General features: G+C 49.7%; 2 protein-coding genes and 1 long non-coding RNA gene across 3 annotated transcripts; 1 reads left to right on the top strand and 2 right to left on the bottom strand.

Annotated features, from left to right (window-relative positions):
- Positions 1–38,655: 38,655 nt before the first annotated feature.
- LOC139597388 (gamma-aminobutyric acid receptor subunit gamma-4) lies at positions 38,656–79,792 on the top strand. The gene is made up of 9 exons (XM_071442693.1): positions 38,656–38,908; positions 45,161–45,309; positions 45,507–45,574; positions 66,246–66,466; positions 66,885–66,967; positions 68,533–68,670; positions 70,089–70,241; positions 73,285–73,487; positions 74,543–79,792. Exons 1-9 carry the CDS (start codon positions 38,853–38,855, stop codon positions 74,834–74,836), a joined length of 1,365 nt encoding a protein of 454 aa, XP_071298794.1. The 5' UTR covers positions 38,656–38,852; the 3' UTR covers positions 74,837–79,792.
- On the bottom strand, positions 78,249–125,826 carry LOC139597389 (uncharacterized). The gene is made up of 2 exons (XR_011681586.1): positions 125,678–125,826; positions 78,249–78,491 (listed from the first exon to the last, which is right to left on the bottom strand). It is a non-coding gene; the product is annotated as an uncharacterized lncRNA (long non-coding RNA).
- LOC139597107 (zona pellucida sperm-binding protein 3-like) lies at positions 106,823–109,700 on the bottom strand. The gene is made up of 9 exons (XM_071442074.1): positions 109,323–109,700; positions 108,847–108,965; positions 108,655–108,758; positions 108,308–108,485; positions 108,111–108,231; positions 107,875–107,966; positions 107,659–107,804; positions 107,131–107,250; positions 106,823–106,956 (listed from the first exon to the last, which is right to left on the bottom strand). The coding sequence occupies exons 1-9, from the start codon at positions 109,698–109,700 to the stop codon at positions 106,823–106,825; spliced, it is 1,392 nt and encodes a 463-aa protein (XP_071298175.1).
- Positions 125,827–126,938: the final 1,112 nt, after the last annotated feature.

Below are 126,938 nucleotides of genomic sequence, written 5' to 3'. Positions count from 1 at the left end.
CACTGTTCTCCTCAGGGTCTGATGGAGTTTCCCTCACAGGAGGTCTTGAAAGCTTCTCAGACATCACCCAGTGTTGGGATCTCTGCTGCTCACAGTGACCCCAAGGTGTGTTAGAAAGTCTCTTTTCCCAGCCTGGCACTGGAGAAGGAGTCAGGGCTCTTCATTCCTCAGTCTCAAGGTTGTTTATTGTTTCTTATCTATTAAATTCTTTCTCCTGTCCTGCTGAGATCCATCCAGCAGGGCAGTTCCAGGCACTCTGCCTGCCCCTGGGGTGGGGTTATGTCTTTATACTAAAAACTACCTGTACAATGTTTACAATTGCTTTCCAATACCCATCACCTATGTTAGACACTGAGCTTCTACTCTAAACCAATCTGTGAGTGCCACCATCACAGCAGGAGATGGAGGCCAAGAAGAAGAAGGAGAAAGGCTGGACATGCCCAGTTCCCTCCATCTTGCCCCCTGAACCCCCATTCCAGAAACCCCAAAATCTACTTTTTCACTTTGTGATAAATTCACTATTATTCTACCTAAACTGTTGTGGCTTGCTGACCTTCATCTAAGGTTGGTAATTTGCTCCATGGGTCATAATCAAACCCACAGGTGTTGTGGGCTCTGTGCAGGGTCTCTGAGCCCCCTGGCAGGGGTCCTGGCCATCCTGGAGGGATGTTCTGGGTTCCCACAACCCAGCACTCAAGACAGAGCTTCCCTGCTCTCCTCTGTGCACCCAGCTCAGCCTCAGCACAGCCCCCAGTGCTGGTCCCTGCAGCTCAGTGGCACTGGCAGGGTCCTGGCTGGTTTCCTGCAGGACATTCCTGTGTGAGCAGACCCCAGGCTTGCTGCTCCCAGGCACGAGATTGTCCCCAGCCTGTCCCTGCTGGCCCATCCTAGGGGCACCAGCTGCATCCATTTCTCATCCTTGATTTCTTCTGTCCATGTCTGGGATTCCTCTCAGCCAGCCCTAGGGGAGGATCAATCCCATCCCAGAAGGGTTTCTCCTGCTGCAGGTCACCTCTCCCAGGGAGAGCCTCTGCTCTGCTGAGAGCCTCTCTGAGACCTTCAGAATCCTGCCAGGGAGGCCAGGAGAGCTCTGCAGCACACAGGGAGCCCTCCCTGCAGGTTTTCCTTGGGAAGGGCTTGGCAGGGATGTGTTGGTGCTCCCCTTCCATGTTCTTGGTCGTGGGAGCTGTGCAGAGCTGGGCTGGGGCTGTCCCAGCACACAGGGTCAGGCCAGCCCCCACTCCAGGCCCTCTTCCCCAAATTTTATCCCTCCCTGGATAAAATCCATCCCACCTGTGTGGATTTTGCAGCCTGCAGAGAAACATCTCCAGGACTCCTGCTGAGGTTGGGGAGGGCCCAATCAGGGCAAAGGACACATTGATGGAAACATAAATGCTCTATTAATATTCAATAGGAAGAAAAAACACCCAAGCAATTCACCAATCCTCTCCACATCAAGCTAAACTACTTCTGAAGGTAGTTTTGGCAAAAGGCCACAGCACAGATGAGATTGATGGCTTCCAGGTATAAATATTTACTGTTTGACCTTGTTATTGTTCCATCAGCCAAAGGTTTTACATATTTATATATTAATATATATATATATACATAGATGTGTGTGTATATTTATGCTCACAAACTCTTTACATCTAAAAGTCAAACCTCTTTGTCTTTGAAAGCCAGAATGGCCACTTTTAATTATTTTACTTCCCTTTCATTCATTCTCTTTGCTGAATCTTCTGGAGTGAGCTGAACCCTCCCCACAGGCTTTGGGAGGCAAGGGAGTAAAGGGAGCCAGGGAGAAGAGGCTGCCCCACTCTGGGGGCTCAATGCAGGCTTGTTGCATGGAGCAGGGACTTGCTGTGACAGCATATCAGGTTCCATTTTTATAGCTGATCTGTACAGAAATCCATCTGAATATGACCACTGAAAATCTAACCCACAGTGGTGCAGAGGGTGGGCACTGTGAACCTCAAGACTATGGGATTTCTTTTCTTTGATAAGAAAAGAAATGGTTATTTCCCTAAGTCCTTTTGTTCCTAAGTCCTTTTGTTCCTAAGTTTTCAGGAAAACTTAGTCCCCAGTGTCCCAGGTGCTCCAGCCCAGCCCTTGTCCTGCCCTGCCCATGGGGATGCTCCTGAGATGCCTTTGACAGCTGAGTGCTACCAAGCAATTGCTCCTCAGCCCCTGGCACAACCAGGGGAGTGTTCACCCTCAGTCTGCTCCAGCAGGAGCACAACACCTGGGGGGATCCACTCCAGCTGTCCCTGGCCAGAGGAACACCTTGGCCTCTCCTGCCTAGCTCAGGGCAGTGCTGGCACCGGGCCCCTGCTCATCCTGCTCCAGGTGCAAAGCAGGGATCCCTGAGGGTGTGGGCATGGTGGGAGGGCTGAGCAGGAGCTGCTCTCCTGATCTCAGCCCCAGCAGGACCACACCCAGGGGTTGGGTGGCCTGTGAGCAGTGGGGCTGTGCTCCCAGCCCCTCACAGAGGCACCCAGCACCAGCTCCCCCAGCATCACCCCTGCCTCTCCCTGGCTCAGAGAAGCATTCCGTGAACTTGTAGCTCCTCTGTTCCCTCCTCTGCTGCTGAGAGAGCCTGTGGCAGTCAGCAGGGAGGGCTTTGAGGTGTCCCAGCCAGGAGAATGAAGGCTGTCACCAGTTCTTGTCCTGGGTGTGTGCCTGCCTCCTCACAGGAATCTCTGCTGCTTTACAGCCTTGGCTTTGAGCCGGTCCCAGCGCTGGGCTTCTCATCTTTCACCATGAGTGGGTGATGCTGGTTTTTGCTTGTGAAGCTCTAAGTTCTGGCTATTCTGTCCTGTTCTGTCCTGTCCTACTCCTCCCTGTCCCAGTCCCTACCAGGGCAGATCTCTCCTCCTGTAAAAAAAACTTTAAAACTTTACCAGTCCCTTCTGCCGAGAGAGGGAAGCCTGGTTTCACGTTTGCTGCACAAGCCAGGGAGCTCCCACAGTCTTTGAAGGCTCTTGGCTCTTCTCAGTGCTTCTTGAAGGCCCTGTCAGCTTGATGAGATCATTGGCTGGTGCTGCACTGTGAGCTGCACCCTGGCTCCCCTGAAAAGTCTGTCTGTGCCTCCTGTCTTTCTGCAAGGCACCCAGCAAATGTAACAGCAGACACACGTCAAATGATTTGATTTTTGCAAGAAAGCAGGGGCAGAGCTGGGAAACCTGAGTTTCTGCCACCCTGCCTTTGCCAGGCTGCATTCAGAGTGCAAGGGCTCCTCCCTGCTGTCACCAGGGAGTTTCTCAGCCCCCCCAGTCCTGCCAGGTGGCCTCGAGCATCCCCTTCACCCGCCAGGCTGTCACTGTCACCGACCTGGGCACAGCTGCAGGCAAATGTCCTGCCTGAAGGGGAGGGCACCAGCTGCTCCTTTGGGCACAGAGGGTGGCAGCAGCACCGTGCCAGGGCAGCCCATCCTGGCACAGAGCACACCCAGCACCCCAGAGAGCCCCTCCATTGCCCCTGCCTCGGCTCCAGCCTGTGCCCAGCATTGTTGCCCATCCTCAGCTTTGTTTTCCATCTTGTGAGACTTTCTTTGCTCCACTATGAGAAAGGATCTAGCTGGCAGCAGTTTAATGCATGACAATCCTGTTATTACAGCTGTAAATAAATAACATCTAGGGGGAAAAAAAAAAGCATTTTTAAAACTTTTTGTTGACTTTGTTTTCACTACTGAGTAGCTGGTAGCCACTTTCTTAAGGGATTTCTCATGGAAACTGTGACCTTTATTCTCTCTATTTCTCTCTCTCTCTCTCTTTCTTTCTGAGATTTTTTCTGTGTTTCAAATGCTTTTTGGTGCAATGTTCAATGCCTGTTTGTATTTTTGAATTGTATTTTTCAACCTTTGCTGGAAAAAAGAAAAAAAAGGCCCATTCTAATTGGCAGGATTTTTAGTCCTGCCATTTTTTTCAGCTTTTAGCTTTTTCAGTAAGTCAAAGCAACAGAAAAATGCCTCAAAAATTACAGTGAAGTTCTGAGGAGAGATTACAAAACATCAGAAACTAGAAGTACATGAGTAAGATCAACAAGCTGAGTGGAGGAGGAGGAAGACTCTTGTGACACCTGCTAACCTCCTGATGTAGCACACAAGGTGGGACTAGACCTCTTCACTGAATTAAATCACTCTGCTGTTCCACTCTACCCACTCTCTCGAACTCCGATCAAAATAAATAAAAATTCATATTTTAAAAAAAATCTGGTTTTTGTCATCATGGTTATTTTCCCCAGGTCTGGTTCTCAAAGCCAAACCCTCTGGGCTTTGGACCACCTGCCCATTTGGGGAGTTTGTCACACTGACAGGCAAACAAGACATTAGAAAATAATATTCTGGGGAAAAGTAAAAACTTGAGAATATTTCCTGTTGTTACATTTAAAATGCTTTCCCTTCCAATGACAGGGGAGGGCACAAGGTTAATTAAGTCAGATTGGCTGGAAGGCAGGGTGGTGGTGATGGGAATGGTGGGAGAGGGGTCTGAGGTGCTTTGCCCTCCCCGTGGGTGACCCATGGTCAGACACTGCTGCTCCAGGGAGCTTTTGGGCATTTCTCTGTGCACAACATGAACCAAACTTCTCCAGGGGCAAGGAGAAGAGACTTGGCCAGGACCTGAACTGCCTGAGGGCAGGGTTAGATGGGATTTGGGAGGGAATTCTTTCTGTGAGAGTGCTGAGGCCCTGGCACAGGGTGCCCAGAGCAGCTGGGGCTGCCCCTGGATCCCTGGCAGTGGCCAAGGCCAGGCTGGACAGGGCTGGGAGCACCTGGGACAGTGGAAGGTGTCCCTGCCATGGCAGGGGTGGCACTGGGTGGGCTTTCAGGTCCCTTTCAACCCAAATTGTCCATGGTTCAGACACCTTTCACAGAACCACAGAATAATGAGGTTGGAAGGGACCTCTAAGATCATCAAGCCCAGCCTATGCCCTCACACCTCAACCATAGCACCAAGTGCCATGTCCAGTCTTTTTTAAACACTTCCAGAGATGGTGATTCTACCACCTCCCTGGGAAGAGCATTCCAGTACTTTATTATTCTTTTGGTGAAAAATTTCTTCCTAATATCCAACCTGTACCTTCCCTGAGGTAGCTGAGACTGTGTCCTCTGGTTCTGAGACCAACCCCAGCTGTCTGCAGCCTCCCTTCAGGGAGTTGTAGAGAGCAATAAGGTCACCTCTAAGGTCACCTCCTCTTCTCCAGGCTAAACAGCCCCAGTTCCTTCAAATGTTCCTCACAGGGCTGGTGTTTCCTGCAGGAGTTTTGACTGTGGCTCCCCTGTGGATATTAAATTTACACATGCTGTATTTGATAGCACATGCCATGTCCCCCAGCCAGTGGGATGTGTTCTGTGTGTGGTGTGCTGAAAGAGCAGTTCAGGGTGTGGGGGCTTCATTTGGACCCTCCACTGCATCTCTTTGGAGCCATGAGCTGGTTTTCCCTACCTTTATATTTAGCAACTAATGGAAAGAAGGATTTTTCTCCCCACGTAGAAAGATCTGAAATTAAGTAAATCTCTCCAAATGCAAAAGCAGAGGGCAAATCACCTGCAAGAAAGGCTAAGTTCATCCTATTGCATTAAGCTTGAAACTCTCGGTGTTTCCATGGACCCTTTTCTGCATTTTTAGTCAAAATGTTGATGATTTATCCAAATCCAACACATCCAGTGAGGACTTCCCCCTTCCCCCAGCTACCACTGGGAAGTAGCAGGAGAAGAAAATAACTCCAGTGAGAGCATCAGTTGTTTTCCAGGCCTGGAGAGGGAATGAAACACTCTCCACCTTCCCTGGATTCCCTCAGCACCATCTGTATGCTGCAGCAGGGGCTTGCTGGTGGGACAAGATCTCCAAACATATTGCAACTTTGGACAAAAAAAAAAAAAAAAAAAAGAAAAAGAAAAAAGTTAGGCATTTGAATTTGCTGCATTCAGCTGAATCCTCCCTCTTCCTCTGAGATTCAGATGCCAGAGGAGGCTTGGGAGAGCTGGGGCTCACAGCTGCTGTGGCAGATGGAGTGTTATCATGGGGCTGAGCAGCACAGCCTGCATACTTATGGCTTCCTCAGGAAGGAGCAGGGCTTGTGGCCTCAGCAGGAGCAGCCCACCACTGTCTGAAAGCATAAAAACTCCAATCTGAAGTTTTCCTCCCTTTCCCCAGCACTCTGCCAGCCCCCCTGCCTGAGTCCTTCCCTAATCAAGACTGCACAGGGCTGGTCCCAGCCTGAAAAGATCTTCCTGACTCAGAAGACAAAAATAAACAGCGATGTGAAATGCTTCCTTGCATTATCACTTCTCTATTTGAACTTAGAACAAGGACCCTGAAGAGGAACAGAGTGTAATTGCAGTGTCCACAGAAAAGAAATAGTAATGAAAACAGACAGAGCTGGGAGAATTGGCAGAGAAGAGGCAGAGCTGAACAAGTATTTATTACCCCAGCACTTAGTGCACAGCCTGACAGGTGTCTCAGGAATGCAAGAGCTGGGCTTTATTATTTAGGTGCTCATAGCACAGAAGTGCTCAGGGTGAGGGGAGGGCAGAACTGCTGATGTGAGGCTGCTGAGGGGCCAGGAGCTGAGAATTCCTGCCCCAGAGAGGCCAGGGGGGATGGCTCAGCCCCACAGCCCCACATGAAGGAAAGGGTCCCCTCTGGGGCATGGTGGTTTCCTTCTGCCTTCAGAAACATCTTCTGCAAACCTGGTCCTGGTGAGACGGGCCCAGGTCCCCAAAGCCAGCCCTCACACATTCTTCATGCCTTAGGATTTTATATTTTCATGTTTGTAACCCTGCAGTTCTTTAGTGTATAACTCTAAACTCCACACACAGTGTGAGCTGCTGCTGCTTTCCCCTTTTGGGCAGACACAACAATTCCTCTCCAGGCCTGGCAGTCAAGGACACCTCACTGTCACAGGCCCCAGAGATCGGAACCAAAGTGAATTGTGGGGAGCAAACTTGGGGTAAACGACTTCATTACCTGAAGCTGGAATTGGAAGATTAACCCCCAATATGCAAATGAACCAAACTTATAGAATGTGAAAACCTGTGTGTCACTGTCATATTTTCTGAAAAATTCCTTCACCAGGATTTCTTCTCCTGGGAAGTTGAGAAGCCTCTGAGAAAAAGGAAAACAATATTATCTCATTTGCTTCTCCTGTGTTTTGCTGCTTTGGAATGTGGCTGGAGATTGTTTATCCAACATGTGAATTGTTTTTACTTCATGACCAATCACGGCCCAGCCGTGTTGGGACTCTGAGGAGTCAGTCACAAGTTTTTCAATTAGTATCTTGTTAAGCCTTCTGTAAGGATCCTTTCTCTATTCTTTAGTGTAGTTTAGTATAGCATTCTTTAATATAAGTACATAAAATAATAAATTAGCCTTCGAAGAACATGGAGTCAGATCCATCAATTCCTCCTTCATCCTGGGGACCCAGCAAATACCACACCTGTGACCTGCCATCCATTTTGGCTGTAGCCTCTGAGGGGGCTTTATCTGCCCAAAATGTACCTGAAGGCCCTTCAATAAATAGAACTGCTTTTATTCTCCTAATTTTGTCTGGCCTCTGTTTTATGAAGCCCCATAAAGGCATGATTTAGGGTGGTACAATCAAAAATGCCAGCCCCAAGGCAGGGTTCCTCCTGCAGAAGGAGCTCTCTTCTCTTCCTTGCCCCTCTGAGACAGGTGGGTCCAGCACTGCACTGCTCCCAGCTGCAGGGCTCTTCCCAGAACTATTGATGCTCAACGATTTTTGCCTTTATTTCTTTTGTATATTCCCTCTATTCTTTACACATGTATTTGTAGCCTGTTATTCATAGCTAATTTTCCCTACCTTTATACCAGCCTGACAGGCAAAATGACAAAACACGTTCCAAGGCTGAAAAAGAGCTCTTCATAAAAATATGCTTTTATATTTATAAAAATTTTTTTAAATTAAAAAATAGTTTTATAAATGAAGTTCAGTTTTCATCTGAGGGGGGGAGGATTTAGAGAGGGGGAAATTACCTCACCTCTTATATCTCTAATTGGTGATTTTTATCAAATTAACTAATTTGATAAGCTTATAAAACTGGAACTTTTGCTAATTTGCTAAACTTCTAAAACTGTATTCACCTTGTGAGGGGGTGGGCATTTTGTGGATATTTTCCATATCTGTCCCTGGAGGCCTCCAATAAAGACCAGCATTTATATTTATATTTATTCATATATTTTTATATAGTTTTATATATATATATATTTATAGTTATAGTTATAGTTATATAGTTATATTTTTATATTTTATAGTTTATGATTTTATATATTAAATATTTTCATTTATATGTTATAATTTATAATTTTACATTTTCTTTATATATTTACATTTCATATATTTATATATTCATATTTATATTTATATTTTACATTTATAATTATATATTTATATATAGATATATATGTATATATTTCTATTTTAGATTTTATAATTTTATATATTAAATATTTTATTTACATTTTATATTTTATAATTTTACATTTTATATTTATAAAATTATATTTATAATTATAATTAAAATTTTGCATTTTATATTAATATATTTATATTTGCTTCTATTTCCTCCTATATCAATATTATCTCAAAAGCATGTTGTTTCATTTCAAGGTTCTTTCAGGCATCACTGTGGCTGTGTTGGCTGCCCAGTATGCAAACACCTCTTTAATTCCACAGTTCCTCCTGACCCAAGGCATCCATCAGCAGCCTGTGAGCAGGAAAACACAGCTGGAGAGTTTGTGATCACCCCTGTGCACAGGGCAGGATTGTGCATTCCTGGGATCCATTCCCTCCCTGGCAGCTGGAGGTGGAGCTCCTGTGGCTTTTCCTGTCCCCACCACGTCCCCTTCCCACCCTCAGGTAGGTGAGGGGAGAGCAGCAGCCAGAGCAGACCTGTGGGAAATGGATTTTGTAGGAAAATTCTCAAAACTTGACTGAAGGCTCACATAGTGTGCATCTGTATGCAAACCTTGAGATAAGAAATGCTGCCTTAGAAATGCCATGGGATGGGACAGACATTGCTGAGAGAGAAATGGAAATAGAAATAAGTTTCGAAGGATGGCCTTGCAAATAAGACTAGATACTTTAGAGAAGTAGAACTGTGGAAGATGTATTGTAGTAGGACCCATGAGGGATGGTTTTAGATGATTGGCTCTAAGGTATTTGCAGTATGGTGTGGCAAAAGCTGATGGGCCAAGAAACACTTACAGTGTTTTGTAATTAGGAAACAGTTGGCTTCTGATTGTGATGGTGTGAAGTATAACATCTGTATTGTCTCACCCTTCTCATGAGACTGAAAATAGAGTAAAAGGGTTTAAAACACCTCTCAGTTGCCCCATGTCTGGGTCAGGAAAGGGTTTAATCCAACAGTCCCCCTCCATGGTGCCTCACAGACAGGGTGAGGTCCCCTTGTCCCCCCAAGGCACAGCAGGGTGAGCAGGGCACCTCCTGAGCCTGCAGTGCTGGGGGTGGGTGCCAACCAGGGCAGAACCCTTCACCCCACAGCCACAGGCACTGTCCCCATGGGCAGGGTCCAGCCCAGCTCTGACCCCAGGGAAAGGAGCAGGAATTCCCTCAGGTCTCCTCCTGGGACAGCTCTGCAGCATTTCCAGCAAAGCTGGTGTTCACCATGTGCTGCTGCAGGGGAAGGTCCAGGGGGGGTTCAGGCCCTCCCTACACCTCACCCCAGTGTCACTGTCACATTTTCTGAAAAATCCCTTTGCCAGGATTCTTCTCCTGGGAAGCTGAGGCGCCTCAGAGAAAAATGAAAACAAGAATTATCTGATTGCTTCTCCTGTGTTTGCTGCTTTGGAGATTTACCCACAAGTGAATGTTTGATTGGTTTCATAGGAATTGTTTTAACTTAATGACCAATCATGGCCAGTCTGTGTCAGACTCTGAAAGGAGTCAGGAGTTTTTCATTAGTATCTTGTTAAACCTTCTGTAAGTGTCCTTTCTCTATTCTTTAGTATAGCATTCTTTAATATAGTATAATATCACAAAATAGTAAACCAGCCTTCTAAGAACATGGAGTCAGATTCTCAATTCCTCCTTCATCCTGAGCACCCAGGAAATGCCACACCCCAGGGCTACAGAGGGTCCTGCACTGGGGATTTGGCACAGCCACAGGGGAGAGGGGACAGCCTGGGGACAGCAGGGACCCTGGGCCAACAGAGCTGGGCCAACCCCATCACCAGCACATCTGGCAGGCAGAGAGAAAACCTCTCTGAAATAGCAGCCCTGGGGGATTTTCCTCTGAAGGGGAGAGGGGCAGGGGCTGGCTGAGCATCAGGTACTTTATGAAAGCTCTTTGGGATGCCCCATAAATAGCAGAGGAGGCACTGGCAGCAGTGGTTTGAGAGAAGCAGGACTGCAGCAGGGATAGTCCAAGGACATCAGGGAGGAGAGGCTGCTAGGAAAAAGCAGTATTTTGTTTATTACACAGATAGCACAGCTGGGGAAAAGAAGCCAGGCTTTCTGGTCTATAAACCCTCCTTGGGATATGGTGCTGGAAACTCCAGGCTCAGAGCTGAGAACTGGTCTAGGCTAAATCTGTTCATGAGGCAGTCAGAAGGCAAAGCCCCCAGCTCCCAGCAGAGTGGCAACTTGCTTGAAAAGAGAAAGGTGCTTCTTGGGATTTTGTGAAGAATAGGAGACAAAATAGTATTGCTGAGCTTATCCAGAAAAAAAACAAAAACAACAACCAAAAAAACAGGTAGTGATCTGGATTTTTAAAAAGATACAGAAATCAGTATAACATAGAAAACTCCTCTAAAGTCAACACGCAGTTTTCTCAGCATATTCAGGCTGTACACTTGCCCAGAAGCCTGGGAGCAGTCAGTCTATGGTCTGACCCCAGCCCAGCCATACATCAGCCCAGAGCTGTGCTGGAAATGACCACAACTCACCAGCCCTTCTCTAAGCATCCCAAGGAAGCTGCTTAGGCTCCTCTTCTGATTTCTGTAGTGAATTTTTCATATCTATGGCTGCTGTAATCCCCAGTTTGCCTGTAAAACTAGCCTGTGCCTACTTACTGCTTTATTACACCCAGCATAAATCAGGAGGGGTGGTGAGACAGGACTGATAAGGAGGATTTATTATGCTTGAATAACCATCTATAACCACTCATTGCTGAGGGACTCCCCCTCCTCCCTCTGGAGAGCAGCTGCTGCCAAAGTCCTTGTCAAGTGTGAGCACTCAATCAGCTGGGACTGGGGAGCCTCACTCACATCCCCATCATGGGGAGAGGATTGGGTTCACCTCCCTGTGGTTACCACAGGATCACTGAATCAGGATCATCTCATTCCAACCCTCCACCATGGGCAGAACACCTTCCACTGCAGCAGGGTGCTCAGAGCTCCATCCAGCCTCGCCCTGGACACTCCCAGGGATGGCAGTGACGCAAAGGGAAGCATCTCTAAGCAACTTTCCCTGTCCCAGAGATGTAGAGGTTGATTTATAGGGGAAAAAGCCCTGAGGTGGGGGTCTGTCACCACAGGTGTCCCAGGTAAGGAGCAGAGATGTGCAGAGCTCCCTGCTTGGGTAAGGATGCTCCAGAGCACATCGAGCTGCCCATGGGGGGCTCAGGGTGGCCAGAAGTTGCATTTCACCCACAGCAGCGACTCCTCTCCCTTTTGGGTGGCCATGTGTGCAAACCCAGGGCACTGGGAATATTTCTGTGTCTGCTCTGGGGTGCCCTGACCCCAGGGCAGCACTGACTCTGACCCTCACTCATGGAGAAAGTTTCCCAGACTTTAAGATAGACTGGAATCCACAAAAGTGTGAAATAGATTATAGAGAGCAGTGCAGGTGTGTCACTTGGTGAGAAATTTAGGGTTTGGGATTTTTAGTGTGTTGTGGATGGAAGCAAGATGGAGGGCACAGGTGTCATCCTGGGTTTCTTCTTCGTGCTTCTTCTTCCTTCTTCTCCATGGGTTTGGGTGGCATTTTGTAATTGGGCAGAAAAGTGCCCATTTGGGGCTCTGTGGGATCAGTTATTGGGTTAAAAGGGAAAATAATCCAGGTGTCAGTTCTTAATTGGAGAGTTTAGTCTTAAAAGACCATGGAGATTGTTGGCCATTTTGTGTAGGGGGATACAGATAGTGTAGAAAGTAATGTTACCCCTAAGGAGCTGCAGCTGGCCCAATGATCAAAGATTAGGAGCAGGCCTGACTTTACCAGGCCACAGCTGTAACCAGTGAGAAGAAGATGCTATAAAAGAGTGGGGTGGGGTTGAGAAGGGAGCTGGAGTCACTTGGCTGCTGTGTGAAGAAAGAGTCAGTGCTCTGAGGAGCTGCCCATGAGAAACACCAAGCAGGTGTGAAACTCTTGTGATAAGGAGCACCAGTATGGAACCCCTGTGATAAGATGACAACACTTTTGTGCCTTCTAATGAAAAGCTGCTGAACTTACAGTAGTGAGACTGTTTTACTGATAAGATATAATCAACACCTGAGTCTCAGCATGAACTGCTATCTCAAGTGCCTTCAATCCAGACCCAGAGAAACCCACACCTGGTACCCCCACAGCCATGTGAGCAGTGTAGTGCAAACGTGGGGCTCAGCATCCCACTGGGAACACCAGGGCCTGTCTGCTGGGCTCAGGAGGCAGCTGGGAGGAAAGTTCAGGGTGGAGATCAAGTCCAGCTGTCACAGGGCAGCTCTCCTACAAGGGACACAGAGAGGAGCTCAACACGTTCGGTGCCTTTTACAGAATTACTGCAGGGCAGCTGGGTGACATTTCCCTTCCCTTGCTAAGTTTAGAGAGTAATTGTTGTGCTGCTTGTTTGGGCTTTTTGCAGCCCTGCTGTCTGGGCACCTCATTTGCGTAATTTTTTCAGGTCCTGGCTAATAATGACGTCATGTCAGAGCAATTCATAATGCTGGACTGAGAGTGGGCTTTGTTGTCATGGTAACTTTTGATTTGGAGGCTTGCAGGAAGGAGACAGGTAAGTGCTTGAAATTGCCATATTTCAGCATGGTTTCAAATGCCTTGGACGTCTGAGGCCCATTTTCCATAAATGAAATTTCAAGCCTTGTTGAAGTACTTTGTAAACAAAATTCATTTATTGCCTGAAGAAAATGGAGGGGAATTTAGTTGCAGAAAATACTTTTAGGAAAAAAATTAAGGTTTCATGAAGCACTCTACAAAATAATGGGAGTTCAACACAAGCAGAATGTGCTAATGCTGCTTTTTTCCCCAAACCCAGCCCTGGAGAGAAGGGATCCTTTCCCTGTGAGGTGACAAAGTCCAGTGGCTCTCAGGGCTGGTCCAGCAAGGCAACTTTAATGCTGGGGGAGGTAATGAGAGGGACAGAAACATCTCTGATGGGAGCAATTTCTAATTAGTTTCAAATGCATCCCCCACAAGTGTGCTCTGTTCTACCTAGTCTGAATCAATGAGCCTCTCTGTTCCCAAAATTTGGGTCAATGTGTACTATATTAGTCAAAATACTCTGGGAGCTGAGATATTCATTCAGAGCTGGATATCAACATGCTTGTTTGGAGCTGTGATTATGAGTGCTTGTGGCTTCTCTGGAAATCAAACAGGAGGGATGATCCCCTCTGGGTACAAGTTAGTCTGAGCTGGGAGGCCCTGGGCCTCTGAAGAAAGGTTCCCAGTTTGGAGAGGCTGTGTAAAATCAGCCAAAGCTGTACAGAGCTGATTTCCTCTCAGTAAGAGCCTGAATGAGGGATGTGGGACTCCAGGCAGCTCTTCAAAATGCAGTTTATTGTACCCAAGATGTTACAGCAGCCCAGGCTGACAGAGCCACACCTACAGCTGTCAGCTCCAGCTGCACACAAACCTGAAGACCTTTAATTTTGGTTACAGTGCATTATATACTTTTCTTTGCTGTTCATTTTAATACATAACAACCAATCAATACTTTTTCTATTACCTACAGCCTATCACAACTACTATCATTACCATATTATGGTCAATACTATCCAATCACATGAGTTAGTATGTTTAAGCTTGAAGTCGTTTTTTCAGCTTTCTTGCAGTGGAAAATTCTTAAACCTTTTTTTCTACTTGCCACATCAACATGTCTTGTTCGCCTGTGGAATCTTTCTGCTTGGTAAAAACATCTTTTTATCTGTGCATCTTAATATATAACAACCAACCTTTACTATTATCTACAGCCTATCATAGCTACTATTAGCATATTATGGTCACTGCTATCCAATCACATGAGTTATTATGTTACAGTTTAAGCTTAAAGTTGTTTTTTCAGCTTTCTTGCAGTGGAAAATTCTTAGACCTTTTTTTCTATTTGCCACGTCAACATGTCTTGTTTGCTGTGGAATCTTTCTGCTTGGTAAAAACATCTTTTTGTTTGTGGCCAGCTTATCCTTTGCTCTCAATCATAAAACCTCTTTCCAACTCGACATAATCTTTGCTTTCTTAGTTCTCCAGCAAGACTGGCTGAGCAATCCTCAATTTACTCATATCTTATTCTTCTATATCAAAACCTGCTTCCATCTATTTCACTCTCAGGTTCTGCATTCAGAGAGCTTTCTGCCAAGCACACATAGCTGTGAAACTTTCCTGTCAAACTTTCATCCCTCCCCACACCTCTCCAGGTGAGAGCCAGCCTGGACCCAAAGGCATCCCATGGAAGGCAACGCTCAGCACTTGGCATCTGCACCCAGCAGGGCTCTGGTGCTGGAGCCTTTGGTTCTGCAGCCCCCTAAATGTTCTCCAAGGGGACATCCAGGGTCTGTGAGTGCAGCTCTTGGGCCAGCCACAGTGTGAAAGGAGAGGCTGGTGCAATGCTGTTACCAGGATCTGGGTTACAGCCTTTATTCAAACCCTCTTCAGCAGAATTTATACATTCCCCTGAAGTGTCTCTTCCTCTTCCTTCCCCTTTCAGTGTCTCCCCTGAAGTGTCCTTCCATAATTTATATATTCCCTTGAAGTGCCCTGTCTCTCTCTTTGCCTGGGACAGGGTGGCCAGCTGGGGGATCTTCCCTCCAAAGCTCAAACAATCCCCTGGCACTTAAAACCATTGCATAGAAAATGTCATTTTCCTCAAGGCAGGTGGCAAAAGAAACTGTGTAAGCTCAGCTGCAACTGCTGGTTTGGGGAGGGAGGGGGATAATGAGAGGAAATTAAGTGTTCAAAGTCAGTCTGGACAGGGCTTGGAGCAACCTGGTGTGGTGGAAGGGGCTCCTGATGGAGCTAGATGGTCTCTAAGGTGCTCTCCAGCCCAACCCCTCCTGTGATTCTGTGACTTTATGAAACCCAGGTGGGAATGCAGAAAGCCCCAGCCCAGGTGCGGCTCAGTGAGCCCCAGGGCTGCTGCGGGAGGCAGAGGCTCCAGGTGGGAATGTTTAGGTGGGGAATGCTCAAGCACAGGGATGTCTGGAGAGGATTGGCCTGGGGTGGGTCAGGGCCCTGCTCCAGCCCCAGGGATGCTCAAAGCCTTTCCTGGGTGAAGGAGAGAGATTCCCCCAGCAGGATGGAGCGTGGGGAGGGAGCTCTGGGGGCTGTGAGCCCAGGGCAGAGCAGCAAATTGGGGCTGAGCTTCCTGGGCTCACCAGGAGCCTGTCCCTGGTGTACAGCAAGGGCCTGAAATAGAAACATTTTGGGAAAAGCAGGAAAGGAGGGGGCTTGAATGGCTCCAACCCTTCTCCATGTGATTTTCCTCAAACCTTCAGAGCAGTTGTTGCTTCTTGTGGTGGCAGGAGCTATTCAGGGAATTTGAACTGAATTTTTGCACCACTTTGGGTGCCTGGAAATTGCATTTTTTTAAAGGAAATAAGTCATTTGCTGAAAACACACTGTCCTGCTATGTAAAGGAGAAAAGGCAGGTATTCCTGAAATTAACCCAATCCAAGTGTTTGCTGGGGGCTTGAATGCCTCCAACCCTTCTCCATGTGATTTTTCTCCAACATTCAGAGCAGTTGTTGCTTCTTGTGGTGGCAGGAGCTATTCAGGGAATTTGAACTGAATTTTTGCACCATTTTGGGTGCCTGGAAATTGCATTTTTTTAAAGGAAAGAAGTCATTTGCTGAAAACACACTGTCCTGCTATGCAAAGGAGAAAAGGCAGGTATTCCTGAAATTAAAACAATGCCTGTGCAAGTGTTTGCTGGGCTCCCAGTCTGCAGGCACCAAACTGGGAGAGCCCAAAGCCTTCTCTCAAGAGTGTCTGATTGCTGACAGCACTCCAGCAGCAGATGCTTCCTGTGATCCTGGGCTCTGTGTCACTCTCATGCATCTCTCAGCTCCTCAGCAGAGCTCTCTCCCAGCCCCAGGGCTCTGTGCTGCAGGGAGCTGCCTGGAGGAGCCCATCCTGGTGTTTCATTGTGGTCCCCTTCTGTTGGGGGGCCCTCACTGCTCCCTGGGCAGGGGAAGGAGGAGCTGAGCTCTTCTCCCTGGTGCCCAGTGGTGGGATGTGGTGGAGTGGCTCAAAGCTGTTCTAGGGGAGGTTCAGAGTGGACATGAGGAGGCATTTCTTGCAGAGTGGACATTAGGAAGCATTTTTTTCTTTCCAGAGGGAGTGGTCAAACACTGGAGCAGCCTTCCCAGAGAGCTGGTGGATGCCCCAAGCCTGTCAGTGTTTGAGAGCTGTTTGGACAATGCCCTTGATAATTATTTTCACTTTTGGTCGGCCTTGAAGTGGTCGTGGAGTTGGACTAAAGGGTCATTGTTGGTGCCTTTGGACTGGAAATCTCTGATTATATTAACTCTTGGTGGGTTGTTCTATGACTTGGTCTTGACCTCATCAGTGACCTCAGAAAGGAGTTGTCACAGACACATTTTATGAGAAATCCTTTTGCCAGGATTTTTTCTCCTGAGAAGCTGAGAGGCCTCAGGAACAAAATGTAACCAATGATTCTCTGCTGCTGTGGAATGCAACAGGTGCATCTGGGATTGGTCTCATGTGGTTGTTTCTAATTAATGGCCAATCACAGTCAGCTGGCTCAGACTCTCTGGTCAGTCACAAGATTTTATTATCATTCCTTTCTATTCTTTTCAAGCCTTCTGATGAAATCTGTTCTTCTATTCTTTAGTATAGTTTTAATATATCATTTTAATATAATATATATCATAAAATAATAAATCAGTCTTCTGAAACATGGAGTCAAGATCCTCATCTCTTCCCTGGTCCTGGGACCCCTGTGAACAGCACCACAAGGAGTTTATTGTTTTAATTATGGTATAAAACCCCCACTTTATTTAGCTTTGGGGGCTCTGGTTTTCCCTTCCATTCGATGTCTCCTTGCATGCTTTCATTAAAAGAGAAGTTAACCCTTGGTCTGTGTCCATCCACTGCCTGCCTCACACAATAACACACTTGGATTTTATGCACCATTTTAAAGAATCACAGAATGGTTTGTGTTGGAAGGGACCTGAAAGAATACCTAATTTCAATCCCTGTGGGCAGGCACACCTTCCACTAGAGCAGTTGTTATCCCAGAATTGAACATCTCAGTCATGGGGGCTGAGGGAGCCAAGGGCTCTGCACAGAGACATCCCCAGCTGAGAGCAGGCCCAGGCATGGGAGAGCTCAGCCCTCCCTGCCTCTGCAGGCTGCACACCCACACTGAGGCACTCCAGGGCTCCCTCAGCTCCTGGAAAGAGCTACAGGAGATCAGAGCTGGGTTTGGGCCATTCTCTCTTTGGTAGGAGCCTGCTGGAAGGGAATTGCCACAGGACAGAGTGAGTGTCTGTGACTGGGGCAGATGAGAGCTCCATGGGGCAGTGCCAGTGCCTGGAGGTGCTGTCCCTCTGCCCTGACCTGTTGGAATTCAGGACATTCCTCTGGCTGTCCTGGATTGCCCAAACCCCTGCCAGGGGGATCAGAGACCCTGGCACAGAGCCCAAGACACCCCTGTGATTTTGATCATGACCCATGGAAAAAATTACCAACCTTATATGAGGGTCTGCATGAAAGGCTAAGTAGAATAATAGTTAGTTTGTCATGGGGTGAAAAATAGATTTTTTGGGGTTTTTAGAATGGGGGTTCAGGAGGCAAGATGGAGAAATCTGGGCATGTCCAGTCTTTTCTTTCTTTTCTTTCTTTCTTTCTTTTCTTTCTTTCTTTCTTTCTTTCTTTCTTTCTTTCTTTCTTTCTTTCTTTCCTTCTTTCTTTCCTTCTTTCTTTCCTTCTTTCTTTCCTTCTTTCTTTCCTTCTTTCTTTCCTTCTTTCTTTCCTTCTTTCTTTCCTTCTTTCTTTCCTTCTTTCCTTCTTTCTTTCTTCCTTCTTTCTTCCTTCCTTTTTTCTTCCTTTTTTCTCCTTCACCTTCTTCTCCTTCACCTTCTGCTGTGATGCTGGCACTTTTGGATTGGTTTAGAGTAGAAGCTCACTGTCTAACACAGGTCATAGATATTGGGAAGTTATGGTTAATAATGTACACATAGTTTTTAGTATAAAAAGACAAGACCACCCTGAGGGCAGTCAGAGTGCCTCTGTCTGACCTGCTGAACAGACCTTGGCAGGCCAGAGAAAGAATTTTATAGATAAGAAACAATAAACAACCTTGAGAACAAGAATGGAAGAGTTCTGACTCCTTCTTCGAGTGCCAGGCTGGGCAAAGAGACTCTCTGACACATCTCAAGGTCACTGTGAGCAGCAGAGATCCCAAGACTGACCCACTCCCCAGCTCTGCTGCTGCTGTCACAGCTCTGATGAGGCTTTTCCCTCCTCTCTTTGCCTCTTTTCCCCCTCTCTTTGCCCTTGCTCTGCTCAGCTGGGGCTCCCCAAGCTCAAGCTGAAGGATTTCCATTGTCCTGCTCCTGGCTGCTGCCTGCCAGTCATGCCCAGCTCCCGTGCAGGGGGTTCTGAAGATGGAGATAAACATTTCTTGAGAGCAGAGTTCACTTTATTAGTGATCAGCACAGCTTTTCAGGGACAAAACATGGATTTAGAGCTTAATCCCTGGCTCCTGCTGCGTTGCAAGCTCTCTCTAAAACCTTTATGGTCACCAAGGCCATTTTGGAGTTTCAAAGTTAAACAGTCCCTCTCTCCCCTGCATGTGAACACTGGAGGATTAGAGAATCAGAGCCCCAGTTGGGAATATATTCTGGTTCTCAGGTGTCTCCCTGCCTTGAACCTGCTTGTGTGGTGTGGCTCCAAACCTTCCCAGCTTATTTCCTGTGCTCAAGGCTGGAGCTGGTCAGGGAAAATCAAAACAATCACAACCCTCCTGATGCATGAATATGCTGTAAACAAAAGGGACAGTGATTTTTTAGCATAAATAAATATTAATTTGGTGGGGTTTTTTGGAAGCTTTTCATTTATTTGCCATCTGTGATTCTGCTGATTAAAAAATCATCCCATCATCCCATCCAAGACAGCAAAGGTCTGGCTGGGGCTTGGCTGGCTCGCTCTGTGGCACAGAGATCACTCTGGAGGCAGATGAACCCTATGGTTAATTTGCCCCTGACATGCTGAAAATGGCTCATCAAAAGTATCAGAAAAAGAGCTAAAAAATTTGCCAGGGAGAATTCAAGCAGCACAGTGAGACCCCAGTGCAGGGTTCACCTCCCCTTTAGCAGTGAGGGTTGAGACCAGCAAAGCCCTTGCTTGGAATTGCAGTTTCCTGGCCTTGCCTGAAGTTCTGGAAATATCCTCCAAACACACTAATTTGATGTTGGGGAGAGAGAGAGAGAGGGGAAAACACAAAAGATGACCAGCAAAGTAAATGTGCAAGGAAAGAAAAATCAGTGACAGACAAAAGGCTTTGCTCTGCCAGCAGTCAAACCATTCAGGCAGCCACAATAGCTGCTCCCTCCTCATCCTGTGCACCCAGCCCTGTGCATTGGTGGTTATTATCTCTCCTGGACCAGACTGGTGTTGACAAACAAAATGTAGCTTTGATTTTCCATGTGTGCAGGGCAGGGGGAGCTGTTAGCTGCCCCTCGGTGCCTGCTCCTCTCCCTGTTCTTGCCCTGCTTTATTCCCGTGGAACAAAGAGCTGAATGGTGGCAGGAGATAAATTAGGGGTTTGAAAAGCTATTAGGATAATTAGGCACTGAGGCACAGAGCTGAGGGGTCACTCCTTCAAGGGTTCTGGGTTTTGGGGAGCTTTTGGATATTAGGAAGAAATTTTTCACCAAAAAAATAATAAAGTACTGGAATGTTCTTCCCAGGGACGTGGTGGAATCACCATCTCTGGAGGTGTTTAAAAAAGACTGGATGTGGCACTTGGTGCTATGGTCTGGTTGAGGTGTGTCTTGGTTTGCAAAGACAGGAGTCTGCTAAGGAAGGCAGGAGCCTCCCCTGAAATGGAGAATGTAAACCCTCCCCACCCCTCTGAATTGCTGTAAATTTTAAATTAAGGGGCTCTCAGGCAAAAATATGGGGGCAGGAAATTACAGTTCTTTAATTGGGAAGGAAAAATAAAAGGATAAAATAAACAATGCAGTACACTGGAACAACACTGCCAGAGTCAGAACCCAGCCTGACACCCTGTGGGTCAGGCTGTTGGCAGCAGAGCCATTGGAATTGTGGCTCAGCCCTCCTGCAGTGCCAGGGGTGGCTCTGCTGGAGCAGGGATCCTGTAGAGAAGGATGGATTCTGCCTCTGAAGATCCAGGGGAAGGAGAGGCAGCTGCTGTTCCTCTGGGGAATCCAGTGCAGAAGCTGTGCTGGTGTTCCAGAATCTCCAGATTATATCCAGGTAGGAATGCTTGGCTCCTCCCCCTGGGCTCACATCTCCCAATGGGATGCTGTAGCTCTTATCAGCCATGCAGGGACATTCCATAGCTGTTATCAGCAGATGTCCCCCTGAGGGAGGAGTGATTGTGGTCACTCAGAGACAGAGATAAGGCAAACTGCCCACTGGACAAAGATAATCTGCCATAGGGATGGTAATGGAACACATCTTGCCTTGCAGTCTGGAACAAGGTGTGAGGGCACAGGTTGGACTTGATGATCTTAGAGGTCTCTTCCAACCTCATTATCCTGTGATTCTGTGATTCTGAGGCAGTAGGTCCTCAGGAGAGGGAGGAGAGAGCTGCAGAAAGGCAGCAGGGGTGGTGGCTGCTGCCATCAGCTGTCCTGTCACTGGCTGCCCAGATAAGGGAACCTGACTGTGGGATTTTTGGGGTTTCCTGTGGCAGGAAGGAAATGATGAATTTGACTCCATGTTCTTAGAAGGCTAATTTTACTATATTATATTAAAGAATGTTAAACTAAACTATACTAAAGAATAGAGAAAGGATACTTACAGAATGCTTAACGAGATACTAATGAAAAACTTGTGACTCTTTCTTTAGAGTCTGACACAGCTGATGGGGATTGGTCATAAAGTAAAAACAATTCACATGCTGGATAAACAATCTCCAACCACGTTCCAAAGCAGCAAAACACAGGAGAAGCAATGAGATAATATTGTTTTCCTTTTCCTCTGATGCTTCTCAGCTTCCCAGGAGAAGAATCCTGGGCAAAGAAATTTTTCCAAAAAATATGACAATAACACCTGACAGCAAATGCTTTTTTGGCTCCACTTCTCCATCCTGAGCTGCTGTGGGAAGCAAACAAATGAGAAAACAAGGGAGGGCGGGAGTGAGAGCCTGGAAAGCAAATAAATGAGAAGACAAGTGTAAATCATGAGAGCTGACTGAAACATGGAGGGTTCTGGAAAGGGAGCAAGTGTCCAGGCACCTGCCCCTTTCCTCACATCTCCCCTGGAAGATGGGAAAAGAGGCACAGCAAGAACCTGGCTTCACCTGCTGTGGCCTCTTGTAAAATGTGCTGTTACTGTGCAGACCTCCTGCCTTATTTTCATGGGAAGGAGATTCCTGAGGAGGACAATGGCTGATGAGAGCAGTGCAGAGTTCCTTGGTGCTGAGGGCACATGCTGGAGATGAGGATTATTCCTTCCATTACACGGCTGGGGAGCTGAGCACTGAGAAATCCCCCGCAGGCTCCAATCAAGACAGTTCAGAGCTGCAAACAGCCCCAGACCAGGATATTCCTCAATGGAAAATGCTGCTTCTCATGATGGGATGAGAGGCTGAAAATCTCTAGGGCACCTGGATGGCAAGAAATAGCAGCGTGGAGGGAGAGAACAGCAAAACCCACAGAGCCAAGTCACTGTCATTAATTTAATGTTTATTAGATGTGCTGGGAGGCTGAGTGGTCCAGAGGTTTCCCTTCTGTGCTACTGTTCCCAGAGCACTCTGTTTATTCTTTAGGCCAGCTTTGGAGAAAAGCTTTTACCTCCCCAAAACCAGATTTGGTGTCAATGTAAAATGAGATCATTACTTTCTTGCTGGCAGAGTGGTGTGAAACAATGGTGACTCAAAAAACAGTAATCTCTATAAAACCAAGGCCTGCTCTCACTTGGCAGGTGTTATTTATTTTTCCTAGCAGAGGGAACAAGAAATTGTAGCTGGAATCTCCAGTTGGCTTCCCAAGATACTACTGTGACATTTTAATGATCTGATTCCCCTCAAAGGTGGCATTTTCACTTGTTCCCCTGACCTATCACTGTACATTTGTTGTGAAACAAACTGTCTGCTACCAGCCCTGACATCTCAGGCTCAGAGGAAAATAAAATAACTATTTGAGAGTCCAGTGCAGTGAATGCACTGTTCCCCCTGTAAATCCTTATGAGGCCATGGGCTCTTTGGGACAGGCCAGCGCCACTCACCTTGGCCGTGACTGGGGTGCACCTGTGGGATGCTCCTGGCCCATGAACACTCTGTTCCACTCATTAACACGTTGCTGAACTTGTTGTTCATGCTGTGAGACCCCTTTCTCCTCTGACTGCCTTGTTTGGAGGAGTCACAGCAGGCAGAAATGCTGTTTGTGACAGGCAAGGCCTGGATGAGGTGACCTGCAGAGGATGTGGCTTCCAGGGTGCCCTGCCCCACAGCCAGGCTCCCCTTTCCACTCTCTGGAGGAAAACTGGTTCATGCTGGTGTAAAATGTGTGCAATGAAGAACACAACTACAGCAAAATAGTTTATGTAAAGCACTGATGTGGGAGAAGTTTCATAAGAGGTTTCATACCTCAGAAAGGCCTTTTGTCAAAAATAGAAGCATTTTCTGTAAGGGGAAAAAAAAATCAAGTTTCTTGCACAGTCTTCCTGTCATGCTAGCTGCCATGGAGACCTCCTTTTCTCCCAGAGTGCAAGATCCTATTCCAGCCCTTTTGTGAGCAGGACAGAGAGCACAGGCAGCCCTGTGGGGAGCGACTGGGCTGGGGACAGCGGCTGCCACCCACTGGGGGCTGAGCTCTGGGCCTGGGATGTCCCAGGGGGGCAGAGCAGAGTGAGTCCGGTCTGGTGGGACACAGCCAGGGATGGGTGAGCTGCCAGTGTCACCTGGGAGGGAGCAGAGAGGAGAAACTCGCTGGGAAATTGTCTGGGCAAACCTCCACTGTCAGAACCCAGAGCATCCCTCTGGCTGCCCTGGATTGCCCAAACCCCTGCCAGGGGCTCAGAGACCCTGGCACAGAGCCCACAACACCTGTGGGTTTGATCATGACCCATGGAGCAAGTTACCAACCTTAGATGAAGATCTGCAAGCCACAAAAGTTTAAGTAGAAGAATAATTAGTTTGTCACAGGGTGAGAAATAGATTTTTTGGGGTTTTTAGAGTGGGAGTTCAGGAGGCAAGATGGAGGAATCTGGGCGTGTCCAGTCTTTCTTCTTCTTCTTCTTCTTCTTCTTCTTCTTCTTCTTCTTGGCCTCCATCTTCTGCTGTGATCCTGGCACTTTTGGATTGGTTTAAGGTAGAAGCTCACTGTCTGACATAGGTGATAGGTATTGGGAAGTGATGGTAAATAATGTACACAGAGTTTTTAGTATAAAAGATAACACCAGAGTGCCTCTGTCTGTCCTGCTGAACAGACCTTGGCAGGCCAGAGAAAGAACTTTATAGATAAGAAACAATAAACAACCTTGAGACTGAGAAATGAAGAGTTCTGACTCCTTCTTCAGCTGCCAGGCTGGGAAAAGAGACTCTCTGACACACCTTGGGGTCACTGTGAGCAGCAGAGATCCTGAGACTCCACCTGTGCCAGAGACTGGGCCAGAGCAGAGCTCACAGTGCTGCTGCTGCTGCTTTTCCTGCAGGTGAAGCTGGCACCCAGCACCAAGAGCAGGCTCCCTTCCCCTGGGGAGGGAACAGGGACACAGCAACCCCAGAGAGGAGCAAACCAGAGCTCCTGCTCCAGAGGGGCAGAGCAGGGACAGGAATCCAGGCAGGGAAACCAGGCCATGGGAGTCAATGCAAATGACTTTGATCACGGAGCTCCAAGCCCATTTGCTCTGTAGGAAGCAGGGCTGTCATCAGGGGTAGGCAGTGACAGGGGTGGGATCTCACAGCTTGTGACATCAAATCAAGAATGTGGCAGATGCTTTTTTTTTTTTTTTCCCCCTTCCCTAGCTTCAGAGGGCCCTTAGAATCACTTTAGGGACCCAAAGGGGGCTGATTTCAAGCTCCATGCCCCTGCTTTTCTGTCAAGCTAAGTGGCAGCACTCTGGGTAGTGAGAGGAATAGTGGATTTGTCTTTACAAAACCAGCACTGGGAGATAAAAGAAATAATGGGAAGGATTCCACTGATTGATGAATGGAAAAAGATCTTTGCTTTTACAAATAAACTTTAGGGTTGCTGATAAATGAAATTAGGCATTGAAAGGTGAAAGAAACGATGGGGAAGAAAAACCCCTAAATTCCATATCAATTAAAAATTAAAAGGGAGGGTTATACATTAGAGGGAAGTCTTTGGTATCAGGTGTTTTGGGAAGTCTGAACCTCTCAAGTACCTCAGCTAATGGGGAAACAGAGAGGGAAATTGGGATAAAAAGGAGGCTGCATCCTCCAAAAATTTGAGAAATCCCAAGGGAATGTCCCATGGCCTCTCCCTATATTTGAATAAAGTCAAAGTACTCCCCTGTCTCCTTTTTGGACATAAAGCTCTGGTGTTTGTGGATTCATTTTCCTGACAGTAGTGTTGGTGTTGCCTCTGCAGGGCGATGGGATGGACTCCAGATGGGACTGGGGATGGAGCACCTGGTTTGGGGCAGGCTGGGAGCACAGGAAACCCCAAGAATGCCCTTGGAGGTGCCTGGTGGAGCAGCAGAGCCCCTCCAGGAGCCAAGGCAGCAGCATGGGCAGGGAGGGTGGCACCTGCACAGGGCTCTGTGCCCGCCCTGGGGAGCGCTCCGGAGAGGAAAAGCTCCAGTTCTGTCACTCATCATTTCCAGGCATTTTAAAAAAGAAATCCCTCGGGGCAGAGGCTCTGTTTTCATTCAGAGCTGCACATGATGGGATGTGTGCCTTTGCTCTGGTTTCTGAGTGCCACTGTTGTTGTAGGTTAATTATCATTAGTAATTAATCATCACCACTCACAGAAAGGATTTTCTCTGCAGGTCAGGAGTCACACAGAGCATTAACAGCTTTTTTTCCCCCTGCAAACACAGCTCCAGCTTGATTCAGGGATTCTTCTGCCCTTGGCAGCTGCCTTGCATCCTCACAGCCCCTTGGAAGGTGGTTGAAAGGAGCCTGGGTTGTTGCCCTGCCTGGTAACTTTTTCTTTTTTTAACGAAATTTAAATATGAGCAGCTAAATTCTCTTCATGAGAAGTGTTGAACAGACTCTCCTAGACCAAGTCTTGTCGACTTTCTCCTTTTAATAAGTTTCTGATGCAGTGAAACAGCTGAAAGAAAACAAAAAACAAAAACCCTGATGATGCATCCAGTGGCAACACATCAGTTTTCAAAGGCATAGCTGAAAACAAACCAAGTAACTGTAGCTACAGCTTTTGCCATAATTGAAAAGTAAAACCAAGAGAAGGAAGAACATCAGGATGTGTCTGCTAGGGAAGGAGAGACCCCAGGAGAGACCCTCATTGCCCCACAGGCACGGGCACAGCCATGAGCTGCCACCCTGCTGGCACAGGGATGCCAGCAGCGCTGCCGCTCCACACTGGCCTCTCCACAGCACTCGGGGCTTGATTTATTCTTTCCCTCACAGATCCAGCCACCAAGATCCTAAAACAGGTCAGGCATATGGGATCGTGGCATGAGCAAACTCGGCTGGCTCGAGCCCAAATTTATAAGGAACTCCGTTGCTTTTTTATCTTTTTTCTTTTACCCACCTCTTCCAACTCCAACCAAACCCCAAACATAAATTATAGCAACCAGGCTCTTATGGGATTGTGGCACAAGCCAACTTGGCTGGTTCAAGCTCAAATTTATAAGGAACTCAGTTGTCTTTTTATCTTTTCTTTTACCCCCCTCCACCACATCTTCCAATTCCAACCAAATCCCAAACATAAATGATGGCAACCAGGCTCTTATGGGATCATGGCATGAGCAAACTCAGCTGGCTCGAGCTCAAATTTGTAAGGAACTCAGATGCCTTTTTATATTTCCCCCTCCCTTCTAACTCCAACCAAATCCCAAACATAAATAATGACAACCAGGCACTTACGGGATCATGGCATGAGCAAACTTCACTGGCTCAACCCAAATTTATAAGGAACTCCGTTGCTTTTTTATCTTTTTTCTTTTACCCACCTCTTCCAACTCCAACCAAATACCAAACATAAATGATGGCAACCAGGCTCTTATGGGACCATAGCATGAGCAAACATGTCTGGTTTGAGCTCAAATTTATAAGGAACTCAGTTGCCTTTTTATATTTCCCCCTCCCTTCCAACTCCAACCAAATCCCAAACATAAATGATGACAACCAGGCACTTATGGGATCACGGCATGAGCAAACTTCACTGGCTCAACCCAAATTTTTAAGGAACTCCGTTGCTTTTTTATCTTTTTTTTTTTTTTATCCCCCTCTTCCAACTCCAACCAAATCCCAAACATAAATGATGGCAAACACCAGGCTCTTATGGGACCATAGCATGAGCAAACTTGGCTGGTTCAAGCTCAAATTTATAAGGAACTCAGTTGCCTTTTTATCTTTTCTTTTACCCCCCTCCACCACCTCTTCCAATTCCAACCAAATCCCAAACATAAATTATGGCAACCAGGGCTCTTAGGGGATCATGGCATGAGCCAACTTGTCTGTTTCAAGCTCAAATTTATAAGGAACTCAGTTGCCTTTTTATATTTCCCCCTCCCTTCCAACTCCAACCAAATCCCAAACATAAATGATGGCAACCAGGCTCTTATGGGACCTTAGCTTGAGCAAACTTGTCTGGTTTGAGCTCAAATTTATAAGGAACTCAGTTGCCTTTTAATATTTTGGTTTTTACCCCCCCTCTTCCAACTCCAAGCAAATCCCAAACATAAATGATGGCAACCAGGCTCTTCCTGGTGCCTGCAGCTGCTCAGCAAAATTGACTTTTCCATCAGTGCTGCTGCTGGGAGCACAAACCTGGCAGCTGAGTACCGGCCCCAGTTGGAGCCCTGCTTCTCCCATTCAACAAAAGTTCAGCCAGCTCGGAGCATTTCAGACTCAGCGAATTATTTTCTGACAAACCCGTGGGTTTATTGGGAAATTTCCGCCTGCCTCTAATTGGGACAGCTGTTAAGGCGGCGGTTTTTCACAAGAACTCAGAGTGGCTTTCAGATGAGCACAGCTCCTAAAACGGCTGCTGCTTTGATAGCTGCTCGTTGCCTTTCTTGTCTGATTATTGGGCTTAGTATCTCCCTGCAAGCTCAAAAAAAAAAAAAAACCGAAAAATCCACTTTGCCAGTCTCATCTTTCTCTTCTCTTCACCCAATATTATCTCCTGCTCCTCCTCCTACTTCAAGGAGACTCTGTCAGTTTGAATTTGACCCTAAATCTGAGCTTTGCAAAAATTAACGTGTAAGAGCATTTCAGATTAAGAGAATTTCTCTTTCTCTCTCTCTCTATTTTTTAACCCCCCCAGGGTTCACAAACGCTGTTGAAAAGTCAGAGTAAACATTTGCCTTGTTGCTTTAACATGGGAGATCCTGCCAAGAAAATTAACAAAGAGAGAAAACTCATCTCCTTCTGATGGGGGTACTGAGACGCTGGCTTTCGGTAATGACTTTGTTTTTAATTTAATTGTTTTTCTTTCCTAATCCCACATACATTTTTGCCATTTAGCAAGGAAGTTGAATAAAGCATATGAAAGTTCATAAACAGCTAATTCAGTCCCAGAGTCTATGAGCTGGAAATTTTATGTCCTTAGGGAGCCTTGAGGGTTTGAAGAAAGCCCTTGATAAAACGAGATTGAATCTTGCTCTGCTCTGCTGGGAATTCCCACCAAAGCCACCTTGCTCCCCACATGGCAATGGGAAGACCTGGAGCCCCAGAGGCCCCAGGGATGTCCTGCAATGCACATTGCAGGTAGGAAAATTGCTTTGGAGCAAAGAGAGGAATGGATTAAATTTGGTTCATATAGAATCTTTTTTTTTTTTTTTTAATATTCCAGTGAAAGAGGAAAAATGAAAAAAATTCATCTTGTCATTTCAGTATGTTGTTCAAACCAAAACAGTGGTTCTTTTTCTATTCTTTTATTTAAAGAAAGTCAGGGTTTAAATGAACAATAGTGTGCTGGAGTGGAAAAACTTGAAACATTTAATTTAGAACATGGATCAATGAAACATTTTGGCATTCTTAAGCAAAAGATTTTATTTCAAAACAGGTAGGAAAAAAGTGCTTTGATTGCAGCTGGTTTTGCTTGGACTGTGGTTTCATTTGTTTTTCTTCTCATTTAAACTAATTGCCAAATTCTGCCTATATTTGCCAATTAATTTGATACCCCGGGGCTCTGTTGTGCACCAGATTTGTGGTTCACTTGAAATGAAAAATCTTTGCTCACAAATCATGTGTACACAGGGAGCTAATGAAGGTCCCCTGACTTCTGGCTCCTGATGTGCAAGGGTTTTTTTGGCTGTGCCTCCTGCCAATCCCCACAGGCAGCTCTGCTGCTGTTCACAACTTGGGTGTGAAAAATGTGCGTATTTTATGACTGGCTTTTCGCAAATATTCAAATGAATATTATATGTGTTGTGTTAGATAGTTTTGCTGTAGTAATTCTCTTAAGTAGTGTGTTAAATATAGTTTTAGGTTATAAAAAATGTTAAAATAGGAACTATGCTGTGTAGGATACTTTTTTTAAAGAAAGGACTCGCACTGAGATAGCAGCCACAGGACACCTGAATCTTTCAGAGAAAAAGAATTTATTGCTCCATTATCAGAAGAAATGAACTTCTTCCTGCCTCGAAGGCCCTGTTAGGATTCAGAGGAAGAAGCTGACACTGACCAGACAGAATCCTGTGTTTGAATGGGATTTATGCATCATGGATGAGGTGTATGAATATGCAACAGGCTGTTGCTTTTAAGGGTTAATCCTTTGTTAACGTGGGTCCTTTTTCGGGCTCGTGCTGCCCAGAAAGAGGTACCTGGACTGTCTGTAACTCTTTGTTTCTATTGTTTCATATTGTCCTAATTCAATTTGTCCAAATTATTACTCTAATTTTATTACTATTTTTTTATAACCATTTTATTACTATTAAACTTTTAAAATTTTAAAAACAAGTGATTGGCGCTTTTCACACTGGGGAAGCACACACTGCCAGCGCCATCCCTCTGGTTTTTCTCAGCAGAAAAGGTGCCCAGGACCTCTGGAATTCACACCTCCAGCTGCCAACCCCAGCCCCACCCTGGGGTGGCAGAGGGAAGGGATTTAAATCGAGAAGAGACAAGTTTCTATTTCGAGCTGGGGGCTGCTCCTCCATCAGATGATGCCGGGTTTAAGTAGGTCAGGCGGGAGACCCGAGATATCCGAGTACCCTTCAAAGGCATCCGGCCGGCACTTATTATTCCAGGCATTTCCCTTTCACTCTGCCTCCCCTTCACAGCCCTTTGTGGCTGCTCTGGCTCTCCCTGTCCTTCCCAACACTCCCTCCTTTCATTGCCTTCCCCACTCCTCCTCCCTGCTGGCTCTGGGACAGCCCTGGGGACAGTGGTGGCCTCAGCTGTGTCACCGAGCCTGGGGTGCTCAGGGCCGCTGTTCTGGGGTGCAGCTGCACAGGGGCCAGAGGGGAGGCTGCTGCTGTGGGGGGACCCTCACAGCATCACATCCCCACCCAGCTGGGTGTCCAACCTGAGCACACACAGGGTTAGGTAAAAGCCAGCAATGGTAGCAATAAAAACCACCCAAAATGCCAAAGAATTCCTCCAACCTCGCTGTTTATCCCTATTTTAGGGAGACAATTTCTGCCTTGATCAGCCTGAGAGCACCTGCCTGCTCTGCCCAGCAGCCCTGGCACCCAGGCACCCATTCCAGCCAGTTTGCCCTGTAATCAATCCCAATAATAAAGATTCTGGGCCAAAGAATTCCTCCAACCTCCCTGTTTAACCCTATTCTAGGGAAATTCCCCTACAATTTCCTAGGGAAAGTCCTACAGTTTATTCTAGGGAAATTTCCACAATTCCCTGCATTGATCAGCCTGAGAGCACCTGCCTGCTCTGCCCAGCAGCCCTGGCACCCAGGTGCCCATTCCAGCCAGTTTGCTCTGTAATCAGTCCTAATAATGAAGATTCTGGGCCCATCCAGGGCTCTTCCTGCATGTTCCTGGGCTGCCACACAAACAAATGCACACGAGGAGAGCGTGGGGTGGTGCCCCAGGGCTCTGGGAGGCAGCAGCCTGTCACCTCCATTAGCCACAGAGGCTGAAATCCCCTCCTTCAGCACGGGCAGGTCTGACAGGGGCGAGGAGGGGATGGCAGAGGAGCAGCCCCTGAGGCTGCTCCTCCAGCAAACCCTTCAGAATGCATTAGGTTGTGTTTGCCCAGCTGACTGGGGTTATCTCAGTGCTCATAATTACAGATTTGGCAGGGTGGTGGCGAGGACTTGGCACCTGGGAGAAGAGGGGCTTGGCTGATGATGGGCAGTGCCCTGTGTCACCCATGCCAGCCTCCCAGGCTGAGCTGGGGCTAGGGATGGAGCAGACTCTCCTGTGGGTCACCCTAACACATTCTCCAGCCCAAACCACCACCAAGTCATCCCCACTTGCATTTTTTTGAGCCATATTCTTTGCTCCCTCCCAGTCTATTACGTTTTTCAACTCTCAGGGGATTTTTTTTTTTTTTTAAACTCAAGGCCTCCTTCAGGCTGATCACAAGGGAATGCTGAGTGCTTGTTTTTTAATATTCTGACAGGTGCTATTTTGCTATTTGCTTGTGATGATTCAGGACATTTGCATGTCTTTGTCCTTAATTAAAAAACACTTCACCCTTGCTGCAGGGGCATGGAAGATTTTTTCTTGATCTATTCATTTTGGGGGACTTTTAATCAACATATCCACTCTGTAGATGCTGGTGCCTTTCTGAGAGGGGGGTGAAGCAGTGAGGAGAGCTGTGTGGGTGTAATTATGGCTTAGTCTTTTTTTTTTTAGGGGGGAGTGGAGAGAGAAGGGTGAATTTTACTGCAGTTGAAAGGCATTTTCTAACATCCTCCTGGAAGACAGGAGTCCCCTGTCCACCAAGCACATGGGCAATGACAAAGGCAAAATTTGCTGCAAAGGCTGGAGCTGGCAGAGCTGCCTGGGGAGTCAGAGCAGGCTCTGGCCAGGAGCCTGCAGACAGACTGGCCCCAGCCTGCAGCACCTTCTGGAGACCCCACCCTGCTTGCACAGCCAGGTCTGGCTCAGCTCTCACCCATCCCTGCAGGGCAAACCCCCAAGGCTGGGCATGTCCCTCTGCAGCGTGTGGGACAGAGAGCTCTGTGTTTTATGCACTGGGGTGCATTTGGAGCAAGCCATGGATGGTCCTTGCTCTCCTCCAAACACAAGCATTTTTTGCAAGGTGAAAAGGCAGCACCTTTCACAGTAAGGCCCTTTTAAATGGCAGCACGTGTTGCCTTGGGCTGTCAGGGAGGCTAAAAGTGAGTTTGGAGGAGGGGATTCAGCAGCAGCAGCTCAGCCCGCAGTGACAAATGCAGAGTCTGAAAGCAGCTCCCATGTAGGAACCTCCCAGGCCTTAGGGGAGGATATGAGGAGAGGAGAGACCCCTCCATGGATGTCCCTTGTTTGGGGATGAGAGGTGCTGGCCTGGGGCCCAGGGGTGCTGCAGGCAGTGGGATGCAGAGGGAGGAGGCAGGAACAAGGGGCTGCTGTGCCCGGGTTCCTTGCCCTGATGGTGGGACCTGGCAGAGGCCATCAGCCCCAGGTAACTCCCTTCATCCCCCCAGGACAGGCAGGTGATTGGACCCCCCTTGCAGATGGGGCAGTGCAAAGGAGCTGCAGACCCACCTGGAGCCCCTCCTGTGCTCTGTCTGGCCCTCACCCCCATGGGCACATGGGAACCAGGCTCTGCCTTGGGCACCTGAGCCTGCCAGGCCAAAGACACCCCAGGGAAGGAGTCAAACTCTGAGATCCCATAACTGTTCTCTGATATTCCAGCCTTTACATTTCTGCCTCCTCCTAGAAAATACCAGACTGAAAAACAACTCCAGCAAGGCTCAGTGTTTATATCTGCTCTGCTTTTCCAGGCTGGGGAGCACAGGCTCGTGGGAACCTTTGAAGATTATTTCTCTTCAGTTTTCTGAAGAGCCTTCAGCCTCCTCTTGAATCTTTTTATTTTGCCTCCTTTCAAGGCATCGGCCCGATTTCTCTGAGACTTAACAGCAATGAACAAGATTAAGATTGGAGCTTAGAGAGCATTAGGAGAAGATCTCTCCCTCCCTGACGTGCTGGCAATTGGCAGATCCTGGTGCCAGCACCCCCCTCCTGGAGAGGCTCTGTGTGCAGGCATTTCTGCTCTGCTGGCTCTGGGAGCACAGGGGCTGCAGGGCAGTGCACGGTGTCAGCTCCTCTGCGCTTCAGCTGCCAGCAGAGGGGCTGGGATGGAGCTGGGAGCCAGAGGGGAGAGGGAAGGTGGGTGCTGGACACGGCAGCACTGCCTGCTGGTGGATGGGGTGTGGGTTTCCATGCTTTCGGTTGGGAAGGAGAATTGAGGAGCAGGGTGAGGCTGGCTGTGCCCAGCAGGCACACAGCACAGCCCCGTGCAGCACAGGGCTGATCTGGGTCAGTGTTTCACAGGGGATCCTGGAGCTGAGGAACGCAGCAGAGCTGGCATTTCCCCATGAACTCCTGTGAGCACGGGCTGAGGAGCACCAGGGATGCAGTGTGGGGGGAGAGGGTGCAAATGGCAGTGCCAGCAATGCACAGAGAGCAGCTGGATGGGCTCTGGGCTGGGGAGCAGCTCTGCCATGCACACAGGGTGGGAGTGGGACAGCACCCCGATGGCAGCACCTTGGGGGGCTCTCAGGGCTGCTCTGGGCTCAGCTGGTGCCAGCTGGGCCAAGAGGGCACGGAAGGACAGGCAGTGCCACTGATTCCCCCATCTGGGAGTGGGTAACAGCAGCACAGCACAGGCTCCCCTCTCCCTGCACGGATGATGCTCTGGGGCAGGGGTGCACAGCACCTGCCCAGCTGCTCCAGGGAAGGAGCAGCCCCTGCCCCTGCCCTGAGCTGGCTGTGCTGGGAGCCCACATGCAGGATGGGCAAAGTGCCTCTGGGCACCCTGGCTGGTCCCCTCCCTGCTGAGCTCTTGCTGGTGAAGCCCTGTTGGGGTGGGACTCAAGGCCACAGTGCCATGGTCCCAAGCACTGCCTCCCTAAAAAACAACAAAAAACAGCCACTCCAAAATGTGTGCCTTGAGTTCTGGCATTTGGGGGAGAAGGGAGTGTCCCCCTCTTTTGCACAGGAGACAGTGAAGCTTCGTGCAGGAGAAATCAAAGAGGCCTGGAAAATGTCTAAGAACGCCCCAGAAGGGAAGAAATGGGCTTGCTGCAGGCACCATCACAGAGCTTCAGAGTCAGTCCCAGCTCAGAGCAGCTCCTGGGACCCCAGATCAGGCAGCACCTGCCACAGGAGGGGAGGAAAGCTCCTTTCCCTGGTTTCTCTGCTTGTCAACACTCCTGCCTTATCCCCAGGCTGACAAAATGTCAAACTGCCAGCAGCCCACAGAGCTGGGCAAGGAGAGCACGGGATCAGCTGCGGGAGAGGCTGTAATTGAACATCCACACCTGGACACAGATGAGCAATTCCCATTATTCACTGGTGTATAAACATTCCTGAGCCACTAGAGAGAGAAGGCATTGAAATCCCCACACCCCTGGGCAGAAATGCCTACAGGTATTAACAGCAAAGCCAGCTGTGCCTCCTTCTCTCCTTCTCCTAAACCCTTGGGCCAGAGGGGCTGCTGTGGCCTCAGCTGTGCCCTCGGGGCTGCAGCAGGGCAAGGGCCAGCCAGAGTCACTGCTGGCCACGGGGTTTTGATGGCCAGCACCACCTTCCATGTGTTGGCTCTGCTCTGAATCCCCTCTGGAGAGCCCCAAGTTTTTCCCAGCTGCTGAGCAATCCTGGAATCACTGTGCCAAAGGCAGCTTGCACCCCAAAGACAGTTTTTGTTGGATCCATGGCTCGCTGCTTTTCCCCTTCCCTGCACCATTGTGGCATCAAGGATGGAGATCCTTCCCTTGTGGGGTCCCAAGGAGCAGTGGATCTCCATCCAGAAGCAGCCACGTTTCTACAGTGAAGGGAAGCAGCTGTTCCTGTTCCTGCAGCTGCATGTCCCCAGAGTTTGTGTCAGCAGTTGCACAGTTTTTAAAATAAGGATGGGAATTACTCTGGGGTCTAAACTACCAGCTCATGCTCCTGTGCTGGACGTTTCACATCAGATGTACAGATGCAAATTCCACTTGAAAAAGTATTGAAATACCTGGTGCTCAGTTTGCTGAGATTTTCCCCTTTTTTTCTGTCAAATGCTGCCAGTTCTTTTCCCCTTCCCAACCTTTCCCATGTACATTTTCTCTTTTTGCATTTCCATCCCTAGGAGAACTGTAACATGTGAAGCCCTGGGATGGGGAGGGTTTCAGAAAAGGAGATCTATAAAAGCACAGGAAATGGCACCTTTCCCATCCCCAGGGTGACAGCAAGAGCTCTTCTGACACTCAGGATCAGATCACCTAGCATTTGGTGATCTCTTTCCACTAAAAAACTAATTTTTGAAGAGGGACTGCCTGCAATGGAAGGAAAGTAGGGACTCCTTCAGGCCTGACACAGCAGCAGAGGATGAAGGTAAAGTTCTCACTCCCATCCACGCTCTCAGCACCCCCGGGACAGCCTGCACCAGCTCCTGCCACGGCCTGGGCTGTCCTCCCACACCCTTCACTCTCCTTGGAAAATATGCACGTCACATTTGCTCAGGCTCCAAACACATTTTTTAAATCTGTCAGCACTGCAAGTTCACTCCAGCACCTAAAAACCGAACTGTGCCCTGTCTGCTTCATCTATCATTGCTGTCCACAAAGGTGGGGAGGCAGAGCCCAGCTGAAGCTGTTATTGATGTCATGTGAGCCCAGTTACAGCATCTGCTGCTGTGCCTGGCGAGCCTGAAAAAGACAAAACCAGGGTTATGTTGAACAAATGCCCTGGCAGGGTAAACAAATGTTTCTACTGCACAGGACATGCCCCAAGTCAGAGAGCAGGGCCAAGCCTTGTGCAAGGGTGCTCATCCTCCAGGATTCACAGAGGGATCCTCAGCTCTCCTTCCCAGGGCTCACCCAGCTCTGTCAGGGTGCTCATTCCCCAGGATTTACAGAGGAATCCTCAGCTCTCCTTCCCCAGGCTCATCCAGGTCTGTCAGGGTGCTCACCCAGCTCTGTCAGGGTGCTCATCCTCATGGGTTTTGCAGAGGGATCCTCAGCTCTCCTTCCCCAGGCTCACCCACCTCTGTCAGGGTGCTCATCCCCCAGGATTTGCAGAGGGATCCTCAGCTCTCCTTCCCCAGGCTCACCCACCTCTGTCAGGGTGCTCATCCCCCAGGATTTGCAGAGGAATCCTCAGCTCTCCTTCCCAGGGCTCACCCAGCTCTGTCAGGGTGCTCATCCTCATGGGTGCTGCTGTGAGGGTGACCAGCCCTGGGCCCTGGCCATGGGGAGAGGGCTTGGCCTGGCCCTGAGCTGCCCCCAGGGATGCTCTGGCTCAGGGACAGCTCAAGGACCAGTTCAGTGCCAGGAGGACAGAGGACATCAAGGACAGTGGCTCTGGCTGTGCTCTGTCCTCAGCCAGATGACGTGGAGAGTGAGGGAGGAGGGGAAGGCGAGTTCACCTCCATGCAGCCCTTCAGAGCACTCTGCTGCATGCCCTGGCACTGCTGCATGCCACTGCCCTGGCAGCTCCTTGTCCTGGAGTGCCCAGCTCTGCCAGCAGTGCCCTCACACCTGACCCGTTCCTGCAGAGCCCCTGGGATCTGTCTCTGCCTGGGGTCCTCCAGTCCTGCTGCAGGTGCTCCTCCACCCTTGAGAGAGACAGAGCTGTCTGAGGGAGATTGTGCAGGTGCCAAGAGCCTGAGCTTTCTCACAAATGAGCTCCTGAACACCTTGGGATCATACTTTCCCCCACTTGTATCAGCTTTCCTTCTGATGTAGCCCAGAAGAAGAGCACTCTCCTGAGGCAAGCAGTGACCAGCCCTTTGCACGGGCAAGAGGTGGCAGAGCTTTGCCTCCTGCCTTCCCCTGCTGCTCCAAACACACCCCCAGTGCAGCAGCAGGCAGCACACACCCCAGAAAGGGGCTCTGAGAGAGCGCTGAGGGCTTTGGGAAGGGCTGCAGATGTGCCCAGGCTCATCCCTCCAAGAGCACTGCCATCCTTGCACGGGTTGGGATCCTTGGGCCAGGGCTGGAATTGTCTCCTTGTCTCCCACAGCTAAATCCTGCAGTGAGGGCTGCACAGCCAAACCCTCATTTGCTCTGGCAGCTTGGCCCCCCAGGCTCTGGGCTCATGAGGACTCTGCAAATAATAGGTTTTATTAGTTTGCCAGTTAAACTGAAATACCAGAAGGGATAAAAAACATCTTGAATAAAACATTGCATCTCCTGTTTAAGTTTCGAATCCCATGACAGTAGACCTCAAAACAAATGTCTCTTCAAAGTGGAAAATAGGGCCTGCTCCCTCCCAAAACATAAGAGCAGGACATTTTGTCCTTCCCAGCATTTGGACTGAGGGTGGTTTTCCTGGTCAGAACCAATCATGGTGAATTTGAAATGGATTTCTCCCTAGCCAAGCCTGTGCTGCTGATAAATAAGGTGTTTGCTGGAAAAGCAGTGCCCTTGCTCTCCAACACCATCAACAGGCTTCATTCTTGTCCTTGATTCCAGGGAAAGACTCAGCACCAGTTACAAAATGAAACCCCTGGAAATGAAGAAGACCAGAAAGGAGAATTGCTTGGAAGCTCCTGGTGCACAAAAATTGCCTGGAAGGTGTCCCCAGAACAGCATCAGGAGGGGATGCTGTGGTTGCCTGGCGTTTCCCAGCCCATCTCCACTGCTCTGAGCACAGCCCTCCCCAGATCTCTCAGTTCTCAGGCAGCAGAACGGGGCAGTCTCAAGAAATCAGTCCTGTGAATTTCCCCACATACCACTTCACATCCTGCGTCTTGAGGGGGAGCTGAGAGCACATATATGAACCCCTGGATTTTCTGTGCTCTGCTCATGGCCAGAATCCTTGACAGCTACATCTTCCCTGCAGCTCCTCTTGCACCTTCCCCAACTTCAGCTTTATCTGGATCCCTGAAGAACTTCTGGAACAATCCAGTGGCTTGCTTTGAAGCTTAAAGAGCTCTTTCCACCTTCGCTGCTGCTTTGATATTCATTATTTACTCTTTTGACATGTGCTTCCTGTAAACTCTGCCATCCAGAGCTGGCTTCTTTGCATGAAGTAAAGGCAACATCATCTGTAGCTGCTTCATTCCAGGGAAATGCCATCTCAGAGCCCTGATGCCTGCAGCTGCCTCTTGTGGCTTTGGGGCTTAAGGTGATCCTTGCAGCAATCAGCAAGGGAGAGAGCCTGGAAAAACCACCCAGGTGTGCTGCTGGTACTGCTGCTTGTGCTCCTGTGGTGTCCCCATCACCACCCAGCCTGGTCCTGGGTGTGCCTGGGGAATGGGCAAACCAGGCAGCAGCACCAGAACGCTGCAGGTGGAGAGCAGAGCAGGGATTTGCCCTGGAGTGAGAGGAGAGAGTCAGCTCTCAGTAAAAAGGATGGTCCTGCTCTGGTCCAGAGGATTTGCCATCAGAATTACCAGAGCTCCAGGAGAGGCAGGGCCAGCTGTGGGACCAGCTCCTGCACCTCAGCCTGCAACCAAACACTAAAGGACAATTCTTGGTACCTCGTGTAGGTCTGACAAACTTTGTTCTGAGCAACTCTCACCCACGGCTCCCCAGGAAGGAATCTGCTCCTCCTGTTTGCCACTCGGATGTCAGTAAAGGAATGCCCCAGTGCAGCTTGGCAAGCCTTGAAGGCAAAGAGCGACAGATCCCCAGGAAATATCCCCAGCTGTCCCACACCTCCTCCCCGCACACCCTCCCGGCCGGTTTTGCGGGGCAGCAGCCCCAACAGGTGGGAAAGGACCCTCTCCGGGCTGCACCTCAGCCCAGCGGGGCCTGCCGCCTTGCGTAATTGAGCAATAATTACCCACTCTTTCTTTTTTTAGACAAACACCCTAACTGTTGTACATGGAAAAGGAAAAAAAAAAAAAAGGGCGAGTATTAAGAGAAATCAAACGCCTCGTTCCGCAGAGGGGGAGCGGGCGCTGCTCGCAGCAGCTGACGATGCTCGCTCGGCGGCAGATGCGCCTCCCGGTGCTGCTCAGCCCCCCCGGCGGCGGCGCTCAGCCCCGGGGCTGCGGGGGAGGCCGGCCCCGTTGCGGGGAGGCAGGAGCCGCCGCCAGCCCCTCCCCGCCGCCGCCCGGAGCAGGAGCGATGCCCAAGTTTGCGGAGCGCGGCCGGAGCGGGGGGGGCGGCGGCGGGGCCGGAGCGCGGCGCTGCGGGCAGCGGGGGGGCCCCGTCGCCGCCCCCGGCCCGGCCCCGCGCTGAGCCCCGCACGGCCCCGCGCCGCCCCCCGGGGCCGCCGCTCGCCTCGCAGAGATGCCCCGGACGGTGCTGCTGCTCTGCCTGGCCCTCGGGCCGGTCCTGCGCGCCAGGTGAGTGCCGCCCCCACGCCCCCTCCCTGCCTCAGTTTACCCGTCGGGGCAATGCGAGGGGAGGGGGTTGCAGTGGCAGAGCCTCTCCCCAAGCTCGCCAGCCCGGCTCCAGCGGGGATTTGGCACCTCCGTGCCCCCGGCTGTCCCTTCCAGCGGGTCCCGTCGCGGCAGCACCGAGTGCCTGCATGTCCTCCGCACCCCGGGCTCCCGCTCCGCATGCCGGAATGGAGAGGGCATCCCGCTTTCCACCCTGCCATCGCTCCGCTGGCTGACCCTGCCGGGGGACCCTGTCGGGGACCCTGCCATCACCCCCTGGCTAACCCTGCCGGGGACCCTGCCGGGGACCCTGCCATCACCCCCTGCCTAACCCTGCCGGGGGCCGAGCCCCTTCGGGGGTGCCCGGAGCAGGACCGGAGCCAGCTGGGCACCTCCGGGAGCTCCATGCACCACCGGGGCATTCCCACGTGAAGTCGGGCTGGCTGGGAAGGAGCTTGGGTCCCCCTCCTCGCACTCCATCCCGGGACCCCGAAGCCCCCGCAGGGTGTGCGGCTTGGCAGCGGAGGGCAGCGTGGGCTCCTGCCCTGCCCTGCTCTACAGGTTGGCCGCAGGTCGCGGCTCTGGGTGCCCGGTGCCAGCCCGGTGGCCCCAAGGAGGCAAGCGGAGGCAGGGGCGGGCAGGTGGCAGTGCTCTCCCAGGGCCAGCCCTTCGTAGCGCTTTTCTGTAAACAGCGATGAAAGGGCCCACGCACAAGGGGGTTTCAAGTTTCTCTTTCCTTTTTTTTTTCTTTTTTTTTTCTTTTTTTTTCTTTTTTTTTTTTTTTACGATTCCTATCCCTGCTGATGAGTTTAATGGCTAGATGGGGAAAGAACATGTTGTCAGCAGATTGTTACCCCCAGGGCTTGGGGGAAGAGGGATTTTACTGGCTGAAGCTAATTGGCAGAATAAGCCGCCTTAAAGCCGATCAAATCCCATTACAGATGCAGCCAGGGACAGGGAGCATGAATCCTGCTACTAATGGTCTGCCCTGCCAATGCTTCCCGACCCCGGGGGTGGGCACAGACTCCATCCCTGCCGTGGTCCTGCGTGGTTTGGCCTTCCCAGGGTGGAGGAGCAGGAGCTGCCCCACTGCTCATGCCCTGACACCCATCCTCTGCCGTGCCCTGGCACAAAACCTCCCGGGAGGAGATCCCTGCAGGTGCCAGGGGCACTGGAGGGCTGAGAGGGGGTGGATCTGTGCCCCACTGTCCCTGCAGTGCATTGCCACAAGCCCTGCATCTCCAGAGGGTGAGTTGTGAGCTGCAGGATCCCACAGAGGAGTAATTACATGTATTGTATTAATGCATTCACATCCCCTTGAGCAGGAACGCTCACCCCACAGCTGGCCCAGCCTCTCCTCTGCCCAGTGCCTCAAGCCCTGCCCTGAGCCCTGCTTTGCCAGGAGCAGTGGCTGTGGAGCTTGGGGGGTGGGCATGATGGAGTGGGAGAGGAATCCTGTGAGAGGAGAAAAAAGAGCAAGTTACAGCAGGGTCTTGCTCTGCATTTGCTGCGTTTTTCCTGGGTGCAGTTGTGGAGGGTTTAAAATCTCCTCTTCCCTGTTCCTCATGGTGGGTGCTGGGGTGAGGAGCTCTGTGAACAGAGCTGTGTGTGTGAGCTCTTTCCCTCTGGTACAAGCAGCAAGACCCTTCCCCTGGCTCTGCAGGGGCTGGATGCTTTTTGCCAGGTGATCCAGCACTCCCCAGAGGGTGCCCCCAGCACAGAGGCTCATTCACCAGCCTCTCCCAGGGCACTGCCTCGGCTGGGACCAGGGCAGCCAACTCTGAGCCCTGAGGGCAGGATCCCTGCACAGTATCAGTCAGATGCTGGGCTGGGCAGGTGGCTCAAACTGTGCAGATTGGACCACTGGGGCTTCATGGAGTGTGTTGTCAGAGGTAGGAAGAGATGTGAGATGGGTAGGGGGCAGTTAGAGCCCCCCATCCTTAAATTCTCTGCCTGCTTCTAATTCAGTCCTCACCCCTGTGCCTACAACCCTAGGAGGCATTGGGATGGGTGAGTAAGGACACATTAGCATGTGGTAATTAGAATTGACCACAGTGCTTTTTGTTGCATTTTCTGCTCTCTTTTCCCTGGGAGCAGGGAAGGCTTTCAGCTGTGCTTGCAGCAGGGCTGGATACAGCCCGGGGATCTGCATCTGTGCTGGGAGGCTCCTGCCTCAGGGCCACCAGCAGCAGTGAGTAACAGTGGCTGTGCAGCCCAGCCAAGCACCACCAGCTGCCCCAGCAGGCAGGGAGCAGAAGTTTCTTCAAGGGCCCGTGGCTCTTGTTGTTCTTCCCTTCCTCCTGCCAAGGGAACACCTTGGCACACAGCTTGGGCACGGGGGGAGGGAGCCAGGCTCAGCTCCTCAGGTGACTTTGCCCAGCAGTGTGTGTTTGGAAGCCCCAGCCAAACAGGTGTCTGCTTGAGTAAAAGGGAATTAGGGAGTGAGGCACGGCTCTGCCCTGCTGTAATGCCAAGGGCTGCCCAGGGAGGATTGTCCAACCTCATCCATACATGTGAGCACATCTAAAAGGACACTTCCCTGCCGTGCCAGCCTCCTGCTCGGGGCACCAGCAGGAGCTGCCATGGCCCAGCTCCTCTGTCAGGACAAGGGATTTCCTTGCAATGCCCCCAGTTCTGCCCTGCTGTCACCCCCTGCCCACACCGTGGCTGTGTGCCAGCCCATGGCCCTGCTCTGAGGAGGGTGTTCTGGCATCTCAACACGCAGAGGTGAGGAAACACAGCTCTGCCTTTCCCCCTGGCTGCACAGAGACATATGAGAAGTGGCTGTCCCCTGTCACCAAGCCAGCTGCTTTGTGCCTGGAGACGGAGCTGCCAGGCCAGGCAGTGTTCAAAGCACGGTGGGGATCTCTCAGGTCTGCAGTGTGACATTTCCATTAGCAGCTGGAGGGGGGATGCACATGGCACCTTAACACCTCTTCTCTGCAACAGATCTTGGGCTCTTCCCTTCTCAGTTAAAGTGGGGCCACCAAGAAGAAAAACCAGGGAGGAGGCAGTGGCTTGCAATAGGGTGGCATGAGAGTTATACTCTTGACCAGCAAGGGTTGATGTGTGCCTATGTGTGAACAGGCACTCAGAAAAAGCATATTTTCTCCAGCAAAAAACTGGCTTGCTTATGCTAAGATGGCTTAGTATGGTTTAGTTGACTGGGATTAGCTGCATTAGCAAAAAGCAGATTTTTGGTAGTGTCCCTGCATCTGTAATAGAGATGTGACTCCCTGGAAATGCTACCCCAAGCCTTGGTGTGTTCATCAGTGACACTAAATGGGGGGAAACCAGAAGTCTGAGAGCAGGGCAAGCTCATACTGGGTTTGCTCAGCCCTCAGAGGGATATTTCAATTTCTGCTGTAGCCTGACAGTTTCTCAGAGAACGAGGATTTTTGGCAGGGCAGGGGGACGTGCAGAGTTCAGTGCTGGCAGGTGACTTCAAGTAAGGTCAAGGGAATACGGAGAAAACGTTTTGGTGCAGGAGGCAGCCTCCATCACCCAAAGCTCTGGCAGAAGGGAAACAGTTTGGATTGCATTTCAGATTGCATTTCCAATTGCATTTCTGATGGCTTTCCCTCACCCTGAGCTGCGCTGTGGGCACATATCCCTGGAAGGAGCGGGACCAGCCCCTGATGTGAGCCCTGTGCCGCTCTGGGCTGGTGGCAGTGTCCCCTGTGCCCCTCTGGGTTGGGCTGGCAGTGTCCCCTGTGCCACCCTGGCAGTGTCCCCTGTGCCCCTTTGCCACTCTGGGTTGGGCTGGCACTGTCCCCTGTGCCACCCTGGCAGTGTGCCCTGTGCCACCCTGGCAGCGTCCCCTGTGCCCCTCTAGGTTGGGCTGGCAGTGTGCCCTGTGCCACCCTGGCAGTGTCCCCTGTGCCACTCTGGCAGTGTGCCCTGTGCCACCCTGGGTTGGGCTGGCAGTGTCCCCTGTGCCACCCTGGCAGTGTCCCCTGTGCCACCCTGGCAGTGTCCCCTGTGCCTCCCTGGCAGTGTCCCCTGTGCCACCCTGGCAGTGTCCCCTGTGCCACCCTGGGTTGGGCTGGCAGTGTCCCCTGTGCCACCCTGGCAGTGTCCCCTGTGCCACCCTGGCAGTGTGCCCTGTGCCACCCTGGCAGCGTCCCCTGTGCCCCTCTAGGTTGGGCTGGCAGTGTGCCCTGTGCCACCCTGGCAGTGTCCCCTGTGCCACCCTGGCAGTGTGCCCCGTGCCCCTGCAGCTGCTGGCTGCTCGGAGCTCCCTGCCCGCCCGCCTTTGGGAGCCAACACCACGGCGAGAGCCGGGCCAGAGCGCTGCTGGGATGGGGAAGAGCATCCTGCCAGCGCTGTTTAACACTCCTTCATCGTGGTTGGAAAGTGCGGCGCAATCAGACGGGAAACAATGCGCTGATGTAGCAACACCTAATGCGCGGCGGCAGGCAGCCAGCTGCGCTGCCCGGCCCGGCCGGGGGACGCGTCCCAGAGCTGCAGGGATGCAAAGAGTTCTAAAGCGATCGTGAAAGCGAGTTTTGGCTGGGCTTTTGGAAGAGGAGTATCTGACAAATCGGCCGCAACGTGTCAATTTAATGCTTTTCTGCCCCCTCCGAGCGCATCGACCGGGCTGAGCCTCCCCAGGCGCTGGAGGGAGATGGGATCTGCTAAAACCGAGAGCAGGCTCCCGGTGCTAAGGTGATTTCAGCATTTCTTGTAAGAAAAGGAAAGGCCCAAAGCAAGGGGGCCCCGGGCCGAGCAGGAGCGTTCCCGTCGAGGATGCTGCAGCGCCGGCGCTGGGGCTGCTCAGCAGCGATGGCCCCGATGTCCCAGATGGAGCAGCACAGATTCAGTGGGTCAGAAGCCCCTTTTGATCCTGTTTTTTGTCCCTTTGGATTGGTTTCTTTTTGGATCCTTCATTTGCATGAAGGTTTAAGGTGCTCGATTGGCCATGACAGTTGTGTCCAGGCTGGCTCGTGGTGCACTTTACTGAGGTGTGTTCTGGTACCTTGAGTACCGGATTTCTTATAACCACCCTTTTAACCCCTTTTACAATATAACATCCAAACTAACAGTACATGCTTAACGATCTATCAACTATTTTACAACCGTTCCTAAGCTATTTTTAACAGACCCATGGTGCCTGGTTGCACCTCAGAGCTGCGAGGCTCCAGCTGGGAAGTGTCAGCGCGGTGACAGCTCCTGCTGAGAGACCCTTGCTGTCGCTGGAGCAGGTGACACGCTGCCCTGGCAGAGATGGAGGGAGCTGTGCTGGCATCCTCTCCCACGTATGGCTGTGGCATTCCATGTGGATGAGCTGCCCTGAGCAGTGGCAGGTGGTTACAATTTCCCGGGTGACCATGTGCACCTAATCTAATCAGACGGTTTAGGAAAACTCCTCTAGGAAAAGGGAGGAGTGTGAAAGGTTTAGAGAGGGCAGGGCTGAAAGGCAGCAAGAGAAGCTGTTGCTAAGTGGATGTTGTCCAAAGGAGGATGGATATGGGCTTTCCTTGCCTGGCTTGGAGCTGGGAGATTGGGAAGATGGGGCATCCTTAAATGGGAGCTCACGCCACAGGCTGGGGAGGAAGGGTTGGTGAGTGCAGGGAATGGGTTGTGGCAGGTCCTGGCCTGGAGGCAGAGGAGTTTGCATAAGGCTTTAATTTCCAGGGATCCGTGCAGGGCAGATGGCTGGCTTCCTAGCATGCAGGATGCCTGTGTGGTACATTAGGACCTCTTTTCTCTGAAATATATTTATTGCAAATGTCTTGCTCCCCAAAACCACTGTTTTGTCACTGTCTCCTTCCTCAGAGGAAGCCTGCTTCAGGTGTCAGCAGCAGGCAGAGTAGTGGAGGTATTTGAGGTGAACAGGCAGCTCTGGCAGCAGGAGCTGCTGGGTGGGATGAGCAGGAAGGCAGGGAAAGCAGGGACTGCCTCCCACACCTCGGGGATGAGCAGTGTGCCTCCAAAGGGAGCTGAGGAGGAGGTGAAGCACTCCATGCTAGTCTTTCCCACTGGTGGCAAGGCCCCTGCATGTCTGGTGACCCTGAAGTGAGCAGAGGTGCCAGGTGAGTTGTGCCTTCTTAGCAGTGTGGCTGAGAGGAGATCCCTGAGCTCCTCATGCTCTGCCTTTTAGCTGCACTGCATCCTCCTCCTTTGGTATCTCTGAAACACAGCTATGCCCCTGCTCCCAGGGAGTGCCAGGGAGCTCTTACAGCCGTGTCCCTGCCCTCTGTCTCTCCTCTCCAGGTGTGAGAGCACAGAGGAATACGATTACGATTACCTCAGCATCAATAAAACCTGGGTCCTCACGCCCAAGGCACAGGAGACCGATGCCACGCAGATCCTCAACTCGCTGCTCAAGAACTATGACAACAAGCTGAGGCCTGACATTGGCAGTAAGTGTCCCCTGAAGCTCCCTGTGGCAACACCTGGCCTGGCCATGTCTTGTGTTTTCCATGCTTTGGTCCCTGCTGTAGCTGGGATTTTTGTTGTGGTAGAGCCACGCTCATCCCAGATGGGATCATTCCTTGTCTAATCCCCCTGCCACTGCTCCTGGCCCCAGCTGATGCTGCCTGTTTTCTTGTCTTTCCAGTCAAGCCCACCTTCATTGATGTGGATATCTACGTGAACAGCATCGGGCCGGTGTCTGTCATCCAGATGGTGAGTGCTGGTGTGCCTGCAGGGCACGGTGTCCCCTCCCCACAGTGCCTGCAGGGCACCGTGTCCCCTCCCCATGGCAGTGTGAAGGTGGTGTTGGCATGAGAGGAGGTTTCCTTTCCCTTGGTCAGGGTGCTCTGACCTGCTGGGAGCTGGAGAGACCTGAGCACCATCGATGGTGATTGCTCATGTGTCCCCTCCCTGCCAGGGCTGGCCCAGCACTGGGGCAGCTTGTGTCATGCTGGCTAGATGTGGTGTGAAGGTGGTGTTGGCATGAGAGGAGATTTCCTTCCCCTTGGTGAGTGATGCTCTGACGTGCTGGGAGCTGGAGAGCCCTGAGCACCATTGATGGTGATTGCAGGGCACGGTGTCCCCTCCCCGTGGCAGTGTGCAGGTGTTGTTGGCATGAGAGAAGGTTTCCTTTCCCTTGGTGAGGCTGCTCTGACCTGCTGGGAGCTGGAGAGCCCTGAGCACCATCCCTGGTGGGGAGCAAGGTTCTGGAGTGGTCCCGGGGAGCTCACAGCCCTTCCCGTGTGGGATGGTGCTGCCTCTGGTCTCTGCTGGCAAGGGGTGGCAGACGCTCCTGCCTGGTGGCTTTGCCCTCTCCTCCCTGGGAAGTGTGTGGGCACCAGGATGTTTAGGGCAAGGTGGCACCAGGCAGTGTGTCCCACGAGGGCTGAGAGGTACCTGCAGATGGTTCCCATGGTTTCTATGGCAGTGTGAAACTTGGGTGCCCAGGCCTGGCCTGTGGTGCTGAGGGGCCTCAGCTCCAATGGTTCTTCTTCATAGTGTAGCACCTTAGAGAGATGCCACCAGGACTGTGACAATTTCTCCTTATGGCTCAGGACCCAGCTGTACCAAAAGCTGTGAAAACACTTAGCAGAGACACTCTTTGATCAGGAGAGCAACTGTTAGCTATTTAATTTTCACAGGAAACTTCCTTTATTACTATAATTATTTTCCCTGCAAAGTCATCCTTTTTCCTTTTTCCAGCAAGGAAGAAACCTGACTGCTGTCAGGTTTTGAAAGACTTCTCCAGTCCATTGGGCAGTGAGGTCGAGGGGACAAAAGCAAGATACAGCAAGGACAATTTGGCTTTTTTTATTTCTCCCAATGCAAAACAGAGCAGGAACAAACCCAGCCCCCTTAAACTAAAAAAAAAAAAAAAAAAAAAAAAAAAAAAAAAAAAAAAAAAAACCAAAAAAAACAAGTTCCCAGGATGGGCAAGTTATTTTTACTTTCCAAAGTACATTTCCAAGGAACAAACCCCTCTGGGGATGGAGGGATGGTACAGTAGCTGAGGTACCAGTTCCACTCCAAGGAGCATTTTGAAGCAGCCCTTGTGGCTGCCACCACTGAGGATGTGCCCCTGGCACATCCAGATGGGCACTGGCTGGGCACCAGCTCACACCATGAGGGCACCATCAGGAGGCCCAGCAGGGGCGGCCTCGAGGCTCAGAATTTCCTTGCATTGCTCCAGCATGCCCAGCTCGAGGGGCAGAACCACAGCCTGAGCTGGGTGGGTGTCACCCCCTGCTCTCATCATCATGTGTGTCACCCCACATCTCCCAAGGTGTGTCAGAGTCTCTTTTCCCAGCCCAGCAGTCAAAGAAGGAGTCAGAACTCTTCCATTCTTGTTCTCAAGGATGTTTATGGTTTCTTATCTATAAAATTCTTTCTCTGGCCTGCTGAGGTCAGTTCAGCAGGTCAGACAGAGGCACTCTGACTGCCTTGGGGTGGTGTTATCTTCTTATACTAAAAACTACGTGTACATTATTTACCATCACTTCCCAATACCTATCACCTATGTTAGACAGTGAGCTTCTACTCTGAACCAATCCAAAAGTGCCAACATCACAGCAGAAGATGGAGGCCAAGAAGAAGAAGAAAGAGAAAGGCTGGACATGCCCAGATTCCTCCATCTTGCCCCCTGAACCCCCATTCTAAAAACCCAAAAAAACTATTTTTCACCCTGTGACAAACTATTATTCTACCTAAACTTTCGTGGCTTGCAGATCCTCACATAAGGCTGGTAATTTTTTCCATGGGTCATAATCAAAGTCACAGGCATCTTGGGCTCTGTGCCAGGGTCTCTGAGCCCCCTGGCAGGGGTTTGAGCCATCCAGGACAGCCAGAGGGACGTCCTGGGTTCCAACACCCTGGCACAAGCCCCTGCAGCCCCTGGGGGTGTGAGGCCAAGGTGGCACAAGAGCAGCAGTGAGGGGCTGGCTGTGCTCACCCCTCAAGGTGAGCCTGCAGGTAGAGCACAAGGGTCATCTCACAGCTGGCTGCTCTACCTGCTTTGCACTGCCAAGGATGTGCCAAGAAACCCACACAAAACCCAGAGCACATCCTCATCCTTCCCTTTCCCTCTCATCCTTCCCTCGTCACCCTTTTCCAGCCCTCTCTGCCATGGGAGCACTGCAGAGCCAGGCAGGTGCTAGCAGCAGAGAGTGGTTTCTAAAATCCACTCTGCATCCAGAGTTCATCTCTCCTCCTAAACAGGGAAGCTGCTGCTAGGCTGGTTTCCTAAGAAACACAGCTTCTGCCATGGTGATGGGGATGTGGGAACGTGCGTACGTCCATCCCAGGCTTGCAGGATTTTGGATCTGCTGGGCTAGCACCAGCCAGAAATGGCTGCAGGTACAGCAGCTTCAGGCACATTCAGTATCTCTGGTATTTTTGGGGAAACAAGATTCCAGGCAATGATAACAGCCACCCCCAGCAAGGGGAAAAGCTGTTGTGTGAACTCAGCCCCTACTAGAGACCAGGAAATCATGTGGGAGAGCTCAACCCATGTGTTCAGCTCTTTCTGAGAGAGTCAGAAGAAGCTTTTTCTCTTTGTGAAATGGGGCTCCACAGGTGCACAGGACCCCTGGAACTGCCAGCATCTGCAGGGCTGTGCTGGGCAAACTGCTGACATGGGGCTGCTGCACCCCTCTGCAGCCTTCCCACCTGAGGAAGGGATTGCTCCTTGTGGTATGGCCAGGAGCTGCTCAGGCAGGGAGGAAAGTGCTCAGTGTGGACAGTTTTGAGGGGTTTTGTTGCATCAGTCACGAGGGGCTGTGCTGTGCCTCTGAAGTGCCTTGGTGCTGCCAGTCCAGAGGTACCCACAGGGTCCCAGAATTCACCTGTGGTCCTGAGAAACCTCCATATGACAGCCCAGGTAGACTCTCCAGGGATATCTCTCCTTCCTTGTTCCCTTAGGTAACCTCTTAAGCTTGAACCTGTGATGCCCTTGAACTGTGAAACCTTTTCCCACAAGACTGAGGTGATATTAAAGGTACTGAGAGCAGCTAGAGCCAGGTCTCAAAGCGTCAGATTTCTGCTATCTGTGCCCTGTGTGCTTCCCCCTGCTCTTGGGAGAGGCTGTGTCCTGCTCCGTGGTCTCCTGAAGCAAGAGGAAAGGGCAGTGACAAAGCTGCCACGGTGTCACCTCTAGACTTGGCTGCTTCACCCAGTTGTTTGGTGTTTGTTAGCTTTCCCATGCTGATGCAGTGAATTAAGTCATCCTGTGGGTCCTGCCAGCCCCTGGCAGGCTGGCATCAAACACATGATGGATGGTCAGTGCTGGGGACACGTCATTCCCACCCTGTCCCCACTGGTACAGCTGCTCCCAACCTGAGAAGCTGTGCCCTCTGCCAAGTGCCTCCTCTTGCCTTTTCCCCCTGCACAACCTGAGGAAATGCGCATTTCCAAGGGAAGGGAGCTAGAATTTGTCTCAGAGCTCGATCTCTCTTGAGCCCATGGTGACATTTCACTGTGCCACAGACAGAGAGGCTTGTGTAGGCTGGAAGGGCCACTGCAGGGGAAATGTCCCATTGATCTCTTTTACGTGCATTGCCATGACAGAGCCTTATGTAAATATTTCTCTCTCACACAGGCTGTGTGGAAGACAAAAAACCAAGTTCTGCTTTTCAGAGATACAGCAGCATTGCTGTGGCTGTTAGCCTGGACCACTGTGGCCTATAAATCTGCAGCTGGAGGCTACAGGATGGAGTAGAAGGTTCCAACTTCAGCAATCTGGTTTAAATCCTGGTCTCCTGTGATGCTCACCCTCAAAGGGTTAATGCCTCACTGCTGTCTTCATCCTGCTGGTGCTCTGGCAGGGATTGGAAGCTGGTCCTCCATAGCCACTGCCCAGCCTCCACATGATAAATCACATCAGGATACAAAACTGATTCCGGTCCTTAAAAATGAATAGGTGATTTGAAAATGCCCTGTGCTGGGTGTGAATTCTGCATTCCCTCATCAATCACTTGTCATAAATAACATTAACATTCAGGAGTCAGCAGAAGGTGGGCAGCTTTGGAGCAGGAAGAAATGTAAAGTGATTTCCTGATATCTTTTGTACACCAGAACGGCAGTCTTGTCTCCAGTTTAGGTGGCTGAGTAGATTTTATTCTGAAAAATATTCAGAATATTCTATTCAGATTGTATTCCCTCTTTCTGAGGGAAAGGACCCTCTGTGCTCTCCAAGATCAATGTGGCAGTGACCAGAAGCAGAGGTGGGACAGGGGGAAAAGTGGCACCATCAGGTCCCACAGCTCTTTACCCCAATCACTTCATGGGCTGGGATTTCCTCCCCAACCCCGCGAATCTTTGGGAGGGACTGGGGCACTCAGCACCTCTCAGGGTGGTGTGAAGCTGTGTTTACACCATCAGGGGAAGGATGCACTGGGCCACCAGCCCCTCCAGAGCTCTGCTGCCACTGAGCACTGGCCAGCAGCCCCTGGAGCCAAATGAGTTATCACCCGTGGTGCTGCAGCTTCCCAAGCCCTGGCTGGAGCTGGATGCCCAATTAGATTCCCATTGACACAGTGCTGAGGTGTCCCTGGCTTATCAGAAGCTCAGCCTGATGCAAAGCCCTGCCTTGGTTCTCTGAGCATGTTTGTGGGAAGAGGTGCCAGGGAGGAGACTTTGGGTTCAAATTTTTCGCTGACTGGTTGTTTGCTGGAGGGATTTGTTCCTGGTTTTGTTTTGTAATGGCTTTCTTCCTATAGATTATAGCTTTAACTGGTGTCAAGGGCACCTAGAGCTCTGGATCACCTTCCTTTAGGGATGCTTAACTCTCAGGAAATGAAAGTAAAGCAGGTGCCAGCTATTGGGGCTGAGTGTCTCTCAGTCCTGAGGACGTCCCTGACGTGTCCATGAGGGACAGCATGAGTGAGGGGGGGGAAGTGCTTCTCTTCTGAGCCTGGGGATGGAGCAAGTCTTGCTCAGAACTTCTCAGATTCTTCCCAGAGGCCAGAGCTGAATGTCCTTTTCTTCCTTTCTTACACAAAACAGGGCATGAGGCTCGAGGAGCCAGACTGAGAGCATGGTCCAGACACTGGGGCAGCCTCCTGGCAAAGGTGAATGGAGACATTTCAGTCATCCTTGGTTACCTGCCTCAGGTGTCTGGGATCAGAGGCACTGCACTAGGGGCTGGTTGGGGTGCTGAGGACTCCTTTGTTTGCTGTGTGTGAGGAGGAGATGCCCTTGTGTGCCAAATTTTGTAGCAAAACAGAATGACAGCCCTTCTGCTGCTGTTGTACACCACCTCAATCTCATTACTTAACGATAATAAAGATGGAAAGAGCAAAATTGGCCTCCATCATTCACCAGGGGCACAGGTTCTGCTGCCTCGGAAGTGCCTGTGATTTCCAGGGGGGTTTCTGAGCTCCTATCTCCATTGTTACAGCAAATTGTTTTCTTATCTCTGCCTGTGAGTGGGGGGCTGGCACCTGAAGAAGGTGATATGTCCAAATACAAGTGTTGGCTTTTCCCCCTTGCCTCTCTAGGAAGGAGAAGCTGCACACTGTTAAATTCATAATGCTCTGCTTTTCTACATTAGTTACCGTGCAACACACTCACAAAATTGAGGGTGAAAAACATATTTTCCCACATCTGGAGTACTGCAGAAAGCATTTAATAGATTTGCACGTAGGGTGCATTCGTGGAGATGCTGTGAAAAAGGAGGAGGGAGGGAAAAGTTTATTCGTTATCAGCTGATGAATAATTAATTTACAAACATTGTCTTGTTAAATATAAATTAAATCCTCATTTGACACACTTTATAATTTAGAAGTATAAGCCCAGCATGAATGAAGAGAACCCCCCACTGACTCCTTTCATGTAAATCCCGAGGAGGCAGGGAGGGAGGCTTGGCTTTCAAAGTTAAAGCTGACAAGGGCTGGTGCTTAGGAAGGGGATGATGTGACAGAGAGAGCTTGGGGACCTGGGGCACTTCATCCCGGCTCGTGGGGAGATGGCTGAGCGGGCCAGGAAGGCACTGGGTGTTTGCAGAGCCCTCTCTGAGGATTGCTGCTCCCCTCGGAGCTCCGGCTCGCAATCCCTGCCTGATCAGAGACAGCAGCGAGGCAGCAGCTGCTCAGGAAGGGCTGAGCTCCCCCAGAGACCCCCGAGAGGGGAGCAGGGCTCTACAGGAGCTAAGCCAGCCTTGCAGAGAGCCCTGGAGCAGCTGGAGGCTGGGGAAGCTGAGCCACATCCCAAAAAGTGCTCTGTTAAAGCAGCCCCGCTGTCCCGCTGCAAGGCTTGGGTTAATTCCTTCCTTTCTCCCTGAAAGACAGGGAAACCAAGACCAGTAATAATTGTATGGCTCTGAGGAACACTTAAGTCTTGATTATACTTAGCTTTGGCTGCTTTGGAATAAGTAGGAAGGAAATGAATTGAAAATGGCACGCTGTTTAAAATGCTCCACTGTGTTGCTCTGGAGCACAAGATAAGCCTATAGGTAAAGGAAATTTGCTACCTCCCCCCTCCTTCCCTGATAATAATAGGTTCCAGCAGTTGCACAGCACTTCTCAACTGAAAGGACTTAAAAATCCTTCACAAATCATCTGTCTGGGAGGCAATAGCCCAGATGCACCCACTTTAGGGTGGATTGCAGTGCCTAAAGCACACTGCAGTGCTGTGCCAAGGGTTGGCCATCAGCATGAACCTGCTGGGCTTCTGCAGGACACACTCATGGGCTAGCCTGGTCCCTGAAAACAACGTGGATCACAGAAATTTAAAGCGTTGGGAGGTGGTGTTGTTCTCTAACAGCCCCAGTGCTTTTTCTGGCTGTTGTTTTCGGTGCCTGAGTGATGGCTCGGAGCTGTGCCGCATTTATTGTGTCTTCACAAACCCTCCTGTGCTTGGAGAGGGCTCACATCTCCTGGTTCCTTGATGTTCAGGAGCAGGCACTGCCCCTCATGCTGGTGTTCACACAGCACTGAGGTCAGGTACAGAAGGGCAGCAGCTCTCCTCATGAAAAGTTTGCCTTTCCCTACAAACCCCCCTCAGGCCACTGAGAAACGACACCAACCACGTGTGACTTGTGTGGGACAATGTGGGACAAACCACGGGCTGCAGCTAAAGGTCTAATGAAATAAATAAGCTGCTCCCATCCTAAACATATCCCAAGAGCTTCCAGAATTGTCAAAGTTTGCTTCCAAAACGGAAAAGAGCTGATTTATTCACTATGAATAATTCAGCCAGCTCCTTTTATTATCCAGAACATACACTAATCCCCTCCAGATATTTTCTGTGTGACATCCATGTTGGTATTTTATTTACAGGCTGTGCAGAAAACTCAAGGAGTCTGTTATCAGTGAAAAGCTGGAGGTTTGCATCTGAAATTTGGAGCTAAATAAAACCTGAAAATCTGGACAGTGGCCTCCTGGGGGCAGGGAAAGAGCTTTTCCTCTTTTCCTCGGAGACATTTCTGGAGAGCAAAGCCCTAAAGTTAATTAACATCTGTGCTCGCAGCCTGGTGCTAAATGGGGAATGTGGCTGTACTTAAAGGTTTCTTAAACTGCAGCATCAGTGCTGGCACACAGGTGCCTCCCGCAGCCACAGGCGGGGCAGCCTCTGGCCCTGGGGCAGCACGGGATAAATCAACATCCATAATGAAGTAATCGGCTCTTGTAAATTCCTTCACGGATCCCATTTCCGCCCTTCTGCTGGCAGCAATGACTCAATCTCTCATTCATTCCGTGCCAGCCTCGGGAGAAAACTCGCATCTCTTCAGCTGGGCTGAATGCAGCAGAAGGGATGTGCTGGCCCTGAACCTTTGCAGGCAGCCTGGGAAGGATGCACCAGTGGCACCCGAGGAGCTGCTGTGCTCTCTGTGCCTGACCCGAGGGCATAATGGCTATGGGGTCAGAGAATTCCTGCAGGATTTGGCCCATACCCTCCCATTTCCCACACCACTCAGGATTTTCCATGCCTGGGTCTACTCCTGGGTCAGGGGTCTCATCAGCCCCTCTAGAAATCTCAGCCTTCATTCTAGAGAAGCTGCAGCCTGTATAGGGGAAGCTCACCAGATTAAATACCAGAAAGATGGTCTCTTTAACATCCAGGGGAAACTGAACATTCTCCAGTAGTGATGCAACAGATTCAGAGGTGAAGAAGAACAGCAAAGGCTGAAAAGCCTCCTCACCTTACCCACAGGAAACCTTTCCTACAGTCTGGGGTCACAGCAGCTGCACCCAGTCCCCCTTTCCAGATGTTTCTGCCAGCAATGGGGCTTCCTGCTTGGTAAAGAGCCACAGGGCCACTTTTCAGTGACCAGGGGAGTGTCCTTGCTGGGGCCTGTCCCTGCTGCTGGCTCTCAGCTTGGCAGGCCATTCAAAGAGGCTCTGCTGTGATGCAGAGGCTGCATTGCTGCAGGGTGGGCACACAGCTGTGCCCACTGCACTGCAGGGGATGCAAAGCTCTGGTTCCACCTCAGGCACCCAAAGGAGCTGCCCTGCAGATCCCCAGGCTGTGCTCATGGACAGGGCAGGAGGCTGTGTGTGATCCAGCTACTGATCTGTGCTCTGACCCTCATTAAATTGATTCTTCCAAGTCAAAGGGAGAGCTCTGCTGTGTCAAATCTGACAGATATATGGACTGTGAGCTCTACCAATAGTTGTCACTCACTGGGCTGAATGATTTTTAGGCAGAGTTGATTTATCTGAACTGAAGGCCTTCGATGTCTCTGCAGGAGAGGATGGGATATTTCAGGTGTGTGAGAATCAAGCCCAGAGCTGGTCAGAGGCCAGGGTTTGAGGCCAAGGTTTCTGGTCTAGGGCAAACAGCAGCATCATAGGAGAGATAGGCTCATTCTCCCCTCCCACTTGGGACAAATAGCCAGAATTCTTCAGCATTTCCAAGGAGAAATGGGTTCAGGGACAATCAAAACATTTACATTTGGTTTCATCAGATTGTTTTGATTTGCTCTTCATATGGTGATAAATTCTGTCCTGCATAAGTAAAGCAAGAAAATGAGTATTTGGAAATAAACGTCAAAGTGAAGTGCATCAACTAGATAAGGGTAAAACGAAATATTTTGTTAGCTTGCTGAAGAAAAAAAAGTTTTTGAATGAAATTATAAGGTTGAGGTAATTCATTTTAGGGTTTGACAATTTTAATTTATTTTGAGCAAAACACCTTTTTTTTTTTTCCAGTAGAAATCAGTTCTATTTATTTCCATGCATTCCCAGATGAAGCCATCCTACCATTTCCCTTAAAAGGCTGTTGTGAAATCTGCCTGCTATAAATGTGTCACAAAATGGAGACCATTTCTCAGAATTCAGTGGTTGTGGGTGACCACAATCAATATGCTTCAAGGACCTCTTCATGCCTCGGTGCTAAAAGCAGAATATTCTGATTATTGCATCCCATCTCCATGCACAGGAAAGGTTTAATTGCCCGTGGTACAAATTGGAAGTGAGAAGCCAGCGTGAGCCTTCCTGGGGCTTTGCTGCTCCTCACATCTTTTCAAACTGCCCTGGTGTCTCTGTGGCTCCAGCTTGGTGAGATTTGGTCAGTGGGTGGGCAGGTGGACACTGCAGCCATGCCACACCAGCACTGCCCCACCAACTCCCAGTTTGCAGCTTTGCAGGGATCCTGCTGGCTGCCTGGGGCACTGGGGGTGGGGGAATAAAGGGGCATGATGGCTGGAGACCCTGGCACAAGCTCTGTGTGTCCATCTCCGCTCCAGAGAACTCCGTGGTGGGGATTTGTGTGCTTGTTCCCCGACCTGCAGCTGGAATTTGTGTGTTTGTTCCCTGACCAGGAATGGCTCCAGCCATCTGATCAGCTTTGTTCAACAGGGGAATTGCAGGTGGTGCTAAAGGCTCCCCCCTAAAGGCAGATGCCCGTGGGAGGTGTGAACCAAAACACTTGGGAGTGTGGGCAGGGGAACACCTTGTCTCCATGTGGCTGGGGAGCAGGGGAGGTCACAGTGGGGATTCTCCAAATGCTGGGAGCTTTGTTTCTGACAGTTCCCCTCAATCAGCTTCTCTCTCCCTCCAAATTTGCCACCTGTGCTGCCTCCCACAGCAGAGTGTGGCCTTTAGTCTGTCATTCTCCTCCACAGTCACCCAGAGCCACCTCAGCAGTGTTGAAAAGGCAAGGAGAGGAAGCAGAGCAGCAGGGTAGAGGAGTGGGAAAAGCTTCAGGGAGTTGGGTTGGTTGTTCCTACAGCCATAGGGGTGAAGTTAAGATGATAACTGGGTGATCTTCATTTGGTTCTTGGAAAGAAAAGCTGAAGGCAGAGAAACCTGGTTCATTCAGGATGAACCATTTCCCTCCATGAGCTGGCATGTCCAGGGACTGCAGCCTTAGTCTCTCACATGACTCTGTACCTTGTCAGGAGGCACAATGGACCCTGGTTCCTCTCTCTGGATCAGCAAGATGAAAATACATCACTATTTCTGCTCTCACAAAAAGCCAAAGCCAAGTCCAGGTGCTGGAATTTGGTAAGGAGCAGTTAAAGATGTGCTGTCCACCTCCCAGGAACTTTGGACTAACCCAAAGATCCCACATTGTTTGGTTTCTTTCTGTGTGTGATTCTGGGATATACAAGATCTGCCAGAGTATTTCTTACACTACTGTATAGAAAACAGAGCCTTTATCTTTTTCACCACTTCCCAAAGATGTTCTGAAGTCATTGAGGGGAGCTGGGGAAGGTCAAGTGGTTGAGTCTCAAAGGAGGCATCTACAGCAGGCAGAGACTGTACAAAACAGTTGGGAGAAGGAAAAATAAAGGCTGGGAATATCAATCCCTCATTTCTGAGGAGAGTGGTTTGCACCCACCAGGTGCCATGGGAAGTGAGCAGCCCTCAGGAGCAGAGCTCAGCAGGTCCTGCTGGCCCAGGGCTGGTGACCTGAGTGCCAGATGGCCTCCCCACTTGGCCTGAAGTGTGGATTTGTGCCCGGAGAGGGGAATCAGCTGCCCTGGTAACCCTTCTGCAACTGCTCTCCTGCTGCTTCACCATCCCAGTGCCCAACAGGGGAGGCAGAGAGAAATTGTTCTTTTTTTGTAACCTGATTAGTTTCTCCCAGCTGCTTTCCACAGCCTGGTGCTCCCTTCAAATCTCATTAGGGCTGGGCTGTGATTGTGTGGTGGCTTGAAAAGAACTGCAGAAGGAAAAACAAAATGAGGCAGAGAGAAGGAATATCAAGGAACTGGCAGGGCAGGAAGAGAGAAGTGGTAAGCACAGCAAGGGGGCATGAGAGACAACATGAAACAGATTTCCTTGAAAGAGTTGGTGAAGCAGAGCACTGTTCCCATCTCCTCCTTCACCCGGGGCCAGGAGAGAACAGGGTCAGCAGTGAGGATCTCTGCAGAGGGCACAAACTTCTCCCCTTTTGTGAAAACAGAACTTTCTCAGATGTTTTGAATGTCCTTTTTTTACCTTGAGGGTGACAATCAGACAGGGATTTATACAGGTGGTTTTTCTCCTGGCCAATGCAGGCATTTCCATAGCGTGGGTGGCATCCCAGGGACTTGGGTGCACTGTCCTTTCTCAGCCCAGGTCTGGGCTCTGCTGGATCCTCTCCACGTGCTGCCAGCAGAGGTGGTTTGCCAGAGCTCAGTGTGTTGGGGAAGATGAAACAGGAAAGCCTTATAAATATGATTGCCTGGCAAAAGATTTTGAGAATATGGAAACTAGAAGTGAGATTGAAATGAAAGCAAGCTTTGAGATACCTCAGTTACTGAACAACTGGAAAACAATGGCATGGCCAGCTGAAGGTGATCCCCTTTTGATGGAACAACACCCTCTGCTTGCAGACAGGCCCAAGGGTCAGAGCAGACCCTGCCAGCTTGGCAGAAGGGGCCCAAAGAGGAGTTTGTAGGGTTTAAAATGTAACACAGGATGGTAATGTAATGATTCTTATAGGCTGTATGGAAATGCTATAGGATTTGTATATTGTACTAGATTGGTTAGTGAGAATCAGAATATTCAACACAGAAGATTTATTGTATTGTAACGAGAACTTTGCACTCTTACTTCTTGTCTCTTAGCTCTTGACTTTTACTCTCTTACCCCTTTTACTCTCTTAACCCTTTTACCCTCTCATCCTCTCTCCCCCTCTCTCCTCTCAGTCCTGCTCTGAGCTGTGCCTGGCAGCTCCCAGCAGGGCCCTGCCCCCAGGCCCTTTGCAATAAACCCCAAATTCCAGACCTGGCTGCAGAGATCTCTGTCTCTGTCCATCCTGACCGTGCTACCCCATCAATCCTATATCGGTGTTTGCTGGGAGTGAGTGAGTGTTTCTCACAGAGCAGGGCTGCAGCAGCTGCTCCCCAGTCCTGGGCAGTTCTGCACTGCTCATCCCAGGGTTTCATTTTAGTCACAGTGGGTGGCACGGGAATGGGAAATACAATTAAAGAAATTCCAGCTTCTCATCTGAATCTTGTCAAGCTGTTCTGGGGGAGCAATCCCAGGGAGTTAATTGTATGCAGTGAGAAGGTTTGTGCTCCAGCCCTTCCCAAGGAAATTTCCTTTTGTCTCCTCAAACACCCCGTGAGCCAGAAGGACAGATGAACAACAGCACCTGCCCAAAGTGTAAAATATCTCCTCCAATTATCCTATGTTATCTCTGCTGCTCTGCCCTCACATCTTCCATCCTCACCTCTTCTCTTTCCCCACCTGCTTTCTTCTTCTGCACAAAGTTCCTTTGACATTGTAGGGAGCAGTTAAGCATTTAGCAGTGAGGTGTGACATGAAGACAAGACTTTGGACAAACCTAGCTTTTCCTTGCCCAGGTATTTTGCAGAGATTGTGGAAACTGGGCTGCATCTTATCTGCATCAGAATTTCATGTGACTTTGCACCCAGAGCAGGTCCTCTCCTGAGAGTGGAGGAAAAACAAATCAAGATAAAAGGAGGTGGCTCCTTCCCTGAGATGCTTTGCATAATATTTCAGTGTCCAGTACCTTCCCCTTTAATCAATTCTGCCCCATCTGAGCATCCTGTGTCCACACCTCTGCCTTTTCAGTGATAACCTCATCAGGGACAGTGCAGACAGACTTGTGCTTCTGCAGAGCAGAGTCTGGCTGATGTCATGTCTGGCCTCAAGGACTTTCCTCAGTCCTCTGGGTGATGGCTGCTAACAGATGCTAAAACACACACGTGCAGGTCTTGTGCCCCTGGGGCTCACAGGGAGAGCCCAAGGAAAGAGGAATGGGCACCCTGGGGCTGCCTGGGATGAGATAACATCACTGCAGGGCAGGAGGGGAACATCTCTGAAGAAAGGGTTTGGGGTGGTTGGCTGTCAGGAGTGTAAAACCTGCCTTTTAGATGTCCCCCCCTGCACATCCACGGCAGCAGGAAGGAGCAGAGGTGCAGGGAGCAGGCAGATGGGGCTCTCAGAAGGCAGCACAGGTTTGAAAGCCCTGTCCAGTTCCCATCTGCCAGCTCTAGGGGTGAGCAAGCCGTGACTGGGGGAGTTTGCAACTGACAGAGCAGCATTTATAGCATGACTTGTTTGACAGCTCCTGGCACGAGCACAGGACATGGAGATGGTTTTTAATAGCACGTTTGTATTAAAAAAAGAACTCTCTTTCAACTGAGATTCCCTGGACAGAGGCAAAAGACATTCAGGCAAGGACAGCACTGCTGGTGCTGCTGCAGAAGTGAAACAGATGGGAAGTTCAGTGTGTCACCTTGAAAGCACAGATCACCACAGCTCTGCTCCTGCTGTCCTTGAGAGCTCCCCCAGCCACTCCAGCACCATGTCCAGAAATCTCTCTGGGGTCTGATTTGAAGGGAAGAGGACCTTGGAGGTGGAATTAAACTTATATTCTCATTCTTTTGGTCGTTGTGTTGGAGAGACAGATCTCACCCAGAGCAGGGCCATGGAGGTGGCCACAAGTGAGGTGTCCCACACTACTAATGGCAGAGCTGGGAGGAGCCTGGCACTGCCCAGGCAGTCCCTGAAGTGGTCAGTGTTGGGCACAGCATGTGCTTTTGGTGCCTGTTCCCTCTGCTGGCTGCCCACACATGTCATGCCCAGCAGCACATCCCTGCCCACCAGCTGGGGGGACAAGAAGTGGTGCATTCAAATATCAAGATTATTCTAAAATACAGTGTCTTGGTTTGGAAAGACAGGAGTCTGCTAAGGAAGGCAGGAGCCTCCCCTGAAATGGAGAATGTAAACCCTCCCCACCCCTCTGAATTGCTGTAAATTTTAAATTAAGGGGCTCTCAGGGAAAAAAATACGGGAGCAGGAAATAACAGTTCTTTAATAGGGAAGGAAAAATAAAAGGATAAAATAAACAATGCAGCACACGAGAACAACACTGCCAGAGTCAGAACCCAGCCTGACACCCTGTGGGTCAGGGTGCTGGCAGCAGTGCCATTGGAATTGTGGCTCAGCCCTCCTGCAGGGTCAGGGGTGGCTCTGCTGGAGCAGGGATCCTGTAGAGAAGGATGGATTCTGCCTCTGAAGATCCAGGGGAAGGAGAGGCAGCTGCTGTTCCTCTGGGCAATCCAGTGCAGAAGCTGTGCTGGTGTTCCAGAATCTCCAGATTATATCCAGGTAGGAATGCTTGGCTCCTCCCCCTGGGCTCACATCTGCCAATGGGATGCTGTAGCTCTTATCAGCCATGCAGGGACATTCCATAGCTGTTATCAGCAGGTGTCCCCCTGAGGGAGGAGTGATTGTGGTCACTCAGAGAGAGAGATAAGGCAAACTGCCCACTTGACAAAAGATAATCTGCCATACAGATGGGAATTGAAAACTCCTTGCATTGCAATCTTCAACATACAGTTCTCTTATTTAGGTTGTTTATTTAGTCTTGAAGGCATCTCCAGACTTTTTACTATTGTAGAATGTGTTCCCTGGGATGTGGAGACACATGTGTGGTGCAAGCCAGGATTTGTCTGAGATGTTTTCAGGCTGGAAAAGTGTTTGGGTTGTCCTGGAGAGGAAAATGCTCACCTGGGCAGGGCTGTGGGGGTGTGGACAGAGTGAGCACGGAGTGTCCTACCAGCCCTTGAAAAAAACCACCCCATTCCTGGGTGTCCTCTAAGAAAGAACTTCTGAGAATTCCCTGAATTGCAGCATCCCTGAGATGCCTGTGACATTTGCTTTGCTTGGCTGTGTGATTGGCAGCATGGCCACATCACACCCACGTCAGAGCACCAGAAATGCTGTCCCTGCTTTATTGGACTGCAGCGAGGGATTTGCTTGGAGGTGAAGAGGGAAGGCAGCTCTGTGAGTAAAAACAAATATCAGAACAATGAAAGCTAGAAAGTGACTGTCTAGGAGATTAATCTCTCAGCCCCACTGTTATTTAGGGTTTTTCACAGAGTATTCTGAGTTGGAAGAGACTAAACTCTCTCTCCAGCAGAGGAAAATTGAGGAAGGTGTTTCCAGGTCTCTGAGCCCTCTGTTCAGAGCTTTTCTTGTTGCTGTTGAATACAAGTGAAGTTGCAAAAACCACATTTAAATGCTTCATTTTATCCTAATTTAGGAGGCCATCTATGACATGTTCGTCTCATGGCTTTCCTCCTCTCTTTGGCACTTGGCAGAAAGCTGAGTTCTTAACACAGAAAAAAAAAGCTCATAAATGGAACAGAGGAACCACAGGGTCCCAGCCCCTCTGGTTCCCACTAATTGCACTCTTGAGAGGGGTCAGCTGAACTGAGCACACAAACTTGATAAAAGCCATTTGGAAAGGGTGCTTTGGCAGAGCCCAGCTGTGTTTGTTTGGTGTGTAAGGTAACCTGAAAACACACACTGTTCACTTCAAATCTTGTCATGCAAACCCTGTGAGTTTAAGCTGTTCTGAAACTCAGCAGCCCTAAATTACATTTGCTCTGAACCCAGGGTGGAACTTGGTCCAGAGCAGAGTTCCTAAAGCCAGATCTGCCTGGGAATGTGGGCTGATTCCCCATCTCTGAGGGTAGAGGAGCAGAGATAACCCAAGGAGCAGAGATAACCCAAGGAACTGCCCTCAGGGTAGCATAGCACACCAGGCCAGCTCCCAGCTCCTCTCTGCTGGGGACAGGCTGATTTCTGAACAGGTCTCTTTTCTTTTGGATTGAAAATGTTTGGAGTTTTCTTAGAAATTACTTTTCACACAGCAAAATCATAGCTTTTGAAAACTGAAAGGCTTTGAGAACACAATAAAATCTTTTTGTTGTTATTTTTTTCTTCCAATATGAAACACCCCCATCAGCTCCCCATCCTTTTATTTCTCACAAATGTTCTTTTACCGAACACCATTCTTTCCATTGAATGTTTGCAGGTCATGCCATTCTCTGGAACTGTGTTTCCACCAGCATCTGTGCTGCCCACATGAGGACAGCCAGGGCTGCTCAGGGGTGTGCAGCAGTGCCAGGTGATGACAGTGCCCAAGGGCCAGCAAGGCTGGGCTGGAGCACTCTCAGCCAGCAGAGGACACGCTGCAGGGCATCCCTTAGCACAGGATAAACTCATGTGACAGCATTTAGGGCAGGCAGCCCTCTGGGTCTGCCTCATGGGGAGTTGGATTTGTTATTCCATGACTGAAATTGGATGGAATATTGCATGCGTGCCAACATGTGTGTGCTACCCCACGTGTGTGATCCAAATGGTGTGGCCAAACTGTTAAAGCAATTCCTCCTTCCTTCGTTAGCTCCTTCTGTTAAAACCACTAAAAATGCCTGTGCCTTCACAGAGGAGTTAACAACCTCCATGTGCTGCACAGCAGATGGTGCAGTAATGGTGGGGGCGTATTTTACAATAACCCTTTTCCACATGGGGAAATCGAGGCATTGAGGAGTCTCTTTCTGATGGCTGAGTGTCAGGGGCAGAGAAAAACTACAGGGGTGCAGGAGATGGAGAAACAGTGCCCTGAGTTTTAGGGGCTGAGCTCATCCTGCCAAACTCCAGCTACTCAGCTTTGGTCTTTGACTCTCCCAAGGTCAGGAAGAGTTTATTCTTAATATATTATTAAGAGGTATTTCCATAACACAACTTGGACTGCTTCACGTTGAGATCCCCCACCAGTAGTCCCTAAAAGCTGTAGGAACCCCATGGTCAAGCACCTCCTGTTTTAATCACCTTGGCAGATGCCTGCAGCTAAGTGGGATCTCAATAACACCCAGAGAGGGGTCTGAGCACCATCCCACAGCTGATCAGTGCAAAACCCCAGCCATGCAAGGCTCCTCAGCATCACTGAGGGTTCCTGGTGGGAATGGGTGCTGAATTCTTCAGGAGCTGTTGTGGTTTAGCCCCAGTGGGGCCACACAATGCTCACTCACACAGCAGCACGGGGGAGGAAGCTGGAAGGGTAAAAGTCCTCCCAAAGGCCACAACACTTTTGTATAAATCTTGCCTCAGATAATTCTGAAAGAAAATACATTTGTAAATGCCAAAAACTCCCAATGGGCTCCCTACAGGGAGGCAAGGGAGCCAGCTCAGCTCCTAAGTTCTGCCTCGTGAGTAGCTGTGCTAATAATAGCCACTGAAATGAGATCAAACCACAGGACAGTGACAATAACAGCTCAGATGCTTTACAAGAGCTGAATGACTTGTGCACCACACCTTTTGCAAAGGCTGGCTATGAATGGCACAGGAGGAGCTCTTTAATGCTGATCCCTCCTGAAAATCTGAGCTTGACAACAAATGCTAAGCCCCTGGGATAGCTGACCCTCCACTCTTGCAGAATGTTAGCATTGATTATCCCAGACTTGAGTGCTGAACTTTAAGGCAGGACACAACTGAGATGTCACCAGTGACTCCAGTTGGGAGTTAAACACTGATAGTGACATCAAACATTAATTTATCACTGCAGGTTTGGTTGCTTTCTCCTACACCAGAGATATTACTTAGGAGGAGCTATGTAAACTCACATGAACTCAAACAGGGCGTGCAGTAATGGGGGAGAATTTGTCAAATATTGTGCTATTTTGGCCCCAACGCTGCAACAATGCTGCTTTTATTTCACATTTTTCCATGTCTCCATCACCACATACTCTATACCCAAGCAGTACCCGGTGTGATCCTGTGGCCACATTTCACAGAGAAAAGCAAGGCTCAACTTCCCAAGGATTTTCTGGGAATCACAGCGAGGAACCTCAGAGAAAGAAAACACAATTCTTATCTCATTTGCTGTGCCTGTGTTTGTGCCAAAGTAGAATGCAATGTGGAGATTGTTTGCCCAAAGTGATGGTGTTTTGTTTCCTTGGCCTGTCAGGCCCAGGTGTGTGTGCAGACTGTGGGTCAGCAGACACTGACAGGATTCTGGGCAGCTGAGTTGAGTTGGGTGCTTGTGCAGACTCAGTGTAATATAGTGTAATATAGTATAGAATAATATAGTATAATAAAGTAATTAATTAGCCTTCTGATACCCATGGAGTCAGAGGCATCATTCCTCCCCTTGCTGGGGTTGCCCTGCATTTCCTACATGATCCAGCACATTCAGGTGCTGGGATGGGCTCCCCCAGCCCCTGGCTCTGTGCACTTGGCTGTGAGAGCTGCTGCTGTCCTTAACTCTGTGTCTGCTCTGAATGAACTGTGGAGGCAAAGCCACCCCTCTGAACGTGCTGCACCTGTCCCCATTCTCCCCCCTTGGGCATCCTTTGGGACCCTGTCCCTGTCCCCTTTGCTCATCCCTGTGTCTAACCAGGGTGGAGCATCAGCCCGGAGAGCGACTCGGCTGCTGATGGCAAAATCTCTTCCCTCACCATCTCATTCCTGTAAAAGGGACATACAGGGCACCCATGACTCCTCTCTGCTGGCTGCCAGGGGAGGAGGATGGAGCAGGGCCCTGGCTGCCCCCCGCAGGACGCGCTGTCCCAGGGAGTGCTGCAGCTATTCCAGCAGCGCGGCTGGAGGAGCCGCCTCTGAACCGGCAGCCAGGGGAGGATGTGCTGCAGTCATAAAAATTCCACCGAGAGAAATCAATAGAGGGAGGAGGAGAGTGAGAGGGAGGGATGGCAAAGTCAGACTTTCTTCATCTCTGCACACAAAAGAGAGGGAGGCAGTGGGGGTCGTGCGGGTTCAACAGCAGTGAAAGGGACCAAAAGTCACGTCAGGAGCTCCCAGGAGCAGGTGACTGACTGCAGCATGCACTGGTGGGACTGGATCTGGGGCTGGTTCAGACAGCTGCTGAGTGCCAGACTTGTTCCTGCATGGCATTAATTAGCACCTTCTCAGGCAGGCTGAAAAGGAGTTTAAGGAGCACGCTGAGCTGCGGCAGCGAGCAGCAGAGTGGTGGGCTAATGGTGTGGGCTACTGCCAGTCCAATCCAGGCAGGAGCTGCCTCTCACATCTGCCAGTTATCCAAAGCTAGGACACACTCCCTTACCAAAACTGGAGGTCCTTATTATAGTGGAAAATCTCTTTTCAGTGAAAGACTCAGGATTTTTATCTGGTTTCACTCAGAGCTGGGACCATGCAGGCCCAGCTTTCTTTTCTAATCTCCAGCAAGGGGTATCCACCCAAGGACCCAGAGTGCTCTGAGTTTTCAGATAATCCCTTTTCAGTCCTTTAGCAAGGGGTGGATTACCACTAGATTTATTTACATTTTTTTTTAATTTTTACATTTTTATAAACTTTTTTTAGCACTACCATTGTTCTCTGTACAAATGAGGAGTGTGGAACAGGGCTGGGCTGTGCCCAGTAAATAACAGAAAGAGCTGTCTGCTTGCCTTCTCTGCTAAACTGGGGAGCAGCTTTCCCTGCCTGTGATTGAAAGGGGGAGCTGAACTTAAGGCTGGATTCAGCCAATGTCCACACTGCCCCTTCATGCCTGTGCTTAAAAGGAGTATTGAGTTGTCTGCCAAGAGGAAGCCCAAGGTCTTGTTTGTATGGTCCTGGTTTTCCAGGCAAGGGCCAGGCTCAGCCCAGCAGTGAGCACAGAGTCTCTGGCTCTTCCTGAGTGTGCCATGGTATAGCAATGCTGTGAGGGCTAATTAATTACTTTATTATACTATACTATTCTATACATCTAAAACTGGATCTGCCAAGCACTCAACCCTGCACACAACTGCTCTGCACTGCCCTGAATCTCGAGAGTGTCAGCTGACAGTCCTGACACACACACACACACACACCTGGCCCTGACAGGCCAAGGAAACAAAACACCATCACTGTGGGTAAACAATCTCCACATTGCATTCTTCTTTGACACAAACACAGCCACAGCAAATAAGATAAGAATTGTCTTTCTCTGAGGCTCAGAGAATGTGAAACCCAGAAATATTCTTGGGAAGAATCGTGCCTTGCTTTTCTCTGTGAAGAGAAATGTGGGGCTACACCATGGATGTCCTGGCTGTGAGCTACTGGTCAGCTTGGAAAGGTGTCAGAGGCCACCAACGCCTGCTCCCAGACTGAGAAAATCAAAGTTCAGCCTGCAGACCAGAGGAGCAGGCTCTGCTTGGCCTGAATCCCTCTCAGAGCATCCCATTCTTCCCTGTTGTCCCCAGGAATACACCATTGACATCTTCTTTGCCCAGACGTGGTACGACCGGCGCCTGCGGTTCAACAGCACGCTGAAGGCTCTGACGCTGAACACCAACATGGTGAGCCGCATCTGGATCCCTGACACCTTCTTCAGGAACTCCAAACGGGCTGATTCCCACTGGATAACCACTCCCAATCAGCTCCTCCGCATCTGGAATGATGGGAAAGTGCTCTACACTCTCAGGTACATCCAGCAGGCTCTGGTCTGATGACAAAGATGGTCAAGTGGTTCCCTAAACTAAAATCCTTTGAAATGTTGACTTGGTCAGTCCAGCTGTTTTATTCTGTTAATAAACAGAATAAATGTTTGATAGATAAATAAAAAGAGAATTTGGCTCTTTGTTCCCATAACTTCCCACTTTCATAAACGGAGCTGAAAAGTTCACTAAGCAGAAGGGCTTTTTGAAGATGAAATTTACATGTTTTTCCTCACCTTGAAAATATCCAAACATGTATTTTTGGTTTGGAATGTTCCTGCAAACAGACTGATCTTCAGCAAATTAGTTCTCAAGGAAGTGAGAATGCCTCTGTCACATTTAGGTGCTGGAATCAAACCATCTTCACCAGCTCAAAATCTCTGTCTCTCTCTCCCCCTGTCTCAGGCTGACAATCGAGGCTGAATGTCTGCTCCAGCTGCAGAATTTCCCAATGGACACTCACTCCTGCCCTTTGGTTTTTTCCAGTTGTGAGTATACATATTTCAAAGATATCTTTAGAAGGCAAGCAGAGAAACCTCAGTGGAGGTTTCTTTTCTGGGGAAGCCACCCTCCCTTTTAGCTACATTTTTTCACCTAATTTCCATGGCACCCTTCCTGGCCCATTTCCCTTCATGGCCTGAAGCATCCTTCCACTCCTGGGCTAGCAGAGATCATCAGCAACAGAATCACAACATCTCTGAGTTTCTCCTTAATTTGGGTGGATGGTTGGAGGAGATTGTTTCACTGACCTTCTGGTCACTCCAGACAGAACATGGATATATTCTGGTGGACAAATGGCACCTGTCCTGCCTTGCATCTTCTCCCACTCTCTGAGTGAGGTCTGGAAACATTCTGCTCCAAAGGAGGGTTACTCAGACCTCTCCTCCCAGGCACTACTCATCCAGACTCTTCAGCAGAGAAGGCTTCTGATGTTATCACATCTCCTCTGGTAATTTTGCAGGGAGCCTCTCTGCACCAAGAGATCCCTGTCCTCGTACGTGGGTGGGAAATGTGATTTAATCATCTGAGCTCGGGTTCTCCTGCTTCCCCTGCCACTGAAGAGATGCAGCTCAGAGCTCTGAGGTGCTTCAGAAGGAGGCAGCATGCTGAGGAAATCTCATCCCTTCATCTCCCACCACCCCTCATCTTTGCTAATTAGTGGTGCATGCTGTACATGCTTGATAATTAGAAACACACTGTTAGTTAGCTGCCAAGCTTTTACTCCATCCTCCTCCTAGGGACTTTCTCCCAGGTCCCAGCTTCACTGCAGGCTTGTTTCTTTATCAAGAAAGCCAGAGGCAGGAGAAGCTGTGCTGCAGCCTGCAGGAACAGGCTTTCTTCTCCATGGAGAGTGCATCCCTTCTTTTCCATAGATCAGCTGCCAGGGCAAGAGGAACAGGGAGCACACAGAGCAGCCAGAGCCATGCTGGCAGCTGTGTATTCCTGATGTACTCATGGCTGGGATGGCACTCATGAGGTGCCAGCTGCCCCAGGGAGATAAAACCCTTAAAGACTTCAGGCTGGTGGAGTCACAGAATTGCAGAAGAGTCAGGGCTGGAAGGAGCCTTTGGAGATCTTCTAGAACAGTCCCACTGGCAAGCAGCATCACCTAGAGCAGCTTACACAGGAATGCAGCCAGGTGGGGTTTGAATCCAGAATTTTGACTCCAGAATCGTGGGAGGAAGACTCCACAACCTCACTGGGCACACTGTTCCATTGCTCTGCCACCCTCAATCGAGTTCTTCCTCAAACCAGCAGGGTCCTCTTGGACCAACCCACATCTCATTCCCGGCACTGCAGTCCTTAGAAAGGCTCTGTTTCTGGCAGTGCCTCCCCATCCCCAGGATCTGAAGCAGCCCACGAGGGTAGGTCCAGCCCCTACTCCCATTCCATGTGGGAATGCCTCAGGGAATCTAAACAAAAGGCACCAGAAAGACCTGCTGAAGGGCTGCCGTTTGCAGAGCAGCTCTGGTGAGATGCCCGTGTTTCTGCAGTCAGGGGGTGCCCAGGGCGGGCCTGGGTGGCATTGTGTTGCTCTGATGGCTTTTCCCAGATGGATACCCTCGGGAGGAGATCGTCTACCGCTGGAGACGCTACTCCATCGAGGTGTCTGACCAGCGCACCTGGAGGCTCTACCAGTTCGACTTCACGGGGCTGAGGAACACCTCAGAGGTCCTCAGGACTGGGGCAGGTGAGCCAAGGGGAGGCAGCCCCTGGGGCACCACTGTGCTGTGCTTTGGGGGGAGGCAAAGCAGTGGGGAAGGGGGGTTACAACAGCATGGTCAGAGGAAAAAGAGAAAAAGTAAAAGATGGAGCTTGGCTTGAGGGAGCAGAAGTGATAGGGATGAAGGGTGCAAGGAGAAACCAGAACCACTCACATCTGTGAACTGTGGGGTGACAGTGCTGGTGTGAATGAAGCTATCCCTAACTGAAGGGTCAGGAGGGAGAGAAGAGGGAGCTTCAATCCCCTTTTGTTGCAGTGTGTGCATGCTGTGTAATCTCTGGGTGATGCTTATGATTGGAACGGGGCTGGAGGAATCAGAACTTGCAGACCTCGATCTTTCCTTCTGTAAACTCGTGTCAGGCTGATGAACACCTGAACTGTGCTTTAAGAGACAGGGACAAGGCTGCATGTGTGAAGAAACTAAATAATGGAAGCCCTTCAGCTCCTCCTCCTCCTCCTCATAATAGCTCACATCCCCTTTCCTTCCCACAGCCAGCTGAGGGAAGCCTCTGGATTGCTGAAGGTGGGCTGAGCTCATACTTTTCAGCCCTCTGAAACAGCCAGGAGCTTCTCCCACTCTGCAGGAAGCTGCTGCTCTCAACAGTGGCAGCCAGGGTAGAAAGGCAGCACAGACTGGGACAAGAAGTGAAAGTGTCTTGAATGCACCAGTGTCCCTCTGATGCTTGTCATTCTCTTTTTTTGGTAATTGCTTGCAAGCTCCATGTTAACCCCAGAGCTGTCAGGTGGCTTTTTTCCAATACTCACTGTGAGCCTCTGAAAAAAGGAAGAGCCACCACTGTAAGTTGCCAAATGAGCAATTAGCATGTACAGCACCACATGCCTTTTCCAGAGGCAGGAGCAGACTCTCAGTGGAAGTGATTGAAGGACACCTCCTTTGTCACAGCTCAGGTAGTTCGTTAGCCAGCCAGGCCTGTTACAGCCAAAGAGCTTCTGTAGAAAAGAAACCCTTGCAGCAATCAGCTGAAGATAAATGCTCTCTGCAGCTCCTTCCCTGAAACTTTTCCAGACTGTGTGCTTTTCACTGTCCTTAGCCAGGCCAGTATGAATGCAGCTTGGTGGCCATATGGACAGCCAGGCAAAGAGCCAGTTGGGCAACCACAAAGTCAGCTCCTAAATTAGTCACAAAGGCAGCTACAGAGCCAGCCATGTAGCCACAGAATCCACTAGCAACAAAACCACAGAGTCACCAAACCTGCTCAGCCAGCCACGTGAAGTTAACAGTCTGGGCAGCTACAAAACCAGATGGACAGGCACTTAAAGCAACAAAAAAGCCTCATCAGAAACTCCAAATTCTGAAACTTTGCTGATTTTTCTGCTTTAGGAAGCCTCATGTTGTGATGCCAATGTCTGTTGCTTTTTCCTAGGGGAGTACATGGTGATGACAGTTTCTTTTGACCTAAGCAGACGTATGGGTTACTTTGCCATTCAGACCTACATTCCCTGCATCCTGACTGTTGTTCTTTCCTGGGTTTCCTTCTGGATCAAGAGAGACTCTACGCCAGCCAGGACATCTCTGGGTAAGAGACAGGATGATGCATGTCTGATGCTTGTCAAACCCTGCCAGGCAAGCAGACTGGCAGTGTTGGACTACAAAATCTCCTGAAGCACTTTGCCATTTTCTGGCATTTTTGAGCTTACCAGAGAAGATGCCACTCTTTCAGCTTCCTGTGTGTAACACTCCACAGCTCAACCAAATCTCCAGGTGTGCTGGCTTGGGCTGCTGGATTATCTCAGGAGAGCACCTCACTCTTCTCTTATGGCTTCATGTGAAACCCAAGCACAGCCTTTTCTGGGGGAAATCTAGGACTTTTGAACAATTGATTAATAGTAATAAGTAGAAGCTGATTATTGTTTACGTTATACATATATTTATAGATTTTCTAAACTACTAAGTACACACTTTTTGATTGGTACTTTTGTTCACTCATTTTCTGTTTGTATTTCTTGGAGTATATGATTGGTTACAGTCTAGGTGTTTTACAGTCTTCTGTTATCTAGTTCTTGTGGTCTTGGTATTTGGTTTCTCAGCCTCTTCTTTCTTAATTTAACACAATTTTTGTTCTAATAGTCTTGATGAATTCTTAAGGTTTCGATAACAATCTTAGAAGTAGCTTGGCTGGTGCACACTTGCAAATACATTGCAACACTTTTCCAAGCTGACAATGGGATCTTCTCAAGCACCAAAAGGGAGAGAAAAGGGCTGAGCTGTGGCATTGCAGTGCTGCCCAAAGGGCTCCTGTCACAGGCACGTTTTCCACATTTCCTCACTACTTCTCAAGGCTCCTGTGCAGGGCTGCTGACAGGAAGGTTGTAGGGTTAATGGGCAAAGTTGCTTGGCTGCATCCACAGAGCCCCAGGCTCTGGCAGGAGCTGGCAGCCCTGTAGGTACAACCTTTTTGTGTCAGTCACCCCACAGGACCCGGGGAGGGACAACAGCTCTGCCTGTTGTTGAGATTCTCTCAGCAAACTGCAGTGGCTCCTCGAGGCAGGAGAAATGCTTCTGTTGATTGAATGCTGCTCTGATAGGTGCTGGGGACATCTTTGCAGTTTTCAGTAGGTTTTGGCTGTATCTGCATTTTGCAGCAAGCTGTGATTCCCAGTGCTGTCCTTCCTATCAGCCCTGCTGACTTTGCCTTTAATTGGAGGCAGCATTCCCAGCCCTGCCTGCAGGTCTCTGTGGGCATGGAGAGGAGAGGAGGGGCCATCAGCTATTCAGAGCCCATCCACGATGGCCATGTCTCCCCACCTCCCTCTCAAAATTAATTACTTTGGTGCTCCTGGAGGGGGGAGGAGGAGGAGGGTGTCATTCCCAATGAAGGTGAGGGTGTGCTGTAGTCTGTGGCTGGTAAAGGAATGAACAGCAAGAGGAAAATGTGCACAGCTCTGGTGACTGTCTCAAAAAACAAAGGCAGGTTTCCCCAGGAGAGGGGCCCCTCTCTATGGGAAGGGACTACAGCCCATGAAGAATAATGTATTCTCTCCACAGCCCCTGTTGTACTTTACACAAATGATCCCCAGCACATTCTGAGCCTGCCAGCCTACATGAGGGAGATGTAAACTGGACCAGTTCCACTGGCACTGCAAAAACATGGGAAGTCACATCACATCTGCTACTGCAAGTACAGCAGGAAAACATGAAAATCTTTGGCCATGCTCACCCCCAGAGCCACTGAGGTGACCTCAGGGAAGGGTGCCAGGTGGATGTAGGTGGATGCTAGGGAAGGAGGAACAGGTGGACTTCCTGCTTCTTCCCCACATCCTGAAAATCAGTGGATGAGATCACAGGACCAGCTCCTGTAGCTGATCCTTTGTTGGCTCCTGACACTTCATCTCTGGAAGCAGAAACGTGAGCGCTGCTGCTCCTGCAAAAACAATTCCAAGCCCCACTCATGTCAAAAGAAATTCCTTATCACCTCCTACACACTTGCCCTCTGCATCAAGGGATGGATAGATTGTGAAGAGCTGTCTCTGAAGAATAGCCAGGAGCAGATTGGAAATTTATGGAATCAGACCAAGGCAATAAAGGGAACCTGTATCTACTACAGGGCAGCCTGATGAGCAGGGAGCAGAACAGCACTGGCAGATTTTTCAGGACATTTTCCAAAGAGCACAAGTGCTCTCAATTCCCAGGTGTAAGAAATCAGGAAAGGAAGGCAAGAGACCAGCATGGATGTGCCAGGAGCTCCTGGTCAGACTAAAGGGTGAGAAGGAAATGCACAGGCAGTGGAAGCAGGGCCAGGTATCCTGGAAGGAGCACAGGGACGCTGCCAGTTGTGTAGGGATGGGGTTAGGGATGCAGAGGATACTAACACAGGCTTCTCCAGGTTTGTCAGCCAGAAAAGGAAGGTCAAAGCAAGTTGAATACAGCTGGCAAACTGGTAAAAATGGATGAGAAGGAGGCTGAGGTTTCTTTTTTGCTTCAGTCGCCACTGGCAGCCTCTCTCCCCACATTCCACAGTGGGTGGGCTGCAAGGCAGGGAGAGGAGCAGCAAAGTCCCTCTCACTGCAAGATCAGCTTTGAGACCACCTGAAGAACCTGAAAATCCATAAATCTATGGGACCTGACAAGATACATCCCAGTGCATGGCTGATTTGGTTTCCAAACCACTCTGTGACACTTGAAAAGTCATGGTAGTAACCAGAAAAAGGGAAATATTGCACCCATTTTTTCAAAGGGTAGAAAGGAGGGCCCCAGGAACTACAGACCTGTCAGCCTCCCCTCTGTGCCTGGGAAGATTGTGGATCCTTCTAGAAGCTGTACTGAGGCACATGGAGGACAGGAGGTGAGGGCAAGCCCTGCCTGACCAACCCAACCTCATGCAGAGTCTGATTTTCCCGCTCATTTACCACTGATGGTCTGTGTGATATTGAGTTTTGAACATCATTCTTTCTCATAGAGCATTATCAGAGGGTTCCTCAAGACCAGAGCCTGGCTGAGCAGAGCCAAAATGGGACCAGACAGCCAGAGCAGAGGGGAAATGGGGGTGTTCTGAGGGGTGGATGTGTGTAGAAGACAGATGTACTCCTTGTCAGTACTTAGCCAGCTGTTTTCTCTCTCAGGGATCACGACTGTGCTCACCATGACCACCCTGAGCACCATCTCCCGCAAGCACCTGCCCCGTGTTTCCTACATCACTGCCATGGACCTCTTTGTCTCCGTGTGCTTCATCTTCGTCTTCGCCGCTCTCATGGAGTACGCCACGCTCAACTACCTGGTGGGAAACAAGAAACCCCTGGAGCACAGCCACAGGAAAGCCAGGCTGGTAGGTGGATGCTGCTACAACCCCAAGCTATTTAAAAATATCCTTCCTGAGCCTGCATTGGAAACTGCTGATGTGGTTTAGGGCCTGACCCATACTGAGTTCACCCAGTGGGTCTGAGAGGTGAGAGAGACACAGCCAGAGAAAGCAGCTGAGGCTCCCTTAAAACAAGGAAGCCCCTGTCAGAGGCAGGTATGCTCTGTGCCCTCTTCAGAATTGCTGGAGAGCTCATCAGAACAGTTTAGAATGACTCACATGACTGAATGTAAATGACACTCTAAGACTCCTGTATCAGTTTGATCTCTGGATTAGAGAGGTATCTCAGGTCACAGAGATGCAGAAACTGACTTTTCTTTGTGTCTTCTCCTGAGTGTGAGGATAGTGAGCCCATGGTGATCATCATTCCCTTCATCCTCATCCTCTATCATGAGATCTGCCCTAGCTCATGGCAGGTATTTCTGGCACATGAACTGAAAGAGGCCTCTGACCTGGGCAGAACTGAAACAGAAAAATACATATCTCTTCTGGGCCAGGCTCATTTCCCTCATACCCCTGATTTCCCATCCTCCTATCCCAGGGTGGACAGAGCTTTTCTGTGAGGCTCCCGATGGGCCCAGAGGAGTCACACACACACAGCCTTTCCCCAGCTTTTCTCCAGTAACAGGCAGCAACCAGCAGACACATCTGGGCTGTGTGCTGTGTCTTCAGAGGCAGCTGAGCTCAGGGAAATGAGGGAAGAGGCCAGAACAGATCGAACAGGTCGTGTTCCTGCACTGACTGTTACTGCACAGATGGGCAATCAGCGCAATCAGGCCTTTGCTGAGTCGGGCTGTGCCCTGGGGTGCCGGGAGAACGCTCACAGTCACGCAGGGAGCTGCAGCTCCCCAAACGTGGTGATTCACAGCCAGGTGCAGAGACTGGGCATGATCAGTCATCCCCCTCCACTGAACTGCACCCATGATGATCTGATCTGTTGCCAGCTGGGCGGGGGTTGGTGTCCAGAGCCCATTTTTCTGCCTTTTCCTCCCCTTTAACCTGCCTGCCTGTCCCCCTCACAGCCACCTGCGGGCGCACAGGTGATGCCGACCTTCACCGCCATCAACATCAACCACATCATGCACTGGCCCCCGGAGATAGAGGAGGATGAGGATGACGAGCCCGGCTCCCCGTGCCTGGAGGGGAAGGAGTGTGAGAGGTTCTTCTGCTGCATCGAGGACTGTCAGACGGGGATGTGGCGGGAGGGACGGGTCCGCATCCACATATCCCGCCTGGACTCCTACTCCCGCGTCTTCTTCCCCACCGCCTTCCTGCTCTTCAACATCGTCTACTGGATTGCCTATCTCTATCTCTAGCCCTCCTTCGTCCTCAGCTGGAACGGGCAGGGCACCAGCAAGAGGGGCTTCTCGAGGGGCATAGAGAACAGCATCTCTCCTGTTGTAGTCAGCTGTCAGTCTGAGCAACCCGACCTGGTGATTCCCTCTTCCTGCTCTCTCATCTCTTCTGAGAAGAACCAAACAGCTTTTTTTTTTTTTAGCCTTCTAACATATCTTTTTAGAGAATCTACCCTTCCCCAGACAGCCCTCTCTCCAACACCACCAGCATTGTACTCCTTGTAAGATTACCCAAAAACATCCTATTCCCATCTCAAGCATTAGGGATTTTGTCAAATACAAAAAAACCTTAATGTATTTCATTTTTCCATCCAATCCTACTCCGAAATTTCAAGGCAAGTGATGGCAAATGGAGTTTTCTGCATAGTTATTAAGACTGCAAAGGAAATAAAATACATCTTACGACTTCTGCACCACTTCCACCAGAACAGATTTTGTGGGGTGCCTGAAGCTTGGAACGGTCAGGAGGAAATAGTGTGGACAAGGACAGCAGTGCAGCTCTCCCACAGTAGCTGGGCTTGGCTGAAACGTTTTGGGCCTGCCCAGACATCTGATGGTGGCACTGACGAGGATGGAGTTGCTGCAAGCCTCCCCCAGCTCCCCGCAGAGCATCTCTGAAGCATTCCTCACAGATCACTCCAGGACACCCTCCCACTGAGACACTGCTCATTCCCACCCCACGGTGATGGAAAGCATTTCCAAGCTGGAAGGGCCCACCTGCCTTACTGGAGCAGGCTCCTCAGGGCCCACGGTGACATTTCTGCTGTGTGACCAGGACTCAGAGCAGGCTCTGCAGTTGGGCATAGCCAAAAGAGGGGGGAAGTCCTTGTGAGAAGGGCCAGAAGAAGCCTCCTGAGCCTGCAGTGAGGTAGTTCTCTCTGGGCTGTCCCACATGGGCTGTGAATCACAGAGGGGCAGTGCTGTCCTGGCAGGGACACTCGCTGATGCCATCAGATCTGTGCTGGGTGGTCAGTGCCAACCTGAGGAAGGGGTATAGGAAAGGGAACACACAGCTTCCAGTGCATTCCTGCAGCTCAGATGTGTTCCCTTCTCTTTTTTTTTCATAATTGCATAAAACAAGAGTTTTCACTCTAACTGGATGGCTCCTCCCAGTTGCCATCATCACTTGGCCTGTTTCCTCATAAGATCAGGAAATGGAGTGAGTTGTCCCTGATGGATTTTAAGAAGGACAAGCGTAGTGAGATGGTCCCATCTTAAAGAGATGGAGAAATGCATTACACAGTTTCAGCTGGGGGAGAAACTGCATAATAAAGAAGAGGAAACTGAGGCCCAAGGTCCATAATGTGTCAACTGGCTGCCTCCCCATTTACACCAGCTGCTGATGTGGCCCACAGCATGATTGTGAGAAGCAGTGGGCTGTTAATAGTTACCTACTGTGTAAATTAGAAACAAAAAGATCTTTTTTAAAAACAGCATGTTTTAGAAAAAAAATTAGGACTTAAAAGGCTTGTCAGGAGAAGGAAGCCAGCATGGCTGCAGAGGAAAAGTTAGGAAAGGCTGGCTCACAGGACAGCTAACAGGGGCAGGAGGTTTTAGATATTCTTGGAGAGCAATTTGGTCTGGTTTAAAGACGGATTTTGACGCTGTTAAATCTGATCTGAATAATGAAGTGTCATGTTTAATTCATTCACAAATGCAGCCTTACCTGGGTTCCAGATGAACAGCTAGAGCATCTTATTAAGTATACAATAGTACAACACTCAGCTAAGTATAACCTAATGGGGTCAGACCAGCAGAGCTCTGAAAGGGGAAATTGTGCCTGTCTAACCTGTTACAGTTCTTTTAAAATACCAAGGAAGAGATAAAGGTTACTCAGAAGCATAATTTGCTTAGCTACTCCGACAGCTTTTGAAAGGGAGGAAAGAAATTGTGGCGGGCGGTTCTAACTGAGGAAATTGATTTAGCAAAAGAATTATTAAGGAGGTTCTAATTAGAGGAAATTAACTGAGGAGAGGGGGGAAAAAAAGAATTGTTAAGGAGGCTCTAATTAGAGGAAATTAATGTTTTAGAGAGAAAGACACAGAGAGGGAGAAGTCTAAGAAAAGAATCAAAACAACTTGCAGACAAGGGAAGCTGCTGGGTGACAGTGCCGACTCCCAGCCAAGCTGGATGATGTTCTGCTCCCAGTAGCAAAGCGTTATTAGATGTAGCAACAGAAAAACCTCCTATGACTCAGCCCTACACCGACAGGGAGCTGGATTAAACAGGGTCCTGTGATCTCTTTGGGGAGCCAAAAGGAAAGAGCATCCTGGATTGAAAGTGGCTCACACGCCAGGCTCTGAGTGAAGCACGTCCTCCTCGCCTTTGGGCAGGCAGCTGTCGGGGCTGTGTGGGAGGGGACGCCCCGGCGGCAAACCAGGGTCTGTGCCAGATCCCTCCCCAACAGGATGGTGGCTTGAACGGTGTGCAGGCACTGGAGGCTGCACTGAGCACAGGGAGCAAAGTGTGGAAGGGAAAAATTAACAGCCCTGTGCAACAGAGCCCGAACAGCTGCAATTTGCTGTAGCTTCGAAGCTCTTGGTGGACACAAATGATTGTCATGGGCACTGGAGAACAGACCTCAGTCCTGAGAGCAGCAACTTGTTGAAATTAGACCTTTTACAAAATCAGCCAGGAGAGAAATGGGGTGTACAAAAACCTAAGAGGACAAAGTAGACTTGAAAGATTGTAAGATTTCACCAAAAAAAGATAAAGCCAACACACACCTAGGTAATTGAACCAATGATGGAGGATTTGACAGAGGAAAATAGTCTAGCGTGGGCTGGAGCACAAGGAAGCTGATTACTAAGGCTGGGGAAGGAGGAGGGAGGGGGCTTTTTGGCTTAGGGAAGTCTGTGCCCATCATCCATAGCACAATAAATAAAGGCATGCACAAATTCAATCATGTTTTTAATTTTCTATAGTATCAAAAAAAAAGGAAAAAAAAAAAAGGAAAGCTAAGAAAAGCCAAAAAGAAAAATCTGCCATTCTTTTGGAATGACTTTGCAAGGCTCCAGTTTCCTTATAGAATAGTTTTTTCCAGCTTTCAGGAGGGGACCCAGGGCACAGAGACATCCAGTAGCTGTGAGTCGCCCAGCTCAGCTTGGCCCTGGAGTTGAGCCCCTCTGTGCCCTCCTAGGCTGGCATTAGACACAGACCAAAGCCCTAAGGCTGAGCTGTGCTGCTCTGGGCAGGGAGCACAGAGACACCAGGGCTGCTGCAAAGCTCTGAGTTTGCTTCAAACACCTGCATGGCTGTGCTGCCTCCTCTTCTCATGGAGGTTTCACCATTCTCCCCTTCCCAGGTATTTGGTGGAGGAACTGTCAGCCTCACAGCCAAGTGGGCACTGGGCTTCCCTCACCTCCTGCCTCCCCTTCCCAGGGAGCAGCCAGTCCCATTCCCACCCCTGCCATGGTGAAGACAAACACACCCAGGGCAGCAGGAGCAGGGCAGTGACCTGTCCCTGTGTGCTGGGCATGGTGAGGCCACTCCTCAGCTCCCCAGGTCAGTTTTGGAAAGGTCTGGAGCACAAGCCTTGTGAGTGGATGTCTTGGTTTGGAAAGACAGGAGTCTGCTAAGGAAGGCAGGAGCCTCCCCTGAAATGGAGAATGTAAACCTTCCCCACCCCTCTGAATTGCTCTAAATTTTAAATTAAGGGGCTCTCAGGCAAAAATATGGGAGCAGGAATAACAGGTCTTTATTAGGGAAGAAAATAAAAAAGATAAAATAAACAATAAACAATGCAGTAAACTAAAACAACACTGCCAGAGTCAGAACCCAGCCTGACACCCTGTGGGTCAGGGTGCTGGCAGCAGAGCCATTGGAATTGTGGCTCAGCCCTCCTGCAGTGCCAGGGGTGGCTCTGCTGGAGCAGGGATCCTGTAGAGAAGGATGGATTCTGTCTCTGAAGATCCAGGGGAAGGAGAGGCAGCTGCTGTTCCTCTGGGGAATCCAGTGCAGAAGCCGTGCTGGTGTTCCAGAATCTCCAGATTATATCCAGGTAGGAATGCTTGGCTCCTCCCCCTGGGCTCACGTCTGCCAATGGGATGCTGTAGCTCTTATCAGCCATGCAGTGACATTCAATGGCTGTTATCAGCAGGTGTCTCCCCGAAGGAGGAGTGGGTGTGGAAGAGATAAGGAAAGCTGCCCACTGAACAGAAGCCAGCTGCCATGCAGATGGCAAACAGAATACAATTTGCTTGGCAATCCAGGACAGCGGAAGCTGAGGGAGCTGGGGGGGCTCAGCCTGGAGAAAAGGAGGCTCAGGAGAGACCTTTTTGCTCTCCACAGCTCCCTGACAGGAGGGTGTGATGAGGGGTGGGTCAGTCACTTCTCACAGATAACAAGAAACAGGATAAGAGAAAACATACTCTAGTTGTGCCAGGGCAGGTTTAGGTTGGATATTGGGGAAAAATTCTTCATTGGAAGGGTGGTCAGGCTGTGGAACAGGCTGCCCAGGGAAGTGGTGTAGTCCCTGGAAGTGTTTAAAAGATGTGGAGATGTGGCACCTGGGGAGATGGTTTAATGGAGCTCTTGGCAGTGTTAGATTTACATTTGGACACAATGATCATAAAAGGTCTTTTCCAACCTAAGTGATTCTGTGATTCTATCACTCTGCTAGCCTCATACCTAATGATGGGGACTGGAAATTATGGTCTCAGCATTCATGTCTTGTGGCCTTTCTTTGGAATATAAAAGGAAATCAGGAAGAAGGTTGATTTTTCATTTCTCTGCCTCCAATTCCTATTCTTCCCCTCCAAACTGTGCCACATAAGGAACCATTTTTAGCCTGTATGCTCTTCAGGACAGGGATTCTGTTACTGTGTGTTCGTACAGGGGCTGGCACTCTGGGGCTTGGTCCTTAACTGAGATTTCTGGATGCTTCTTATTATACATAATAAACAACATTATACCGTGCCCATCCTTACCACTGTCTATCTACACCTTGTAAGAGGGGTAAAAATTGTCCCCTGGCCCCCTCCTGATGGGGTTACTAGAGCTGGTTAATGAATTTATGTCCAGAGAAAACTATCTTGTTGGAAAGCAGGGGAAAATGTCACTGATGTTTTTGATGGGTGGTGGATATTTTTGGGTTTGTTGTTTTGCTTTAGGAAAGGCAGAAGTTGCCTCAAGTCAGCACTGCTCAGGAGCAGTCTCAGCCATTCAAAGTCATTCTTTGTAAAGCAGGAGAAGGCCTTGCTTGTCCCCCTCACTGTGTTGCCATTGTAAATAAAATAACTGATGCTTCCCCCAGTGTCTTGGGGTGGAGGGGGTTTGGCAGTAATATTTGGTGGACTTTATTTCAGCCTTTCTCTATTTCCATGCATGCTGGTGACTTTTGGAGCAACCACAACCCAAAGGACAACCCCAGCTCCGAAGGAGGCCTCACCCAACAGCCACCCTCTTGTCCCTGGGCCACACAGCCACATCTGTGTCACTTTAACCTTTTCATCATTTTATCCCCCTTTCTTCCCCACTTTTGAGTGCCAGGGGAGGCGTTGTTATTTAGCACTGAGGCACAGGGAGGAAAGGTGCTGCTTTCTGAGTGCCCTGGGGCAGAGACCCCCGGCCCACAAATGGAGCACCTCCACCTCTCCCTGGCACACTGTGCATCCCTCCAGGATTCAGCAGTTCCCAAAATGTTAAAAACATGAGGTCACGAAGGGGGAGGGAAGGGGAGAAGAGAAAGTTATATTAAGTTGTTACTTTTTATATTCCTGATATACATTCATTATAATTTGTCTTCCTCTTAATGCCTGAGAGTTGTAGGCCTTGGGAAGATTGAATTTAAGGAGAACGACAGTGGCCAAAAATGTTCCAAGCTGTGTGCCTCAGGGTAAGGGAGGAGACACAAAAATTCCTGCTGGATGGGATGGGGTGGAATGGGATGGGATGGGATGGGATGGGATGGGATGGGATGGGATGGGATGGGATGGGAACTGGCTTCCCTCATGGAGAAATGGCCCCATCACCCAACACAACCTCTGGCAGCCCATGAAGGGCAGGAGGCACCTGCTGTGAAGGGCTGGGGTAGAACACACCTTGCTCCCAGTGTTGCCATCAGAGTGGGTGAGGAAACCCAAGAACCCAGGGGAAATGCACCATTGCCTGCAGAACTTCTATTTTTTTTTTTTTTTAAGGATTGTGCATGAGAAAATTGACTCAATTTTCTCTCTGAAGGACTCTCAGGTCTTTCAGGTTGGTTTTTTGTGGTTATTGATGCTTGACACGATTTTACCCCTCTCTACTTGTTTTTTCCCCTTCTACCCACAACTTCCAGAAAAAGTAAATAATAGAGTCTGGGCCCTCTCTGTCTCAGCCACACTTCTGGCACCATCTGAGCCTCGGTGAGAGTCAGAAGAATGCAGGATGGAGGGGAGCTGGGAAGGCTCAATAGCTGCTCTGAGCAGGTCGGCATAGCAACATCTCCAGGGAGAGCACTCCATGGGGTAATTTCCATTCCCTTTAAAGCCCACTTGGGCTGCTGGAGTGGTATAAAAGGGACTCAGAAAAAGCCTGTTAATTAGGATTAGCAGCTTCAGGAACATCAAGCCACAGTGCTCTGAGCTGAGCCATTTATCTAAGAGAACTCAAGGCTCTTGACTGCCTCCTTCACAAGGCACAGCATACCAGGCTGACAACTTTGAAATCAGATGGCAGAGCCATCTTTGAGGGAAGGGCCCCACTCTGGCTGCTGAGTGGCTCTGCAGCCCCTCTCCTGTGTTCACACCACACTTTCCTGGGCTCAGGAGGCACAGACCCATCTCATCAACACAAAGTGCACGGGGTGTGAAACCCACAGAGGGTGTGAAACCCACAGGGCACATGCTGGGTGCCCCTGGGTGAGGTTTTGGGATGATTCATGTGCCATGGATGTCTAAAGAGCCCCAAGAGAAAGCAGCCACTGTGGACAGGAGGTGTCACCATGCTCTTTCTTGGACTCCTTGGAAAAACAAGGCAGGGGCATTTTCACAGCTCCTGGGATATGACTTTTATTCAGCTGCCATAAGGTTCCTGCCTTTCATCATTCTGCTGCATGAAAGGCCCAAGGAAGGTGATAAGTCTGTAAAAATGAAACCCATCCTTGCAGCAGCCTGTATCACACACATGGGCAAAAATAAGGCTGCAGGGAAAGGTTGAGTCACTGCCAGGCTGCCATTGGGCTGATTTGCATCTCTGGAGTGTTACTGACCCTGACAAACCTCCTCGGGAACTTTTGCTGCCACCTCCCCTTGCCAAATGTGTGGTGAAACACAGATGTCTCCCTCACATTATTCTGCTTCTCTGGGTGTTTTCACCTCCTCAGGGTAAAACACTACCTGAATCAGAGATGAGCTGCAGGCAGAGCTGCCCATCTGGGACTGGAGTACAAGTTTCCTGGTATAGATCACTTTTCCTGGAGAAATAACTTTAGGTCTGGTCAAAAAATACCCATGGCAGCAATTCAGTCCTTCACACTACAATCTGGTTTTGAAGATCATGCAGTGCAGGCCTGCTGGCAGCCATGCTCTCAGCTGTGCCCATCACAAAGGAAAAAGTCCTTTGCCATATTGACTGCTGGGCCAGGTTCAGGCACCTCTGAAACACATTTTAAGGCAGAAAGGGTCCTATAGTCTCCTCCCATTCTAGCCACAGTAACCTCAAAAAAATTATATATAGCAGCAGAACCCCACCAGGCCAGAAAGACAGGGAATCCCTGCCCAAGAGTTTACTGTCAGCACCTTGAAAATGCTCAGTGTCTGCTGTGGTCCTTGCCATGAGGACATTCCATGAGGAACATCCTTCACCTTCTGTCACAGCCAGCCCCCCCCCCAGCATCCCACAGAGATCAGGAGCTCAGGGAAGGAAGTCAAGACAATGTGTGAGAAGGAAAAGCTGTAGTAAAGATTTTTAGTCAGCCAGAACTGTCACACCTCAAAAATAACAGGTACAATAACAATTCTAGGTGACTGAATGTCTGAGTAAGATCACACATTGGCTAAAAAGGTAGAAACACAGAACTGAAGAATAGTTTGGGTTAGGAGGAATCTTTCAATTCAATCTAATCCAACCTCCCTGCAATGAGCAGGGAAATGTTCATCTAGATCAGGTTGCTCAGAGCCTCAGAACCTGACCTTGGATGTTCTCAGAGATGGGGCTTCTACCTGAGCAGCCCATGCCAGGTTTTTACCACTCTCATTATTAAAAAAAAAAATAATTGTCCTTGTGTCTAGTCTGAACTCACCATCTTTTAGTTTAAAACCATTATTCCTTGTCCCATTTTGGCCCTGAACCAAAGAGCAAAAGGAGCTGCACAGCCCCTGTGCCCCCTCTGCCCAGCACCACTGGGATATTAAAGCCTAACAGCCGAGTGTTAGAACATGCTGAGTTCATTCAGGCATTTCTCATTAGTTTCCCATGACTTCTCAATATCCTGCCTCTCAATATATTCATCTGGCAGCAAATTAGAGATGAGGGAACGGCGTCTCTCCCTAAGTCATCCAGAGAACACAAAACGACGAAGCAAAATCACAGCAGACAGGGAAACTTCTTGTGAGTCATCATCTTCCCTCCTTCCCCTCTCCCTTTTCAGCATTGCTGATAGCCCCAGGATTGCTCCATGAAGCCTGGAACCAGAAGGTACCATTCCTGCTCTCTTCTGGCTTTCATTTCACATAAGAAAAGGAAGAAAGCAGCAATTGGATCTCTGTGTCTCTATTTCAGACATCCTGTACATGCTCTGCTGAGACTGATGGCCCAGTTATGCCAAATCCATGACATAAATTAACTTTTCCCTTTCCCTTTGGTCCCTTTCCCACCATGCCAAATAAGTTCTTACCCACCCACCATCCCCAAAAAAGGAACACCAAACCAACAAAAGAAACAAACCCAAACAAATGGATTCATCAAAGAGAACACCAGAGCAGTTGTGATCAGTGCAGAACAATCCAGGGGTGCTACACATAAAAGGAAGGAAAATGGTCTCATGTCTGTAGAACAAAGAAAATGCTTTTGTCAAATCCTCAGATCTGTGTGTTCAAACTGCAAGGCAATTTCAGTGGCATTGGTTTTGCTGTATCCTTCCACATATTTCAAATTATAGCTTGATCATCAACTTTCACTGCTCAAAAAGGAAGATAAAAACTTGCTCTAGGCTGCTGTATTTTAAAAAACCATTTCTGATTTCTTTGGCCAAATTTTCAGAACAAATACATTTGTCCTTGAGATACTTTTTATTTGATCTGCATTGATATTCACAAAGTAACCCACTTGTCCCTGGCTGAAGGGACTGAAATGTTTGCTCCAGAGACTTTAGATAAGCCATTAATAAATGTTGCTGGGTTTAGGGGTGATAGGGTCACTATTCCTTGTGGATCTATAGGTGGCCAACATTCCTACAGTGTTTAGGACCTGAATTCAAATTCACTACCAGTGTATATGTATCTATTAGGGGAAAACTTGGCAGGTTGAAACCATCCCCATCTTTCATTAGCTAAAGCAATAGAAATAGCTAGTTTGGAACTCTTGGAATCCAAAAGTGCAGAAAACTGGGTCCACATACACCATCTCACCTGTGAAAAGGGGGATGGAGAGAAGTGAGGTCTGGGAAGGGAACACCATGTGCTCAGCTCATCCCTGGTTCTGCCACCTCCTTTCTGCTCTGGGACTCCCTACACTGAGGCTGCTGCCCTTGCAAACTGGAAAATCTGCATTAAGTGATGTGCAAAGCCCATCCCAACACACAGGAGGCTGCTCACCCTGTTTGGTCCCTAAGCCACATCCACACACAGAAACACTTTTTGACACCCAGCCCTCTTTCACCTGCTGATTGTCCCAGCTCCTCTCCAGGGGCGTTGGTTTTTCTGCTGCCTCTTGAAAATACCAAGCCAAGAGAAGAGACCTGGCATGCTGGAGCTCTGGAGTGTATGGACCATGCTGGCTTTTACCACTCTGGGCCAGCCAGAGCTCCAGGCTCTCCAGGAGCAGCAATCCATTGGGCTGATACGTGAGTTTGCAGGAAGAAAGAAGAAAAGCAGGATGTGACTTTAGAAGAGCTTTTACTCCAAAAGCAGAAGAGGTTTTTACTCAGGTAAGTCACCTGACCTCACAGGTAGTTCATGACTTTGGATGGAACGAGCACAGAGGGCAAAATAAAATAAAAAAAATTAAAAAAAAAAAAGAAAGAAAAAAAATCCAAAAATAATATAGATTTTCAGCCACCTAAAAATGCATCGGAACAGAAACAAGTTCTCACTGTGATCAGATTCTAGAGCAAAGCCAGAGCTCTCCTCAGAAGATCAGGCTCTTTGTTGGTGGCCTAAAACAGCCTCTGTGAGGATAAAGCACAAGGACCTCACTTTCAAGCAATTAAAAAGCCTCCTGACCCCCAGCCACCCACAGCAGCTTGCTGTAACACTTCCCAGACCCAGCCTGGCCCTACACAGTCCCCCTGCATGGAGACAGGTGAAAATTGCCTCCTTCCCCAGAAATCCTACTGCTCTCCCTCACTGGGCCCCAGAAAATGACATTATAGCCACGCTGCACTCAGATGACCCCCAAGGGGTCTCAAGTGAAGAGGAAATAAATAAAACAGAGGCACTTTGCTTTTCCTCCATACAACCCAGGGCAGCTGGGACACAGCCAAGCTCTTCCTGCAGCCTGAAATGGGAGAGGGTCCCTGGCAGGACCCTCATCTCCCCATCTCAGGGATGGCTCATTGCATGGGCAGATTATTCTAGTGCAAATTTTATCTTAGCTAAAACTGGAAAAAGTAATCAAGGCAAATGCAACAGCTCAGAAGGAATCAGAGTAGGATTAGACATTTATATGAATAAGAATAGCTTCTGCACTTTGACTTGCTGTGATAAAAATAATAAGAACCTCAGTTTTCACGCTCCAGGGCAGAAAAAATGATCTCTGAACAAGGTGTTAGAAATAAATTTCCTCTCACCACAGTGGTCCTCAACTGCCCGGGTCACAGAACAGGATCTAGGGGTGTGTGGTAGCCCCTGCTGGAGACAGAGCTGGCTGGAAGCCCCTGGGCTTGCTCAGGAGCATGAGATGGGTGCAGTTATCAGAAATAAATGAAGCAAGGCCATCACTCCCTTCCCTCTTTGCATTTCCTTGCTAAATCCCAGCCCACACCAAATGAAGACCAGGTTGTGCACTGGATTCCAGGGATCTCCTCACATTCTCTGGCTGTTTCCCTGCAGAGATGGATCACTGCCACCCCTCACCACCTCCTCCTCCAGGCTAAGCCTTTAAGTGGTAATGGCCTGAGCTGATTAATAAACTGGCTTGAGACTGCTGATCTCTTTGCACCATTAAACCTTTCCCCAGCGATTCCTCATTAATCCCTCCCGAAGTGCTCCTAGATGAGGTTGTTGTTAGCACCATCAATCCTTTTTAAGGCCTCAATTTGCAGAGGAAAGGAGCAGGGAAGTGCGGGAAAGGGTGCATTTGTCAGGGGAGCCATCTGTTCCCCGGGCTGCAGAGAGCCCAGTGCCTGCTGCCAGGTGAGGGCTGGCCCTGAGCAGCACACAGCACCCACCCCAGGGCAGGACAGCCTGCCCCAGGCACCTGGCGGGCTCAGGAAGGCCAGGAGAAACTTCTGGCATTTATTTTCCTTAATTGCAGTGCCTTTGGCTGGGGGCAGAAGGCTCAAGCACGCCTGGTCAATGATGAGCTCCTGCTGGGATCTGCAGAGATGCTCTCAAATAAACAGGTCTGGGACAGCAACCACCCACAGCACTGCTGCCTATAGGCCTGAGCAATCCTCCCGGTCTTAGCTCCTCTTTCTAATCATTAAAACAGCCACATCTTCAGCCAGAAGACTTGATTTGCCTTAATTCCTTTGGAAAGTGGAATTTTGTGAACAATGCATGTATTTATGATTGGCTTTTCGCAAATATTAAAATGAATATTATATGTGTTGTGTTAGATAGTTATGCTGTAGTAATTCTCTTAAGTAGTGTGTTAAATATAGTTTTAGGTTATAAAAAATGTTAAAATAGAAACTATGCTGTGTAGGATACTTTTTTTAAAGAAAGGACTCACAGCGAGACAGCAGCCACAGGACACCAAAATCCTTCAGAGAAAAATAATTTATTGCTGCCTTATCAGAAGAAATGAACTTCTTCCTGCCTTGAAGGCACTGTCAGGATTCAGAGGAAAAAGTTGACACTGCCCAGACAGAATCCTGTGTTTGAATGGAATTTATGCATCATATATGAGGTGTATGAATATGCAACAGGCTGTTGCTTTTAAGGGTTAATCCTTTGTTAACGTGGGTCCTTTTTTAGGCTCATGCTGCCCAGAAAGAGGTACCCAGACTGTCCATAACTCTTTGTTTTTATTGTCTCCTATTGTCCTGATTCAATTTGTCCAAATTATTATTACTCTAATTGTATTACTATTTTTATAACCATTTTATTACTACTAAACTTTTAAAATTTTAAAAACAGGTGATTGGCATTTTTCACAAATTTCAACCACCCAGTCCATAGCCCCCTGCCACTTTCAGCCTCTTCCCTCATTGTCAGCACACTAGCCCTGATTGTCTTTCCTTAGCTCTTCCAGAACTTTCTCACATCCTTAAATGTCATTACTTTGAGCCATGCTTGGGGGCTTGGAAGCAGGATGGTGGCAGCAGAGGTGCTGAACTGTCCCCACCACTGATGGTGGCAGCATGGAAATCACGTCTGCAAAACCACAGCCCAATGTTTCTGCTTTTTAACCTAAAACCTCACAGCTATTTTTTTTCCCTCCCCTGTGTCTGAAAACTTGCAACTTTTGAACTCTGGGTTTTATGTCCGTGTGAGCTTTTCAAATGAATGTTTTAAGATCAGGTTTTATAGATATGAGGTCATATAAGCCTGTCAGCTGGAACCAAGCTACAACTGTGGCTGCACACAGAGCAAACTGTGCCACTGCTGCTAATGATCCACTGGAGTGCAGGGGAGGGAGAAGGGACAGAAGGGAGGGAGGGAGGGATGATGCTGGCACAGAAACTGTGGACAGCAGTTTCCTTCTGGAGCCACTTGTGGGAGGGATGGCTGCCCAGTGTTCAGGCAAACATCAGAGCAAACAGCTTCAAAGCTGAAATTGGTATCTTGATTTCACCATGATACCATTGTGTGCAAACCCAGGGCACAGGGAATATTTCTGTGTCTGCTCTGGGGTGCCCTGACCCCCAGGGCAGCACTGACTCTGACCCTCACTCATGGAGAAAGTTTCCCAGACTTCAAGATAGACTGGAATCCATAAAAGTGTGAAATAGATTATAGAGAGCAGTGTAGGTGTGTCACTTGGTGAGAAATTGAGGTTTGGGGATTTTTAGTGAGTTGTGGATGGAAGCAAGATGGAGGGCACAGGGTGTCACCCTGGGTTTCTTCATGCTTCTTCTTCCTTCTTCTCCATGGGTTTGGGTGGCATTTTGTAATTGGGCAGAAAAGTCCCCACTTGGGGCTCTCTTATTGGGTTAAAAGGGAAAATAATCTAGGTGTCAGTTCTTAATTGGAGTTTAATCTTAAAAGACCCCGTAACAAGAGATTGTTGGCCATTTTTGTGGTGCCTTTTCAGTGCGCTGAGCCTGGTGTGGACAGTGTGCAAAACTCTAGATAAGATAATAATAAACAAGAACCTGAAGACCAAAAAAATCCAGTGCATCTCTCTTTCCTGACACAAAACCACTCCAGGAGGGTCTCCTCAGACAGGGGAGCCCCCAGGGAGGGCCCAGCCTGAGACCCAGAAGTCAAGGAATTGGCAATAGCTACCCCCAGCACCATTGCTCCCAAAGTGCTGGAACCCAGGGCACAGGGAATGTTTCTCTGCCTGTCCTGAGGTGTCCTGACCCCCAGGAGAACACTGCTTTTAACCTTCACCCATGGAGAAAGCTTCCAAGGCTTTGGGATGAACTGGAATCCACGAGTGTGTGAAATAGATAGTGGTGTAGTTTACCACAGGGTGAAAAACTTCTGAGTTTTGGGGTTTTAGTAGGAAGGTAGATGGGAGACAAGATGGAGGGTTTTGGGCATTGTCTGATCTCCTTCTTGCTCTTCATCTGTTCCATTTTCTGCAGTGTTGGTGGCACAGGGGGATTGGTTAGAAAGAGCCCCAATGCAGATGTTGTGTGAACAGACAAATAATTAGTTATTGTTGGAAAGGTAGAAATAAAATTTGTTCCAAGAGTTAATTGAACAAAATAGTTTTAAACGACCTTGAACCTGTCTGTCTTGTGACTTTTGGTGCCTTTCTCTTTGTGTGCTAAGTCTGGTGTGCAGACCCTGTGCTGAACTGTTGATAAGAGAAAAATAACCACCTGAAGACCAAAAAAACTGGAAGTCTGTTTGTTTCTCAATCCTGGCACAGAACTATTTAGGGGTCTCCCCATCAGGGGATCCTCGGCGGGGTTTTCACACCATGTCCAAGAGGGGCAGTGAGAGGGAAAACCCCTGGCATGAGCACAGCTTGGAAAAGGATTTCTCCATGCTTGGCCGAAGAGCTGATCAGTGCTGTGCTCCTGATTACACCTCCCATGTCTCTGTGCTGCATTTGCCAGCTGTAATTTGGAAATGACCCTGTCAGTCCTGTGATGTTGGAGTTCTGGGTGTTGAGAATGGATGTTGAGAATGGAGTTCTGGGTGTTGAGAGTTTTAGACTTTCTATACTAACAAACCCCAACTCCCAAGAAAACACCACATTTAACCTAACACCATAGAGAAAACTTCCAAAATTAATTAATAACACTAAGATTACAAGTGTGTAGTTAATTAAAAGTGTGTAATATCACAAAGTAGAAAACTCAAAGTTTAAAGTTTTAGAGTATAATAATATATTTAAAACTAAAATAAAAGTTTTACAGCAGTAACTAACCCTTCCTCTTCACCTTCTTTTTCATAAGTTTAAGTAATTTCCTGTAATTAAACAAAAAAGTCCAGATTATAAATGTTGAGTAATTTATTATTAAATTAAAAATAAATATAATTTAAGTATCATTTCTTAAATAATTTAACTTTAAAAAACCTGATAAAAAATAGTAAACCATTTTATTACTTATTAGCAAAATACTATAAAACTCACAACTTATGAATAAAAAAATAATAAATACCTAAATCTTAGTTTTAAAATATAATAATGTATATAAAACTAAAATAAAAGTTTTAAAGCAGTAACTAATCCTTCTTCTTCATAATTTTAAGTATTTTTTGTAATTAAACAAAAAAGTCTACATTACAAACTTTGAGTAATTATTAAGCTAAAAATAAAAATCACTTGAGTATCATTTTTAATTAAATAATTTAACCTTAAAAACCTTATAATGAAATTAAAGGGCATTTTATAACTTATTAGTAAAATATTCACAACTTATAATGAGCAGGAGTTTTCAGAGGCCATGGTGGCTTTGGCAATGGTTTGGTTGGTGCTGAGCACACCATGTATAGCCAGCAACAGCTGGACTCCACAGGGGAAAAAAGGAAACCACACACACATGCAAAAATCATCAGTCAGGCTCCTTTTAAATGATTAATGCAGCGCACAGAGAAAGGCTTTTCAGCTCTCAAATCTTCCCATGATTATATAAACCTGAACTCCTTGCAGCTACTGAGGAGCTGTGTTTGTTTGTGGGCATTACCAGCTGCTGTGGTGTCAGAAATAGAGCAGAGAGGGAGGATCCCATGGGCAAACAGAGGAAACCCCAAATTGCCCCAGTCATTTAAACATTCAGGGAGATAAAACACTGCAGAGAGGGTCTGGAGTGAGCAGTGCTCGAGGGAGGGAGGGGTTACAGCCACCACAAAAGTTGTTTCTGCTCTCTTGGGTCCATACAATTAATTATGGTTATTAATTATTTATGATGTTACATAAATAAGTAATAATTAGTGCAATAATCACCTCAGCCACTGAAACTGTAGAATCACAGAATTATTTGGGTTGGGAGGGACCTTAAAGACAATCTTGTCCAACCCCACTGCCATGGGCAGAGATGTTTTTCACCAGACCAGGCTGCTCCAAGCCCCACCCAGCCTGGCCCTGGGCACTTCCAGGGATCCAGGGGCAGCCACAGCTGCTCTGGACAACCTCTGCCGGGGCCTGCCCACCCTCACAGGGAACAATTGCTTCCTCAAATCTAATCTAAACCTGCCCTCTGTCAGTTTAAAGCCATTACCCCTTGTTCCATCACTAAAAATCCTTGCCCAAATTCCCTCTCAAGCTCTTTTGGAGGCCCTTTAGTCTCCCTTGAGCCTTCCCGTCTCCAGGCTGACCAGTGTGGTCCTACTGCCCTGTTCCCCAGCCCTCTCTCTGTCCAGGGAGAACCTCCATGAGACCCCACATTCATCCCTAGAGGATGGATTCCCCCAAATCCACTGCCCATTTCTGTGCTGGTGACCCCCATGGGCTGTCCCAGGAGTGCTCACACTTGCAGCAGGATGCTGTGATTTCTCCCTCTGTGATTTCTCCCTCTGTGATTTCTCCCTCTCTTCCCCCTGGCTGTGCACATCACGGCCCAAGAACATCTGAGAACAGAGGGCATTGCACTGCTCTGAGAGGTTTTGTTTCACCTTAGGGCTTCACAAGGAATTACCTTCCTCATGAGGAGTGACCACACAGAGGCCCCATCCCATCCCACAGCCCCTACCTCCATCCACCATCAGGTAAATCAGGAGGACAGGGATGCCCCAAACCCCCTCCAGCCCCTCTCCTATCCATCCCATCAACTGGCACCTCGTGCACGAGGGTTCAACTGCACCAGAAATTAAAATTAACACATTTCACAATGCCCACACCCTGAGGAAACACCAGCCAGCTCACACCAGCAAAGAAACAGCACCAAAACCCAAGATTCAGCTCTTCTTCTTCTCCACATCCAGCCCCTCTCCCCCCAGCAGGCAGGTCCCAGCAGCCAGGCCCTGGGGGTGACCAGCAGGTGACACTGCCCAGCCTCACGGGGACTTGCATAATGGGGAAGTGTCAGAGATTAGAGACGAGAGAGCAGCGGCTGCAATATAAAAGCAAACTGAATAATTAAAGAGAAGAGCTGTTCCTTGCAGAGAACAAAATGAAAGAGTTGTGTGATTTGAGCAGAAGTGACCTTTACACTTCATTACAAGGAGGTGGCGTCCTTCTGGGGTTATTAATATTTCCAGCTGAATTAGCTTGGGTTAAAAATGGCTCAAAGGAATGAAGAAGGAGAGGGAGAGTGAACAAAAATATATCATTCTGTCTTTTTCTCCTCCTCTTTGCTTTTTACTTTTTCTTTTTTTTTTTACTTTTTTTTTAATTTGTTGGCTTGAAAGCAGAAGGGGCTGAGTGGCCATCAGGAAGGAGGCTTCATTAGAAACAGGGAGAGCTGCAGGGTGAGCTGGCTCAGGGATCTTCCCTCCACCCTGGCCGTGCCTCAGAAGCAGCCTGTGGTGCCTCTGTGGCTGTTCCCACACTCACACTCAGGGCACACAGGGGGCTGTCACCCACTGAGCTGCAGACACGTCACAGAACTGACATTCAGGTGGCTCTGAGCCAGCAGTGGAGCTCTGGCATGGAGTCAGGGGGATCTCCTAGGGCAGCCGTGCTCCTGTGGCCACTGTTCACCACCCTGTGGGCCAGCTGATTCCCCTTGCCACGGAACATCAGTGTGGAAAGGGACAGCCCTGCTCAGCACATGGTAACCCACCCTGACACAGGGGACAGACAAACACCCTCCCTCCAAACAGACACAGAGCCACGGCCTCCATCAGGGCTATTTTAGCAGAGGGCAGACCACAGAAATGCTGCAGCAAACAGAGCTGCTTCAGTTCTGTACTTTCATCCAGAATTCATACACACACAGGAAAGGAGCTTCACCTCAGCATGTCCCTGCAGGGGCAGCCCCACACAGCCCCACAAAACCAATAAAGCCCCAAAGCACTGGGTGAATTAAATGAGTAAAGTTCAGCTCAGCAACCTGAACCTAAATCCAAGCTGCAGTTTTGCTGCTCAGAGCCTCGAGGTGAACACAGTTGTGCTTTTTGCTCTGATCACTCAGTCTCATTTTAGTCCCATCACTGAGATGCAAAAGTGTTGTTACCTTGATGACACAGCCAGACACCTGCTTGTTTCTCCACAAGCCCTGCCTGAACAATTTCTTTTACTGCCTCTCTCTGCCCAGCAATAACAGGCATCAGGAAAACCCACCAGAGCAAACAGAAGGGGAGAGAATCACGAAAGCAGGTGCACATCAATGAGGAGGGAGGGTGCTGGCTGGACCTGCAATCACTGCCAGGGCTGCAGTGTCACCACGGGGCTCTTCCACAGCATCCTCCCCACCCTCCCAGCAGGGCACCTTGGAGGGGGCTCTTGCAAATGTCATGCAAAACCACAAATCAAATAAAGTCTCGAGGCTTTTGATCATGAAATGGCCACGGTGGCAGCTGCTTCTCCTCCAGTGGCTGCTGAATCACAGCCCCTCACTTATTTATAGGGCTCCCCAGGGCGCTCGCAGGCGAGTGGATGACAAATGCCAAAGAACATCCACCCTCACCCCCACAAGGTGTTGTTATCCTGGTGCAAAGGAGATGCAGAGTGAGGAAGCAGCACCCTGGCAGCTGTGCCAGACGGGTGGAGGCAGGCAGAGCACCCCAGACACTTCACCCACCAGCCAGTGCCTCCAGCACCATCACTGGGAGCTGCTCCCAGCAAAGGCTCTCTACAGGGTGTAGCTCATGTCCACAACTAATTCCCACTGTTTTTAGTGGGAATTACTAATTCCCCATTGGGTTTTGATGCCATCTTCACTTTGACAAAGGGCAACACTCCTGTGACCACAGTAAAGAGCACAGTGGTGCACAGAGCAGATTTATCTGGGCTCTGAACTGATTCCAGGGATGGAGGCCAAGGTGCTGATGTTCCAGAGGGAGAAGCAGCAATAGATGCTGAGACCCAAAGTTTTCCTCTTATTGCTGGAGGCTATTGCACACGGGCCAGGCATTGAACAGTTCCAAGGGCAAGGGAGGGGAAAATTCAGACTTAATATGGCCTTGGTGCTAGGAAAAGGCATGAAAGTGAGGTGAGAGGAAGGAAAAGGCTGAATCTTCCCCAGGCTGGGTCAGAGAGGTAGGAAAACCTCTCAGAGGAAGCAAAGGTGGACAGTACCACCTTGTTCTGACCTTAGGAGCATCCCTCCCAGGTGATCTCCACCAGGGCTCTGCTCCAGAGGGAATAAATCATTTCCTTTGCCATAGTGCCAGGGAGCTCTCTCTGGGTGCATCCACAAACTCTGTACAGCTGACAAAGTAGGAGTCAGGCAGCAGGATCTCCATTATCAGAGATGATTCACAGGCCACAGAGATCACAGCTTGCCTTGTAGATGTCACTGGGACCTGGCAGTCCAGGAAAAGCATCTTATTTATAAACTGGGACGAATTATGACTGCTGAGGTATAGCCCACAGGGGAGCTGCTGCCTGCTGTCTGGAATGGAATGACTCTTTACATGATCCATGAGGCTGCAGGGCTCCTCCCCAGGGCTCTCTAGCTGGGAAAGGGCTCCCTGGGCAGGTGTGCAGAGCCCTGTCTCTCACTGCCAGGCCAGGGCTTTCACAGGTTCCTGGTGTTAGCTGGGCTGCTGGAGCTGGTTTTTAATTCAAGTCATCATTCATAGATTAAATCTGAAGTGGCTCTTTGGACTAGACTTGTTTTCTGTGAAAACTGTCACATAGGCTGGAAAAGCAATGGGATTTACAGGGAACAGCCAGGGACTGGCTCTGGTGCAATTCCAGGTGGCCCCAGGAAAGCCACTGAGCTGCTCTGCCAGGGAAGCTGGGATTGCTGTGGAGTTTCTGGGATGAAAATCCCTGAGGTCTGATTTAGGGCTGAGCTCACAGTGAGGCCAACAGGACCACTGCTAAAGTCTCTCCCTCGATTCTTCTGTTTCCTGATGTTTTTAAGCACACAGTTCCAGCTCTAGGTGGAATTAGCTGATGCCATAAAATGTTTTTGAAGCATGAGCTGGAGTCAGACAGACATAAAGGTCATCTAGGTCTTGTTTTCTTTGTTTCAACTTTCTTTAGCCAAACCCATGACTGATCTGAAAGGACTTGAGGCAGCAGCAGCAGTGCCACACACCTGGCTGAGATTCACTGGGAAATGCAACTGTGGAGCAGTGGGGAGAGAAAGAGGGAAGAGGAAGAGGAAGAGGAAGAGGAAGAGAAGAGAAGAGAAGAGAAGAGAAGAGAGAGAAGAGAAGAGAAGAGAAGAGAAGAGAAGAGAAGAGAAGAGAAGAGAAGAGAAGAGAAGAGAAGAGAAGAGAAGAGAAGAGAAGAGAAGAGAAGAGAAGAGAAGAGAAGAGAAGAGAAGAGGTGCAGAAGACTCCTTGCTAATCTCAACAAGCAAGTCCCACTTTAACTCCACTAACACAGAAAGCAGTAGCAGCAGTAGCTCATCATCTGAATACTGTGACACGAAATTTATCTTTTTTCATTGCTTTCACAGCAATTTTGCACTGTGTTTGATAGCTGATGTGCATATCCAAATTCATGCAGCCCCACCACCCCTCTCCCTCTGCCTACTCACGCTCACCCACGCTCTTCTGCGTGTGACTCAGGATGAAAAGGGATTTAGAAAGATGCAGGGAACGTTTACAAGCCACCCACCCTTTCACCCCCAGCCTGGATGGCCACATTAGCACGTCCAATTTGGAGCCAAATCCCTGGGACAGGCTTTTCTTCTGTCCCCTGCACAGTCAGGCACAGAGCACAGCTCTGCCTCAGTGGTCACTGCTGGCTGGGCATTGCAAGGCTGGGCTTGCTTTAAAACATGGGAACATTCCCAACTCCTTGCTCAGTGCCTTGTCCGTGTATGGGTTCAGGATGGTCACTGCAGCAGAGCCCAGAGATGTCCCCTCCCCACAAGGAGGTCACTTGGTCACCCTGCAGTGTAAGGGGGTGGGAGACATTTGTAAAACAGCCACAGCCTGCCCTGTTCAGGAGCACAGCAAAAATGGGATTGTGTGAAAGTCTGGGGCTTTTTCTGGGCTGGTTGGGCTCGGTGTGGGGGCTTGAGCCTGGGAATTCTCCAGTAAAATCCCTGCAGAGAGGGGGCACTGCTGCAGGTCACACCAGCACAAAACCAGCAGCAAAAACCCCCCAGCAGCAGGGAGGGACAGGGGACAAACTACCCAGATCTGGGTGACAAACCAAAGCCAGTCTCCCCCTTAACAGTGGTGCTGGGAAGCCATTTAGGGGAGTGTGTCACCACTAACATCATCCTGTTTCCATGGAGACCAGATTAACAGAGCTGTCGAGAGAAGCTGCACTCCTAATCTCTCCCTGAGAAAAGAGCTTGCTGATACAAGAGACTTTTAAACATCTTTAATCCAAATTCAGGGTTTTCCTTTCCATGCTGCCTCTAATCCTTCTGGAGGTTACCAGCCCCTTTCAGCCCCAAGCCCAGCACAATAGCATCAAACAGTGCAGGCACTCACAGCCTCTGCAGTCCCCTGCTAATATAAAATTTGCTATCTCTCTCTCCAAAATTTGGCTGTCTTAAAAATAGCAATTTTACCAGGCCATCATGTGCAAGGGTCCTGAAAAATGATGTCTTCATTGGTGCACTCAGCCTGTTTTCTGGAGATGGAATTAGAGTTTGAGGATAGGGATGGAGGCACCTTCCTCCATCAACAAAAAGATGCAGGTCCTGCTTTCTGCACTGCATGAGCCACTTTCCATTGACTCTTTTCTCCTGAGCTTTTGTCTCTCCTGTGGAGCATCCCAGATAAGATCAGGTCCCACAAGAACAGGGAATAATTTGCCCACTGGAATGGTTCACTGCAATTGCACAGTCTAACCTATGGATTTAGAGAATCACAGAATGGTTTGGCTTGGAAGGAACCTTAAAGGCCATTTGATCAAACTTCCCTGCCACAGGCAGGGACATTTCCGCTATCCCAGGTTGCTCCAAGCCCCATCCAACCTGGCCTTGGACACTTCCAGGGGTCCAGGGGCAGCCACAGCTTTTTTGGGTAACCTGTGCCAGGGTTTCCTCACCCTCACAGGGAAGAATTTCTTCCCAATATTTGATTTAAATCTACCTTCCTTCAGCTTAAGGGTATTCCTTGTCAGAAATGCCTCTCCAGCTCTCTTTCTCTCTCCCTCCAGGCCCCAAATTTGCTTCTATTTTGGGAGGCAGGAGCACAGTTACCCTGTTTACTTCCACCAGCCCAGCAGATTTAAGCTCAGCAGCACAAGGTTGCCTTCCCCTCCAGATCTTTTTGGCTTGGACTTTTCCTGGTGGACAATTCATATCTCCAAAGGCTGCAGGAGTTCCCATGCCCTCCCTGCCCATCCAAGGCAGGCATCCACACTTTCAAACCATCAGGCAGGGCCTTTGCCAAGCAGCTTTTGTTGATTTTTTTTTCCCCCCCAGTGGGATTCATGCTGATTAAGCCTCCTGTCCCTCTCTAAGCCTCCAGGCAGGTGGGACACTGCCCACAGCCCTTTGTGGGCACCCTGAACACTCCACATGTTGCTCACAAAGTTCTCCAGCTCTCCATTGGAACATCTCTGCCTGCTAAGGCATAAAAGGCTCTGCCACCTCCCTGTTGCTTCCCGAAGTTCAAAGAAATTTGACTCCTTGCTTTTCCTTGCCTTCACCCCAAAATCCTGTCAGGAGGATCATGACATGGCTTAACAGTGCCAGAACAATGGAGAAGGAGTCAGTGTGACTGGGAAAATGCAGTTCAATCTCAGTTTCCTCCCTGCTCCCCTTGCCAGAGGGCTGGGTGGTGTTCTGCACGTCTGGAGGCTGAGCTGTGGCTTTGCACAGCCCTGCCCCAGAGGCCTGGAGCTTGTAGCTCAGCTGGGCTGCACCATCTCACCCACAGCAGCCCTTCCCTCCACCTGTGTGTGCTGCTGCCTTGGCACACACGCCAGCCTGGAGCTCCCCAGAAGCTCTGAAACAGGCACACCATGGTCTGGAAAAGGCCAGGCTGAGGCACATCTGTGTCCTGCAGCTGTGGGCAATGAAGGGTTAGCTTCTCTGCAGGCTCTGAAGGCACATCTCTGAAGCATCAGGCTATTTCTGCTCAGCGTGCCTGATTTCAGATGAGAGCTCTGCTGTGGGATAGAGCTGGCATGTGGGATAAGAGGGAATAAAATTATACACAGAGTATTTTGGTGCAGGGTTTCCTACACCTACTCCCATTGTCCTCCTCTGACTGAAGGCTCCATCTGGTTTGCTCATGGCTGGGCACAGAGGCTGCAGGGCAGCAGAAGGGGAAGCAAGGGCTAAATTAAAGCAGGGTGCTGCACAGGCTGGGTTTGTAATACCTGCAGCTACGAGAGACTGAGGTTTTGGTGGTTTGGGGGTTTTTTGTTTGTTTGTTTGTTTGGGGTTTTTGTTTGGTTGGTTTTTGGTTTGTTTTTTTTTTTAATTATTATTTTTGGCTGGATTTGGGTTTTTGTTGTTGGGGTTTTTGGGTGGTTTTTTTTGGTTGGTTTGCTTTGGCTTTTGGGTTTGGGTTTTTTTTCCTTTGTTTTGGGGTGGGTTTTTTTGAGGAGGGTTTTTTTGTTTGTTTGGGGTTTTTTTTGTCATTGCTGTTGGTTGTCCCTATATCAGCCCCTGGGCCCTGCCCTGTATCCACAGCCACTCTTGGCCAGGACTTCCATCTCCTCCATCCCACCCACCTCTCTGAACAGACAATGCCCAGAACAGAAGACAGAACTGCAAAATGTTAGTACTACTGATTTCATATTAATATTATAATTTATTTATAATATAATTTTATACATTATCTATATAATATATAATATTTATATTATATATATAAAATATATCTTATATATAAAATGTATATCTTTATTTATAATATAATTTATAATATGATACATTTATAATACAATTTATGTTATCATTATTACCACTTGGAGCAAGCAGGTTGCTCTGTCGCCGCCCCAGCCCGGTGCAGAGGCGCGGTGCCCACAGCCGGGGCATTCCGAGAGGATGCTCTGCAGCGGCTGCTGGGGCCAGCCCTGCCCTGGCTCTGCGCGGGGGTGTCAGAGGAGGCTGGGTGGCAGCAGGGGTGGGGACAGGGCTGTCCTGAGCCCAGCACACAGCTCGGGGGTGTCACCGCCTCCCTCCCGCTCCGGAGCAGCGCAGCCAGCGCTGCCCAGGGGGCTGGGGCACCTTTGTGCCGCACCGGGGACAGCAGAGGGGACTCTGCTGACTCGGCTCTCGGGGTGATGTGGCTCCACGGGAGCTGTCACGCTGCTCTGCCAGCCTGGTTTGTTTTTGCTGGCGGGCAGGAGCTGAGCCAGGGCCAGGCAAAGCAAGGGGAGGGAAGCGGGGAGCAGAGGGGACAGGCGAGATAAATAGGTAGCGTGAGGATAATAAAGGAGGACAGCTGGCCTAGAAAACTCGAGAGATAAATCAGCAAGGAGGGGGAAAAAAATAAATCCCGAAATTAATTCCAAAGCGTGAGGTTCCTGCTGAGCCCGCAGGAGAGAGCACCTGGTGGCACCCACCTCACCCCTGGTGCCATGTCACAGACACATTTTAAAATCCTGTCCTTAGGATTTTTCTCCCGAGAAGCGGAGAGACCTGAGGAACAAAATGTAACCAATGGTTATCTGCTGCTGTGGAATGCAACAGGTGCATCTGGGATTGGTCTCATGTGGTTGTTTCTAATTAATGGCCAATCACAGCCCAGCTGGCTTGGACTGTCTGGTCAGTCACAAGATTTTATTATCATTCCTTTCCTTTCCTTGCTAGCCTTCTGATGAAATCCTTTCTTCTATTCTCTTAATATAGTTTTAATATATAATTTTCTTTTAACATAATATATATAATAAAATAATAAATCAGCCTTCTGAACCATGGAGTCAGATCCTCATCTCTTCCCTCCTCCTGGGACCCCTGTGAACACCAGCACAGTGCCAAGCACTCCTGTGGCCAGCACAGCCACAGTGGGCACTGCCCCAGCCTGTGAGAAATGGATTTGGAAGGGATTTTTCAAATCTGATAGAAAGTTTACATTGTTTTGTACATGTGTATGCAAACACTGAGATAAGGTGTGCTGGCTTAGGAAGGCCATGGAATAGAGATGGCATTGGTGAGAGGGAGGTTGAACCAGAAACAAGTTTCAATGAGTTTCAAAATATGGCCTTGCCAAAAGACCAGATATTTTAGAGACTTAGAGCTGTGAAAGATGCATTGTAGCAGGACCACATGGGGTAAAAATACAGGTGATTGGTGTTAGAAGTATTATCAGCTCTGTGTGGCAAAAGCTAATAGGCTGCAAAACATTTCTAAGGTATTGTAACCAGGAAATAGGTTCACTTCTGATGGAAGGGCATTGAGTTTTACATCTCTTATGTCTTACCCATCACTGAGACTGATAATGGAATAAAATCTTTTAAAACACCTCTCAGTTGCCCCATCTCTGAAAAGCTGGAAAAGCACCAAGCCCTTCCCAGCAGCAGGGCTCAAGCCATGGAGAGCAGCTGGCTGTCCCCAGGAGCAGGGGACCTGCTGGGCAGGGCAGGGCTGGCTGCCCAGCCCTCACCAGCCTGGCCTGGCCAAGCCTCCGGTGCCTGGGGGATGCAAGCAGGGCTGAAGGGACCTGCAGGGACCTGTCTTTGCCTCCCTGTTCCAGTCCTTTCCTTGCCTTGTCATTATCTGAGACCCCAAACACCAACAGAGGAGCTGGGCAAACATCCCTGCGCTGCCTTGGGGCAGCACCAAACCCCACAGAGCTCTGTGGGGGCCAGAGATGAGGGCTTGCCACCCTCTCAGTTGGGCCAGTGTGTCTGCACAAAGCAGCAGCAGTCACCAAAGCAGCTGAGGATCAAGGATATTTCATCATTCAAGTGCTGTGGGATGTGGAAAAAGCAGGGATGCACCACAGCAAGGATGTAGGAAGGTTCATTAAGCTCTGCAGTAGCACAGACACCCCAAAATGCACCCTGCTGACCTAAGCAGGATCCTACAGGAGGTCCATGGCCCAGGCAGAGACAAATCTCTCTCTCAGCTCAGCATTTTTCCTGTGCACATAAACACACAGCACTGGCACCTTCACAGATGGCACCAGCAAGCCAAGTTCCACAGAAAGATGGAAGGAAAGTTAGACCAGGATGAAACGGGAGCAGGGAGCAGCTTACGCTTTCCAGTTTGACAGAAAAAACTGTGAGAGAAAACAGAGCAGAGCCTTTATTCCCTGGCAGCCACCCTGCCCGCAAGGCTCTGTCCCAGCACGGCAAAGGCAGCTCACAATAATCCTGCCTCCAGAGCAGAAGTGCCAACAGCCCTACAAAGGCAGGGCTAAGTGGCAGCTTCCCATTCCCAGCTCTAATTGCCAGCTGAGCAGACGGATAATCTCCCAGAACTGCGATAAGGGTGCTGCTGAGTCCCCGGAATTGCCTAAGAGCTGCCATCGAGGATGCCGGGAATTGCCCAATTATTCTCCCCCATTTCCTCCCTCCCCCTTCTCTAAGTTTTGTAAATCGGAAAAGAGCTGCCCTTTTTTTTTTTTTTCCCTTTATTTCTTTTCTTTTTCCCCTCTCAAAACCAGCTGGCACAGGATTTCTCAGCGGTTCGGGAGGGATGAAGAGATTATATCTGGGCTGGCTAATCCTGTGTGGGCAGGGAGAAGAAAATGGGGGAGCAGCAGTGAGATCCCAGTGGAGGCAAGGGCTGCACTCACAGGTGATGGTTTGAACAGAATTCATCCCAGCAAGCCAGCACCGGCCCTGAGTACAAATCACATCCCATTTCCAGCCCCTCAAAGGCTCTATTGAGGAATAAATCAGCTCCTCGAGCTGGCTGAAGCACTCACCCTCTCACAGTTACCTTACTCAGTGCTGAGAAGTTGAAACCTTCCTGCCAAGGCCAGCAGGCTGGGGAGAGTCAAATATCCAAATCCCCTCAGAGCTCAGCAGTGAAAAACAAAACAAAACAAAAGCCAAAGCCCACAAGACAGAAAACAAGTCCCTGAACTGCAGCTCACCTGGACATCTCCATTTGTTCAGCTGTTTTTCTCCAGATGATGCAGTGGGCCAAGAAGTCATCTGGTATCATCAGAGAGGCAAACAAGCCAGGCCACTGTCTAATCCAATGCTGATCTGCACACACAGGCAGCAGCACTCAGCTCCCAGCCCTTGGCTGTCTTTGCAGCTGTTTAAACCTTGGGTTTGTCCCTAAATGCTTCATGACTGTCCCTTAGATGCCCCTTTTAAGCCCCAAAATGGCAGCTTTTCTTTAAACTTGCAACACAGGCAGAAGTCTTCAATGGCACCAGAAGGACTGAGGGACTTAAAGTTCATTACTTTTATGGGATCCGGGTTGTTCTTCTGTAAAGAGTTTGTAGAAATTTGGATATAAACACACTAAGCACTCCCAGTCTGGCCACCCAGGTGGCTCTGGGCTCTCTTTGGTGCTCTGCACAGCCAGCTCATGCCCTAACCCAGCTGCAAATAGCAACAACCACAGCATCCCTACCTCCAGCACATCTGGAGGTGGCTCTGCACCTCACAGCCCATCCCTCCTGTTCCCCCCACTCCAGACCTAGAAGGCACCAGGCAGAATGAGTGAAATGCCAATTCCTGCCCTGGTTCAGTGCTGGGCATGTCTCAGTGTCCCCTCTCAGCTCAATGTGAGCTAACACTGACCCCAAAGCCACTGAACACAAACCCACCCCATCCCACTCATGGCAGGCTGGAAAGTGAGATGAACCAGCAGAGGATGGAGATTCTCAGCAAGGGGGGGAAATGGAGCAGAACAGGAGAAAAGATGACTTAAAACCCCACAGTGCAGCTTCCACTCAATGAATGTCACCCCCTGTGCTGCAGCAGAAGAGTCAGGGATCACTGAGGCAGAGCTGAGCTGGAAGTTAATTTACTGAGTGGGTAATAGGCTGGTAAATGAGATAATATGTCAGATTTGCTGATCCCTTAATATCCACACATCCGCTCATAGCTATTATACTTTGATATAAGCTGTAATGGGACATATAAACAGAAGTATAACAATGAACACAAAACTATAATGATTAACAAGACTACAATTAGGTGGAATTCATAGCTCTGGTGGCTGTTGGTGACCACCTGAGCAGATTTTCTCACCAGTGATGTTTTCCACCTTTCTTCACTCTTGCTGTGGCATGGTGGGTTGTGGCTGCATAGTTAAAGCTGCATCCCATAACTTTAATAAAATTACAGATGCAGGTATTTGAGGGACTGTGCATATTCTCTATTTATAGAGAATCACAAAGGGCTCTCATGCAAATGCAGCCATTCCCAACACACCCAAGTACAGTCTCAGAGGTCTCTCTGGGATGTATTTCAAAATGACAAACATTGTGTTCAGTGTCAAGACAAATGTCTTGGGTCTTTAGAGTATTACACTCACAAATAAATCCTTGTTGTTTCTGCACAACACATGTGGCAGCAGTGACAGTTTGCCATTTGTTCCCATTTTGCTGGGCCCATACTCCAGGCTCTAACAGAGTACAATTCCATGCTGATTCAATCCCAATGCAATGATTGGGTTTATAGAATCATTTAGGCTGGAAAACACCTCTAAAAATCATGAAGTCCAACCATTAAACATTGCATAGAGTTAGGATAAAAGCTGTGCCCCTATTTCTGATGTGGTCATTTAAAATAAATATTTTAAATACTCTGTGAGTAGAAATTATTTACCCAAATCACCTTTTGAACCTCAGTGGGTAAGGTGCCCTCATCACCTTCCCTTTTTGCTGTAGTGGATTGCACCTGCAACTGAGCTTGGATACAGCTGAGAGCTATGGAAACATTATTCTGGGTGATGCCAAGTGCATTCACAGTTAGGTGGGGGTCCTTTTCAATAATTCTTTGCTATTTAGACAACATACCAGCCAGGAGACATTGACCAGTTCCTAATGCCAACAAAGAAGACTTTAACTGGTGTTCTTGCTCACACAAATCACTTGTTGCCAGGCTTAATTTATTTGCCAGAACTCCAGCATCTGTGCTGTTTATTTAATACTCCTAATCCTGTTCCTGGGATGCCAGTCACAGCTCTCCTGGCTCGTTTTGGAGAGGTGAGGGCTCACTGTGCAGCCCTGTGAGCAGCCCCAGGCAGATGGATTTAGGAATGATAAGCAGGTAGGTTTAAGTGCAGAGATATTAACCTGCAGTGACAGTTCCACAGGCCTGGGGCTTCATCAGGGATTAAGGATCACTTGTTGCTGGCCTGTGTTTTAATACCATTGGGCTCAATTTCAGAAATCTGTGGAGATTGCAACAGGTCCAAGAGGTAGTAGGATACACTGTGGGGGTTAAAGTGATTTTTGCTGTGTTGATAGAAACAATCCTAGTTTAATTTAAATTATATCTCCAAGATAAACAGATAAATTATGTCTGATACTATGTCTCTTCCTGTGTGTTCCTCTTATGTAACACTCATTAAACAGCTACCAGTCTGCTTAGATCTGTATCCCTTTTCAAAGGAGCCACATTGAAAACTAAACAAGTAAATTTCCACTTCATTTTTGGGGGTTGTCTTTCACATACTGTGCGCTTACATTTCCCTCTGCCAAATCCACGTTAATGGGTGGGACTCCTGAATTTGTACAATTACAGCTTGCTTTTTAGTGATTGTCATTGCAGTGCACTCAGTCTTAATCACGATTACAACCATTACCACACTGATTTGTACAAATGAAAGACCTGGGGGTTTTCACTCCATGCACCAGGATTATTGAGGGATAAACGAGAGCTGGGTCAAAAGGGCTGGGTTTTGGGATTTTGGTATAACCCAGTGTGGGTCCTGGAAGGGGAAATGGGACAAGTCTCAGTGGGGAGACTCCAAACTGGTTACCCCTTCTAGTAAGTGGCTCAGGTGTATCCACCCAACAGTAATGTGGTGTTTAACTCTATTGTTGTCTTTTGGTTGGTCTCTTTTCATAATGGGACAGAGTTTTAAACAAGCAAGGGTTCCACCTTCAAGGCCTGGGGGTCTGTGGGAGCTGAGACAGGGTTAAAATGTTCAGTGAATGTACAGGGACAGCAGTTGTTGGTCTCATTCCCAAGGATCTATTCACAGAATGACCAGGTTGGAAGAGACCTTAAAGATCGAGTCCAACCCAGCCCCAACCCCTCAACCAAACCCTGGCACCCAGTGCCACATCCAGGCTTTGTTAAACACACCCAGGCATGGGGACTCCACCACCTCTCTGGGCAGAACTTTATCCCCTTTCTGTAAAAGCTTTTTCCCTTGCACAGTGAGCTGTTCAGTGTGTGATGGAATGTGATTCATTGTTAGAATCTGCTTCCCTTGTTAAAAAACACCCCTGGTCCCCAAAAGCCACCTCTGCTTCACCTTGGGTTTCAGATAATCTCCCCTAATCAAAGAAACACAACAAATACTCAATTCCACTCTTGCCAACCTTCTAGCCCTATAGTTCTTGCAAATTATCAGTTGAAGAAGGTCCCACAGAATGGTTCTGGTGGTATTTCTTTGGTTACCCCCTTAGGGCCCAAGGGACACTTCAATTTTAATAAGAGGGGCCACCTTAAACTACATTTCACTCTCTTCACTACTCTCATCCCTAAATTCCCAGTCAGGATCCCTTCCATATATCTCCATCCCAATCTTCTGGGGATGCAATTAACTAATGGATCTTTATGGAACCTAATATATCAGATCATAAATTCTAATTTATCCTCCACTCTTTTTCCTTCCCCCCACCCCAGTTGTTTCTGCAATTGTTCTATTCACAGAGATAACAGCTCTTTTTGTCACTTTCTTTGTTCAAACTCATCTTGTAACATTCTCATTTCCTTTTCTTTGTAGTCCTTACAATGGCACTCTGCTTCCAAACACATTTACAACATCGTGCATATTATTCTTTTTTCTTTACCATTTTTCAGTTTCTCTCTCAAGCAGTTTCACTGTTCCTCTATCTTTACTCCAATTATGCCAATTTTTGGACGTTCAACCCTCATAAAGTCTTTGAGAAGATCTTATTCCATGCCAGTAATTGAATCTGCCACTCTACTGACTGTGGCAATTCCATCACAGGAGAGGAGCCAGAGATCACTCAGGTGGATCTGAGCTGGTGGTTAGTTTATGGAGTTCCAACCAGCAGATTTAGGTGTACAAATCTCAGTTCTGCCTTCCACCTGCATGGAGCAGAGACAGCCTCAAAGGCTGGACCATGACCACAGCACCATGACAGGAGGATTTTGTGCTTTCCCAACCAGGTTTGGCACTGCACTGGCAGCAAGAGTCCAGGACATCCCCAGAAACTCTCTGGAGACAAAACCCAGGGGAAGAGGAGTGCAGAGGTGTGGAAGGCACCCATCCCAATTAAGGCTGCTCTTTCCTCCCCCCACACATCCCCAGAACCCACAGCATCTGCGCTGCCCTGGAAGGGGATCTCCAGCTTTGGGATCATCCCAGGAAGAGTCCCCAGCTCCCACCATGGCCCAGGAATGCAATTCCATTGCTGGGCTCATCCCGGAGCTCTCACATTCCATAAAAAACAATGGAATTCTTTCCCATCCAGCCCTTTCCCATTCCCTGAGGCTCCTCCAAGATTTCCCCTGTAGAGAAGTCAAACTCAGCACTACAACCAAGCAAAATCCCAGAATTCCAGCTGCCCTTGCATCCTTCAAGGGATCTTGGAGCATAATTCCCACATTCCACTGGCTAAGGAAGGGAAAACAGGAACTCCAAAATCAGGAAATCAGTTAGAACCTCAGAACACCAATAAACCCCTAAAATAGGGGCCACACCTTGCTTAGGATTCCTTTCCATGACACAACCTTTGGAAAATCCATCCAACACCTTCCAAACCCAAGTGCTTGGAGGTTTAGGAATCCCTTCCAGGTGGCAGCAGCTCCAGATCCCCAATCCCACCTCTTTCCCAGAGGATGGGTTCCCACCCACAGCCACCTGGGGCACCTCCCACCCCACAGAGAAGACCAGGAGGTGACAAATGCTTCTTCTCTTTATTGGGATCACTGGGACATTCCCGGAGGGCAGAGCCTTTTCCGGCACATCCACAGGAGCATGCCCAGGGCAGTCAGGCTCAGCAGGGTGGCTGCTGCCAGCAGGAGCCCCTGGATCAGCACAGGAATTCCACCAGCAGCATCTGGAAGGGACAAAACCCCCTCAGCACTCGTTCATTGGCTTCCCAGCCTCCAGCCAATCTTTGGGAAGGATCCCACAGGGCAGGTCTGGGGGATTGTTCCAGAAAATCCCTTTGTGAAATCCCTGGGTGAGCCTGGAGACACAACCCCACAAAGACCCCACAGCGACCCCTTACCTTGGGGGGTGTTCCCAGCTGCTCCTGGACTTCCAGAGGGGCTCAGGAATCCCTGAGCAGGCTCCAGGATTAGCAGGGGTCCCACGGAGACATCAGCCTCAGTCGGCCCTGAGGGCTCACCTGGAAAAAGATGGGAATGAGTACCCAGGAGAGGGAATTCCTGCTTGGGCTAGAATTTGGGAATTACAAGAAGATGGACACCAGAAGAGCAGAATTCCAGGGGTTTAAAATGCAAGGACACAGTCAGGATAGAATCATGAAATGGTTTGGGATGGAAGGGGCCTCAAGGCCCATCCAGTGCCATGGGCAAGGACACCTCCCACTATCCCAGGTGGCTCCAGCCTGGCCTGGGACATTCCAGAGATGACCAACGGTGCCAGGACCTCCTCACCCACACAGAGTTTTTTCCCCAAAATTCCCCTCTTTTCTTTTAAAATCCCTTCCCCTAAGGACACACCGGAGAGGATTGTCCTTAAACTGTGCCAAAACCCCGCTGCCCCGTCCCGAGGGGACACCTTGGGGACTCACCTCTCTGGCTGGGGCCATCCCTCCTCAGGCGCCTGCCCATCCGTGCGGCCGGAGCGCGGAATTCCCGGGAATCTCCCCCGGGAGAGGGGCAGCTGCCGGTGTCGCAGCAGCTGCAGATGGCCGCCGTGCCCTCCAGAGGTGCCCACCTGGAACAGAGTCACCCGTGAGCCCTGCCCGGGGCGGGGACGGTCCCCTCCCCGCGGCAGGGACACTCACAGCCCGCTGGCTCTGCTGAAGGAACAGGCTTTATTGCGGGAATTCGGGGCTTCACCCGCCGGGGACACCCGCAGGTGGCAGCTGATGTAGAGCTGGCAGGGGAAATCAAGGAAAAATTCAAGTTAATCAAGCTTGGCTCATCCCCTACAAGTCAAGTTAATCTTGGAGACTTTAGGGCTCGTTTTCCCCCCCATGGATAAACTGAGAAACGAGGAGGGACGGCAGCAACACCTCACCAAATTCCCGGCGTCTCCGGCGAATTTAAAGGCATCCAGCAGGAACCGCAGTGACTCCGGCCGGGGCCGCGGGGACACGAAGGCTGAGGCGGTGTCCTCTGCCCTGCTGTCCAGCAGGCACCTGGAGAAGGGCAGGGAATCACCGGGATGCTCCTGAGGATCCCGGGACGGCCCAGGCAGCCCCGAGCCCGCCTTACCCGCCCAGGTCGATGAAGGCGTAGCGGGGGGACGAGCTCCGGTCGGGGCTGGCGGTGGCCACGCACCGATCCACGAAGAGCCGCAGGGACACCTGGCCCTCCGAGGCGACATCGGCCTGGAAACGGAGGCTGTCCCCAAGCCGGAAGCCATTGGAGAGCCTCTCCCTGCTCCAGTCGTCTGGAATGCAGATCCCAATGAACGGGGTCACTTTGGGGAGTGCGGGACCTCTTAAACGCACAGCAACCCCCGCGGGGTGGGTTTGGCTCCATTGGGGCTCCCAGGATGTCCCCAGGAGCCACCAGGGAGGGGGAGCTGAGGGACACGAGGCCACCAGGGCTGTACCCACCGTCCATGAGGCGCAGGGAGAACCGGAGCCGCTCCTCTGCCGCCACCGTGGAGCGGAACGGGGCCCAGGTGGGGTGCACGGCACCGCTGCTCACGTTGCTCCTCCTAAAGGGAAGCGATGGGAATTGAATTGCCTGGGGTGGCACCGGCACCTCGGGGCCCTGGCAGGGCGGGGACAGCCGCCAGCACTCACCTGGGGTAGTGACACTCAATGGGGACCTCGGCAGGGGTGGCCCTCACGATAAGGGGGTTGCCAGAACGGGTGGGTTTGTAGAACAGGGTGGTTCTGTAGATCAGAGAGTCCGGGGTCACCTGGAAGGAGGATTTGGGAAAAGGGGAAAATCAGGAAAAAGAACTCGGCACTGGCAGGGACTTTGCCAGGACAGAGGCCACATTCCCGATCCTACAGGACACCATGGAGCTTCGTGCTGGCATCCCAACAAAGCTCCAGCTTGAAGGAGGTCACAAAGCCTCCAGGATTTAGGCACAGCACCTCGGGACCCAGCATCCCATCAATTCCTGCATCCAATCCCAAACCCACGACTGAGCGTGTGCCTCATCCAGGATATCCACACCCCGAAAATCCACCCCTGCTTCGGGCATTCCTCACCCCAAACCCGCCAGCACCTGCACCAGGGCACCTCCAGGGCTGCCCCCAGTGCCACTCACCTGCAGGGTGCTGCCACACTCGTGCAGCGCGGCCACGAAGGTGACAAAGGCCTGGGCAGGGTTCGGGGACAGGGGCGGGCAGGAGGCCGTGCCCAGGCTCAGCTCCGCTGCCCGCACCGGGCGCCCGGTGCCAAAGAGGTCCCTGCGCACGGTGAGCGCCAGCTGCCCCTCCTGGCAGCTCACGGCCACCGCGGGCCGAGGGGACAGCGCCCGCAGCTGCGACAGATCCACCCGAGCCCAGGGCTGCGAGCGGGGGGAGTCACCCCGCAGCCGCCACATCCCGGAATTCCGCGAGGGAAAACCCCAGGGATCGGAGGATGCGGCCAAAGCCAACACCCAGCAGAGCAGAGCGACCCCAAAGCGGCTCCCAAACCCCATCCTGACCCCAGGAAAAGCAGCGTATGGCAAAGGGGCTGCTCGGGAGCTTTTTATGGGAGCATCCCGGGTCATTTTCCCGCCGGGATAACGGGATCCAGCTGGGCATTCCACTCGGGATAACGGGATCCAGCTGGGGATCCCCCCCGCCAGGATAACGGGATCCAGCTGGGTCCATCCCTCCCGAGGGTGATTCCCTCCCCCTGCAGCCGGGCATTGTCCCGTTTGTCCCATGTCCTGCTCGGCCGCGGTGGCACCAATGTCACCCGTGTCCCCCTTGCTCCCTGAGCCGATTTTGGCCAAGCGAGGCTCTCCCGGACATTCCCAGGAATTCCCCAAAATCCAGGCGGTGCATTCAGAACTGGGGATGTGCCAACCCCACTTGGGCGCTTTGGGATCGGCCCGTGCCCGATTTCCCTGGAATTGTGCCTGGCTAATGAGGGCACCATAACGAGTTCATTTGCATGGAAAGCAGAGGGGCAGAGCCGGTCAGGGACCGGCAGGCAGAATCCAGAGATTAATTAGCCTGTGAGTGTTAATTGCGCTGATTGGCACCGCCGCTGGTGGGCACAGGAGGGTGACAATGGCCCTGTGCAGCTGCGGGAGGAGCTGGGGACACTCCGGAGAGTGGCATAGCCCGGCCAGGCCGTCCCCGTGCCCTGTGGGCATTCCCGGAGAATTCCCGTTCTCCACCCACAGGGACGGGAGAGCTGGGAGGGATTTTGGCCTCGGGATTTATTCCTGGTGGGGTTTTTTACCGGGAAAAGGGGCTGGAGCATTTACCTCCCTCTTCCAGGACCTGTGGGATGGGGTTTGGGATGAGGGGACCCACTAAGGTCACTTGTAGGGGATGAGGCAAGCTCTGACCCAGCCCAAATTCCTGGTGGAAATTCTCCTGTCAAGTCCTGCTGTCCCCTGCAGCATCCATAATGTCACTCCCACATTCCCACATCCCCCCCTGGCACCATCCCTGTGTCCCAGCATTGTCCTGGGTGCTTTTAGGGATGATGGATAAATGGTGGGACATGGAAGACATCTCCAGGCCTCTCCATGAATTCTGCAGGAATGGGGCAGCTCCCAGCCTGGCTCACCCTGAAGCTGCCCTGGAATGTTTTATCCAGGGGGATGGGGCTGTTTGAGGGCTCCAGAGGGATGGGAGGAGATGTTCCTGCATCCAGAGGTATCCAAGGGGAGGGGAGGGGATGTTCTTGCATCCAGAAGGATCCATGGGGATGGGAGGGGATGTTCCTGCATCCAGAGGTATCCATGGAGATGGGAGGGGATGTTGCTGCTTCCCACAGCCCCACTCCCCATCCCAACACCAGGAATGGCCCTGGAAATCCAGGATTTGATCCACCCAACTTCTGTGGGACCTAGGTCTCCAGGGATGGGTGCCTGCTCCCAAAGCCCCTCATGCAATTCCACAGGGGAAGATCCAGGATCCCAAAGAGCCTCACACAGCCCCATCCCACACTTTCCCTCTCCAGCATGGATTTCTCACCCCCTAGAACAGCTCAGCACTTTGCAGGTGCAGGTCCCAGCCCCGTGGGTCACTCTGTGGTCACTGCAATAGCCCTGAGAGATCTCCCCCCTGCCCGTGCCTCCAGAGCAGCCATCCCTGCACCAGGGGCTCGCCGGGGTGGCTGCAGCACGTTCTGCCCAGCATGAAAAGATGGCAGCCCTCTCATCTCCTACAAACACAGCTGAGCCCTGCCTGAGCCCTGTCCTGCTGCTGCCCCAGCCCAGGGGCGTTTCTGCCCCGCTGCTCCCAGAGCCAGCCCTGCTCTGCCCAGTGCTGAGCGCTCCTCCCTGTGCGTGTCACACTCGGCTGACCCTCGGGAGCCCCACGAAGCCTCTGCACAGCTGCTCCTCGTGCAGAAGGCCGTGTGTGGGGCAGCAGTGAGGCAGGAGACCATATGCTCCAGCACGGGGACAATGAGCCACTCGCTGAGCCAGCGCGGCTGTGATGAGCCATTGTCATGAGTGATGGCACCAGGACTCTGGGGGAGCAGATTTTCACAGCAGATGAGCCCTAATGAGCAGAGAAATAACTCCCCGTGATGAGGGAGATGTGCAGAGTTCCAAAAGCCGTGGTCCTGAGGGGAAGGGAGCACTTGATTGCCAGCAAGGCCACGGAGCAGCACCCGGTGCTGAGAAAGTGCATCTTGCTGCAGGCCTGGAGAGCAGGGAGGGAGCCAACACCTCAGTGCAGGAGGAGGAATAAGAGCACAAGGGGTGGTGGTGGAGCAGAGCAGGCTCACAGGGCTGCCCTGCACATCTGCCCTGCTGCAGAGAGGGCCAGAAAACTGCAGCTAAAATGCATCTCCTGCAGCTAAAATGCCTCTCCTGCAGCAGCCAGAGTCCCCTACAGAGGGGAAACTGAGGCACGGAACCAAGGAGTCATTCCTGCAGAGCTGGGCACCCCTGCTCTAGGGAAAAGAAAGCTTTGAAACTCAGTGTTGTTGGTCTCTGCAGCTCACAAGCTGCTTCCCATAAGGAAACTCTGTCACCTAATATTGGCTTGGGCCCATGCCACAGCTTTCCTGGGAGGAAGCTTTGCCACAGGAACTGCTGCCGAGCCACCTTGTATTAGGATTTACTACAGCTCTGCCTGGAAGCCTGCCCTGTGCTTTCTATTTTTAGCTGCAGGCAGACCTATTCATATCAGTCAGCGCTGAAACTCAAATCCTTTCACAGCTTTGGTGCAGTAATTCAGGGACATGCATGAATCCAGGCTCTCAGCTCAGAGGAGAGCTCACCAGGATAAATAATAAACCCATCAGCTGAGTGGTCTCAAGGCTGGGGGGACACAGGGTGTGCTTTGCTAAAGGCATTCTCATCACACACATTTATTCCACAGGATCACACCACTGCTTAGGTGCAGAGCAGAGCAGGGACTGGAATGTGATTTACCAGCTCATAAACTGCAAGAAAAGCAGGAGAAATGGGATTAGAGAGAGGAAGGGTCCAGGGGAAGTGGAAAGGAGGTTTCCCTGCCTGTTAATTATTTTATCTTTAAATGCTTTTAGAAGGTAAGAACTTCATTAGTGCTCAACCCATGTGACTGTGTTCACAGAGGTCTTAGGACAAGGGAAGAGATGAGGATCTGACTCCATGTTTCAGAAGGCTTGATTTATTATTTTATGATATATATTACATTAAAATTCTACTAAAAGAATAGAAGAAAGGATTTCATCAGAAGGCTAGCTAAGAATAGAAAAAGAAGGAATGATAACAAAGGTTTGTGGCTTGGACTCTCTGTCCGAGCCAACTGGGCTGTGATTGGCCATTAATTAGAAACAACCACATGAGCCCAATCCCAGATGCACCTGTTGCATTCCACAGCAGCAGATAACCATTGGTTACATTCTGTTCCTGAGGCCTCTCAGCTTCTCAGGAGGAAAAATCCTAAAGAAAGGATTTTTCATAAAAGATGTCTGTGACAAACACAGGCCAAGTAAAAAATGTGTGCTTTTCCAGCTGGCCACAGTAAACATATGGAGGGTAAATCTCAGAGGTCTGCAGTAAGTCAGGGTGATTTCAGCAATCCAGTGCAGCAGCAGGGTACAGATGTTTGGTGATGGAGCTCCCAATCAGCCAGCCCTTGCTCTAATGATACTTCATCACGCTCCCCCCTTCACGTGCGTGCCAGCACGTGCCCCATCTGCTCAGGTGACTGGCAGTGTGACAAATAAAAGCTCCCAGCAGTGAGAATGATACACTCCTCCCCGAGAGCACTGACGTTAGCCACTGACATCATCCCTGCCCTCCATGGCAGCTGAACTCAACCTTGACAGGGGAAACCTGAGCACACAGCCAGCCCAAGGCAGGGGGAGAGGCACAGCCAGGCCCTGCCAGTGCAGCTGAGTGCCATTTGTAGGGGCAATACCTGTGGGTTTGATCCCACCAGATTGCACAAGGAAACCCAGAGCAGTTCAGTGGGATTCATCCTTCCTGCTGCAATGTGATTCCTGCTCCTGCCTGCAGCATGCAAGGAGCCTGAGGCTCTTCTGCAGAGTGCTGCAGAGGTGCCAGGAGGGTCCCCACGCTTGCACACACTGCTGGTGCCCATGCATTGCCCTTGGTCACTCAGTGTTGGAACCCAGCACATTGCTCTGGCTGCCCTGGAGGACTCCAGACCCTGGCAAGGGGCTCAGAGACCTTGGCATGGAGTCAAAACCACCTGTGCCTTTGATTCTCACCCATGGAAACAATTACCAACCTTGTGTGAGGAGTTACAAGCCACAAGGTTTTGAATAGAATGTTAGTGAGTTTATCACCAGGTGGAAATGTAGATTTTGGGGTTTTTAGAATGGGGGTTCAGGAGGCAAGATGGAGGAATCTGGGCATGTCCTGTCCTTCTTCTCCTTCTTCTTGTCCTCCATCTTCTGCTATGATGGTGGCACTTTTGGATTGCTTTAGAGACAGACTGTCTAACATAGGTGATACATATTCAGGAGGCAAGATGGAGGAATCTGGGCATGTTCTTTCTCCTTCTTCTTGTCCTCCATCTTCTGCTGTGATGGTGGCACTTTTGGATTGGTTTAAGGTAGACACAGACTGTCTAACATAGGTGATAGGTATTGGGAAGTTATTGTAAATAGTATACACGTAGTTTTTAGTATAAAAAGATAACACTGCCCCAAGGTGGTCAGTGTGCCACAAACTGACCTACTGGACAGACCTCAGCAGGCCAGAAACAATTTTATAGATAAGAAGAAGAAGAAGTAAGAAGAAGAAGAAGAAGAAAAAGAAGAAGAAGAATAAATAAAAAAATAATATTTTTAAAAAATAAGAAGAAATAATAACCTTGAGAACAAGAGCCAAGGAATCCTGTCTTCTTCTTCAGTCTCAGGGCTGGGAAAAAGAGACTTTCCAACACCTCAACCCCAGAGACCCCATCAGCTCAGGCTGGCCCTTGCTGAAGGCAGCCCCAGCCCTCCTGCCCGAGGTGTCAGCAGAACCAGTGGAACACACGGGCAAACGCTGCTTCTCCCATCCATGCACTCTCCAGGAGAAGCATGTCAAAATAATGGACAGAAAGAGCCCAAAACCAAACAACAAGGTGTGTGTGAGCATATTAAGTCCTTTTCCATCCCCACTTTATGCCTGAGCTGCTACCTTGAGGCTGACACAGAAGCCAATGTGCCATTTGCTTCACACAGCTCCTGGGATCTCCGTGGCACCGTTCATGCTTGGCTAACTCAGCTTCTGGAGGCCATTAGGCTGGGTAATTTCACCAGTTCCTGAGCAAATGCCTGCAGGGCTCCTTGCAAAGCCAGTTCAGCACAGCTGAAATATGGAGGAAATGTTTGTTTGGATCCTAAGGAGAAATGTAATGACTGCTTTGTAGTAAAGCACATTCAAATCAGCCCCACTTTGGCTGATCAAGGCACAATCTCATCAGCACTCTCCAAGAAGAAATACTTCTGATCCAGAAAGTGAGCTTAACATCTTTATGGAAGAGTTTTCATCAACTGACAACACCTATTTTGGGAAAAGTTAGCTCACAGCATCACTCAGGTGCAGACTTTAAAACAAGGGCATTTTTTTTTTCTATTTTCTATTTTTTTCCCTTTTTCCCCTTTTTTATTTTTTTACTTTTTGAAAAGGCACTTTCCATTTGATGGGCCCATTTCCATTTTTCTTTTTTGAAAAGGCACTTTCCATTTGATGGGCCCACCTCCACTGAGACACCAGCTGGCCAAACATATCTGGGGGCTGTGGCCTGTTTATTCATGTATGTGTTGGTGAAAACAGAGCTCTGCAGAGCAGCTTCCACATCTGTGTGTGGGTGCTAACCAAGGTGCTTGGAACTGATTTTGGTTGCAGGGACCAGGAAATTGGGACAAGCCCTTGAAAAGCCTGGAAGTAACAAGGCCCTGGGTCATCCCAGTGCAGCATGGAGGGCAAAACCATAGAGCAACCATTGTGGGACCAAGGAACCAGGGCAGGTGCCACTGGTGCCACCAGCTCAGCAGCACCTCGAGGAGGAGCCGAGTGAGAAACCCAAAGGAAACACTCTGGGCTCACTGGGAACTTGTGAAGCAGATGGGAGAAATAGCCCCAGGTGGGGTGTCTGTACTGATGTACCCAGAAGGACACAGGTGACAGGAGGGATGGTTCCCAGCCCCTGCTGGGTGACAAAGCAGCTCTGGAAGTGGCAGTAGCTGGAAATGTGTTGGCTCTCACTGGTTTGAGGTGCAGGTCCTCCTCAGCAATGTTTCACACCCAGGAGGATGGGTGTGCTCCTCACTCTGCCTTGGAAATGGGAAAACAGAAGCAGAAAGCTGCAGCAAGGGGTGCAAACAGCCAGGTTTATCCCATGGCTGATGGATCTGAGCCTGCAGGCTGTCTCAGAGCTCCCTACCTGTTCCTGTGCCCAGCCAGGTACCTGCAAAGGCTGCTTTCCTCTAGTCCCACCTCTCCTTTCACACCCTGGCTTTGCCACCCGTGCCAAGCAGGACAGGAGGCAGGTGGCTTGTTAGAAACTGTCCCTGCACCATCCAAACTCGTGAATATGCAACGTGCAGTGCATTTTAATAGCTGGCTGGGGACCTGACAGAATTCATTAAAAGAGGAGGAGGCAGGACAAGTATGAAAGGTGCCTGTGAAGGGCAGCAGGCCAGGGAGTGCCAGCAAAGGCTGAGGGAGATGCAGGAGGAAAGCAGGGGGCTCTCAGTGCTGCCATTGCTGTCTTATCCAGGCACAGGCTGGTACTTGGCCTTGGCAGCTGCCAGCACTCGCCTGCACTCCCCTGAGTGTGTTCCTGTGTGTGATGGCACACAGATGTTCAGAGAGCCAGCTCTGTGCCCTGGGCCTGCTCAGGCAGGAACACCTGCCAGCAGAGAGCAGGAAACAAACCCCAGTAAACCCAGTTTCCTCTGGCTGTGGGGCAAACTGTGGGGCTGACAGAATTAATTAGAAGAGGAGGAGGAAGGACTGACCACTGGGTCCTGCCCGGTGACCATGGCTGAGTGTCCCTGCAGAGGAACCTGTTCAGGTGGAGGCATCACTCCAGGTATTTTTGAACTTTTCCTTTGAACAAAGGGTTCTATAAAAAAAAAAAAACCCTCATATGCAAGTTTGGGTGGAACTCAAAAATCCCTGTCCCTTCCAGAAAGGAGATCCTTCCACTGTCTGTCCCTGGCAACCTCAAACCCCTGTCCCGTCCAGAAAGAAGAATGTTTGTCCCGGGCAAACTCAAGCCCCTGTCCCCTCCAGAAATTGGATTCTTTGTCCCTAGCAAGCTCAAACCTCTGGTCCCCTCCAGAAAGGGGATTCTTTGCCCCTGGTAAGCTCAAACCCCTGGCCCCAAGCATGAGCGAGGAGGGAGGACTTGGCCCCTCACTTTGATCTCCTCTCCCAGGGGCTGTGCTGTCCCCAGCACAGAGGGGCTGCTGGTACTGGGTGGGGAGCTCAGCTCCCAGCTCCAAGGATGGCACAGAGCGTGATTTGCCTTTGGTAACTCCCACCTACCTTCCCCTGATGTTTAGGGGCTGCTTGATCTGCGTGGGATTTTTTCATCTTCAGCACCGACAATCCTCTGATAGTGCCTGTGCTTTTCTTTGACTCTAACCAGAGCCCTCAAGTTGTTTCTCATATCAAACGCTCCCAGTCAATCTGATTTTTAGAAAACACAGCGTGTCTGGGGAGAAACCTGCAAAATATAGAACACATTCCCCATTTGCATCCCAATGTTGAAAAACCCCATCACTCCTCTATGGCACATCATATCAGCACTACACCCGCCATGAAATATTCATGGCCATTTAATATCATGTTGTTTATTATCCTCATAAAACTCTCCAGCAATCAGTTTCTTTATTTGCTCAGCCTGCAGCATGGATGGGTGCTTTTGTGTCTCCTTCAGTGTTTGAATTAATCCAGGGCCCCTGTCAGCATAAGAACAACAGCACTGCCAGCCCAAGCTCAGTCCATCCCAGGCTGCCTGTGGCATGCACAGGGCAGTAATTAGGAAATGTAGGGTGACCATGATACACTCTGCCTGCATTAGGTTGCTGGAATGGAATGAAATTCAACCCAAAACTGAATTCCTGAGCCCAGTGGGACAGCACAGGGAGCAGAGGAATCAAACCCAGTCCTGCTTGGGTTGGGAGGGCAGTGGGACACAGCACTGCTGTCACTGTCCCTGCATCCTCCCTGTGAGGTTAAAAAGGAGGAGGGAAGCACTCAGTGAGGACAGCTCCTGAAGGTTTCATGGCAGCTGCCAGATTAATGTTAATGTAAGCTGCTAAAAGATTTTCAAATGGATTAGTTCTCCATTTCCTCCTCAGCACTGGAAGAACAGACCTGAGTCACCTCTGCAGCCACAGAGTTCCCTCCTGGCAACACAGCAGAGGCCAGGGCTGGTCCCGGAGGGAGCCTGTGAGAAAGAGAGGGATACTGTGGAACAGATTCAGTTTCTTTATAGCACTTCTTTACAGCAGGACACTTTGTAAGAGTGCCCATTCTGCAAGCCTTTTATTCCTCCTGCCAGAGCTCACGAACCCTGCCCTTTGCATGAGGAAGGGAGTAAAAAAAGATCTCTGAGGACAGCAAGAGCAAGAGCTCTCCTTTCACAGGGACTGCAAAGCTGAGTCTCAGTGGAGTGACCTTGATACAACCTCTTGTTTCAAACACACAGCAAACATTTCTGTGTTGAACAAACTGCTGCGAGAGGATTCAGGCTCCTCTCTTGCCAAGGCGCTGGCACTGCTTTTCCCCAGAGCACAGTGTCTTCCAAAAGCAAACTGCATCAGCCTCAGAAAAATAAATAAATCTACTTTTCACATCATTTCATCTTCTGATAACAGTAATGAACTCAGTCTGAGGCATTACTGGGAATTAATGACTGCCTGCCTCCTGACTCACCAGCTCTTCCCAGGCTATCATAAATTCCCAGGAAACATTGTGAGCACACATCACCGGTAAGCTGAAAATAAAGACCTTGTCCAGAACCCTGGGACCAATATCCAGCGTGCCAGTGCCTCCTGGAAACCTGGGAATGGAGATGAGCTCCCAGACAAACACCCTGCTCTGCCCTGGTGCCTCACTGGGGCACCCTGAGCTGCTCCCTGGGGCTCCCTGCAGGATCCCAGCCCTGGCTCTGCATCACTCCTCCCCAACCAGCCTGGCTGAAAGCAGCACCCCTCCCTCGGGGAGCTGCTCTTCTGGGTAGTTAAACTCACACTGCATGCCTTACCTTTAACCTTTTTTCCTGGCTAAATCTCACAATGCTCTTGCTGAGAGATGAAAGAGCCTCTCCAAAGCTGCCCCTGCATGCAGGCACTTCCAGACCATTCTCACTTCACCTCTAACCTGCTCTTAATAAACTAAAAGAAGATGGTTCATTACTGAAGCCAAGCTCTGCAGCTCACACCTGCTTGGGAGTAGGAACCATCATGTCACATACATCGAGCCTTTGGGACTTTGTGCCTTTCAGATCATGCAGCTTGCAGAGGGGAGAAGAAGAGCTGGTAAAATTGGCACATCTATGTATTTATTTAAAAATGGAGATTTCCTGCTCTCGCAGTTGCAAATGTAAATTTTGTGTACTTAGATCCAGTAATTAGGGTTAATGACTAAAGAGCATTTGGAAATGGTGCAATTTGTGAAGTCCTCCATCAGAAAGGACCAATTAGGTTTGCTTCTCCTTTTGAAAAACACACATTTCTGTCACCAGCTGTTCATGGGACATGGCTGTCTGGGCTGCTTGTCTCAAGAAATTTGATTAAATTGAGTTAAATTCAGTTAGATTTAGTTATCATGTATTAATTACAGGCCATGCTCAGATTTCTGTGAGTTCCATCATTCCAGTGCCAGAACAGGTCAAGGCATGGCTAAGAGTGGAATATGTTTTAATCTGGAGGAAATACAGCTGCTAGATCAAACCAAAAGGCTGAGCAGCTCCACTCCAGCCCATAGCTGAATTCATTTCCTCTTGGGTCTCACTTTGCTGGAGTCATCCATCCAAACCACTTATTCTCCAAGGACAATTGCTGTGCAGTGCAGGCCAGTGCAGCAGAGAGATTTCTCTCCTGACAGATTATCCCCAGGGAGAAGCTGAGCAACGCTCCAGGGCCTTGCAGAAGATGAGGTCTGAAAAATAATTCAGCACTACAAACGTGTTCTCCTTCCCCTCCACAGGCACCCTGGGCCCCTGAGGGCAGAGCTGGGCACACAGGGGCTCCCAGAGGAGCCCCCATCCCTCTGTGGGAGCAGGGTCATGGATGCTGGTCAGCCCAGGGGCTGTGTCCCTCCAGGTGTTTAATTAAAGCACTTGGGCTTCCCAAGCAGTGGGGTGTGAAAGCAGCACCTCATAAAAACGTCCCAGTCCCAATAACACTCCTAAATCAGCTTCCTGGGATGCAGCTGTAACAACCCCCCTGCAGAAGCTGTGGCAGCACAGGGAAGGTTTTATTGGCCCTTAGTTATGAGCTTTGGCACAGAGGAGCTCTCCAGCACTGCAGCACCTCCACCAGCAGCTCCCAATGCTCCCACACCCTGCCACACACGAGTGCAGACACTGCAACACCTGCAGCCCCCTTCTAATCCTCCAAGCACCCAGAAAGCAACACTGTCAGCTCTCCCTCTGCTGTTTTCCTGGTGGGGACCTGTGTGCAATTGATTGAAGCCTCCTGACACGCCAGCTGCTCCCAGGCTCCTTGCTGCAACCTTGAGGGAGATCCCACAGGTCAGGTCACAGACTAAGAGCTGTTGAACACATCCCCAGAGGGGGAACCTCATAATTAACAGCTCTTTAACCCAACTGAACCCCTGCAGGCTGGATATGTTCAGAAAGACATGGTTAATTGTGGGAGCAATTAGCCTCTGCAAGAATTCACCAGGTACACGATGGATTCTCTGTGCCTGGAAGTGTTTAAATCTCAGTGGAGGTTTTTTTTGGAAGATAAGCTTCTGTCTGACCAGGGCGGACAGGCTTCATACAGGAATAGCCAATTTTATGCAAGAAGAGATGAACAGAATGGTCTTTTGAGCTGGAAAATCTCTAAAATCTCTGAAACTATTAAGAGAGAGTGAGACATTTCTAGTGGGTTTGACAGCTAGATGACAAATCTGTGTTAAATTCCACAGGATCCAAAGAAACTACTCAGCCTCGTTTTCTGATATCCTCCAAGGGGTTTCCCAGTGGGGGATTTTAGCTTTCCATTTTTTAGCTTCAGAATAATTTCCTGAGTTGGAAAACTTCTCAACCTCCCCTCCTCTCACCTCCCCTGCTCCTCCATCGTCTCCTGTGTCTCAGAGTAGGTGCCAAGCTGTGCGTGGGTGCACCCCTGGGAGAGGCAGCAGCAGAGCCAGCCCACACGTGTGAGGAGCAGAGCAGTGGGCACCAGTGGGAGAAGCCAAACTTTGCACTTTCCCAGCCCAAAATGATCTCAGAGCCTGGGCATCACCCCCTTGGCCAGCCCTGGAGAAGCCCCACAGCACAGGGAGGGAGTGGCTGCTTCCATTTTGCTTCCCCAGAATAGTTTGGGTTATCAATATTTCCCTTTTAACTCTGCTGTGAAGCCCAATCTGCCCAAATCCATCAGGGCACAGCAGCTGTGCTTGGGGTTGGCTCACCCCCCCAAAAAATGGAAGCAGTTGTGAAGCTCAAGGCATGCTGCAGGTGATTAAGAATTAATAATTGCTTCCAGGTCCAATTGTTTCAGCCAAGATTGTTGAGTTTGGGATTTTTTTATGTGTTTTGAAAAAGATGGCAAATAATTGAAAGTGCAGAGTAACTCCTAATCAGTCATCACCTTCTGTGGACTTCCATCCACACCAAAATAGAAACCTCTCACTCAGAGATGCTGCACCCTCCCTCCCAGCCCTTGCTGGGCTGGCTTAGCAGGGAGATTCTTCAGGAATGCCTGAAATACAAGTTTTTACCCTCTCCAGTAGTTCCTTGTCTGTCTTGAACTCAGCAGCTCCTTTGCAAGATCAAGGAGGAAAAAAACCCAAGGGTCAATTAAAAGTGGAAGAAATGGATGAAAAGGTGGCTAGGCCCACCAGTACTAATTAAAAAATATAAATATTTAGGCCATTAAATGTAAAAGCAGTCAGCCTGTGAGTTTTGGTGGGGCTTCCTGACAGGCATGACAGCAGGACCCTGCATGGGAGAAATCTGCTGTTATGAGGCTGCCAGTCCTTCAGAGAGCAAAGAGGTTAATGAAATAGAGGCAGAAAATATTGCAATGTTTCCTGCACTTCCTTGTAATTTAAATGTGTGGTAAGTACTTTTCTTCCAGAAATCCCAAGTGGAAGGAGTAAAATAACAACCACTTGAAGGATTGAACCCAGAAGTCTCCAGCTGAATTCATATTTAAAATAGGGAGTTTGTATAAACACATGGAAAGCTTGGGGCAAAAAAAAATACAGAAACAGCAGCCACTGCTGAAACTTCTGGAATGGGGTAATTTGCAGAAGAACCCAAGACTTGGTCAGGCCTTTTGAAGGGGACAGTGCCCCTGTGATCATCCTCTGTGCACTGAGAATGTGATCATTCACTGTGCAGCACAGCAGGGATGGTGGGACAGGGCTCTGGGGACACGGAGCAGGGTTTGAAAAGCCAGGGAGGATTCAGCCCTTGGACCCTGCAGTCCTGCCTGCCCTGAGGCTGGCTCAGGATGGGCAGGGCTGTGAGGTGCTGAGCCAGGCAGGAGATCAGCTCAGGGAGGGCAGCTCAGCCCAGCAGCCAGCCTGCAGCACCAGAGATCATGGAAATGTTCTCAGCTCTGGGCCCTGCTGAGCTGCACTGGGAATGGGCACCCTGGGCATGCAGGAGTGAGCAGGCAAGGCCACAGGGCACATCAGTTGAAACACTGCTTCAGTGGCCATTAAAATCACCCCTAACATCTCCACACGTGTCTTGAGGCAACTTGTGGGGCATCCCAAGGTGAGAGAGGCTGGAGGGGTGACCTCCTGCCATAAGAGCACCCTCCAGCACTGCAGAGCACCCCAAGGCTTCCCTGCCTGTCTTTGGTTGCCTTCTTTCTGCAGATAACACCCAGAGGGTCCTGTCACTGCCCATCTCCTCTCCCTGGCCAGCTGGCACACGCTGGGGCTGCAGGCAGGAGCTGGCTCTGCCCACGAGCACGGCCAGCAGGGCTCTGGAAACCTTGCTCCCCTCCTCAGTGTTGGGGAAGATGAAACAGGAAAGCCTTATAAATATGGAAACTATAAGTGAGATTGAAATGAAAGCAAGCTTTGAGATACCTCAGTTACTGAACAACTGGAAAACAATGGCATGGCCAGCTGAAGGTGATCCCCTTTTGATGGAACAACACCCTCTGCTTGCAGACAGGCCCAAGGGGCAGAGCAGACCCTGCCAGCTTGGCAGAGGGGGCCCAAAGAGGAGTTTGTAGGGTTTAAAATGTAACACAGTATGGTAATGTAATGATTCTTATAGGCTGTATGGAAATGCTATAGGATTGTATATTGTACTAGATTGGTTAGTGAGAATTAGAATATTCAACACAGAAAATGATTTATGGTGTTGTAATGGGAACTTCACTCTCTTGTCTCTTCCCCCTCTTACCCCTTTTACTCTCTTACCCCTTTTACTCTCTCACCCTCTCATCCTCTCTCCCCCTCTCTCCTCTCAGTCCTGCTCTGAGCTGTGCCTGGCAGCTCCCAGCAGGGCCCTGCACCCAGGCCCTTTGCAATGAACCCCAAATTCCAAGCCCTGGCTGCAGAGATCTCTGTCTCTGTCTGTCCCGACCGACCGTGCTACCCCCGATGCTCCGACACTCAGGAGATGGGTTTTGTCAGTGCACTGACACAGCAGGGCCAGAGCTTCCCTCTCTCATTCCATGGGATCTGTTCCTGCCCCAAGAAAGAGCAGAGATGAACATCAAGACACAGCAGTGCAGGAGTGAGGGAGCCACTCGCACACACAGCTCCCAGAGAGACCATCGTGCTCAAACTGCAGCTGAGATGCTGGTTTGTCCCCTATCAACACACTGTCCCCTCTTGTCATGCCCTGTGCTGGCCCTGGCAGCCCTGTGGGATGGCTCTGCCAGGTTCTGAGTGCCACAAACACCCTGGGAATGCTCAGCCAGCCAAACAAACCCTGGCTGGGCTTCTGGCTTTGCCCACAAAGAAACTGGCTGATACTCACAGAGCTGCTCACAGGCAGCCAAGCTGTTTCATTTGGTTGGATTTTCCTTCTCTTTTTGATTTGTATCTTGGTTCTTAGCTGGTTCTGAGCCTGCAGGAGGGGCCAGGCTGCAGTGGGTACATATCAACACAGCCTGGCTGATTCAGAGTGACCAAGCATCTGACACGAATCCTCCCAAATCAGCAACGTGTCCTTGGTGACTACTGGCACTGCAGAGGTGGAAACCACGCAGAGAAACCCTACAGATGTGATTTCTCATCCCTCTCCATACAGCCTGAGCCTGGAGCCACAGTGACAGGCAGCTCTGCCCAGCACTCCCAGCCACATGCAGGCTGAGGTTAGGGAAAGGCAGGAGCTGTGCCATCTCCCTCTGTCCTGACACGAGCACAGGACCCTGTTTCAAAGACACCAAGAGCTTTGGGATCCTTCAGGTCACTCTGGAAGTGGCATTTGCTTCCAGCCCAGCTGGTCCCTGCTGCCTCAGTGATGGAGCACTGCAAGGTTTGTAGGGCACTTTCCCCTTGACAACCCAGACCTTCCTGTTCAGCTTCTCATGTCTTTCTGGAAGCTGCTCTGCCTTCACCCAAGCTGAGTTTAAAAGGCACCAACACCACAAAAAAAACAGGTTTTCCTATAGCACTCTTTAGTGATGTTCCTAGTTTAACAGAGCAGATTTACTTTCCTTCACCCAAGCTGAGTTAAAAAGACACCAACACCACAAAAAACCCCGGGTTCCTATAGCATTCTTAATGATGTTCCTGGTCTAACAGAGCAGATTTACTTCCTCCAGAGAAGGCTACAGAAAACATTGCTGTTCCATGTCTGTCTGTCTGCTCTCCCTCTTGCCCACTAGCTGTGAACAGCTTGCAAGGGAAAACACACCTGAAAGCTCAGGTGTGCTCCTGACTTGTGGCTGTCCCTGTAAATCAGGGCTTTGCACAGCAGATCCTTCTGGCCCTTCTTCTTCTCCTGCAACAGCAGCAGAGGCTTGGTTGTTGCCGCATTTCTCTTCACAGAGAAAATCAAGGCATGATTATTCCCAAAAATATTTCTGGGTTTCACATTCTCTGAACCTCAGAGAAAGAAAAAAACCAATTCTTATCTCATTTGCTGTGCCTGTGTTGTGCCAAAGTAGAATGCAATGTGGAGATTGTTCACCCACAGTGATGGTGTTTTGTTTCCTTGGCCTGTCAGGCCCAGGTGTGTGTGTGTGTGTTGGGACTGTTGGGGGACAGTCACGAGATTCTGTGCAGTGTGTGCAGGGTTGAGTGCTTGGCAGATCCAGTTTAGATGTAATGTAACATAGTGTAATATAATTTAGAATAATATAGTACAATAAAGTAATTAATTAGCCTTCTGGTAAGATGGAGTCAGATGCATCATTCCTCCCTGCCATGGGGGTCTCTGCAAATCCTATACTTGGTGTGAAGGCAGCAGACAGGAAATCCACATGGCACTCCCTGTGTTGTGTGAAGATTCATGGCTGTGTTCTCTGAAGGTCAGCTTCATCTGCTGCAGGCAATTAGGGATAATCTATGGCTCCTGCTGCTGCTCCAGCCCTGGCCGTATGCTCCCTGTCAGCACCAGACCATTGGTCAAACAAAAGTCCCAACTGGTCAGTGTCCTGGAGAGATGCTGTGCCAAGAGCAGGAGCAGGGAGCTCCTCAGGGATGGGCTCCCAGGGATCTTGCTTCTCTGAACAGCTGAGGAGTGGCAGAGAGGCACAGCCACAGCACCCCACAGCTTCTGTCCCAGTGCTGTCCCCACAGAGCTCACAGGGCACCCTGTCTTGGTTTGGAAAGCCAGGTGTCTGCTGAGGAAGGCAGGAGCCTCCCCTGAAATGGAGAATGTAAACCCTCCCCCCTCTCTGAATTGCTGTAAATTTTAAATTAAGGGGCTCTCAGGCAAAAATACGGGAGCAGGAAATAACAGTTCTTTAATAGGGAAGGAAAAACAAAAGGATAAAATAAACAATGCAGCACACTAGAACAACACTGCCAGAGTCAGAACCCAGCCTGACACCCTGTGTGGGTCAGGGTGCTGGCAGCAGTGCCATTGGAATTGTGGCTCAGCCCTCCTGCAGTGTCAGGGTGGCTCTGCTGGAGCAGGGATCCTGTAGAGAAGGATGGATTCTGCCTCTGAAGATCCAGGGGAAGGAGAGGCAGCTGCTGTTCCTCTGGGGAATCCAGTGCAGAAGCTGTGCTGGTGTTCCAGAATCTCCAGATTATATCCAGGTAGGAATGCTTGGCTCCTCCCCCTGGGCTCACATCTCCCAATGGGATGCTGTAGCTCTTATCAGCCATGCAGGGACATTCAATGGCTGTTATCAGCAGGTGTCCCCTCCCAAGGGAGAAGTGATTGAAGGAAAGCTGCCCACTGAACAGAAGTCAGCTGCCACACAGATGGCAAACAGAACACAATTTGCTTGGCAATCCAGAACACACCCACAGCTCTTTGCTCTCTCCATTGCTCTCTTATCTCTCTTATCTCCTTTATCCTTGAGATTGCATCACTTGCTCACCTTCCCTGCCCTATTTGGAGCCCTGGTGTCTTCCTCAGGGTAAGGACTCCTCTTCCTGTCTCTCTGCATCTGCTTTTTGGGGTATTTCTCTGTGTGCAGGCAGAGATGGATATAGACCACGTGCTGATGACTAATGATTTTTTCCCTTTTTGTTTTTTTCTTTTATATATTCTCTATATTTTTTACACATATATTTTCAGCTCTGTAGCCTATTGTTGTATCTCTGGCTAGTTTTCCCAGTACTTTTCCCTAAGCAGAAAGACAAAACACATTCCAGAGCCCCTATTTTCACCTACAAAGTTTAGTCCCATCTGAGGGGAAGGATTTAAAAGGGGCTTGAACTGGAAGGGTTGGAATTGCATCACCACTTGTGCTCTTAATTGGTGATTTTTGTCAATTATGCTAATTTGCTAAACTTACAAAACTGTATTCACCCTGTGAGGGTGTTGGGCATTTAGTGGACATTTTCCACATTTTCAATGCCCCTGGAGGCCTCCAGTAAAAACCAACTTTTATATTATCTCCTATACTAATATAATCTTGAAAGTGTGTTGTTTAATTTCTAGGTTCTTTAAGGCCTCAATGCAATTCCCTC

The sequence above is a fragment of the Agelaius tricolor genome, unplaced genomic scaffold (assembly GCF_023055355.1).
Source record: "Agelaius tricolor isolate 1412-34295 unplaced genomic scaffold, bAgeTri1.0.p SCAF_17, whole genome shotgun sequence".
Lineage (NCBI taxonomy): Eukaryota > Metazoa > Chordata > Aves > Passeriformes > Icteridae > Agelaius > Agelaius tricolor.
The sequence above is the reverse complement of the archived record's forward strand: the minus strand, read 5'-3'. Positions and strand labels throughout refer to the sequence as shown.

Bases quoted from the DNA above. Each gene is read 5' to 3' on its own strand.
- LOC139597388 (XM_071442693.1), top strand. From the start codon at position 38,853: ATGCCCCGGACGGTGCTGCTGCTCTGCCTGGCCCTCGGGCCGGTCCTG. The intron at 45,310-45,506 runs GTAAGTGTCCCC...TTGTCTTTCCAG, and splicing joins GCTGAGGCCTGACATTGGCA to TCAAGCCCACCTTCATTGAT. The intron at 73,488-74,542 runs GTAGGTGGATGC...TCCCCCTCACAG, and splicing joins GCCACAGGAAAGCCAGGCTG to CCACCTGCGGGCGCACAGGT.
- LOC139597107 (XM_071442074.1), bottom strand. From the start codon at position 109,700: ATGGGGTTTGGGAGCCGCTTTGGGGTCGCTCTGCTCTGCTGGGTGTTG. The intron at 108,759-108,846 runs GTGAGTGCTGGC...GCTTCCCTTTAG, and splicing joins ATTGAGTGTCACTACCCCAG to GAGGAGCAACGTGAGCAGCG. The intron at 107,967-108,110 runs GTGAGGTGTTGC...TTCCCCTGCCAG, and splicing joins CCGGAGACGCCGGGAATTTG to CTCTACATCAGCTGCCACCT.